This window comes from Mirounga angustirostris, unplaced genomic scaffold (genome assembly GCF_029215605.1).
Source record: "Mirounga angustirostris isolate CCGP_5_RB_7025 unplaced genomic scaffold, mMirAng1.0.hap1 SCAF_8, whole genome shotgun sequence".
In the NCBI taxonomy this organism is placed as follows: Eukaryota; Metazoa; Chordata; class Mammalia; order Carnivora; family Phocidae; genus Mirounga; species Mirounga angustirostris.
In genome coordinates this window covers 142,951,029-143,076,310 of record NW_026991716.1, presented here as the reverse complement: position 1 = coordinate 143,076,310, position 125,282 = coordinate 142,951,029, and the positions used below count along the sequence as shown (strand labels likewise).

Below are 125,282 nucleotides of genomic sequence, written 5' to 3'. Positions count from 1 at the left end.
AGTGGCAGAGGGAGAAACAGGCTTCCCGCCGAGCAGGGAGCCCGATGCGGGGCTCGATCCCAGGACCTGGAATCATGACCTGAGCTGAAGGCAGACGCTCAACGACTGCGCCACCCAGGCACCCTTCTCTCTTTTTTTTTTAAAGATTTTTATTTATTTGAGAGAGAGAGCACAAGCGCGGAGAGGGAGAAGCAGGCTCCCGGCTGAGCAGGGAGTCTGATGCGGGGCTCAGTGTGAGGACCCCAGGATCATGACCTGAGCCAAAGGCAGATGCCCAACGACTGAGCCACCCAGGCGCCCCTGAATACTGAATGTTGAAAAAGAAACTTTGTCCATTTCCCACACCTTCGCCCCAGTTCTGTTGGTGAAGCACTATGTTTCATTTCTTAGCGTTTATGTCATAGTTGACAAGTGTCAGGATTCAAAACACTGGAGCCATGAAAGAATTATAATTCACATGTGATGAGGGATGCGGGGTAAGAGTTTGTGGAATGAATGAGGGAAGACTGATACTCATGAATTCATTTGTCTGTGCGATATTATGAAATTCAAGAGGACTCTCATTACACCTACAAGCATCAGTGACTAGAACAGGAATGAGGACACATCAACAGCTCAACTCTGTTGGGTAGGTGATAGACAGACGATAGAGACAGAGTACTGAATGTCTGTGTCTCCCCAAAATTCCCGTGTTGAAACCTAACCCCCGATGCGATGGTATTAGCCCCTGTAGGGAAGTGATTAGGTCATGGGATGGAGTCTTCATAAAAGGGGTTTGTGCCCCATGAGGAGTACATGTCTGTGTGGAAGCCCCCAGCCTGTGGTGTTCTGTTAGAGCAGCTGAAACTAAGACAGAAATATCAATATGTATACAGGTGGACAGACAGATGCTATAGACAGAAAGACAGGCAGACGGGGCTGAACACCTGCCCCATCACCTCTCAGGATGCGCAGCTCCTTGTCTGTTGACTCTCAGCTGCATCCCCTCCGTGCATCGTCAGCATCTCCCGGACTCCTGCCAGTCGCCTTCCAGGTGCAGTCTGCACTGGGAGGACTGCAGACCACTGGAGGCGCGAGGGACGGAGGACACTGCTCCCTTTTGCTTCTCCAGACCTTCCAACACTTAGAAGCCAATGCGCTCTGTCAGATTCCCCTACCTGAAGTTCTACAGCGTTTCTACCTGGTGGTGATGGACCAGGGCTCACAGAGCCAGTGTAGGCTGTGACTCCTGGAGGTGGCTTCCTCCACATGTCCCCACCTGGTACCTTCAACACCCGGAGGGCTGCGATGCTGTGCTAACCACATGGGCACGTTGGTCCTCTTAGCAGCCCTCCTTCTACTTACAGGTGTAGAAAGAGTTTAGAGGGTAAAGAGCTCACACCGACACCTCACAATGATCCAGCTGTTGAGCTGAGCGTCCAACCCAGGTCTATCCGAGCTCCGGTTCCCGACCTTCATGCAAAGGAGACAGCTTAGTGCTGAGGGGGCCACGGGGGGCCGGCAGCTGAGCACCGTGGCAGACACGATGAGCAGACAGCAAGGACTGTGCACAGTGTGACTTCGGGGAACCTCCTTCGAGGTGGGTTTTAGGAAACTTGATGTTTCTGTGGAACGCTGATTTAAAACTCTTCATGAATAAAGATCACAACAAAAGTCAACAAACCAGGGTACCAACAATAGAGAAAATGAACATAGACTTAAGTTGGTTCTTTTTAAAGATTAGTTAAATTGAGCAACCCATAGCAAGACTCAAGCGAAAAAGAAATTTTTAAAAATATCACAGATTGCTTAGATCAGGAGCAACAGAATGGCTGTAACTACAGATGCCACAGATTTTGAAATGGTAATCAGACAAGACCCCGGACTGAAAGCAAGGGCCCAGACTCCAGCCTCCAGCCTCCTGCCGACAGCGTTGCTCAGAGCAGGTGCTGAGCAATGCTTTCTCTGCATTATTTCAGAAAATATCCTTTTTCTGAGATCCCTGTCTAGTTTGCCAAACAGTAAAAACAGCTGATATTCATGACTGAGGAGTGCATGTTTTTGACTTTGTGATGTGTTTCATCAGATTGGACACGAAGAGGATTTTGCCTGTATTTCTTTAAGCAAAAGAACAGATACAATTCCGCAACACACACAGTCACTAATACGCGGGGAAAGAGATTTCCTTTTTGCAAGGAGAGCCTGATCTGCACAGTCACATCAGTCAGTGAGGGGAATCTGTCCTGCATTGGTGAGCATTATCCACCTCCCCGTCCACAGCGTCCCATGGTGTCCCCAGTGTCCCACAGTGTCCACAGTCCCATGGTGTCCAGGGTGTCCCACGATGTGTCCCACAGTGTCCACTGTGTCCCATAGAGGCCACAGTGTCCAATAGTGTCCCACAATGTCCCATGATGTTCCATAGCATCTACGGTGTCTCACGGTGCCCAGTGCTGTCCACAGGATCCCATACTGTCCCCTGTGGCCCATCGTGTCCTCCGTGGCCCACAGGTTTGCTCTTCTCCTTGCCAGGCTGTGGCCTGTGTCTGAGCAGCTCTGGTATCCAGGGCCACAGACCAGCCCTGTCTTGCCTTTTCAGTGCACAGTAAGGGGACTAGTCTTCATTTCTGGTCTTACATTCACCACTGGCTTGGACGACACTCCTTGGCCAGTCTCGTAAACAAAGGGGGGAGATTCTATGTGATGTGTCCCCAACCACTCAGGTACCAGTGACAACAGGACTCAGAGCCAATGCCTGGAAGTTACCGCCCGCGGTACCGGGCTTGCAGGGGGAGACGTGGCCTCCCCACTTCCCTGCTCTTTGTGCCCGTTGGTGCGCAGGGCAACACCTCTGCAAATCTACGCGGGACAGCCTCGGGACTTGCGTGGACTTTGCCACTTTAAGAGCAGAGGGCCAGCGCCCTTCAGCTTCAGATGATTGTACAGGAATCACAGAAAGTCATGTGTATTTTACTAGTTTATCGCACAGCGGGGGGGGCGGGGGTAGAAATGGGGTCACGTGGTTGCTGTGACCAAAGCACAGAAAACTCATCCCAGGGCGTCGCTGAGAAGACACTGGGATGAAACCCACCACCTGGCAGATGCTGATGGAGAGAGGGGCGCGAGATCCAGGCTTGCAGTGGTGCCTGCCGCTGGCTGGGGCCCAGGCACAGCAGGTTCTCGGGGGGGCCTCTCCGGTCAGGGGCCGCGGGGGGGTTGCTGCTCGGGTGGCCACAGTGACTCGGCACTGACATGATCACAGGCTCTGCTTTCCATCCCTGCCTGAGTGTCTCCAAGCCCCCCGCACCTTTTCTGGGGACACTTGTCTGTGCTAAGAGCCTAGCGACTGTTAGAAGAACCCACTCTCCCACAAACAGTGGAATATTTGCCAGAATTTTAGGAAGATGTGGTCAAAATGTTATGAACGTGGCCCAGAATGAAGGGACCCCCGCCTAAAGAATGGGGAAAGGTGAGCAATGTCCAGGTGAGGCTGAACTGACCACATGGGTAATGTTTCCCCCGGTGTAGTATTTTCATCCCACTTTCCTGTGTTCTGGAATTGCCAACACAGCTCGTTAGGGAGCTCAGTGAGGAGTGGGGGCACAGACGGGGAGGAGATCTGCTGGCCAAGAAAGAGCCCTGTGCTTTCTGGACAGGAATGCAGCTGTTCCCAACTGGACTGGGACCAGGGACGAGGCTGCACATGGCCTGGCTCCCTGATTCCTGTAGCCCCCCGCCCACCGCCAAATGCAGTACATACTTGTCAGTGGTCCGAAGACTCTGACTTTGCCCTGAAGCACAGATATTGATAAGCCTAGGCATGCAAGGCAACGGAGGGGGCCCATTTGCTCCGGAGTAAGTTTTGGGGTTCTTTTTTCTCAAGGGGACGGGGAAGGCATGGAGCATTTGGAGAGGTGGAGGGTGGGGGGGACAGCAGATGTGGGACTTGTGAATGGACGGGACAGGGTTGGCTGGGGCATGGGCTGTCACACTGTGCTGTCTGTTGCCCTAGGGAAGGGGAGGGAGAAGCCTGGGGAGCAGGGGCGGGGGAGGGCCCATTGGTGTGCACTTTGTGAAGTGCCCTGGGTTGCCCCTTGGCCCACCCTCCCAGGCCCCTCTCCTGGGCAGGGAACAGGGCAGCTGGGGCTCCAACCCCACCCTGTCCTGTAGGTCTGACCAACCCTCCAGAACTTAAAATACTTCCGATACTTCTCTGTGGGAAGCGCCTTCAGCGCCTGTTTTTAAGGACTCCAACCCGAACTGATATCATTACATCATTATTCAAACATATACTTGACATATTTTGGACCCTGTTTCCGGGAGACATGTGGACAGAAGCATCCTGTGCGCTGAGCGGGACTTGCTGGCTCGGATGGGCTTTCTGGAAAGGTCCAGAGTCGCTCCGGCAGTCTGTCTCGGAGCCCTGACCGCTGTGAGATACACCAATTCCTTTAGCTCTGATGGAGCCATCAGCCCCTCCACATGGAACCACAGAGAATGGAAGTTATTCCTTCAGCCCCCTCTCGTCGCCAGAACGTGACTAACCGACTCTGGTGTGGCGTGCTGATATCGTTGGCTTGTTCAGCGAGTCAGGAGACCACGAATTCCCATGCTTGGTCTTGGGAACACCCTCCCAGGCACATCCCAGGACCATATGCGGGCGCCTGCCGCCAGGACACATCCAGATGTCTTTCAGGAACCGTAAATGGGCTACATTCCGCAGATCTGCTCTTCGATATCCCTGAACGACAAGTGAGAGGTTTTTAGTGGATTGTGTTGACATTATACAAGTTTGTTTACCAGTCATTCTGGAAGCGCCCAGAAGCTGTCTCACATGATTCTGCAAACCCAGATACTTGACAGATGGAAACAGGAAATTCTGCCATATGGAACATATGCCTGATCAGGCCTCACATAGTAAAATACTTTTCAGTTAAAGCTTTCTTTCTTTCTTTTTTTTTTTTTTTTAAGATTTTATCTATTTATTTGAGAGAGAGAGAGAGAGCACAGAACGGGGGGGCAGCAGAGGCAGGGGGAGAAGCAGACTCTCTGCTGAGCAGGGAGCCCGATGTGGGGCTCGATCCCAGGACCCTGAGATCATGATCTGAGCCTAAATCAGATGCCCAACTGACTGAGCCACCTAGGTGCCCCCCAGTTAAAGTTTTCTTTATCAGATTTTTTTTCATTATAAAATTCCACATGCTCAGTGTGACCAAAGATACCAAATATACAAAGAAAAAGGAGCCCTTGTCCCTGGTGCCCCAAGGCCCTCCTCGCTAAGTAGCCACGATGAATCTGGAGTGGGTTCCTCCAACCTTCTCCAGTCAACATTAGGGTTACTATTATCCTTGCTTGTTGTGATGCTAGGCTATGAATTTTGCAATTAAAGAAAAAAAGATAAATGAAATTATTTTTTAAAAGGGTATTTAAGAAAATACTCATCTGATGTTAGAAAAAAGCCTCGCGCCCTTGTCCAGCAAAAGAGGTTGATTTTCTCAGTGTGAATCAAAGGGGCCCCGGGCCCCACCCCTGTGGTCACCAAGGATGAGGCAAACAGGCTGGTGGTTATCAGGTTCCAAAATAATCGGAGTGTTAGTATGGGCGTGCAGCTGCTCTGGGTCCCCGCCTCTCAGCGAGGGACACCCCCCCACACCTGCGCCCCTCAGTAAAAGCCAGCATCCCCCAGGCTGCTGGCACCTTCACATGATCTCTCGATGACTATTGTCATTCCTGGATGGAGGGAATTGCAGGGCTACCCCTTCATCATAACCACCAATTCTGGATTTTCCAGGGACATTCTGGTGCACGAGGATTCTTTCCCCATGTCACTTACAATGTCACGTGGGGAGAAATAGACATTTCATCACATGGACATGGCTGTGTGTGGCCGGGGTGGGCATCTTCATTCTGCCGGCTGGAAGGATTCAAAGCCCCTTTACGGGTTCTTCCATAGGAGCCTCTTCCAGCCGCGTTAGAATAAATAAGGAGCACCTCAGTGCACAGTAAACCCAAAGTGAAAAAGTGATCACCTTTAATCAGAATTCTCTCTGTTTCTTGGTCAAATAATAATTGCTTAAAATAACAAGAAGCCACACCAAAAAACGAACCCAGGGCAAGTATACTCCTGTGCTCTCCAGCTTAAGGCCACCATCAAAACCAACACATGGGAGACTGGTAAATAAATTAAAAAAAACCTCACATGCCTTCCAGAGCTCCCTCTGGATTCTCAAGAAGTCTCTTCTATTCATATATCAATTAATTTGACTGCAGGTCATTACTCATTTATTTTTCCATTCTCAAAAATCTTAAGGGGCACCTGAGTGGTTCAGTTGGTTAAGCATCTGCCTTCGGCTCGGGTCATGATCCCGGGGTCCTTGGATCGAGCCCTGCTCAGCGAGGAGTCTGCTTTTCCCCTCTGCCTGTTCCCCTGTGCCTACACTCTCTCTCAGATAAATAAATATAATCTTAAAAAAAAAAAACTTAGTGTCTTATAGAAGCTTACAATCAAGTACAAATTTTATAAATCATAATAAATATAAGCACTACATCTCTCATGACATTTTAACAACCTCATGGCTATATAATAGTAAAATTTAAATTATTATTTAAAATTATTTAAAATTTAAATTAAAATCTAAAAAGTGGAAAGGTCACCCAGAAGCAAAGGAAAAGAGAAGTCTCCCTGTGATCACTGTAATCTTGGTCAAAAAGATTAATTTTCTCTTGTCTCCCCTTTTCTGGGTTTCTTTCAGCAGGCAAAGAAATAAGATTTAAACAGAAGTACTTCATGCCTTATGCACGTGGAATTAAATATCAGCTAGGATTTGAACATGGACGTGGTGCGTCTTTAAGTTGATACTTAATTCTCAGAATGAAACAGTGTGGATCCGTTCCTCCCGACCCTCCATTCATGGAAGGACTGAATGAACCGTTACTGACCCCCCGTAATTACGATTCGAAGCCCTTTCTCACTCCTGTAAACCGTTTATTCATACTGTTACTCATACTTAACGCACACTTTGGAATGTTGGTGTTCTCTGGTGGTGTTAAAGGAAAGGTAATAATCGAGGAGCTCGCGTGGGGTGGGGGGTCCTCTCCTGCACAGGAGTCTGGCCCCACACCTGACGCCTGTCCTCATCCCTCCCTTCAGCTCATTGTCGTCTCCGGCTACTTCCCGCACAAACTCCAGACACGCAACCACCAACAGCTGTTCCTGTCAGCATCGGTGCCAAAGTCACTGTCTCGCCTGAAAGCTCAGCTACCACCTCCTTCCTGGAACCAACCCTCCACCCACAGCTCCCTTTCCCACTCTCCCTTGACTTGGGCAACAGTCCACCTGAGTTGCAGCTATTTTTGCCCATAAAAGGGGACTTGCATTCTGTTTTCGAAGCGTGTGGAGAAATCTATAGGCAGGTGGGATGACCCAAGCAGAGATTGCAGGTGAATCAGATGAAACCGTGTTCTGGGGGTCACCCAATTTTCTACCCACTGGTTTGGACGGTCCGTCTTATCTGTGGATGTTCTAAGTCGGGGAGGGGGGATCATCCATCACCTTGAGACTTTAGCAATCAGTTCATAATGGAACATTCGCCCTGTTTACTCTTCGATTACCTTTTCTATTCATCTTTACCTAGAGTATTAGGTAGCCAGATAAGATCGTCATCTGCTGATTTCCCAACATAACAGCAAGAAAGCTGGTGACTCAAAATCCATTCCTGGGAGTGCCCGTAGCAACCAGAAATGGGCAAACAAGTTGATGTCCTTTCGCTAACAAGAATGCAAGTGAGGGGCCCTGGACGCCGGGAAGGTATGGGCAGACTTTTGACATTGCTTCTTTGGTATTAGATCCCGCTAGTCACTAACGCGGGAATTCCTGTGCCGGGGCTGCTGCGAGACCTGACCTGCAGCTGGGTTTGCGACTGGCCGGCTTCTACAAGCTGCAGGACGTGACAGCGCTGTGTGTTTTCAGTTCTCGGAAGTGACTAGTCAAGAATCACCTGGGCAGGAGCTACACACTAGCACATCCAGGGAGCTCGGTCTACGTATTAAGTCAAAGACAAATGACTTCCTAACCCTGGTTTTCACCACCCATAAAAGCATTTAAGTAGAGAAACAGAGAAAGCAAAATCTATTTTTAGGGTTCTTCGGTTTCTGGAAATAGAAACCAACTCTGCTCCCACTTGAGCAAAAAAGGAAAGTTCTGAGAAGGGCATGGGGTCCAAGGGGGATGGGAGGGGAGGCTGAGCAAGCAGGCTGCGGGAAGGGTGGGTGGGCTGCAGGCACTGAAAGGGGGTCTGTCAGGGTCTCGGGGAGACGGCGATGGTGGTTTGACCTCACATGTTGGTGGGGGGACGGGGGAGATAGGGATATTTGGCCAGAGAAGGGCAGCATGCTGCTGCCCCCACTGCAGCTCAGGGACGTGGAGCACCCACGCTGTGCCGGGCACCCTTCGCGCCTTGTGCCACACGGCAGCCACCATCAGTCACTTACCAGGTGCCGACCAGGGGCTGGCGCTGGCTTGAGACCTGGGATGCGTGTTCGTAGGGCGTTCATGCAGGCGGAAAAGAAAAAGCAGGTCGAATGAGACGATCAGGTGAGGTGGGGGTGGCAGGCTGCACCATTGGGTCAGGTAGCTGGGTCGACACCATTGGGAAGGGGGTTCTGAGCAAAGACTTTAAGAAGGGGAGGGGCTGGCCGTCAAGTCTGGGGGGCTAGCGGTCCGGCAGGGAGTCAGGCAAGTGGGGGGACTGAGCCACAAGAAGCTCAGGTGCATTGAGCCACGAGCCCAGAGGAGAGGTGTGGGAATAGGGCCGATCACTCAGGGTCTTGCAGGGACCCCCATGAGGACGGTATGAGACAGGCAGGTTTAAGAAGTCGCCCGTCCATCTGAAAAACAAACAGGGTTCTAGAGGGGAGGGGGGTGGGGGGATGGGTTAGCCTGGTGGTGGGTATTGAGGAGGGCACGTTCTGCATGGAGCACTGGGTGTTATGCACAAACAATGAATCATGGAACGTTTCCTCTAAAACTAATGATGTAATGTATCGGGATTAACATAAGAATAAAAAAAAAAAAAAGTCGCCCGTCCAAGTCTACACAGCTATCATGTGGCAGAGCTGGAAGCTAACGGTAAAGAATTCTCTGCCTTCCACCCTCCCCAGGAAGGACCAGCGTTCAGCCAGCGTGGCTGCACCACGGGGACTTTCCCCTTAGCTCTGTCCATGGGCCACTGTCCCCCAAACTGAGACTCTGACCCCTCATGAACGCTTCACCAGCTTTCTGAGTGGAATGAGGATGTTCTTTGTATCACGAGGGCCCACATTTAGCTTCCGGATAATAGTATTGGACATTTTCATCTGCTTTGTCTCACTCACCAACGAAAACACCTGATCAAGGGCAAAAAAAAAAAAGCCTATTTCTTAGGAGATGAGGTATTTGAATATGATACAACACAGATGAAAGGGAACAGGATGATTCTGGGACGGTTTCCCAAATATTTGGTGCGTAGAAGAAACCATCGACTTCAAGTGATTGTTTCTCTTAAATATCAAAGTCAAATGATGAGCTCTTGTTCTTTTTCAATAACTAGGTTTTTCTTGCTTGTAAAAGACCTAGGACATATGGTCTCACGATCTACTATTGGGTATCCACACAATCTACCTAGGGGCTACGGATTCACGATTCTTTTATTAGGCATCACCTCTTCTCTCGTCTCTGTGTCTCCCATTAACACGTGTGCATATGCAAGGAGAGCTTTTGCAGATTCACATGAGGATGTTCTCACATTGTTAAATATTTTCCTGCCACATGACTGTATTGCTCTGTAGTTTTTCACTATTACCGTAATTTTTATTTATTTGTTATTTTATTATTTTTTTACCATAATTTTTAAAGCAAATTCCCTAAACAAATACTTGGCTGGTCCCCTCTCTGGGGGATTGTAATAGCACCGAGGTGAGTGGCTGTGCCCGCCAAATTTGTATATTTGTGAATCGTGACAAACACTTCGCTGAGCAGTGATGTTCATGCATCTTTATGTGCATCTCTGTGTTTTCTTGGGATGAACTTCTGGAAAAGGGAGCTGGGAGTAGGAACATATTGAATTGTCTTTGATGACTTTTCCTCCAGAAAGTTTGTACCAATGTTCACACCAAAGTGTGTCTGAGAATGTCCCTTCCATTCACCTGCAAATACACAGCATGATCATTTTTAAAATGTTAATTTGATAGGCAAAAAAAAAAAAAAAAAAGACATCTTGGTGGATCTCTTTGATTAATGGTAAAGTCAAACTTTTTATTTATATTTGTGTGGTAACTATATTTCTTCTTTGACACTATTGTTTGTTTTTAAAAGTAATCTCTTCTGCATGTGAAATGTGAAAATAATTACTAACGTCATAAAGTGTTCAGTGTCTACTAGACTTTCTTTCCAATGGCAGACATTCCGCTTAACCAGACTTGACATTGGCCCCTCTGAACCTCGTCCTTGGGCCCCGTCCGTGGCCAGCCCAGCCCTGTTGTAGCAAAAATCCTGCTCAGTCCGTTTGGAGAGGGCCCCCATGCTCCATGCCTGGTCACCGTGGCCTGCCTTCCCCTGGGGTGTCTCCGTGGGTGATTCTCCGTGTGCTGACCCCTACTCTGCTCCTCAGCTGTGAACCCCAGCCTCCTTCGTTCTCTTTGGAGCTGAGCTTGATCTCTCTTGCTCTTGCAACAACAGTCTTGGCCTCTAATGCATGGTCCTGGATACACTCTTCCTTACCGACTTCGCAAGCTGCAGAATGATCTTTTCTTGGACGCCAGAGACTGTACATATATGAACCCGTTTCATTATCTTGACATCGTTGTGAGGGAGGTGTTACTCTGCAGAGAGGAAGACCGAGGTCCAGAAAGGCTGGTTGACCTTCCTGCTGTCTGCCCAGCGACAGGTGTGACAGCCGAGAGTCACAGCTCCCCAGGCCGGCTCCTGACCACTGCCACATGGCTGTGCCAGGGGCTTCAGGGACAGAAGGAGGAAACTTGCTGTTGCATCCTCAGTAAAGAAACACCCTTCCAAGTTGCTTTAGTTTTATTCCATCAGGAGAGCACTCCACGCTCGCTAGGGCCCCTGAGAGCTGGGCAGACGAGGCCTGTGGCGGAATAAGTCAGGACCTCTGCCTCCGTGAGTTTAACTGCTGACCCGCTGGGACAGCTGGTCTGAAGGGTTAACTTGTTCAAGGTAACACACTCCTTGCTTGCTGACCTAAGGCCCTTGATCGGTCACCAAACTAATTTCCTTTCTTTGAGATTTGCAGGCCACTGGCCTTGGGGAAATGAATGACCAGAAGGTCCCCAGGCCACAGAGGCCAGAAGTCTCTTTGAAGCTTCCAGGGCTTTCTGATCAGCCCAGCCATCTGTTAGCAAAATGTTTTTCTTTGTTTGGTTTGGTTGTTTGTTTTCTCTTGTTTTTAAGTAGGCTCCCCTCCCAACGTGAAGCCCAACGCGGGGCTTGAACTCATGACCCTGAGATCAAGACTTGAGCTGACATCAAGAGTCAGACACTTCATCGACTGAGCCACCCAGGTGCCCCTGAAAATGTTTTTCTTTTTTAAGGTCACACACATGACTTTACTGACCTCCCTTTGCACATCTCTGGACCTTACCCTCCTTTACAAAAGAACACAACCACCCCAGGGCACCAAGGAACCAGAAATTCTTGCACAACCTCAGAGCACTGAGATAACTCTGTAGCTGACCTCATCAGTCTGCACGTGGTCAAGAAATGTCACAGCCCGCTGCATTTCCTTATCCGATCAAACCCCTTTACACATCCCTGCACGAGGCAGAAAACCAGGAGTTGGCCTTTGGACAAGAGTCTTCCTTCTCCCCAGGTGCCCAGCCTCCTGAATGAAGCTCATATTCCTTTCCAGTCAAAACTGGGCTCTTGAATATTGGCCTTTGGAGAGGGCTGGGCAACAGAACATGGGTTTCTGTAACAAATTCTGTGAGCCAGGCAGACAAGCCATTCGGCCCCACAGCATGCTGGGGCTTTCTCTTCACTTCCAGGCTAGTCATCCTAGGTCATGGGGAACCAGCTGCCCCAGGTTGGTTGGCCTTGGAAGGGAGCCTGGGGGGCCCAACCCTGCAGCCAAGGAGACTGCTTTTGTCTCGGGGAAACTCCCTGCTGATTCCCGACCAACACCAACTGCCAGTTTCACTTTTTGGTTTGAGTGGAAATGAAAGGAGCCTTTGGGGAAGCTGATGAGCTCCTGGACCTGGCGTGTCCATGCCTACACACGTTTCCCATTTGTGAAGCTCTGGGGGCTCAGGCATGGCTTTGTGGAGAAACTAAGGCCTTGAGTCATGGTCTTTGTGTTTGGAATTTGGAGCGGATCTGTTTTGGTGTACGTGTGGGGTGTGTTGTGTTAAGTTTGTGTATGATGGGAAGTTCTATTTCTGTCCTCCCAAACAGCCCATTGGGCCATATTTTGATTAGGTGGAAAGAATATAACCAAAAGCTAGGGACTAAGAAAAGGATGCTTTTTTTTTTTATTGTAACACCACTGGCCTCTGTCTACTGGGAAGCCCCCCCGCCCCCACTTCGGGGGAAGAACATGCTAACGGCTGCATCTAGTTATAATTTTGTTTCCTCAGTGTTCCTTCTGAACTTTCACCCAGGAAGATGGGGAATACTCCTTATGTTCCCAAAGAAGGTCCATTAGGACAGGTTTTTATTGATTGATTGATTGATTGATTGATTTTAGGACACATCTTAAATAAACAGTGCAAAGAGCTGAAAAGCAATCAGAGGAAAAGCCTGTTCTGCAGGAAGGGAGATAGGAGACAGAGATAATGGAATGTTAGTCCAGACTTTATATTTTTCAAGATTTATTTATTTATTTAAGGGGGAGAGGGGCAGAGGGAGAGAGAGAGAAAGAATCCTCAAGCAGACTCCCCACTGAGTGCGGAGCCTGATTTGGGGCTCAATCCCAGGACCCCGAGATCATGGCCTGAGCCAAAATCAAGAGTCGGATGCTTAACCGACTGAGCCCCCCAGGCGCCCCCTAGTCCAGACTTTAGAGCCACCTGCAGCCTTGCCAGCAGCACCCCTGCCCCCTCTGCCTCCCCCTCCCCCTCCTGTTTCTGCACCACTGTGGGTGCGGCTTGGGTAACGGGCTCCTATGCCATCCTCGGTGCCCCTGGCACCGTTGGCTCCTGGTCCTCTTGCCCTCACTATTGAGGAGCAGGAAGCACTCAGGCTGTTGGGCCACTTCCTTATGGGGTTCAAACTGAGGCAGCTCCCAAATCAGCATGAAGGGTCCCAGGGCTCCCCTGGACTTAAACCACCAGATTTCTCCACAGGTACCCCAAATAAAATCGACAGTGGGGAACAAACGGATTGACTTTCTAATGGCCACAAGTGTAGCATATTGGGTATGAAAGCTAATTCAAGGTCGTTAGTTTAACTGAAATAGAGATCACGCCCCTGAGATCATGACCTGAGCCGAGACCAAGAGTGGGACACTTCACTGACTGAGCCACCCAGGTGCACCTGAAGGGAATGGATTTTAAAAGTACACTCTAAGACTAAGACTGAAATCCTGCTTTTCTCTCTGTTAGAAAGACAAAGTTTTCTTGGACTGTTGGTTTGCACTTGATAAGAAATTTAAACAAGGTTTTTTATTTTCTTTGCCCAGAAAAACCAAAGTTTCTATGTTTTGTCTTTATTGGGTTTTTGATTACTAAAGAGAGCTAAGATATCTCAATATTACAGGAGATAAGTTTTTTTTTTTTTTTAAAGATTTTATTTATTTATTTGACAGAGAGATACAGCAAGAGAGGGAACACAAGCAGGGGGAGTGGGAGAGGGAGAAGCAGGCTTCCCGCCGAGCAGGGAGCCCGATGCAGGGCTCGATGCAGGGCTCGATCCCAGGACCCTGGGACCATGACCTGAGCCGAAGGCAGACGCTTAACGACTGAGCCACCCAGGCACCCCTTACAGGAGATAAGTTTTACCGACAACCATATAACGCTATGTATTTGCCTTTGGAATCTCTTACTGCCACCTTGGTTAATAAATAATTAAGTTTTAAGTTTTGTAATGATCTGTAATCCCATTTAGGCTTGTGCTTTATAACTTTTTGAGGATTGATTGATTGATTTAAAGAAAGGCAGTCAGAGCATCCTCACCTCCTTTCTGAGGTCGTTTTAAACAAAATTCCCAAGATTCAAATGCTAAATGACATCTTTTTGCCTAATTGAACTTGTTTATTTGGGATGTTAAATTCCATGGGAAGCATTGTCAAACCAAAGATGATAATCATTGGGTGGTATTGTATGGGTAAATGCTATGACTGTTTCAGAAATTACATGAAATTCCTAAAGTGTTAGCATGTCCTGGTGTAAGGTCATTACCTGAATTATTGAAATGTTGTGTGTCACAGAAACAACCAGATTTCCCTGTCACCTGCATTAGAATGAGCTCGCTCTTTAACCATGGCCATTTCTGAGTCTTTTGTCACTTATAGTCAGTGTTCTAATGGTTTTGCAAAATGTGTTTTGTCTTCAAGGAGATTCATGAAAAGAACTTTTGACAAATACAGGTTTCTGATATCTTTAAGATCATAAAACTATGCTGAGTAAAAATTTCCAGAGTTAATGGAAGGCAGCTATGCTAACCACTATACCACCAACGCTTCGGCAATTTCCAGAGTTAATGAAAAATTGCATTCAAACAGAACAAGAATTAGTAACATGGGACCAAGTGAATTGAGGAAGATGATGATAGTTGTTTTGACTTTTGTTTGAAACACTGCTGGTTCTCTAATGTTTGCTCTTCCAGATTTAAGAAAACTTTCTCTTAAGATATCTATGACTTCACAGAAATATGATAAAATATTCTTTTGTGAACAAACTGAAACATTCAACTTTTCTCCCTACCAGAACCCTTCAAAATTCAGAAGCTCTCAATTAATATTCTTTCTTTCATGGCAATTATGATCATTTCCTAAGTTCTATAAGATTCTGATTTTGTGACAGAATACTGCTGGATATGACCAGACAGCTTTAAGGAACTAAGTTGACTTTATAAAGCAAGAAGCCAAAAGAGCCCCTTGGAAATGTTGGCCTGATACCTTGCTTACAGAGTTCCCAGCAGCCCTACCAGGTGAGTAAAGAATGTCACTTCCTGGCTGGCACAGGAAAACTCAGGATACTTTGGGGACCTCAAGAACAGGAATCTACAGGTATTTCAGGTGTGTCTGATTGCAAGTATTTGGCTTGGCTTCTGGCCTTGAGAGCCTATTAAAATCCAGAGATTCCTTATGAAAAGTTCCAGCAAAGCAAGTTTGAAAGAATCTATATGATTTATCACTATTCTTACTGAGCTTATTTAAATAATTAGGCAAACTTTGTTAGAATTGGACTTGTTTTTCAAATGAATTAGTCTTGATTTGGCCCTTTTGAAAATGAGGGTGATTTTAGAGAGAAAAATAATGTTTCAATAACACATCTTTGTGGATATTAAATTCTAGTCCTGATTATCTTTGAGTGTTTGTTGTTTGCCTAAGCTAGACAACTTGAAGTAAACTTCAGAGAAATTGTCACAATAGCACACGTATAGACAATCCTCATGCTTTTTATTCTGTGGGGATAATAACAGGATCCTGTGGCATATGATTATTTGAACTCAACTCTCACCTTGACCAATTCAATGTGGCCAGGATGACAAAATCACTCCTTAAAAGCTAGAGTGAGTGTTCCCCACTCCATGGGTTTAGACTTGTAGAAGTAGTAGATGGTCCCACTTCCCTTGTCACTGGATAGAGGATGTACTTGGGGGTGCGCATATCCAGACAGGTCTTCTCCCACTTGCCAGAGATTCCTCAGAATTAGGATATTGTTAAGGTTACACATCAGGCAAAGAGGGACTCTTGGTGGTTTTATCCCTTTGCTGTATTTGTCCTAGGAACCACCTCTGTTGATGTAAAACTGCGAGTAGAGGCTTTAAGCCAAGCATACAGTGGCCACCTTTAACCAAATCTGACACTCTGTCACCCACAAATTTGCAAGGTGCCTTTCCAAAACTGAATGGCCCTTGGTGTCTTGACTGCAGGTCACAGAGGAACTTGGGCTCTCATTAAAACAGAGTGCTGTGTATGTTCCAAATTACCTGAAAAATGTAACTGAAGTCATGAAAAAAGTAACTGAAGTCATGAAAAATTTGGGCAAACATATCACAGCTATAGATGCCCTTGCTGTAAGTTTTTTTTAGCAGTTGGGTAAATTCAATACCTTCCAAATGGAAATATACCCTATTAAGCATTACTGTATTTCTTGTTCTCCTTCTCTTTGGTTGTTGTTTGACTTTTTACATTTGTCAAGCCAGAGCTCATGCTATTGGTAATGGCTTGGAGTTGCCCTTACTTTCCCCCTCAGTGCAAATGCCAGAAACAAGATTCTCCCACTCCATAAAAGTCTTCCACTCCAAAATCCCTTTGTCATCCTGATTAGCAGGAAGTAGCTACAGAAGACAGACCTACAGAAGACAGCCCCTAATCCATGGTTACGGAATGAGGAAATCGACAGTGGGGATTTGTAGCAGTCCAGCTGGTCTTACGGCTTAACTTGTTCAAGGTAACACACTCGGTGCTTGCTGACCTAAGGCCCTTGATCTGTCACCAAACTAATTTCCTTTCTTTGAGATTTGCAGGCCACTGACCTTGGGGAAATGAAGGACCAGAAGGTCCCCAGGCCACAGAGGCCAGAAGTCTGTTTGAAGCTGCCGGGGCTTTCTGATCAGCCCAGCAATTTGTTGGCAAAAAGTTTTCCTTTTTTAAGGTTACACACATGACTTAACTGACCTCACTTTGTGCATCTGTAGACCTCGCTCTCCTTTGCAGAAAGAAGAGTCAAGTTTTGATTGGAAAGGAATATGAGCTTTATTCAAGAGGCTGGTCACCTGGGGAGAAGGAAGACTCTTGTCCAAAGGCCAACTCCTGGTTTTCTGCCTCGTGCAGGGATGTGTAAAGGGGTTTGATCGGATAAGGGAGCGCAGTGGGTTGTGACATTTCTTGACCACGTGCAGACTGATGAGGTCAGCTACAGAGTTATCTCAGTGCTCCCAGGTTGTGCCAGGAGTTCTGGTTCCTTGGTACCCAGGGGTGGTTGTGCAGCAGTTCTCTGTTGAATATTGGCCTTTCAGTAGATGGGCAGCTGAACTTGGGTTTTGGTAACCCTCCAGGTGGAGTAGACACATTATAGGCAAAAGGAAGGAACTCCAGTTGCATTTCCTTATCACTGGGACAGGCCCCCAACATGGATTGGGCTCTCTCACAGCTTCCCCATCCCCAGGATGCCCAGGCCACCCCTCGCACCCTCCCAGTCCAGGATTTGGACCTGTGAAAGCACCGAAAGTTGGAAATGATGTAACTTGACTGAAAAATAAACACAGAGGATGACTCCTGTTTCCATAGTTAGTTAGCCTAATTAGGTGTTTATCAGCCTATATATTTAGTGTAATTCTATGTATCCCACTGCATGCAGCACCCACATAGGGTACTCCTGAGTGCCTAGTAGTTTCCAAGATAGATTGAGGATCCAAAACCTCAGTCCTTTCTGGGAGGAAGGAATCCAACCTAAAACAGAGCAAGAAAAAATTACGTGGCAAGGACCACCAGCGATCAACCCGACCCCCACCCCCACCCCCACCAGGTGGCTATTGAGTAGAACAACAGCCACCTGGTGAAGGAGACAATGAACAGTGTCTTAACAACAGTGAAGGAGAATGGCTGAGGAGGCACAGGGCACCGAGCATGTGTCAGTCACCAGGGCGGCTGGCTTCTGTTGTGACAACGGCTGGAGACACGGGACCACAGTGAGTCCCAGGCCTGACGTGCCCAGACCAGGGACCCGGCCAGCAGGAGCTGTGCCAGAGCATGGGGCTCATGGCGAGGGGAGTCAAGCCTGGGTTGGTGGGGCGAGTAGAGACAAAGACCACTGGGGCAGTGGAGCAGGGATGCTGGGAGGACCAGCCTCACTGTGAGGCCACCTGGGCTCCGGGGCTGGCTCAGGCTGGACGCTGGCCTGATTGTTTCTCGAGGGAATTAGTGGAGATTAAAATCGCCTAAAATTGCCTGGCAGGCCTGTAAAGCCACTTTATGTAAAATACCACTGGGGAAAAACAAACATTACATTGTTTGCTGTCTTTTGGATGTTTTCTATTTATTTTGCAAGAATAAAGCTAACAATGAGAGTGGATTGTGATACCCCTCCAATTTTCATGACAAAGCCTCAGGAAGAAAGGAGATTTATTACATTCTTATATACTCTTGCTGATAATGTAGAGGTTTTTTTTTTTTTTTTTTTTTTTGGTCATTAAAATGGCTTTTAAATGGCAGCACCATTAAATGTTTTTTTTCCTTCTCAGCTGAGTTAAGAGCTCTTCTGTGTTGGACCCTGGCTGTCCCTGGAGAGTTAATAACAAAATGAAGCCAAAACACAGCTCTGTGGTCAGAGTCAGGAACCTGTGACTAAAAACTTACTTCCTGCACCCCAGCTGCACGGACCGATTATTTAAATATACCACAAGCACAGCAACTTAAAATCCTTGTGAATTCTGTTTCTTTCCTCCTCGTCATTTAGAAGAGAAACCTTGCAAATATAGGTCCCAAGAGAGCATCACATCTTCCCTGTGATGGAGGGCTGGAAGGAGTTCTGGAGAAATGTGAATTCCTGGCGTGACTAACGGCGGGAGCGGCCTCTTGGCTTTCCTGAACGTGAACCTTCTCCAAGATGCGGGGGACAACACCCCACACTTTATGGAACTGGACAGAGCCAAGTTGTCTCCGGATGGTTCGGGGTATGGATGGGATGAGCCCTTAAGGGTATGTAGCCAGGGGTCCCAAGGCGATGGCTTCCTGATTCCATGCACACGTGAGGTCACTGGAATCCAGAGCCAGGCAGGCAGCGGTCCCTGGAGAGCACCAGGCTGTGGACAAACGTCCGAGTCAGACATGCAGGGGAGGTATCTGGCTCCTCTACTTTGGTGGGGACTGTGTAGACACGGCCATGGGGCCTCCTGCTTTCCCACGCTCCTCTCATCTTGCCAGGAGACCGTGCTGGAGGTAGAGCCCCAGGTCTGGACAGTTGGTCCCATTGGGCTCCAAGGCCACAGGCCAGGCCTTGTGACCATGAGGGACCCACCCCCACTGCTGGAGGAGCACCTGAGAAGACCCTGCGGGGCCTTCCCGCTCTCTAGGGCTTCCCTCGAGGACCATTCCAGCTCCTTCATCATCAAAGGCAGACGCGCTATTCATAAATGTTTTCCTGGCAGGGCTGAAGAAGAGGCAGCAATCAAGTAAAATTGCACATCAGACTTTCTGGGGCCCCTGCCCTCTCTTCCGGGAGACTGCCCACGACGAACCATGTCTGCAGAGGAAAACGTGAGTGTGCGGGCCGCCCTTCCACCTGCCGTGGTCCCAGTGTGGATTGCAGCGAGGAAGGTGGGACAGGTGGCTTCCGCTGGGACCACTGCCCTGCCGGTGTGCTCTTTCACACTCGGCAGAAGTTGTCCTCAGCAGACACCCGTCCTGATTTGGCCCTCAGTCTCCACAACAGGTGACGAGCCTCTTCTAGGCCACGTGGAAAGAGCACATGGCCTTCTCTCCTGGGTTGCTGTGCACCAGGCCACTCTCACCAACAGGTCAGATGGCGGCTACCCGGCCACAGAGGAACTGAGTTCCCACCTTGCTTTCCCTCTTCATTTATTCAGGACTATCTTCATGACTGGTCTCTCATCAGATCAGATTTGGGCTGGGAAACAGGTGTATGGAGTCCAGGGTGACTCAGGAGTCAGTGAGTGCTTGGGCCGCACGGGGCTGGCCGTGGCAGGGAATGTGGTACTTACTGGTCCAGAGACCTAAGGCTTGATGATGCAGCTGATGGTTTCTGCTTCCCAAGCTGTTGGGCTGAACGAGACAAAATGTCCGTGTTTATTTAATACAATTACAGCTGTTACAACTTGTGGGTTTGTAAAACCCCGCATGTAATCATGCGACACCTCTGAACGTCCTACTCAAACTGAGAAACCCAGCGCTCCCATGGAGCTTTGGCGACAACCCTCCCAAGCTGGTGAGAAGTGTCCAGAGGTTAGCAGGTGTTAGGTGAGAATGAAGGGTGGGGAGCGGTGTAAAAGTTGGGGGAGAAGAGAAAAGAACACCCTAGAGCAGTATCTGCTGTCTTTGGCATTCTAGAATTGGCCCTTGTCAGATGTGGCCCCGGTGACCTGAGTGTCACTAACTGTGAACTTGGGTCAGTTTTGTCATCTGTGGAAGACTAGAGGACCCCTAGCCCCTTTCAGTTCTAACCCTCTTACCGCTTCTTCCCCGCAGTGATGCTGGGCCCCCAGCCCTCTCTGGGAGATTGTGGGTGCTCCTGAGGATGGGGGCCTGGAACCACCATCCCCAAGCCAAATGGCCCCTTCCTCTGACCTGAAATGTCTGTGTGTGTGTATGTGCAGACCCTCAGGATCTCTGGGGCCGCCGGTCACATGATGCAGAGTGCCCAGGGAGCCTGCAGCTTGGCCTGTGAGCTGGCAGTTATAAAGTTCCAACCAAGGCCCCCAGAGACCATAGGTATCCTCTTCTGGAGAGGGAACTGTCCAAGAAGATGGCTGAACACCATCTCATGGTTCTTGATCTCCCACCCAAGACGAAGTTCTCAGGCTCAGTGAGGTGGTGACTGGGAGGTTCGTTTGGGGGTGGTTGTTGGTGTCCTGTTGTTGGAGCTCCACGATGGAGCTGGGTCTGATCATAAGTTTGGGGAGGGGGCCTCCCGAGCTCCCCTGGGTAGGTGCCCGGCCCCACCTGGCTCCTGCCTGAAAACCCAAGGGTGAGGCTCAGTGGCTCTTGGGCCCCAGGTGGACTGAAGAGCAGGTACTGCAGAGCTGGGGTAAGGGATGCGAATATTTCCTGACCGCTGTGGGCTGGGGACAGAGCCTTCGGGGAGCTTGGGACTCTACCAGCGGGGCCCCTGCCGGCTCCCATGGGAGCCGTGTGTGTGTGTGTGTGTGAGGCGGGCAGCCAGAAACCAGGGATGGGCAGGGAGGCCGCGGTCAGAATAGAATTGGCTACCACCGCCTGGAAGGCACCACAAGATGGGGCCAGGGAAGTCGCTGAGCTCCCTCAGAGGCCCCGAGCAGGGGTCAGCCCTGTGCAAGGGCAGGAGACCTCAGACTGCAGCTGGGGTCAAGAGAAAGTGCGGTTTCTCTGGTGAGGATGGCAGGGAAGGGGTCACCTGGCCCCAGCCTGTGTTTCTGCCACTCTAGACCCAATCCGGGAGGCCGTGGGGAGAAGGCCCTTCTCTGATGGAGACAGAGGCAAGACCAAGTGGCGTTTCCAGGCCCAGGGAGCAGAGTGGTGCAGTCCCGAGCGTATGGGCCATAGCCGGCCCCGCGGGGCTGGTCCTGCCAAGCACTTTGCTGCTGGTGACCACAGGCCAGGAGAGCTGGAGGCCACCGCGCGTGCCAGGGGAAGGAAGCTCCTGGGGCCTTGCTCGACAAGCTCCAACAACAGCACAGGGGCCCTTTTGCTACCCCAGGCCATGCCCGAGCTGACCTTCCGTCTGTTCCCTGGAGCCCCTGGCCCGTCCCGCCTGCCAGTGACCCTCAGCCGTCCTGGTCCCAGCGAGCACTCGGCCTCCTCTCCTTCTGTCCTGCCTCTGCTCACGATATTCCCGGCCGGAGCAGCTCTTCTCCTTCTGCTCCACCGACCGGGTCCTCCAGGGCCCGCTCAGTCTCCCCTCCTCCGCCCACCTGCCCTTCTGAGCACCTGCTGCGGGGACGCCAGGAAGCACGTCTATCACTTCCTCTTCTGTGCACTACCACACGGTTTAAACCTAGCTTCAAACCGTCCTTGGGACTTCCCCACTCTTACATCCCAAGACCCTTGAAACGGGAAGCAATGTCTTCCCACCGTGTGACAGACACACACAGATGCCCCCGTACGCCAGATGCTGAGCTGGGACCCAGTGACGGAAGAAGAGTCAGACTCGTCCTGGTCCTGCTGGAATTCACCCTTGAACGGGGGAGAGAGGCCGGCTTTGGACCCTGGAAGTGAGGTTCCAGGGGGTAACTAGGCCCCGTGTGCCACAGCTGATTCTGTTCTCAGAGAAGAGATGTGTTCCAGGGCTCTCGGGGAGGATGGGAGATCCTCGGCCAGGCGTGAGGTTGTGCGAGGGCACGCCAGGACCAGGGGCCTACGAGGGCATAAACGCCACTCCCACTCTCGCCCACAAACCCACCCCACCTTTGTCATGAGCAACGTTGTGTTGCCGGCCCCTCACTGTCTAAACCGGGGGCCCAGCGCTGGTCCTGGACCACTTCTTCCTGCTGCTTTCCTGTGGGTAAGAAAGCCCTGGCGATCCTCTGCTCACTTAGCCACCAAATTCATCCTTCCTCCCTCCAGGGTCTCACCCTTGTGCTTCGGACGGCTCCCAGGCCTGCCCGTGCCCATCCCACCCTACACAGGTGGGTCTCAGCCTTGCATGTGAGCTTTGAAAACCCTGAGGGGGGTCCCGCCCTGACCAAGTAAATCAGACGGTCCAGGAGTGGGGCCTCTGACTTAGGTGTTTTTAATAACACTCCCTGGTGTTCCTCACGTGCAGCCAGAGTTGATGGCAAATCCTTGGTGTGGGGTCAGGAATGTGTCCCACGAGCTCCCCAGGGGGCCTAGGCACAGTCCAAGAACCATGCATCCATGCAAGGGTACCTTTGGCACAAGGACTAGGACTAACTCACCTTCGTCACAAAGTGCCTCCTACCTGCAAAAGAAGCTGTTCCTTAGTTTCAGGAGCCTTCTGGTCCCCCTCATTCCTATCAAACTGCAGCTGTATTGAGCCTTCGGGGAGTCACACGGACATCCAGCCATCAGGGAACCCTCTACAGCATCTTGTCCTTCCTGCTCATAGAGAGAACTGCAGGACTGCGTGGGGAGTCTGGTTCCAGGCAGCCAGATTCACCAGCCAGCTGAGAGCCTCAGTCCCTCACTGCAGACTCGGAGCCCACGGTCCTCGGTGGCAGATCCAGAAATTGACACGTGACATGTGTTCTGGGCCTCTGGGATTCCTCTCAATGAGCCGAAGCTTTGAGGGCACAGTCCGGAATCCTTGTCCTCGTCCCTCCCTGCTCTCTTCCTCCTTCTCCTCGTTGTCGCCCTCGAGGGTGACGTCCAGTCTCCGAGCACACTGCGGCCAGGACCTGCTACCTCCACGCCTCCAGGGATCTTCCAGCGATGCTCATGATGGCACCTACTAGGTTATATGGTTTCTGTGTGCATGTGAACTCTTCGAACGTGGGACAACCCGTGTCTGTACCTCTGACATTGAGCCAGGACACGGTGGGAGCCACGTCCAGCCACCTGGCCCTCCAGCCACACGAGCCGCGTCTGCCTACCCCCCCTTCTCTCTGCAGAGGTGGAGGCAGAGTGGCATCCAGGCGCTCTGTTCCAGGGAGACCTGGGTGCCGTGCACACAACTCCCTCACCTCCGGCCGACCCCCGCTGCTCGCGCCCACCTTGGCCTACCTGGCGGACTGAAGCGCCTGACTCTTGCCCGGCTCAGCCTTCAGCTCCTTCTGCCCGGTTTCACCTGCTCATCCTCAGTCCAGGGCTCTTCCTGCGTGGGCTCCTGACGCTGCGTCGTTTCTGCAGTGTGACTTCCCAGGCTGTGCTTTATCAGCAAGCAGACCGATTCCCCCGCAGGAGAGGCGGGGCCCAGCGCCATCTGGCTGGAACGATGAGCCCCACCTCTCGGACCTCACCAGACCACAGGCTTTCATTTTCTTCTCGTTCCTACATCACAATACAGGCCAAAATGTGGCACAATGTTTGCCTTCTTGTTTTTAGTGGGTTCAGTGTGAATACATCTGCAAACAGCAACAGCAAAGAGAATTAGACCTTTCTTCCCGGGGTGGAGGGTTTCAGCTGGGTATGCTTGTGCTGTGCTGACGACCCCCCTACCCCAACCCCATCCAGTGGCTTCTATGTCATGTCAGCTCCAGGCCAGGCTTCCTGTCAGGGCCCCTCCTCACCCAGGACCCATTCTTAGGGTTTTCCCTCTGGTTAGAGGGGAAAGGTCCATGGAGAAACCATGTGACGGCTCTTGACAGTTCTCGAGCACCTGCTGGCCCAGCCCCAGCCTGATGCCACAGGGTGGGGGCAGTTGTCCCTCGGGACAGGCCGGGAAAGACAGGCAGTGAACACTAGGAATAAATACAGCAGTGCAACATAATCTCCCCTCCTGATCACACTGGCTCCTCTCTTCCTTTGACGTGCAAAATAGACTCCACCTTCCCCAAGGGACACCCTCCAAAGTCCCACCAGGCTCCACGTGGAAATCCCAGGGGGCAAGTCAGTACGGGGCAGTGGGAGGACAATATTCCCTGACTAGTTCCTGGGGCTTCTGCTCCTCGGATGTAGTCTCCGTGGCTTTGGGCTGAGCCTTCAGGAGGGAGGAGCAACAGAACGTCGTGAAGAAAGCATTCACTCCAGCACGGGGAGCTTGGCCCCATCTCCGTTCCTCCGTTTGAGGCAGAGCAACCTAACCACGGTTGTGTTCGAAGTGAAATCGTGATCAGGCCGATTTTCCACAAACTATCGCTTCCATAGATCAGTCCATTATTTTACATATTTTCTTTGCTTCTCCAATGATCTGCAGTTAAGGATCATATTTCTTTCTGTCTGCGATCACATTTTTAGTGAAATAAAATAGACATCCAAAATACAAGCCGACTTTCTCAATTATTAGATCCAACAGATATTAAATGACTCTGTTCGCTTTGCTGTGAAAGTCCTAAACCCTTACTGCCAAGTTCTGTGCTCGTGTGGTGCTTGCACCGAGTGTCATGGTTCTAGAGAGAGGTTTGCCTCTCAGAGGGTGTCTGTGTGTGTCTGCACCTGTGTGTAACGTTTAGAATCTTCCACATACGCTTTTTCATGATTAGGAGACTCGGCTCACATCCTGACAAGTTGGACAGGAGAACTGACCCAAATGAGCTGTTTGCACAACACATATTTGCACTGAACCTTCTGTTCAGGCTTTGCTTTATTTCTATCATTAAACCTGATTTATCTTTCTTCTTTGTTGTTTTCGGTTAAAACGATTAGTTTTACGTAGCGCTCGGTTTACTCTCTGGCTTACTAGAGGTGGCGTTCATGTGTGTAACAAGTGTGGGCTTGGGGGGTTTGGTCCCAGTGCCGGGTTGTGAGCGCTACGCCATTCACCACTGATGACATCATCTCCCTGTTTTCGGACTGCTTTGGAAAATACTCGGTTAACTCCACGAAGGCCATGTGGTGCCCAGAGGCAGACTGTGTATTTTCTGCCCACAAACGTCCTGCCCGTGCATGACACTATGGTGACCTCCGGAAAGGTGAAGGCCATCTCGCTGTTTCCCTGGTTTTATGTTACCATATGTCCTTTTTCCTTTCCCTCTTAGTCACCATATTTGTTCCAACAAATATTTTTTGAGTTCTCTCTAGTGCTAGACACATAGTAAGGATGGAGCCAGTTAGACTCTTAAAAAACTTAAGCAAAAAAAAAAAAAAAGGAACTGATCGGAAGACTATTGAGTCACCTGCAACACCACGAGGAGTCTAGAGAGCGTGTTGTGGGAAGGGGAGTGGAGCAAGGGACCAGGTGTGGCCAAAGTCACAATGAGGAGTCACCCAAAGCCACCAGTACCAAGGCCCCATGGGGCTGCTCACTGCCCGACCCCATCGAAGCCACCATGTGCTCCGAGCCCCACCCCTCACCCCGAAATCATATCCAGGCAGAAGATTCTGAGTGGGCAGGCATAGGTCCTGCACCAGCTGCAAGCAGCTGGAGACCCAGCGTTGGGAGGGGAGGCAGCAAGTGGATCTAGAGCAGAGTGGCAGGCTACTAGGACCCGTTGGATGTCTCCTCTCTGGGGGCATCACACTGGGAGGTTAGGAGGGCCGGGCACACCGGGCTTTGTGTGTGCTGGAGGGAGACGGAGCCTCATCCTCCACGACACTGACACCCTGGACTGGAGAGGCTCAGCGGTGGGGCGGGGGTGGGGCTGTCATGGGCGGTGCACGGTGTGGAGGGCATCCCCGGCTTCAGCCTGTAACATGCTCCAAGTGACAGGCATCCCCAAATCAAACCATCTGCACCCAGGATTTTTTTTAGGTTATCCATTCCCCAAATCAAACCATCTGCACCCAGTGACAGGCATCCCCAAATCAAACCATCTGCACCCAGGATTTTGTTAGGTTATCCATTCCCCAAATCAAACCATCTGCACCCAGTGACAGGCATCCCCAAATCAAACCATCTGCACCCAGGATTTTGTTAGGTTATCCATTCCCCAAATCAAACCATCTGCACCCAGTGACAGGCATCCCCAAATCAAACCATCTGCACCCAGGATTTTGTTAGGTTATCCATTCCCGAGTCCACTTCAGAGTGGCCGAGGCCGGCTCTCTGGCATATGAGGTTGGGCGGGTCTTCTGAACCATCCACCCAGATGCTTCTCACACACGGTGAGCCCTGGCTGCCTCAGGAGGATTTGTAAGGGGTGGAGAGGGACTAGATCTGCCTTTCAGAGGCACGGCTGGTCCGCTGGAGGTGTGGCAAGCGGGAGGCCAGGGCAAAGCTGGGGTGGACAGGCCGAGAGCCGGGATGCAGGCAGCCTGGCACACAGAGCAGTGACTGGGGGTGAGGACCGTCTGCAGGGTCAGGCCTCAGAGACCTGTGACTGGTTGTTGCTGCAAGGGAGATGTATCAGATCCGGCTCTCAGATCCAGAGGATGGTGTGACACGGCTCAAGATACGGGACGTAGGGAGGTGAATCTCCGGAGAGGAGACTGGGCAGGTTTGTGGCCTTGTTGGATAGGATGTGGAGTTGGAACAGAGGTCAGGGTGCAGATAGGGACATGGAGCCATCGGCAACCTGGGGCAGCGCGGAAGGAGAGGCTGAGACCCCCGAGGAAGGCGTAGGACAAGAACCAAAGGGCCGCAGAGAGCTTGTAAGACGTAGGCAGCGAAAGAGAGGGAGAGTGGCCATCGGCTGGGGGCCGAGGGACGGGGACCTCGGGCTCACGGGCTCACAGGCTCACGCTCGGCAGGTGATCAATGGCCCTCACAGGAGTGGTTTCGGTGGAAATCAGGTCACAGGGGTGGCAAGGCGATGGGGACAAATGCCATCTTTAGAGAGAATAAGGTGGTTGACAGTGGCCGGGGGCTTGCAGAGGCAAATGAGGATTCTGTCTGCTTCATAGCTTTCTGAGGTGTCCTTGACATGCAACGAGCCGCACATACATAAACCCATGTACTTCGTAAGTCTGGCCTGTGTATCCACCTGTGAAGCCATCACCATATTCAAAATAGTGGATGAGCCCATCCGCCCCCAAATGTCCCTGTCCCTTTGTATATTTCCGCCCCCCCCCCCCCCCCCCGCCCCGGCCTTTTCTGCCTCCTCCCTTTCCTCCTCATCCAGAAGCAACCACTGATCTGTTAGGTTGTGTTTTCTAGACGTCTATGCAGGCGACTCTCCACTATGCGTGCCTTTGGGTCTGTTTCCTTTTCCTCTGCGAGAATCAGCCTTGTGGTAGGTGCAGTGCGTATGCAGAACTTACTCTGCTCTGCTGCTGGGCTCTGTCCCATCGGATGGCTCCACCACACTCCGTGGACGTCGGGGCTGTTTCCAGCTTCGGGCTCTCACAAATGAGGCTGCCATATGCACACCTACACAAGACTGTGTGTGCACATATCATTCGTCTTGGGTAAACCCCTAGGCATGGAAATGGGGTCACTGGTAAACGCATGATTACCTGTTGGAGAAACGGTGAAACTGGCCTCCCAAGTGCTCACGCTGTTTGACGTTCTCACCGTCAGCGGATGGGGCTTTAGCTGCTCCCCATCCTGCCCATGCTCGGTGTGGTCACGTGCTGAATTCGAGCTCTTCCTGCAGGTCCGTGGGAGATCTCACTGGGGTTTTGATTTTCTCCCCTGTAATGATGGATACGGTCGAGCACCATCTTTATCCCAGTACCATCTCTGACGCACTCTCTGTTCTCGTCTTTGCCCATTTTTAAGATTGGTTGTTTGCTAATTATTATTCCCATTCTAGTCTAAAAGGGGCTAAATATTTGATGGAAAAAATAGAACGGATTTAGAGAACACTAGGTTTTGCTGTAGCGTGTGGTTTTCTTAATAAGTTTCTGTGGGGCGCCTGGGTGGCTCAGTCGTTGGGTGTCTGCCTTGGGCTCGGGTCATGATCCCAGGGTCCTGGGATGGAGCCCCGCATCGGGCTCCCTGCTTGGTGGGAAGCCTGCTTCTCCCTCTCCCACTCCCCCTGCTTGTGTTCCCTCTCTCGCTGTGTCTCCCTCTGTCAAATAAATAAATAAATAAGAATTGCTGGGTCCAGGGGTGCCTGGGTGGCTCAGTCGTTAAGTGTCTGCCTTCGGCTTGGGTCACGATCCCGGGGTCCTGGGATGGAGCCCCGCATCGGGCTCCCTGCTCGGCGGGGAGCCTGCTTCTCCCTCTCCCACTCCCCCTGCTTGTTCCCTCTCTCGCTCTGTCTCCCTCTGTCAAATAAATAAATAAAATCTTAAACAAAACAACCAACCAATTTCCTTTACCTTCACCACTTGTGTCCCTAAGCATTTCGGTTGACTTGCCTCGGTGACGGAGAGGTCCGGTGCAGAGAGCCAGCAGAGAGGAAGCGGGGTCTGCACAGAACCCCGAGGCTCCTCCGGGGGCCACACCCGGTCCCCACGCGGTGTCTGCCTCCGCGGCCTTCTCTGGGGTCGAGCAGAGGGCCCGGCGCGTGCCACCTCGTGGGCCTCGTCGCCCATCACCGAGGCGTGGGAGCCCCTCCTGAGTCTGCTGCCCGCTCCCGAAACGGGGCTCAGGCGGTCCCCAGGGGACGGGAGCGTCCGTGTGCTCCGGCCACCCGCCCCTCCAGACAGGAGCCTCACGTAACCGCGCTCGTCTGGAGCGGACCGCATCCCTCGGCCCGGGGTGGCGCGGGGCTGCCAGCGCGGCTGCGGGCCTGGGGGCCCCCGGGCTCGGCGGCCCGGGGCACGGGGGGCTCGCTGGGTCGGGCCGCCCGGCGCAGGCGAGCAGCCAGCCGTCCGCGAAGCTGCCCCCGCCCCACCTGCGTGCCTGCGGGCAGGGCCTCTGCCTCCCGCTTTCCTTCCCGCGCCGCGGCCCCCAGACCCCGCGCGACCCGCGGTAGGAGACACCACACCTGGCCGGCGAGTGTCCGAAGCAAGACGTGTCCTGGAACCGCGCCCCTTGCCTGCCCGCGGGGATCTCTCCCGTGACTCCCGCGTCGCCGAGTACGTCGCCGCGTTTTCTCTCCGCCTGCGGTCAGGGACGCTGGCGTCCCCGCTGACCGACCCTGTGACCCGCCGGCGGCGGGAAGCGTAAGGCGGGGGAGGCCCCCTGCCTCGGCCCGGCCCCCGCCCTGCTCACGCTCCCTCTGAATCGGTCCATAAGTCTTTTTTTTTTAGATTTTATTTATTTATCTGAGAGAGAGAATGGGGGAGAGAGAGAGCAGGAGAGGGGGGAGGGTCAGAGGGAGAAGCAGACCCCCCGCCGAGCAGGGAGCCCGACGCGGGGCTCGATCCAGGGACTCCAGGATCACGACCTGAGCCGAGGGCAGTCGCCTAACCGACTGAGCCACCCAGGCGCCCCCGTCTTCTCACTTTCTTCTTCTTCTTTTTTTTTTTTTTTAAAGACTTGATTTATTTGAGAGAGTGAGAGACAGCACAAGAGGGAAGAGGGCAGAGGGGGAAGCAGACTCCCCGCCGAGCAGGGAGCCCGACGCGGGGCTCGATCCCGGGACTCCAGGATCATGACCCGAGCCGCAGGCAGTCGCCCAACCGACTGAGCCACCCGGGCGCCCAGTCGATAAATCTCTAAAAAGAGTCTGTCTCTAGAAACGCCCTCCAGTTCCCCTTTTTTTGTTTCCAAAGCTGAGCTTATGTAATTTAGACACTTTCTATTTTTACACTTCGGGCTACAAGCCTCTGAGCCGCGGGAAATACGCAGCAGGGCGACTGAGGACGGGCCCACGGCCGCCATATAGCCGCTTGCCGGGGAAAAAACCGCGAAGAAACGCGCTATGGCAAAGGAGCAAACTCGAGGAGCCCCGTTCTGCGCGCTCCTCCTCCTCCGCCGTCCTCCCTCCTCTCGGCCTCTCTCCGCTCCTCCCCGAGGCTGAGTGTGCGACGCGGGCCGCCGGCCATCTTTGCCCGCGTCCCCGCCAGACGGGAGCCTGGACGCCCGGCCGGCCGCGTGTCCGTCTCCGCTTCGGGCTCACGGCCCGGCCCGCGCGGGGCGCCCGTCGGCCGGCGGTCGCGCCTGGCCTCCCGCTGCCGAGGGCGGCGGCAGAGGCGGATGCGACGGACGGACAGTCCGCAGGGACGGACGGACGGACGCCAGGCTCCGGAGACTCGCCCCAAACGAAACAAGAGGCTGCGCCGCGCGGCACGAGCTGCATTCGGGGGCGGCAAACGAAACCGCCAACAACGGCGTCTCCCTTCGGGAGAACAAGCTCCCCGGTGAGTTCGAGCAGCAGCTGCACGGCCCTGACCTCACTTTTCGCGGGGCGGGGGGCGAAGGAGAGGCGCCTTGCCGGGTCCCCGCCCCCCCCGGCCATGCGGGCCGCGGCCACCGGCAGGAAGTGGGCCCGGCGCCCGCCGGAAACGGAGGCAAGGCGCGCCCCCAGCGTGTGTCGTCAGCTTGCGATGGGGGAACGAGGACGCCGGGAAAGGCCGCGCCGGAGGCCCCTGCGGCAGCGGGGCGAGCAGGCGCCGCGGGCTCCGGGCTCGACCGAGTGACGCGCCCCCCACGCGCCGCCCGCGTTCCCCGTGCGCTCGTTGCTCCCTGCCCGCGCTCCCTCTTCTCTCGGTCACACGCGCACACACTCTCACACTCACTCGCACACCCCTCACGCTCTCTCACAGCCACACTCACACACCCCTCATGCTCTCTCACACAGTCACACCTCACACACTCACACACCCTGTCACACACATACACTCACACGCACACTCTCACACTCACTCGCACACCCCTCACGCTCTCACACACAGTCACACCTCACACTCTCACACACCCGGTCACTCACACACGTTCTGATGCACATGTACTCACACACTCTGACACACTCACACATGCACACACACCCCCTCACAAGTCACACCTCACACACTCTCACAACCCTGTCACACACATACACTCACACGCACACTCACACGCACGCACACTCGCACACTCACTCACACACCCCTCACGCTCTCACACACCGTCACACACACACGTTCTCCTGCACATGTACTCACACACTCTGACACACACATGCACACACTCTCACACATACCCCCTCATGCTCTCTCACACAGTCACACCTCACACACTCTCACAACCCTGTCACACACATATACTCACACTCACACGCACACTCTCACACTCACTCGCACACCCCTCACGCTCTCACACACAGTCACACCTCACACACTCTCACAACCCTGTCACACACATATACTCACACTCACACGCACACTCACACGCACACTCTCACACTCACTCGCACACCCCTCACGCTCTCACACACAGTCACACCTCACACACTCTCACAACCCTGTCACACACATATACTCACACTCACACGCACACTCACACGCACACTCTCACACTCACTCGCACACCCCTCACGCTCTCACACACAGTCACACCTCACACACTCTCACAACCCTGTCACACACATATACTCACACGCACACTCACACGCACACTCTCACACTCACTCGCACACCCCTCACGCTCTCACACACAGTCACACCTCACACACTCTCACAACCCTGTCACACACATATACTCACACTCACGCACACTCACACGCACACTCGCACACCCCTCACGCTCTCACACACAGTCACACCTCACACACTCTCACAACCCTGTCACTCACATATACTCACACTCACATGCACACTCACCCACACACTCTCACACTCACACCCTCACGCTCTCTCACACACAGTCACACCTCACACACACACACCCTGTCACTCACACACGTTCTCATGCACATGTACTCACACACTCTGACACACACACGCACACAACCCTCACGTTCTCTCTCACACACATACCCTGTCACTCACACACATATACTCACACTCACACGCACACACACACTCTCACACTCACATACACCCTCACGCTCTCACACAGTCACACCTGACACACACTCACACACCCTGTCACTCACACACGTTCTCATGCACATGTACTCACACATTGACACACTCACACATGCACACACTCTCACACTCACTCACACACACCCTCACGTTCTCTCACACACAGTCACATACTCTCTTACAACCTACAAACTCTCACTCACACCCTCTCTCACTCTCAGACACTTACACTCATATGCTTGTTCTCTCAAACACACTCTCTCACATACACAAACTCTCACACCCTCACTCACTCACTATCACACACTCACGCTCTCACACGTACTTGCACACACACACACACACGGCTGCCATTTCCCTCCCCGAGTTTCGACAGCAGCAGGCTGGCTGGCAGGCTCTGAGTCTGCAGCAGTCTGCAATGTCCTTTGATGCAAAAGTGACCTTGGTGGCATGGTTTCCTCCCGCTGGGCGTGTTGGGCGCTGCAGACAGTGCCGTGCACAGGAAGTTAGCTTTGCAGAGGTTTTGGAGAGTGGAATACTGGCTCACAGCACTGGGTCTCGGGGCTCTGGACTCCGCTGCCACGGAAACCCCCAGGGAGTCTGCAAGCTCGTGGCATTCTGCCAACGCAGAGTCAGAGCCAGGGGCCACCGAAGAGACAGTAGCGAAGTGAGAACTGGAACTCTCTTAGATTGCAGCTTTTGGGACACACACACACGAGTCACACAATTTCCAACATTTCCATGCATAATAGCCACTATTGTAAAAAATGACTCTACTATTCCATGAACTTAGCTCCTAAACCTTAAAATTCATAAATTACATACTCAAATTTTTTTCAAAGATGCTAATTACAGGGGAAAAAGGGATTATTTAGTATTCAGTCACATAGAAAAATAGCATAATACTTAGAATGGTTTTGAAAAAGTCACGGGAGTAAGAGCCTATGGAATATAGTGAATGGTATTGAGATAGTGCTCTGTGGGGACAGAGGGTTGTGGTGAGCGGAGCTTAACGTGTGGACATGTCGAATCACTACCAGTGAACCTGAAACTAATGTAAACATCGTGTGTCCACTACACTCAAATAAAAAGAAAATTTAAACTTAAAAATAAATCAAGTAAAAACTGAGGATAAAAAAAAACAAAACTAGGGGTGCCTGGCGGGCTCAGTCAGTAGAACGTGCGACTCTTGATCTCGGGGTCATGAGTTCGAGCCCCATATTGGGTGTAGAGATTACTTAAAAACATAAAAAGAAATAAAAAAATTTTTAAAAGAATGAAAAAACACTAATAAAAGATTTGTCATATACTAAAGCAGAGAAGACAAAGAAAATTTAACATGATTCTATTTTTTTTCTTTTAATGAAAGACTTGAGGCAGCTCATTGGGCAGTAGCCTTTCCAATAGCCTTGCAGAAGTAAGCAAACAAGCCAATAAAGCAGATCTACAACTAGGCTTCAAAAAAATACTCCTAATACTTTTACTGGGCACCTCGTCACGGAAGACTATTTTCCTGTAAGTAGTGCAGTTGGGATGAAAATCTGAGTGTTGGTTGCCAGGGACAAAACACAGCTCCTGAAGGTAGAAGCTCGTTTCCTCGGCAGAGAACTGCAAGTGCTGTCAGCCGAGGGAGCAGGGCTGAGGCCCGCGGGCCATCAGCCGAGCCGGGCCGCTGTCTGGGTGCCGCTCTCGGGCGACCGGGAGCCTCCCCTGCGGGCCCCGGTGAAACCAGCTGCGGCAGCCCGCACGGAGGGTCAGGGTCTCTGGCGGGTCGTGAACTTGCCCGGGCTGGGTGGCCCAGCAGGCACTGGCTGGGGCCCGACTGCGGAGCGCTGCGTTAAAGGTCGTGTGCGCTAAAGCAGGAGGGTGGGCTGCGTGGGGGAGGCCGGCTGGGAGCTGCTCTCTTTCTCTGGGCTCGGCTCGGGGCGGACCATCACCAAGCACTGGCCGGGAGCCAGGCTGTTCCGGGGGCATGTACTTTGCGCTCTCATCTTTCCTTTGCGCCAGCCGGCCTGTGCCCTCCGTGTTGCTGGGAGCTCAGGATGGTTTGACCACACCCGGCCTGGGCACCTATGTGCACGCTCCCACCCTGGACGAGGTGAAGCTTGGAGCCCAATGACGTTGTGTGGCCTGGACCTGCCTCTCCAGCAGGCACCCCTCCAGCGCACAAGGGTGGTCTTCAACTTAGTGCAAAGAACAACGTCCTGGGCAGGGACCCAGGCCCTGACCTCCCGTGCCCTCACGCTGCGTGGGGGTCTGGCGCCGGCTCCTCTGGGCAGGACCCTGTCCACACTTCAGGGGTTTCCCACGCTGAGACCTTGCACCGGAAGCCTGCAGCCCCCCGGGGGGAGAGTGTGTGCGCTGGTAGGCAGCCCCCCCCTGCAGCACGGCTCAGCCAGGCCTGGACAGAAGCTAGTGTGGAGCGAGCCCATGACAGAAGCCTGACACACAAGGGAGCTGAAGTCTTCAGTTAGCTTCTGCTAATGCCCTAAACCATGCTTCCCAAAGGTAATGCCTGGAAGCCCCCGTCCGCATGGGGACCACAGCAAAGACCCAGAAGCTCTGCAGTTAGTTCATTGTGAAGCGCCCACCGCAGATGCTGAGGCTTTGCTTGCCCACCACGTGGTTAACTTCTGCCAGGTGCCCCAGGGGCGAATCCCCTAACCCGGGCCACGGTCTGTGTCGGAGTGCTGCCCCCCCTCCCCGGGAGCATTCCGAGGGCTGCTTTACCAGACTGGCTCTTCTCGGGGTCTTTCCCTGCTCCCCAGGCTCTCTGCTCAGGTGCTGCTTTCCCTGAGCGGCCCCTGTGCAGGAGCCGGGGGGAGGGTTCAGCAGGGCCGGCCGGCCGTGCCCGAAGCCTGGGAATGGGGCCCCATTACACAAGAGCTCTTCGGTTCTGCGATCCCCCTTCAGGCATCTGCAGCAGCTGCCTGTTCACAGCGCTCTCGTGTGGATGGACTTACGCACTATTCTGTGAGGTTGGGCTCATGCACCCAAGGAGATGACCCCAAACTAAATAACAAAAATAACCCCGGAGCTATGAACTGGAACAGAAAACACAGGGCCTTTCTAGGCTGGGGGCTGTGACCAGGGCCCCAAATCACACACCTGTGCCCTGATGGGGGCTGGAGGAGAACACAGGTGTCAGAGCAGGAGACAGGTGGGCTTGGTGTCCTGAAGCCTCTGCGGGGGGACAGAAGTGAGGTCACATTACCAGCTGAGGGTGTGCGGTCAGCAATCTAAGAGGAGAGAGGACATTCGAACTGGCCTCTGCATAGAGTGGATTTGGGCAGCAGGAGCTCTAGTTTGGCTGGAGACCATTGACCCAGCCGTTGTGATACCCCCGCTGCGCTGGAGACGGCGGGGTTCGGGGGGTCGACCCAGGGTTGGGCTGTGCTGCAAGTGTCAGCGAGAGAACAATGGGCATCGATAATGGGGCAGAGAACAACGAAGCGATGGGGCCTGGAGTGAGTCCAGGCTGGTGGGGGGAGGACGGGAGGAGCCTGACACAAGGGGTGGAGGCAGAGAGCCAAGGGCCGGCATCGGAAGGGACGCAGTGCAGGATGCAGAGCAGGTGTGGTCTGGGAGGGGACACCTGGTGCAGTGTCAGACCGCAGGTGTCCCAGGTGACAGTGGAAGGGGCATCGGAGTCCTAGGGCAAGAGGCAAGCCGGATGGCCTCTGTGTAGACAGAGCGGCCGACTTGGAGCAGGTGCGGAAGGCCTAGCACCTGACGTGGGAGACCTGAGGCCCGCAGGGGACAGAGACCAGCATGTGTAGCCTCACACTGGAACGTCCCCCGGCCTCAGCCTGAGCAACGTTGGCGTGGTTTGCCGTGGGAGGCAGGGAGCCGCTGGCCCGTGGGGTCCCCACCCGGCCTGTCTTCGAGGGCGGCCAGCCACAGGGCGCTCTCCTTAACCACCGGAATGTGGTGGGGACAGACACCGTCATGGGGCCAGGCTCTCCTGGCAGGACAGGCAGGTGGAGCAAAGATGGAGCTCCTCCTTGGCTCAGCACCCGTCCGAGACCCACAGGCCCCGAACAGAAACCTTCACAGCCTTTAGCGCCGTCACAGGGAGTAAACCCGTCTCCGGACACAATGCGCCTGTGTTCCCGGGAGCCGCCCCGCTCCGCACCGGGCCGGACGGCGGCCAGTCGTCCCCCCGGGCCGTGCTGCGGTCCTGCTGCTCGGCGGCATGGCTTTCCCGGCCAGCCTCGCGCAGCCCCCCCATCGGGCCGACTCCACGGCCAGCCGTCTGGCGAACTCACAGGCGGCCCCGCGGTTTTCTTCATGTGAGGTCTTATTCACTCTCTTCCCCTCAGAATTCAGATTTCGCCTTCCTTAAGTGAGTGGCTTTCACAGCACTAGCTCTCCGGTCAAAATTTGACTCAGAATATTCTATGATTTTTAAAATATTTTCCCCTGTGAAATTGATAGAAATGCCTGAATTTCAGGGATGGGTGTTATACCAATTTCCTGGGGCTGCCATAACCAAATCCCACGGACTAGGTGGCGTCAGCAACAGAAATGTCCCGTCTCACTGTTCTGGGGGCCACACGTCGGGGGGCCAGGCATGGCCAGCTTGGTTCCTTCTGGGGCCAAATCCGTTCCAGGCCTCTGGCTAGCTTCTGGGGTGTGCGGGCGCCTGTGATGCTCTTGGGCTGTGGCGCCATCACCCCGATCTCTGCCTCCTCTCCTCAGGGTGTCCCCATGTGTGTCTGTGTCCAAATCTCCCCGTTTCTCAGGATGCCCATGATACCGAGGCAGAGGCCCACCTTGCCCCTCTACGGCCTCATCTTAATCAAGCTGATCTTCAGTGATCCTATTTCCTAATGAGGTCGCATTCTAGGTGCCCGAAATTTTAGCGGGCACAATTCACCCCATAAACAGTATGATCACATGATAGGTGTCATAGCTTTCCTTTTTAAACTGCAACTTGTGGGTGCCTGGGTGGCTCAGTCGGTTAAGCGACTGCCTTCGGCTCGGGTCATGATCCTGGAGTCCCGGGATCGAGTCCCGCATCGGGCTCCCTGCTCGGCGGGGAGTCTGCTTCTCCCTCTGACCCTCCCTCCTCTCATGCTCTCTCTCTCTGTCTCATTCTCTCTCTTAAAGAAATAAATAAATAAGATCTTTAAAAAAAATAAACTGCAACTTGTTTTTAGCATAAGGTATATCAAGACCTTGGAGCTTCTAGGTGAGCTGGGTTTTCAGCGGCTGGCTTTGTGAAGTGGTGAGGGTACACATGAGATTTGCCTTAGCCATGCTTCCTTTCGTCACGTTTGGACCAGACCACCACGGGCTGAGGCAGGGCTCAGAAGGATGTTTGGGTCCAACATGACCACGCTGGTTTCTTCTCGTAAATCTCTATGACCTTGTTTGAGGCATCGCCACTCCTTCAAAAGAGGGTTCACGTATTTGTTTTAACCCTGTGTGACATCTTCCATGGCTCCGTGCTGAGATGTTCTTCTTCTGAAACCCTGTCTCGGTCACCCTGCAAAAGCCCAGGACTCCTCAGGAAGAAGTTTCCTGAGAGCTCAAGCACTCTCAATAATTGCTTTAAAAGCATAGAGTCAAGCTGACACAAAAGGATTTCAACTACATTGTTTCATTGTCAGATTTAGAACAATTTCATTTAAGATGTTCAAAGTTGCTGGATTACTTGGATTTGGGTAGGAGAAGTAGTGCTGCCTCTAATTTTCTCCATTGGGGGGGGGGGCACCAGCTTATTGGTCATTCTCTCCCCCTCTGACCATCACAATATACACTTGGTGAAACAAATACTCATTGAGCCCCTCGTATGTGCCATGCAGTGTCCTGGTGGGGATGTAAGCAGTGGACAGAGGACACAGATCCCTGGCCTTGTGGATCTCAGTGCTGGTGGAAAGAGATGGTCAGGCAGCCAGATACCTAAGTCAACTGGCTGATGAAACTAACTGTGCCTGGGTAGCACAGTAGGTTGAGAGTCCAACTCTTGGTTTCAGCTCAGGTCATGATCTCAAGGTCATGAGATCAAGCCCCACATCGGGCTCCACGCTCAGTGGGGAGTCTGCTTGAAATTCTCTCTCTCCCTCTGCCCCCCACCATGCTCTCTCTTTTTCTCTCTCTAAAAGAAATAAATCTTTTTAAAAAACCTAAAGTTACACATGAGTAAATTATATCTATGTATATAGCTTGTTACAAAGACAGTATCAGTCATGGGCAGAGATGATCTGCTTACTTGGGAGAAGATGCCTGCACATGCATGTGTATGTACATACATGCACACATGTGCACATCTAACAGTTCAACAATGCCAGTGTGGATGGACTACAAAACCAATACAAGGATTCAGTAGCGGGATGCACAACCAGGGCGTATGTTTCTGCTGTTTGAGAAAAGGACAGCTCTCAGAAGGTGGGGCACAGAGAAAGAATCTATGTTATGTTAACCATCCTTTTTTTAGATGTATTTATTTATTTGAGAGAGAGAGAGAGCACAAGCAGGGGGAGCGGCAGGCAGAGGGAGAGGGAGAAGCAGGCTCGATGCGGGGCTCAATCCCAGGACCCTGGGACCTGAGCCAAAGGCAGACGCTTAACTGACTGAGCCACCCAGGCGCCCAAACGGGGGCTTTCTCTACAGTGGCTCTTCTGCCACGGAAAGGAACAAAGTACTAACTTGGGTGCAGACACCCATGACCGTCGAGACCGTGATGTGGAGTGAAAGACGCTGGACGCAAGACCCCGTGTTGTCTGCTTCCACTCGTGGGAAATGTCGGGAACAGGAAAGTCTGCGGCATCGGTGGGCTAGGACTGCCCTCACAAAATACCGCAGACGGGGGCTTGGCCAGCAGACATTCATGTTCTCAGCGTTCCGGAGGCAGAAGTCCAAGACCAGGGGTGGGCAGGTTGTGGGGACACAGGCTGTCTTCTCCCTGTGTCCCCACAACTTCTCTCTGAGTGTGCCCATCCCTGGGCTCTCTGTGTGTCTACATTTCCCTTTCTTGCTAGGGCACCAGTCAGATCGAAGTAGTGCCCTCCCTAAGGGCCTCATTTTAACCAGATCACCTCTTTAAATTCCCTATTTCCAAATACAGTCACATTCTGAGGAATTGGGGGTCAGGACTTCAATGTATGAACAGTAGAGGGACACAATTCAGCCCCTAGTGCTGGTAGAGAGAGAAAGCGGCTTGGTGGTTGCCAGGGGCTTGGGTGAGGGGAAATCGGGAGGGACTGCGAATGGGTGGGTGGGGGGCTTCTTTTTGGGGTAAAGAAAATTGCCCAACTTGCAAATATGCTAAAAAACCCCCCACTGAACTGCACCCTTTAAAAGGGCATTTTGCAGTATGGGAATTATGTATCTCAGTTAAAAGTCAGTGTTCTGCTGACCTCGGGAAAAGATTAAAGCAGGCACCAGTGGGGAAAGACGGGAGAAACAGGGGCAGAAGCACGAAGCAAGTGTTTTCCTGCAGCTCTCCGGGCCCTCTTGGCTGGTTTCCCGGCCTTGGACAGACACCTGCTCGGGACTCCCTCCTGCCCCGCCCAGCGCCCCTGTTGCTGCTGCGTCCCCCCCTCCACACCTCCCCCCTGCCGTTGCCAGGCTCCCAAATCCGGGAAGGATGAAAGCCAAGAAAGGAACGAGGGCCTCATGGTGGCCGCGGACTGGCCCTGGTGTGGCTTCTGTGGGAGCCACACAGCAGCCTGGGGGCCGTGATTCCTGGTTCTCCGTCACTCCCTGTCTCCTCCCAACCTGTGAAATCATTGTTCCCGTTCTGAGCCAGAGCCCACGGAGCCTGGGAGAGAGAGGCCTTTTGCAGAGCCCCTCCTGGGCTTGCAGCGCCCAGCACAGTGCGGGAGAGCACCCGCCGTGTCCCCCTCTGCCTGCTCAGCCTCTGCGGGTGAGTTTGCACACAGACAAACCCAACGCCACCTCGTCCTTCCTCCCAGCCAGAGCTGTGGGGAAAGACACAAGGCAAAACACGTCTTGGAGTAAAAAGTAGCCTGATCCAAAATTTGATACGCATTTTAAAAAGATGTGTGACGTAGGATGTCACAAATCTTAATTTTAAAGATTTTACTCATTTATTTTTATTCAAGTATAATGGACACACAATGTTATAGTAGTTTCGGGTATACAATAGAGTGATTCAACAGTTCTTTCTTTTAAGATTTTATTTATTTATTTGAGAGAGAGAGAGCGAGTGAGAGGCAGAGGGAGAGGGAGAAGCAGACTCTCCGCTGAGCAGGGAGCCTGACCCGGGACTCGATCCCAGGACCCTGGGATCATGACCTGAGCTGAAGGCAGACACCTACCTAGCCGACTGAGCCACCCAGGCATCCCGTGATTCAACAGTTCTATACATTACTCAGTGTCATCATAAGTGTACTCTTAGTCCCCTTCACCTGTTTCCCCCGTCCTCCCACCCACCTTCCATCTGGTGACCATCAGTCTGTTCTCTACAGTTCAGAGTCTGTTTTGGGGGAAACCTGGGTGGCTCAATCGGTTGAGCGTCCAACTCTTGATTTCAGCTCAGGTCATGATCTCAGGGTCGTGGGATCAAGCCTCACGTCTGGCTCTGCGCTCAGCGGGGATTCTGCTTGAGATTGTCTCCCTCTGCCCCTCCCCTCCTCTAAAAACGTCTGTTTTTGTCTCTTTTTTCTTCTTTCTTATGTTCCTTAAATTGCACATACGAGTGAAATCTGACGCTATTTGTCTTTCTCTGACTGACTTATTTCACTTAGCTTGATACCCTCTAGCTCTAGAAAGATCATCTGAAAAAGCTAATGGAAAGAAGCCCAGTGATAAACATTTTCACCTGCCGAAGACAAAGGAAAAACGCAATATGACACAGCTTGGGGGAACAGGAGTAACCATTTGCATGTGTGTTAAATTGAATTTGGTGGCCTTTACTATTTCTCTATCTGGTGTCCTCTGCTCATATTCTGACGACAGGGTTGTTGTGAGTTAGTGGCAGTAAGTATCAGAGTGCATTTATACTAAAAGTCTATAGTCTGGCAAAATCAAAACTTGGAGAGCATCAAATCACAATTTCTAAACAAAACGTAGAAAAAGGTCACTTTCTTTTACATAATGCATATGAAAAATTCACACAGCTTTTGGTCATCCTTGGTCACAAAAGAGAACATGACAAATCGAAATCAGCCAATAACATGGAAAACCCGTGGACTCCGGGTGCTGTAGATCCTTTTCCTGCTCAGCAGAGATGTGCACGATGCGGTGAGCTGTGGCTCCCTGTCCTACGGCGCCCTCTAGGGGGGAGAAGGGGGAGCAGCGCGGGGGCCAAGGGCCTCTAGGTGCCAACAGCGGCCAGCAGGAGGGCTCCCCTGAAAACCAGACATGCGCCCACGCGTGCCCCGTATTCATTTCAGGCTGTACGAACGCTCTGGGGTCCTCTAAATGCACCCTTAGAATTGAAGGCCGAGAGACTTGAATCCAGAGGAACGAAGGTGTGTCCAACCTTGGTCCTTTGACACCAGGACCCTGGAAGGGGGAGACCCTAGCTCCCTCCCCCAGCGACCACCTGAGCTGGCAGGACATTAGGGCACGGCAGGCAGGCCTGCAGGATTTGGTGGAGTGAATATGAGGCCATCCTAAAGCTTTCCGTCTTCTTTACGGAGGAAGGGCGGGGTCTGCAGCTGAGGCGTGTGGGTAGTTTGAGAACATTGAGAATACCTGTTGCACATATTAAGCAAGCGAACCAGCCAGAGCAAGGTGCGGGTGAGGTTGGGGATCGCAGCTAGAATGCAAAGGTCTGAATCTTGTTGGGACAGGTGCTGACTGCTTGTGTTAGGGTTAGCAAACTGGGTTTGCGGTCTTTACTATTTCTGTTTGTTGTTCTCAGTTCGTATGTTGTGCTGTGTGGCCCCGGCAGCGTCAGTTTGCCTCTCTGTGCTAAGGTTAACACAGCTGTAAATTAGGCTAATAATCATACCTGTATCTTGGGTTCTATAAAACAGAGCTGTGCCTGCCCTCGGGATGCTGACTTCCACGGAAAGGAAGGCTGACGAAGATGGTGATGATGATGATGTTGGAGCCAGTGCAGCCAGGGCTGAGGGGCGGGCTGAGGGGCCTGCCAGAGGGAATCACACACACGGAATTCAGCGCCATCTGCCTCTGTCCTCAGCGGGAGCAGCTGGAAAGAAGCCTGGGCAAAGCCACTAGTTTTTCTAGTGATTCCAAATCTCCAGGCAGCTGGATCCCCAATGAAGCAAAATAAATAACATTCCCCCCTTTTTTGTTCATAAGTTAAGAGATACTAATGGGAGATGCACACATTTTTTAAAAAAGACAAAACCCCCAAATATCAATACGGAAAAAGGATAGGCCCAGCCACCCCTCAGTACCATATGCTCCTCACCCTCTCTGCCCTTGAATCATGAAGCTTCCACACGCAGATGCACACACACAGGAGCCTGCACACGGACACACATGGGCACAGACAAGCACAGATACACACGGGAGCACATGCACATGGACACACATGTGCTCACACGCATAGACACACACAGGAGCATGCACACGGACACACATGGGCTCACATGCACAAATACACACACAGGAGCATGCACACGGACCACATGGGCTCACATGCACAAATACACACACAGGAGCATGCACACGGACACACATGGGCTCACACGCACAGATACACACAGGAGCATGCACACGGACCACATGGGCTCACACGCACAAATACACACAGGAGCATGCACACAGACCACATGGGCTCACACGCACAAATACACACACAGGAGCATGCACACGGACACACATGGGCTCACACGCATAGACACACACAGGAGCATGCACACGGACACACGTGGGCACAAACAAGCACAGATACACACAGGAGCATGTACACGGACACACATGGGCTCACACACAGAGATACACAGGAACACATGCACACGGACACACATGGGCTCACACGCAAAGATACACAGGAGCATGCACACGGACAGACATGGGCTCACACGCACAGATACACACAGGAGCATGCACACGGACACACGTGGGCACAGACAAGCACAGATACACACAGGAACATGCACACGGACACACATGGGCTCACACGCACAGATACACACACAGGAGCATGCACACGGACACACATGGGCACAGAGAAGCACAGATACACACAGGAACATGCACACGGACGCACATGGGCATAGACAAGCACAGATACATACAGGAGCATGCATACGGACACACATGGGCTCACACGCACAAATACACACACAGGAGCATGCACACGGACACACATGGGCTCACATGCATAGACACACACAGGAGCATGCACACGGACACACGTGGGCACAAACAAGCACAGATACACACAGGAACATGTACACAGACACACATGGGCTCACACGCACAGATACACACAGGAGCATGCACACGGACACACGTGGGCACAGACAAGCACAGATACACACAGGAACATGCACACGGACACACATGGGCTCACACGCACAGATACACACACAGGAGCATGTACACGGACACACATGGGCTCACACGCACAGATACACACACAGGAGCATGTACATGGACACACATGGGCTCACACAGAGATACACAGCACAGCACACAGACACACATGGGCTCACACGCACAGATACACACAGGAGCATGCACACAGACCACATGGGCTCACACACAGAGATACACACACAGGAGCACATGCACACGGACCAATGGGCTCACACACAGAGATACACAGGAGCATGCACACCCACACTTGTGATAAGGAAAATCTGCGTCCTAAGATGGCCGACCGAGCCAGCGAGAGCGTCCCAGTCCTGGCCCCGGGGCTCTTCCAGGTTCTTCTCCCTGCTCTGCTTCCCGTGCGCACCAGTCCGGGTCCTCCTCCCTGCCCAGCTTCGCGCACGCGCCCAAAGTGCCAAGTGTGGGGAAGTAGAAGTGTATCAATTGCCCCCTTTGTTTGTGCTCGGGGCTCAGACCTTTGGAGACCACTCTCCTCTGAGCTCGCAACGTTAAATAAACCGCCTGTCCTCTAAGATCTCTGGATGCCGCTTGGTTCTTCCGTCGGGCGATCCAGTCCAGCTTCCATAACACTTGTAGAATAAGAAGACAGTGACAACTGGTGACCAGACACAGCAAAGGCTCGGTGGTAGAGAACAGGGAATCATTCTGAAGCTTAAGAATGAATAGTATCATATACTTTTACTTTTTCATACAGGAGGAGAAACTAAAGGCCTAACCCATAGTCTCAAACAGGTTTGAGAGATTATCTCATCGAACATAGGCGAGATGAGCAAAGATTGCTTTCAGATTAAAAACACTACTTTATTCTAAAGAGTAATAGAAACAAAACTTACCCTCCCCGGGCAACCCCGCTTCTGGCGGCCAATCACAGAGGCAAACCTGCACCAATGTGCACAACATCATTAACTGCAGCCTTGTTTGCCGTAGCACAAGCTGGAAGCAGCCGAAACCTCCCCGAGTGGAGGCCTGGAGTAAAGTGACAGGAAGAAGGAGGAAGGTCTCTGTGCATGGCACAGTAAGATCTCCAAACTATCACATTGGGTGAAAAAAAGCAAGGGTCAGAACAGAATAAAGGAAATGCTGCGTCTTGTGTACTATACATGAGAAGTAAGGAGATATATATATATATATATATCAAAAGAAACAGGAAAGTCGTGGTTAGATGGTCCCCTATAGGGCCACGTGGGGAAGAGCAAGCCTCCTGGGGAAGGGAGACTTTAGTCCTTAAGCCTCTAATCCTCCTTGAGCTTCGAACCATGTAATTATATCACATAATTAACAGGAAAAAAATGCCTAAAATTGAAAACTCTAACGAGTGAAGCTAGCTGTATATCAAATTGACAATGGAGCCACAGACAAAAAAATGTTTAACTCACGGCTCTTTAAAGTAGAGCATTCGTATTATGTACATACTTGTACATGCTCAGTGGAGTATAGTCTAACACAAAAGGAATTACAAGACATCTTAAACTTCACATAGTAATTTGTTGTTAGTAATCATATCAGAATTATTACTTTGGGAGTGCCTGGGTGGTTCAGGCGGTTAAGCGCCCGACTCTTGATTTCGGCTCAGGTCATGATCTCAGGGTCATGGGATCGAGCCCCACGTCTGGCTCTGCGCTCAGCACAGAGACTGCTTGAGATTCTCTCTCTCCTTCGCCTTCTGCCCCTCCCCCCACCCCCACGCTCTAAATAAATAAATAAAATCTTTAAAAAAGAATTATTACTTTGAAGCTATCTTATGCATAGGATAAAAAAAGTAATTTTATTAATGTTCTTATAAATGAAGGATTTTAGTGTGAGAGAGAAAATACAAGTAGACAAATGTCTATGCAAAACCTTCAATGTTACATTTACACTGAAAATACTGATATGAAGTCATGCCTTATTTATTTATTTATTTATTTATTTATTTATTTATTTATTTATTCATTAAAGGATTTTATTTATTTGACAGAGAGAGATACAGCGAGAGAGGGAACACAAGCAGGGAGAGCAGGGGAGGGAGAAGCAGACTTCCTGGGGAGCAGGGAGCCCGATGTGGGACTCGATCCCAGGACCCTGGGATCATGACCCGAGCCGAAGGCAGACACTTAACAAATGAGCCACCCAGGCGCCCCGTCATGCCTTATTTTTTTAAAGATTTTTTAAATTTATTTGTCAGCGAGAGAGAGCACACAAGCAGGGGGTGCAGCAGGTAGAGGCAGAAGGAGAAGCAGATTCCTCACTGAGCAGGGAGCCTGATGCAGGACTTGATCCGAGGACCCTGAGATCCCAGAGAAATGAAGACTTACAGCCACACAAAAACTTGTACAGGAATGTCCATAACAGCTTCCTTTATAATCACTGACAACTGGAAACAACCAAGATGTCCTTTAGTGGGTAAGTGGGTAAACAATCCTACCACGGGGTACCTCTCAGCAATAAAAAGGCATGAACGAGGGATATACACAGTAGTCTGCATGAATCTCCAGAGAATTACACTAAGTGTAAAAAATCAAGCCCACAAATGTGACATACGGCGTGATTCCATTTCTATAACTTTCTTGAAATGACAAAATTGTAGAAATGGAGAACAGATTTGTGGTTGCCACGGGTTACAGAGGGTGTGGGGGCAGGCTGTAACAGGGAAGCACGAGGGGTCCTGGTAGAGGTGGAAATGTTCTGAATCTTGATTTTATTAATGTCTATAGTCTGGTTGCTGTATTGGACCCTAGTTTTGAAAGATGCTAGCACTGGGTGAAATTGGGTAAAGGGTACAAAGATCACTCTGCATCATTTCTTACAGCCACATGTGACCCTACAAAAACCCCAGAAGGTAAAGTTTAAATAGATAATAAATTACATATGTACAAATATATGAATTATATATGCATAAATTATGTATGATATATGTGCAGACATATATGTGAAATGCTATAAAACACTCCTAAAAAAAAAAACACTCCTGAAAGATACCAGATCAGACCTGCACAAATGTACAATATTCTTTTTTTATAAAGATTTTATTTATTTGTTTGAGAGAGAGAATGAGAGAGAAAGAGAGAACATGAGAGGGGGGAGGGTCAGAGGGAGAAGCAGACTCCCCGCTGAGCAGGGAGCCCGATGCGGGACTCGATCCAGGGACTCTAGGATCGTGACCTGAGCCGAAGGCAGTCGCTTAACCAACTGAGTCACCCAGGTGTCCCTGTACAATATTCTTGTATAGGAAGGTTTATGTGGAGATGTCAATCCTCCCTAGTTAATTTTTAAAATATTATGTAATCCCAAGCGAAAACCGGCAATTTTTTTCCCTGGAGCCAGACAGAATGATTATAAAGTTTACATGGAAAAATAAACAAGAATAACCAGGAAAATCTTGAAAATGAAAAATTTAGGTGGGGAACAAGACTAAACCTTCCAGATATTAAGACATATTAAAAGTCTATAAATAGAACAAAGTGGTATTAATGCATCATTGGAACAGAACAGAAAATCAAGACGTGGACCAAGTGCATATGGAAAGTTAGAATGATCAACGCAGCATCTCAGATCAGTGAGAGAAAAGATGGGCTCTTTACTAGATGATATTGAGACAAGTGGATCATTATTTGGGAAAAGGTAAAATCGGATCCATGCCCCATAGTGTACCAATGCTTCAGAGATCTGAAGGTCAAGTACCTGAAGAAGTCAGTGGTAGTTCGTGCTAGCCTAGACCTATACACATGTGGTGCTAAATTTGGGGGCTGCTCCTAGCAAGGAACCTGGGGTCTGTTCCCTTGGCTGAAAGTTGTAGATTTGGGAGTCAGTTACATGCATCAACTGCATAAACTCAGCACATTTTAGTTTGCTTGTGCCCATCACGGAGGATTCTCCCTGTGGTTCATGGAACTGGTCAACCAATATTCTAATTTTAAGAGAAAGAAACTTCACTGAGCATCATTTTCTCTAAAGTGAAAGGAGTAAAAAGAAAAAAAAAGCAGTAAGAATTTAAAGTGCAGTGACACCTTTGGCCTCGTTAACTTTATTTATTTTGATTTAAGTAACAGTGATATTCCCCAACCCTGAAAAAGATTTACACAGTGGTTTTGATCTAAGACAAAGTATTTCTCTTCTGGATAGAGGAGCATTCATGTGCTCAGTGGATCAACCCTTGCGTTTCGCATGAAATCTGCAGCCCACCAACTATTAGGGGAAAAAAAAGTGTGTCTAAATTTTGGAAAGTGGACATTTCTTCAAGGCTCTCCTACTTTGCCCTGAGTGAGAGTACACGCTACTCCATGGCCATCAGGAGAAATCTACACTTGCACCTGATTTCTCCTGCGTGCTTCCTGACCCAAACATCTGGTTTTATCCAGATGAAGTCAAAGGGATAAATGTGATTCTCAAATACAATTCTAAATTATCCATGGCAACAGATTGTGGGCAACATCACATTCTCCCCTCTTTTTTTTTTTTTAAGATTTTATTTATTTATTTGAGAGAGAGAGAATGAGAGAGAGAGAGAACATGAGGGGGGGAGGGTCAGAGGATGAAGCAGACTCCCTGCCGAGCAGGGAGCCCGACGCGGGACTCGATCCCGGGACTCCAGGATCATGACCTGAGCCGAAGGCAGTCGTCCAACCGACTGAGCCACCCAGGCGCCCTCTCCCCTCTTTTGACAAGCAGTCCTACAGTAATAAGACTGGGTGTCATGCCTGGTGTGGCTGTTAGTCTTATTTCTTTATAGTTAGAGGTCGTCCACATAGAACTCAGAAGGATCACCTGGGATGTGGAAGACGAGGATAGGGACGTATGGTATTTTATCACTTTAAAAGATCATATATTTAATCAACTTTATTGAAGTGTGATTTATACACAGTACAGTTCACACATTTTGAGTGTCTCAGTGGGTGACTTGTGACAAATGTGTGCACCTCAGAGTGTTTGCCCTCATCAAGACATGGGATGTTCCGTCCCCTGTAGGTCCCCTGGTGCTGCGGGCAACCTTTTAATTATCAGTTCCTAATTCTGTAATGGGGTACTTCTCTTGGCACGACCTTGACCCACGCAGACTGGGAAATGCCGCGGGTGTGAAGCACATGAACATGCGCCACAAGAAAATGAAGGCACGGCGGGGGCAGGAGGAGAACCAGACGAAGGGGAAGGCATGCTGTTGTCTGTTGGGCGTCCGGGTGGCTTTCGCCTGCCCGCTGCCATGCGCTCTGGGAAGGAACTGTCAGGATTTTTGTTCTTAGCACATGCCTGGCTGCACTTCATCTCGTTTCCTCACCACGAAAGCCCTTCCGTGTGGGTTTCATTTAGCCCATTTCAGGGATGAGAGCTTGAGGCTCAGAGAGAACCACACAGGACGCAGCTGGGTGGTGGCAGAGCCAGGGTCGGCCCCGCCGCCCACCGTCCGAGCCCCAGTGCCCCGCGCCCGGTGCTGTGGCTGGCCAGCATGAGCTCCTTCCGAATTCCCTTCTGCATCCCTCCTCTGTGCCCGAGTGCTCTTCTAGAGGCTCCCCAGAGAGGTGCCTGAACATCCCGGACATTTAAGCTCTAATATGGATCTCCGTGCTGACTCAAGGCTCCTTGATTACCCACCTGACCAGGAATATTTGGAGAGCTTTTCATCTGCTCCTGGTATGCAACCCCCCTTCCACACACACAAGCCCACCTTTTGAAGTTTGCTAGCTTCGTGGTTCACACATATGACCACTACCCAAGTCATCAAGTTCCACAAATTTGGGGATACTCTTTTTTTAAAAAAAAAAGATTTATTTATTTATATATTTGAGAGAGAGGGAGAGGGAGAGAATCCTGAAGCAGACTCCCCGCTGAGTGTGGAACCTAATTTGGGGGCTTGATCCCACCACCCTGAAATCATGACTTGAGCTGAAATCAAGAATAGGCCCAAATTTGGGAACACTCTTTAGGATCTGTGATGAAGCCAGTCTGGGTCTTCATGGAGTTTGCTTTGTACCAACGAGACACAAAGAAAGAAAAGGTAAAAAATAAGTAAGATGGTGTGAAGGGAGGGGACAATGCTGTGGGAAAGATCAGGCAGGTTCAGGGGTATTCGGGGTGCTGGGGAGGGGCTGCAATTTTAAATGAGATGACCAGGGCTGCCCCAAGGAGGGGGCTCAGAGGAGGAGAGGGAAGCGGCCTGTGGGTCTCTGGGTCTGACCATCCTAGGAGACGGGCAGCAGGTACCAAGGCCCTGGGGTATGTGTGGCATGCTAGGAATGGCAAGGTCAGGTCTGGAGTGCTGGCAAGATGTATCTGGAGGGTAGAGAGGTGGGAGAGAGTGGCATAGACATGGCGATCAGGGGACAGGGGTGGGACTGTGTGCCTAGAGGGCCCACAAAGGACTTCAGCTTTTACTCCTCCAGGCCAGATGAGGAGCCACGGCAGGGTTCCAGCAGCAGAGGGGTGTAGACCCTTGACAAGTTCACTGTTAACATGCCCAGACTCCATGTGTTTTTGCCTATCGCCATGAAGGTGTCCTCGGGTGTATTTATATTGTTTCTTTTTCATATAGCTTATTCAACAGCTGGAATCTGAGAGCAGGGCACCTCTGTGAGGCTCGGGAAGGCATCCCATTTTAAGAGAATCCCAGGATGCATCACAGGCAACACATTTCACCTTTATTAACTGCCTTGGGTTGGTGGGCCCTTGGTAAGCGGTGGAGGGCGAGCCTGGGAGAGAAGAAGCAAGCGCACCCACAGAAGGAGTAGAGGATCCTTCATTAGGGGCATTGTGAGTAAGTTCTCGGTCATGGGGTCACCTGTGTCCTCCCATAAAAGGTGTGCTGAAGCCCCCAGCCTCAGTGGCCCAGAATGCGACACTGTTGTGGGCTAGGGTCATGGAAGGGGCGCCCAGCTGGTTCTGTCTGTGCAGCACGCGACTCTGGATTCGGGGTTGTGAGTTCAAGCCCCACGCTGGCTGTAGAAATTACTTAAAAATTTTTAAAAAGGGTCAAGGAAGATGTAATAAGACAGAGTGGGGGTCCCCAAATCCAATATGACTGGTGGGTGTCCTAATAAACAGGGGAGGCTGGGACCCAGAGGCCGAGGCCCCGTGAAGACAGAGCAGAGGCTGAGAGACTCTGGATGAGGCAAGGCGGGATCTTGCCCTGGAGCCTGGGGACAGAGCGTGGCCCCCGACTTCAGACCGTGGAGAGCGCGGTGCTGTCATTCCAAGCTGCCGTTTGGGCTACTTTGTTTGGGCAGTGCCAGGAAACGAGCACATTCTCCAGCGGATTCTCCAGCGGATCGTGAGCCGACTGCTCTGGGTATAGTTGTGGGTGTCTGTAAGGAAACCATGCAAACTCAGGTCACCCTTGACAACCCTGCGGCCACGTGCAAACCTCAGGCTCTTCATGCACGTGCAGTCGCCCTGGTCACCGTCCCTGCTGCCCCCAGGGCCAGACCGCCACCGCCCTTCTCCCGGACAACAGTTCCTGGCCCGGCTCCACGCACCCCTGCGGTCCCCTCTCCCCACGGTGGCCATGCTCCGACGGCTCCGGTCACTCCCTGGCCTTCCTGCTGCCTCCTGAGCACCCAGGTACGCCCCAATTTTGCCCAGACAGCCGCCTGCTCCCTCCCTCCCCCATGCTGCCAGCCTTTTAGGGGCAAGGAAAGCATTAGAAGAGCAGTGTGGTCCTTGGGCTGGCAGCACGGTGGTGCTCGTGGGAGCTCCTGGGGCTGCAGCGGCTGGGCCCCACCCGGCCGGGGGTCCGAAGGGGCGGGCTCACCAAGTGCTCCAGGAAGCCCTCCAGGTGATGCAGAGGCCCACTCCGGTTTGGGAACCCCTGCTCTCCCGCTGGGGTTAAATAAATATAGGCACCTGAAGACTTTGAAGGAGAGGTTTGCACCTTTCCGAAGACTCCTTGATGTGGAGATAATTCTTCAATCGCTCTGCTCTCCACCTACTCAAGTCAAGCCAGGAATTCATTCCCAGGCCCTGGGATCGCCCACCTCCCCAGCACTGCCCCCCACCCCCCATAGGCACCTTGATGGGATTAAAAAATACACCAAAACCCTTTTTGTTGACAATCCTCAGTGTCAAATACCAGGGTCGTTCCAGGAGGCTCATTAACATTCTGTTAATATGTGCATAAAATGTTGTCTGCGTCTGAGCCCAAATACACAGACTGGGAAATCAAAGAGAAACACTTCCCACCTTTTGCTGCCTTCCTCCTGAACAGTTATTTGTTTTAAAACAACTTCCTCAGGGAATTTCCTTTCTAAAAGAAACTCCTCTCCATTTTAAAGGAAAATGACCCCTTATTCCCCTCTCCTTAACCCATTTCTGACAGGGAGCCCTTAATGAGAGCGGGAGATTGCAACCGGCGTTTTTCCTGTCCTCTTTTTTAAGGCTGCAGGGCTAGAGGCTCTTTAGAAAACACCCTGAGGACATGTAGTGACTAAGAATGACTCACACTTTGTGTGGAATTTATACTAAGCGCAACTAACGCTTATTTTTTGTGTATGGCAAATAGTCACTGATGCACAATAGACTTACAGTAAATTATAAAAAAGACCTCTCACCAAAAGTTAACAGACATTAATGAAAGGACGTCCTCCCTGAAATAGCTTTATCACCAACGTGGGTTAAAGATGGACTGAGAGTAAAAACAGGAAAAACATCAACTCCTAATGCAAAGGTTTGTAATGTTTAATAATCTTCAGAAAATATTGTTGGTAAGTTTTTGATGCATCCAAGAAGTGAAAATAGGACTCTTTTGAAAAAAAAAAAAAAAGAAAAGAAAAAAAGAAATCTGTGTCTGAGATTGATCTCTTGCTGGGTGAGCGGCAGCCAGGACGGGCAGGCAAACTTCTGTCCATCCTTGGCTCTCTGTCTGAACAAGATGCTGCAGAGATAATTCCTTCTGGTAACAATATTTAACAACTTTTAGCCCCTAGAGGAATCGTTCGTTTTCTTACTGGTTGGAAGCGACTGGAATGCATATTGTTGCGTGGCCAATATTCACCCCAGTGTGGGACGAGCCAAGCCCCTCCTTACACTCGTGCAGTCAAGACTTAACTCGAGAGAAGTTCCTGCACTTTCTGCTACAACCACCCTGAGACTTTAAAGATTGTATTTATTTATTTAAAGAGAGGGACGGGAGGGCAGAGAGAGGGAGAGAAAGAGACTCTGAAGCAGACTTCCTGCTGAGCGTGGAGCCCCACTTGGGGCTTGATCTCATGACCCTGAGCCAAAATCAAGAGTCTGACGCTCAACTGACTGAACCACCCAGGCGCCCCGACCCCACAGACTTTAAAGTCCTCACTCACTGGACCACAGACAGGAGAGTTGAACTTCTGCATCCTTCTGTTTGGCTTCCTTGGCCTCTCCCCATTCCTGCCTCGGTTTCCTCCTCTGCAGAGGGGAGTTGTGGGGAGGGAGAGGCGGCCGGAGGGGTTGACCTCAGCGTCTCACTGGCTGTCCCTTCCCAAGGTTCTCGGCACACAACCTTCTTGGGGCACGACACGTGTTGGGTCACATCATCCTCACACACAGAAGCTAAGGACTTCTGTCTGTGGCGGGCAAAGGCTCTGCTTTAAAGTGTGTTTTTGAAACTGGCTTTTGAAGGATTGAGCAGGTTTTATACACTCATGCTTCCACGAGACAGGAGAGTGAATTTCTAACGTAGACCATGACTCTGCATTTCCTCGCTCATGCATTTGAGGTATGATTGACATGGCCCTTCCCAGAGTGCGTCTCTCCTGTAGGACGGACCACTCCTACACTAAAAACCTACATGAGAGGGTGTCATTTGCCAAAAGCAAAAGAATTGTTTCTGCTCTATTTTTTGTGGATAAGCGAAATACATTGCTCGGAAATATAAAAAGGTATATTTCATAGCATGGTGAAGGTCCACATATATCACACTGTATTTATTTATTTATTTATTTTTAATTTTTAAAATTTTATTATGTTATGTTAATCACCATACATCATTGGTTTTTGATGTAGTGATCCACGATCCATTGTTTTCGTATAACAGCCAGTGCTCCATGCAGTACGTGCCCTCCTTAATACCCATCACCGGGCTGACCAATCCCCCCTCCCCCCTCCCCTCTAAAACTCTGTTTCTCAGGTCCATAGTCTCTCATGGTTCATCTCTCCCTCCAATTCCCCCTGCCCATTTTTCCCTTCCTTCTCCTAATGTCCTCCATGTTATTCCTTATGTTCCACAAATAAGTGAAACCATATGATAATTGACTCTCTCTGCTTGACTTATTTCACTTAGCGTCTTCTCCTCCAGTCCCATCCATGTTGATGTAAAAGTTGGGTATTCATCCTTTCTGATGGCTGAGTAATATTCCATTGTATATATGGACCACATCTTCTTTATCCATTCATCCATTGAAGGGCATCTCGGCTCTTTCCACGGTTTGGCTATTGCGGACATTGCTGCTGTGAACATTGGGGTGCATATGCCCCTTCTTTTCACTACATCTGTGTCTTTGGGGTAAATACCCAGTAGTGCAATTGCTGGGTCATAGGGTAGCTCTATTTTTAAATTTTTGAGGAACCTCCACACTGTTTTCCAAAGTGGCTGTACCAACTTGCATTCCCACCAACAGTGTAAGAGGGTTCCCCTTTCTCCACAACCTCTCCAACATTTGTTGTTTCTTTCCCTGTCCATTTTTTGCCATTCTAACTGGTGTAAGATGGTATCTTAATGTGGTTTTGATTTAAATTTCCCTGATGGCTAATGATGATGAACATTTTTTCATGTGTCTGTTAGCCATTTGTATGTCTTCTTCAGAGAAGTGTCTTTTCATGTCTTCTGTCCATTTTTTGCCTTGATTATTTGTTTTTTTTGGGTGTTGAGTTTGAGAAGTTCTTTATAGATTTTGGATACCAGCCCTTTATCTGTAGTGTCATTTGCAAATACCTTCTCCCATTCTGTGGGCTGCCTCTTTGTTTTGTTGACTGTTTCCTTTGCTGTGCAGAAGCTTTTCATCTTGATGAAGTCCCAAAAGTTCATTTTTGCTTTTGTTTCACTAGTTTTTGGAGATGTATCTTGAAAGAAGTTGCTGTGGCCGATGTCAAAGAGGTTACTGCCTATGTTCTCCTCTAGGATTTTGATGGATTCCTGCCTCACATTGAGGTCTTTCATCCATTTTGAGTTTATCTTTGTGTATGGTGTTAGAGAATGGTCGAGTTTCATTCTTCTGCATGTGGCTGTCCAATTTTCCCAGCACCATTTATTGAAGAGACTGTCTTTTTTCCATTGCATGTTTTTTCCTGCTTTGTCAAAGATTATTTGACTATAGAGTTGAGGGTCCATATCTGGGTTCTCTATTCTGTTCCATTGTCTCTATGTCTGTTTTTGTGCCAGGACCATGCTGTCTTGGTGATCACTGCTTTGTAATATAGCTTGAAATCGGGCAACGTGATGCCCCCAGCTTTGTTTTTCTTTTTCAACATCTCCTTGGCGATTCAGGGTCTTTTCTGATTCCATACAAATTTTAGGATTGTTTGTTCCAGCACTTTGAAAAATGTCATTGGAATTTTGAACGGGATAGCATTGAAGGTATAGATTGCTCTGGGTAGCATAGACATTTTAACAATGTTTATTCTTCCGATCCATGAGCACGGAATGTTTTTCCATCTTTTTGTGTCTTCTTCAATTTCTTTCTTGAGTGTTCTGTAGTTCCTAGAGTATAGATCCTTTACCTCTTTGGTTAGGTTTATTCCGAGGTATCTTATGGTTTTTGGTGCTATTGTAAATGGAATTGTTTCTCTAATTTCTCTTTCTACAGTTGCATTGTTTTCATTTTGTTAGTGTATAAGAATTCATATCTGTTTTAGTTTTGTTAGTGTATTGATTGTTAGTTAGTGTATTATTAGTGTATAAGAAAGCAACTGATTTCTGTGCATTGATTTTGTATCCTGCCACATTACTGAATTGTTGTATGAGTTCTAGTAATTTGGGGGTGGAGTCTTTTGGGTTTTCCACATAAAGTATCATGTCATCTGCGAAAAGAGAGAGTTTGACTTCTTCTTTGCCAGTTTGAATACCTTTTATTTCTTTTTGTTATCTGATTGCTGTTGCTAGGACTTCTAGTACTATGTTGAACAATAGTAGCGAGAGTGGGCAACCTTGACGTGTTCCTGATCTTAAGGGAAAGGCTCTCAGCTTTTCCCCATTGAGGATGATACTTGCTGTGGGTTTTTCATAGATGGATTTTAAGAACTTGAGGAATATTCCCTCTATCCCTATACTCCGAAGAGTTTTAATCTGGAAAGGATGCTATATTTTGTCAAATGCTTTTTCTGCATCAATTGAGAGGACCATATGGTTCTTCTCCCTCCTTTTATTAATGTGTTCTACCACATTGATTGATTTGCAGATGTTGAACCACCTTTGCATCCCGGGGATAAATCCCACTTGGTCGTGGTGGATGATCCTTTTAATGTATTGTTGGATCCTATTAGCTAGGATTTTGTTGAGGATTTTGGAATCCATATTCATCAGGGATATCGGTCTGAAATTCTCCTCTTTAATGGGGTCCTTGCCTGGTTTGGGGATTAAGGTAATGCTGGCCTCATAGAATGAGTTTGGAAGTTTTCCTTCTGTTTCTATTTTTTAAAACAGCTTCAGTAGAATAGGTATTATTTCTTCTTTGAATGTTTGGTAGAATTCCCCAGGGAATCCATCAGGCCCTGGACTCTTGTTTTTTGGGAGGTTTTTGATCACTGCTTCAATCTCGTTACTGGTTATTGGCCTATTCAGGTTGTCAATTTCTTCCTGTTTCGGTCTTGGCAGCTTATAGGTTTCCAGGAAGGCCTCCATTTCATCCAGATTGCTCAGTTTATTGGCATATAGTTGTTGATAATAATTTCTAATAATTGTTTCTATTTCCTTAGTGTTAGTAGTGATCTCTCCCCTTTCATTCATAATTTTATTAATTTGGGTCCTTTCTCTTTTCTTTTGGATAAGTCTGGCCAGTGGTTTATTGATCTTATTAATTCTTTCAAAGAACCAACTTCTAGTTTCGTTGATCTGATCTACTGTGTTTCTGGTTTCTAATTCATTGATTTCTGCTCTAATCTTAATTATTTCTCTTCTAATGCATGGCTTAGGCATCGTTTGTTGCTTTTTCTCTAGTTCTTTAAGGTGTAGAGTTAGTTGGTGAATTCGGGATTTTTTCTATTTTTTTGAGTCTCACACTGTATTTAATGCTGGAGGAACATAAAGATGTAGGAGAAGGTAACTGATTCATGGGCTTTATAAGAAATAGGATGAAGGAGGCAGTTTTCCATCAGTTCAGGAAAGGACTTGTGTTTTCCAGTTAGAGGAATAACACTGAGAAAGTGGAGTATTTTACTCAAGACAGTACCCTCTCCTCCTCGTGGGGAGTTTACACGATTTTCAAACAACAGCAAGCTTCGTGTCTGTTTCGTTGCTTACTTAATTGCAGTTATGAATGTATTTTAGGCTCTTAATAAATGTATGTTGATTTGAATTAGTTGGGCTTTAAAAATGGGTTATTACCTCAATAGTGCATTTTATTGATTTCCCATTCAGCATTTCTGTCGTGTATCCCTTCAAATTAATGTTTTTGTATTTTTGGGGTAAATACCCAGTAGTGGAATTACTGGATCATAGGGTAGCTCTATTTTTAACTTTTTGAGGAGCCTCCATATTGTTTTCCACAGTGGCTACACCAGTTTGCATTCCCACCAAGGGCGCAGGAGGGATCCTTTTTCTCCACATCCTCTCCAACACCTGTTGTTTCTTGGGTTGTTGATTTTAGCCGTTCTGACAGGTGTGGGGTGATATCTCATTGTGGTTTTGATTTATAGTTCACTGATGATGAGTGACGCTGAGCATCTTTTCATGTGTCTGTTGTCCATCTGGATATCTTCTTTGAAGAAATGTCTGTTCATCCCTTCTGTCCATTTTTTATTTTTTTAAAGATTTATTTATTTATTTGAGTGAGAGAGAGAGAGAGAGAGTGTGTGTGCGCATGAGTAGGGGGAAGGGGCGGAGGGAGAGGGAGAAGCAGATCCCCTGCTGAGCAGGGAGCCTGTTGAGGGACTCAATCCCAGGACCCTAGGATCATGACCTGAGCTGAAGGCAGTGCTTAACCAACTGAGTCACCCAGGCGCTCTTCTTATGCCCATTTTTTAATTGGATTATTTGTTTTTTGTACATTGAGTTGTACCAGTTCTTTATATAGTTTGAATATTAACCCTTTACTGGATATGTCATTTGCAAATATCTTCTCCCATTCAGTAGGTTCCCTTTTAGTTGTGTTTCCTTCGTTGTGCAGAGACTTTTTATTTTGTTGTAATCCCATTAGTTTATTTTTGCTTTTATTTCCCTAGCCTCAGGAGACATGTTTAGAAAAATGTTGCTACAGCCAATGTCAGAGACTTTACTGCCTGTGTTCTCTTCTAGGATTTTTATGGTTTCAGGTCTCACATTCAGGTCTTTAATCCATTTTGAGTTTATTTTTGTGTATGGTGTAAGAAAGTGGTCCAGTTTCATTCTTCTGCATGTGGCTGTCCAGTTTTCCCAACACCATTTGTTGAAAAGTCTGTCTTTTTCTCATTGGACATTCTTTCCTGCTTTGTTGAAGATTAATTGACCATATATTGGTTTATTCAGCATTTCTGTCGTGTATCCCTTCAAATTAATGTTTTTGTATTTTTGGGGTAAATACCCAGTAGTGGAATTACTGGATCATAGGGTAGCTCTATTTTTAACTTTTTGAGGAGCCTCCATATTGGTTGGTTTATTTCTGGGTTTTCCATTCTGTTCCATTGATCTATGTGTCTATTTTGATGCCAGTACCAGACTGTTTTAATTACTACCATTCTTTAATATAACTTGAAATCTGTAATTGTGATACCTCCCCCCCCCCTTTTTTTTTTCTTTTCAAGATTGCTTTGGCTATTTGGAGTCTTTTATGGTTCTATACAAATTTTAGGATTGTTTGTTCTAGTCCTGTGAAAAATGCTTTTGGTATTTTGATAAGGATTGCATTAAATCTGTAGATTGCTTTGGGTAGTATAGACATTTTAACAATATATGTTCTTTCAACCCATGAGCATGGAATATCTTCCACTTTCTTTACATCATCTTGAATATTTTTCATCAGCATTTTGTAGTTTTTGGAGGACAGTTCTTTCACCTCTTTGGTTAAGTTTATTCCTAGATATTTTATTGTTTTGGGTGCAATTGTAAATGGTATTATTTTCTTAATTTCACTTTCTGCTGCTTCATTATTAGTATATAGGAAAGCAACAGATTTCTGTACATTGATTTTGTATCCTGTGGCTTTACTGAATTCATTTATCCATTCTAGTGGTTTTTCGTGGAGTTTTTAGGGTTTTCTATAGATAGTATCATGTCATCTGCAAAGAGTGAGAGTTTTACTTCTTCCTTACCAGCTTGGATGCCTTTCATTTCTTTTTGTTGTCTGATTGCTAAGACAAGGACTTCCAGTCCTGTGTTGAATAGAAGTGGTGAGAGTGGACATCCTTGTCTTGTTCCTGACCTTAGAGGAAAAGCTCTCAGTTTTTCACCATCGAGTTAACGATGTTGGCTGTGGGTTTTTTTTATCTCTGTCTTTATTATGTTGAATTATGGTCCCTCTAGGCCTACTTTGCTGAGGGTTTTTGTCATGAATGGATGTTGTTAAATGTGAATAATTTAGTAGGAACTGAGACATAAGTAAAACCACTAGCATTTAGTAGATTTTGGTAGGTTTGGAAGATATCATTAATTATTTTCAGCAAACATTTTCTCAGGTGGGCATTGTTCTATTAATAATTATACTTGAGGAAATTTAAAAAGATAATCAATAAAAATATATATGTATTAGTAATAGAAAATAATTATAATTAAATAATTATTTCTGGTACCAGAAATCACTTAATAGTTTTCAAAATAATCAAAAATTATATTTCATTTGCTACTTTGCATACATACACTTTGCACAACAAATATTGGTTGTGTGGGCTTTGCTTACAAAGCACCAACAATAACTGATTATTTGATCAAAATGGTGCTTTGTGTCAAAGAATCTAGGATACAATTTCCTGTGAACTCGAACCCAGTGGAGAAGACTATACCATGAAAAACTGCATTCTACCCACAACAGAGTAATCAGAATCAAACGAGATAATCCACTTCAGCATGCTAGCCTTATTATTTCCATTACTCACAGCACAGTGCTTTTTGCTCGTCATAGTGGCATTAAATCTACCTGTATGATTTTGCACAAATGAGTGCATGAGATGTAGCATATGCATGTATTTGTGTATATGTGTGTGTCTTTTAAAATCATACTACAAAGAAAGTTCTAGATCAACTCTGAGTGCATCACTGAGGCATATGGTGACATCTCTTCTAAATACGGGTTAACGATCCAGCTCTTTCCGCCATTTGGAACTTTGCTGACAACAGCAACTAAGCCAAATGACCTTAAAGAATCAAAATACATGTCACCCAGAGTCCATGTAGTGCATAAACATAATTACTGACGTATTGATAGAAAACAGAGTAGTAGCAAGCACTTACAGAGGATTTACCACAACCAGCCCACCTCTCAGTACTTCGTCCGTATCAACGACCTTGGCTCTGGAGGAAACCACAGAAGCGAGGCACTGCTGTTTTTAAGCCCAGTCCCCCGAGGAGGAAAACCGAGGGAGGACAGAGTGACTTGTTAGTCACGTAGCTCGTATGTGGCGGAGCTGGAACTGAACCCAGACAGGTGCCTCTAGATTCCAGCTCCTGAACACTACTTCTTTCCACCTTGCAGCCTTTTGCATGGCCGTTGTGTAAAAGCAGCCATGTAAGCTCAGGCATGTCCTTTGCAGGCGGGATAGACATTCATCTGGACTTAATGGAGAAGTTTAATTGTCGACATAGTTGGTCAATTATCTGATTCTTCTGTTGTGCTTCTTATAAAATATGGTCATTAGACACATTTTTTACACTCTTATTTCTGTCAAGCTCTAAGCCCACGGCAGGTTGGACCCCAAGAATTAAAATGGTCACGGCGGCCGTCTGAGGGCCAGCGAGCTGCGCCGTTTCCATGCAGACCCTGGTGCTATCACCCCAGTATGGGCAGGGGAGTCATTTGTGGTCCCGGACGCCTGGCTGCGCATCAAGAAATATTCCGCTGTGTTTGAATCCAGAAAGGTTCTGAGCAGGGTCCGCCTGGGGCTACATCCACGTGCCCTCAGAGGCCCGAGCCCACGAGGCATGGGGGAGCCAAGACTCCGGTGGAAACTGTGATGGGAGCTGCACAGGAGCACGCTAGAGATGCGCCCCAGGCTGAAGGATGGAGTCCCTGATGGACCTTTGGCAGGAAAGAATCTTGGTGTTTAATGTCATTAAAATGCATTCCACCTGCGATCCTTGGAACTTACAGGAACAGCCGTTAGGGGCCAGCAGAGCTGTGAGCCCCAAGGGCAGCACCCTTCCCTCCCACCTGACCCCAAGGGGCGGTCGGAGTTGACAAAGCAGGAAGCAGGGTGAGGCCAGCGTGCCCAGACCAGCTGTAGAGGCTGGACGATGGGCAGCACGTCCGTCACCAAAGCGGGAGAGAGGCCACAGCAGCTGACCAGCTGCAGAAAACCAGTCAGCAGAGGCTGGAGAAGACCAGAGCAGCAGGGCTGTAGGGCCGACGCAGGAGATGCTCAGGGCTTGGTACAACGTGGAGTGGGTTCAAGGCCCTGGGTGTGCAGCGCCGCTGGACGGGTTCACGGCCTGGGCTGTCTCCTGTTCCTCGCCCTCTCCCCTCTCTGTCTGGGTAAGAAGGCTCACGATTCTCTTAGTCAAGTGTGGGTTGGTAAGGTATTATACAATTATAATGATCCCCATGGAATTGTTGCAGGCAGGACACAGGAATCAACTGCAGGAAGAAATCCAAATTACGGACGTTTATTTATTTATTTTTAAAGATTTATTTATTTATTTGAGAGAGAGAAAGTGTGTGGGCGGAAGGGGCAGAGGGAGAGGGAGAGAGAACCTCAAGCAGACTTTCCACTGAGCACGGAGTCCCACGTGGGGCTCGATCTCATGACCCTGAGATCATGACCTGAGCTGAAATCAAGAGTCAGCCGCTTCACCAACTGAGCCACCAGGCACCCCAAGTTATGGAAGTTTTTTATAGAACAAGCCTGGAAAAACAAACCAGTGGAGAAGAGATGCTACAGAATAAATGCCTAGCACTTAAACTTTACAGCCTCCCCCAGCTACAGGTGGGCGAACAGTGAACAGTACACTGTTTCTTACCAGAGCAATTTGTTCATCTCGGTGATGGAGGAGAAGTTAATTTTTGCCTCTTGGGCAGAAATGATAAAATCAGAGACACAGCAGTTAGGTTTAACCCAGAAACACTGTAAAAACCTTTATATACAATGAAATAAAACTTCATGTTATAAGACAATGAAATCCAAAAACAATAAATGTGGAAACATGATGAAAGTTTGCATCCAGAATGCATACGGATTGCTATTAATGAATACATAACCAATAATTTGCTAAACAAATACTCAACGGGTACTAACAGTTCCACACAACAGCCCTTATGTTTACAGATTATATTAAGCTTTTCAGAGGGCATATTTTACGTCCTCTTTCCAAATGGCACAGGGCAGAGCCGGGACAAGAATCAGACAGGAGGGAACAGAAATAATGGATTTCTGCATAAAAACATTCAGCTCCACTAGTAAATTTAAATTATAGTCACTTGAGTTATTACTATTTTACTATCAAAGGAGCCAGACTAAAAATCCCTGACATGGGCTGGCACATAAACAATCAATGAAAATTTACTGAATGGAAATTAGCTGGATCAAGGTAGTTAATAAGATGTAATAATGTAACTTTAATAACTGTATAAAACTTTCATTACATAGAAAGGCACACATAACAGAATTACAAAATCAAAGTACCGAAGTCAGCAACAGGTGCATCAAGTAGAGCTGTCCATGGTTACTGTGGGAGACCGCCCCACGCAGCAGCAGTCCTGCGAGCGAGCCTCGGTGGGCTCCCTGCGACATCGACCTCATTTCTTAGCTGTGTGTCTGTCTTCTCCCCCAGAAAAAGAAATATCCACTTTGCAAGGTTCTAGTAAATCGACCAGAGCACAGACCAGGGTTTGACTTAAAACATCTTCAATACATAGTTGCTGAATTAAGTAATGAAAGTAGAACCCAGCAGAGTGCCTTGTCCTTGGTAGGTGTTCCCTTTAATTATTTTTAGAAATACAAGAGACAAAGAGCCAGGTAAAGAGTTAATAATTGAATCTTACCAGTTTATTTTTATAAAACTGACTATAATGATACACACTGAAAAAGAAAAAGGCATAGCAAGTAGCTGATGCATTTTTGGAAATATCAAATGAAAAATGAATGCAATGTTTTAAACTTTATTTTTAAATCCTGTTACCTAGGCAACCTGACTATCCAGCTTGTTTCATTCCCTTCAGCTTCTGGAAGCTGAAGATTTACTTCTTAGATTTCTAGAGTAGAAAAGGGCCTCATAAATTGTTGTTTTAAATTTATACCTATGATCTGAAGGAACGTGAAACACACACACACAAATTCATGGCTTTTTTTTTTTTTTTTTTTTGGTAATACCAAACCTAAATGAGTGTTTAGGACATGGCATCAAATCGTAACTCATTCAACATGTGTTTGTATCCTCAGCACCAGTAGTCAGGATACAATGTAACAACAATGAGCACCTGCCCTTGCAGATCACCCAGGGAGCAGCCCATGGGGCATGCACCTGTTCAGTTGTCCCTCACAGCTCGACCCTCACAGCTCAACCAGGTAGGCAGGCTCTGTTGTTGCCCTTCCCATCCACAGATGAGAAACATGAAACATGGAGAGGTCATGGAGCTTCCCAGAAACCCAACTAGAAAACACCAGGGCTGGGAGTTGAGCTCTGGAAGTTTGGTGACAGGAGCTCAGCCCAGGAAGGGGCAGAGGCACATAAGCATAATCTCTAAAATGTGAAGGGTAAGAAAACAGAGATATATATGTGATCTTTTAGTGGAAGTAAAGATGATCCCATAGTCAGCTGATGGAACCCCAGGTGCACGGCTCTGTGGGACTCTAGATTGATAAACAGTGGAGTTCACACAACACTGGAGGGAGAAGCACTGTATGCATCCTATAGCTCACTGCATTGGCTCCGAGGCTCACAGTAAGTGACCACAAATGGAGTGGTCGACAGAATTTATTCCCTCACAGCTCTGGAGTGCAGAAGTCTGAAATCAGAGTGTCAACTTCTCTAGAAGGCAAAAGATACAAAAATGAAGACATTATGGTCAAGAGAAGAAGCCGAAGACATGACTGCACAACCTTAAAAGATGCCTCACAAAGATCCCAAGGTCAGGGACTCCAGTCACACAAGGACCTTTTCAAAAGATTAAGGGTGAGGCTCAGATCCTGTCAATCAATTCTGGAGCCTCTAAGGAGTTTCAGGGCATTGGCCCAGGGTCATCTCAGCAGGATCCAGTGGTAGAGATCTCAAAAAGATCTGTGGGTGAGGTCTTTGTTTCATGGAATGAGTCCCATCGAAATCCATGGGAGACACACAAAGTTGGAGAAAATTGCTTCTGCAGAAACCTGTCAGCTTGGGTAAAAAGGAATGAAGAAAGTACAAAATGAAAGGAGACTGTCTGAACCCCTAAATTCTACTGTCAGGAAGCAGGTTGAGAAAGCGGCTCAGCTGCAAACAAGCACCACCTTTTGTTTCAAACCAAGGAAGACTCAGAAAGCAGAACTAAGAGCCCAGAGGGTGAAGCTGTGAGAATGATTCCCAGGCCTTGAAACCTCATAGAGGAACTTCCAACCTTGCCCTTTTGGATTCAGAGACTCCTTTAGACTTTCCATTTCTCTCTTCTTTGGAGCAGAACTCTCTGTGGTTGTTGTCACCTGCCTGTCCCCCCAGTGCATGCTCAGTGTGTGGGGAGCAAGTAACTCTTCTCATTGGTTTCATAGGACCATAGATTGGCAGAAATTGTGTCCCAGGAACTGAACCTAGTGAATATACCAGGAACCTTCTCTGAATTTTGACCTGATTTTGATAATGACATTTTGAACTCTGAACTGATGTTATGAAGAGAAGAGAATCTTGGGAACCTTGGGAGGGGCTGAGTGTCTCTTGCACGTGTTAGGCCCATGAACACAGGGGACAGAAGGCAATGGTGGCAGACAGACTCCAAGGTGGTCCCCACGATTCTTGCCTCCCAGTATTTATGCCTTTGTGTAATCCCCAACTCTGAATCACAAAGTAGGACCTGTGACTTGTTCCTAACCAATGGGATATGGCAACAGTGAAGGATGCCACTCTGGGGATCATGGACCATCATATAAGACTCCATCCTGCTCTCTCCCTTTGTTGACTCTGAAGAAGCTAGCCGCTATAAATCCTGTAACAAAAGGAATTGAGTGCTGCCAACATCCTCGTGAGTAGGGATGCTCATGCTTCCCCGGTCAGACCTCCTGCTGAGGATGCAGCCCGGCCAACACCTTGACTGCAACCTTGAGACTGTGAGCAGAATACCCAGCTAATCCATTTCTAGACTTCTGACTCACAGACACTGTGAGGTCATGAATGTGTGCTGTTTTAATCAGCTACTGCTGGGATAATGTGTTACACAGCAATAAATACTGAATGCCTGCAATTTATTCCATTTATTCCATTAACACCAGTAAAAAGTGTGATGTCAGTACGTAGTAAAGATGTTAATGGCTAAGTGGTTATTGGTTTGCGTCATTTTTATTAACCTGAGCAGCATATCTTTAGCATATTAATAGCCCAGTTCATTCATGAAATAGATAAAAGTTAAGATTTTTTTTTTTTTAAAGATTTTATTTATTTGACAGAGACAGACACAGCGAGAGAGGGAACACAAGTAAGTGGAGTGGGAGAGGGAGAAGCAGGCTTCCTGCGGAGCAGGGAGCCCGATCCGGGGCTCGATCCCAGGACCCTGGGATCATGACCTGAGCCGAAGGCAGCCGCCCAACCGACTGAGCCACCCAGGCGCCCCGAAGTTAAGATTTTTAAACTATTTTGCACATAGTGGTAGTTCCTCCATATAATTAGTTCTCAAATTAGTTGATACAACTAGCAGATAAAACTTTAAGACTCATGGGGTACAAAAGCATTATTTAATATGCATTGATTTCCTCCTGCGTGCCAGACTGCTCCAGGCTTATCACAGACAGCGGTTTGCCATCAGAACAAGCTTGGGAGGAAGCTATTTTCACTAAGTCTAGTTTCCGCTGGAAAAACTGAGGGTTTGAGGGGTTAAGCAACTTGCCCAAAGCTGTGTGCTGATCTGAGCCCAAGTTAGATGGACTCCAAAACTCATGTCCTTTTCATATACCACGCTGCTTATTTTTTAAGTGTTTAAACTGAAAGGTAGGAGATTCTTTCCCCCCAGTTTTATTCCTCTATTTACTTGTACCAGTACATTTTTTTAAAGATTTGTTTATTTCTTTTAGAGAGATGGAGAGAACACGCGTGTGAGTAGGGGGTGGGGCAGAGGGAAAGAATCTCAAGCAGACTCCCTGAGAATGGATCCTGATGCTGGGCTCAGTCTAATGACCCTGAGATCATGACCTGAGCCAAAACCAAGAGTCAGACACTTAACTGACTGAGTCACCCAGGCTCCCCTACCAGTACCTTTTAAAAATAAGGATCTTTAAATATTTTTAAATTATCATAATTATGTTGAACACATGAGAGAATGGAAATGCAAGCACTTTCCTTATTCCCTCACTAAATATTTTTCAGTGTCTTTTATTAAATATTATACAAATACAAAATAAGTAATTTTAATTTTTCTAGTTGTTAGCTACATTATTTCACTTTATTATTTCCATAAATATTTGCATCATAAAGAATACTGCAATCCATATTTATCTTGGATATGAATGAGTAGCAATTAATGTTTACTAAGCCCTTCAAGTATAATTTTCAAAAAGTTAAAAACATGGTTCTCACACAAGTAAAAAGTGAACATGTAGAAAAGATCAGTGAAATGAAGAGCTGGTTCTTTGAAAAGATAAAGTTGGCAAAAATATAAATAAATTTATTTATTTGAGAGAGGACTCAAGTAAAATTAGAAATGAAAGAGGAGAAGTTACAACTGAAACACAAAGGATCACAAGAGGCTACTATGAACAACTATACTCTAATAAATCGGTTAACCTAGAAGAAATGGATGAATTCCTAGAAATATACAAACTACTGAGACTGAATCATGATAAGACAGAAAATCTGAACAGACTGATTACTAGTAAGAAGATCGAATCATTACTCAAAAACCTCCCAGGGGTGCCTGGGTGGCTCAGTCATTAAGCGTCTGCCTTCGGCTCAGGTCATGATGCCAGGGTCCTGGGATCAAGACCCGCATCGGGATCCCTGCTTGGCGGGAAGCCTGCTTCTCCCTCTCCCACTCCCCCTGCTTGTGTTCCCTCTCTTGCTGTGTCTCTCTCTGTCAAATAAATAAATAAAATCTTAAAAACCAAACCAAAACAAAACAAAAACCTCTCAACAAAATCCAGGACCAGATGGCTTCACTGGTGATTTCTATCAAATGTTCAAAGAAGAATTAATACCAATCCTTCTCAAACTCTTCTGAAAACTAGAAGGAGAAGGAACTCCTCCAAACTAATTTTACCAGGCCAGCATTACCTTGATATCAACACCAGACAAGGAGGCCACAAGGAAAGAAACTTACAGGCCAATATCTCTGATGAAAATATATGCAAAAATCCTCAATAAAACATTAGCAAATTAAATTCAACAATACATTAGAAGGATCATACCCTGTAATCAAGTGGGATTTCTCCCAGGGATGCAAATATGGTTCACCATCTGCACATCAATCAATGTGATACACTGCATTAACAAAGTAAAGGATAAAAATCACATGAGCATCTCAAAAGATGCAAAAAAAGCATTTGACAAAAACTAAACATCCATTTATGATAAAAACTCCGAACAAGTGGGTATAGAAGGGACATTTCTCAATATAATAAAAGCTTTCTAGAACAAGCCACAGCCAAATCATACTCTATGAAGAGTTGAAGGCTTTCTCTCTAAGATCTGAACAAGACAAGGATGCCAACTCTTGCCATTTTTTTTTTAAGATTTTTTATTTATTTATCTGAGAGAGAGAATGGGAGACAGAGAGCATGAGATGGGGAGGATCAGAGGGAGAAGCAGACTCCCTGCCGAGCAGGGAGCCCGATGCGGGACTTGATCCCGGGACTCCAGGATCATGACCTGAGCCGAAGGCAGTTGCTTAACCAACTGAGCCACCCAGGTGCCCCCAACTCTTGCCATTTTTATTCAACACCATATTGGAAGTCCTAGACAGAGCAATGAGGCAAGAAAAAGAAATAAGAGGCATCCAAATTGGAAAGGAGGAAATAAAACTGTCACTATTTGGAGATGGCATAATATTATATATAGAAAACCTAAAAACTCCACCAAAAGACTTTTAAGACTAATAAAAGAATTCAGTAAAGTTGCAGGAGACAAAATCAATGCACAAAAATCTGTTGCATTCCTATACACTAATAACGAGTTCTCAGAGAAATTAAGAAAATAATCTCATTTCCAATTTCATCAAAAAGGATAAAAAACTTAGTAATAAATTTAACTAAGGTGGTGAAAGACATGTATATTGAAAACTATGAGGCATTAATGAAAGAAACTGAAGAAGACACAAATAAATGGGAAGCTATTCCATGCTCATGGATTGTAAGAATATTGCTAAAATGTCCACATAACCCAAAGCAATCTACAGATTCAATGCAGTCTCTATCAAAATTCCAGAGACATTTTTTTGCAGAAATAGAACAATCCTAAAATGTGTATGGAACTACAAAAGACCCCAAATAGCCAAAGCAATCTTGGATAACTTTTCATGGTCTAAAAATATCTCTAAGACAATTTTATATTTATAGATTTCTGTTTTCATAGGGGAAATAGTCCCCCAAAATATTGATTTGAAAGAAAGGGCCTAATTTTGATGAACAAATCTGGTGTACCTGGTGTGTAGATACTACAATTCATGACTACTGAAGTTTACAATTGCCCACAGCAATTAGATTCTCATTGCCACTATGGTTCCTTGACTTGAAGCTGCGTCTCAGTCAACTGTGAGCACTAGAAAAATAGTAAGGTGTAAAGTTAGGGTTCTTGGGGAGACCCCTGTGGGTCTGGTGCTGCACATTCTGGGAAATCAATGCAAGGGAGCTACGACTCAAGAAAAAGGTAAATCTTCTAGGAGACTCAAGGTTTGCATAAGGAAAATTCTCCCTGGATGCCTCCATTCTTCTGAGAGGTGTGACTCCCTCACAGTGAAAGGGAAAGGAGAACAGTAAACACACTTTCTATACATCTAAAGAAAAAGAGAGAGAGAGAGCAGAAGGCTGCAAATCTTTTTCCAGGGTGGTGGTTATTCTATTTGTGACTAGGCTTATACAAACATAATTACTAACGGAAGTGGGTCAAGTTGAAATTTCTGGGAAGCTGGCTTGGGTGGAGTAGGCTGAAACAGAAGTTAGTTGTTTTTATTTTAAACCCTTCTGAACAACGTGATTTTAAAAAAACATGGACATATATTAACATGATATTTTTTTAAAAATTATGAAGAGATTTAAAATTTTAGATTCAGAAGGGACTGAAGGTGCCATCAAATCCAACTCATTTTATGGAGATGTTGTAGTGTCAGGATCAGAAATGTTGGTTCAAAACTAAAAATAATGAATAGAATATATACATACATATAGAACACATATATTCTATTCTGAATTCAAGTGTTCCTAGCTCAGTTAGAATCAATGGGATAGGGTGATACCATTATTAAAGCTTAATCAAGCTATTCTAACTTGATATTCAGGGCACAACACAAGAAATATAACAATGAGAATATATTTGAATTTTCACCAAGAAAGAAAGTCACAGAGATGGCAAGGCACAAAGTAGAAGACAGGACCGCCTCAGTGGGGAGATGCCACGGCGCACTAGAGTTCCTTTTGGGATTATTTAAGTGATTTGCTTGTCTCCTTAAACTTCATCAGTGTTTACACTGTCATGTGTTATCTGTAAAGATATGTTATGATCAGATATATTCTCTTTTTCTCCGAAAGGGAACACCGCATATAAAGAAATCATAAAGAAACAATTTCCAAGTCTTGGGTAATGCTTAGCAATACTTGTTCGCTCAAGCATCTAAAATAGGCTTACTGAAATGAAATTTACCCTAAACCGCTTTCCCACTCCCTTTCTCAAATGTTTAAGTGTAAACAAGTTTAAAAGGCACGATTCTGTTGGAAGCGCCTTTGCTTGGCTCCCTTACGTTATTTCTAAGCCCATCTCTCTCTGTGGGTGGTCTGGTACCTGTGGATTCGCCGGGCCCGAGTGGCCGCGGCCGGGCTTCACCGGGTTGGCCGGGAGGGCCTCTGGCTGTCGCTGCCGCCGGGGCCTCGACCGAGGGGGTGGCCGCGGGCCGGGCGTCCGCCGAGGGTGTTCCGGGACCGCGCGCGGACCGCACCACCTGCCCCAGGGTGTTTGTGAAATCTCGATCCAGCCGTCCGGAGAAGGAGCTGTTTCTCCCCAAAGGAAAGCCAGCTGTAAGTATCTTAAATAGTCCAGACACCAAGTCGCAGCGAGGCCGGGAACCCTTGCTTGACAAACCACCGCTACTTGAAAACAAATTTCTTAATAGTTAAAATTTAAGGGAGCACAAAGGAACGTCTGGTTATTCATTAGAGTTGATTTTTACGAGAAACTGTTGCACAAGACTCCTTGGGAAGAGGCTTGGTACTCGCATCTCCGAGCTCACACGCGGCTAGTTAAGGGAAGACGTGAGGATGTGCGAAATCACAGAATCCCAACGTTCTCTTTTTACCCCTGGAGTCTTCTTATTGGGATGCCAGTAATTGCGGCTCCTAATGGCACAACTGGAAAGGGGACAGAAGAGCACAGCAGGTTTACGGCCTGCCAGCGGGGCTCCGGGCGGGTCGGGGGCCCGCGGCGTTTCCTCGGCGGGTCCCCGCTGCGCGCTCATTAGCGCCCACTCTCCTTAATGGCTTCCTGTGGCTGGATGTTTACTTGTCATTTGTTGTCGCCTTTGTCTCCCCGCTACTGAACCACAGGCTGACCGCAACTTTTCTTTCCTGCCCTGCAGCTTGCTCCTGGGGGTGAACAGGCGCCCCCGCGACCCCCCACCCCGCGCGCCCCGCCAGGCGCCCGCGTGCACCCCCACCTCAGCGCTCCCATGCACCCCACGCGGCGCCACCCCGCGCACAGCCGCCCCCCTGCACCGCCCCCCCAGGCACCCCACGCAGCGCCAGCCCCGCAGCGCTTCCCCGCCTGCACCAAGCCCTCCGCGCCCTGCCCGGCCCTGCATCCACGCACCACAAATACCCGCATCTCACCGCACCCCCGCGTGCACCCCCACCTCAGCGCCCCCATGCACCCCACGCGGCGCCACCCCGCGCACAGCCGCCCCCCTGCACCGCCCCCCCAGGCACCCCACGCACCTCAGACAAGCCCACCTCACCTCCCCCCGCATGCACGCCACTCAGCGCCGCCTGGCGCCCTGCCGCCCCCCTGCACCGCTCCCCGAGGCACCCCACGCAGCGCCAGCCCCGCAGCGCTTCCCCGCCTGCACCAAGCCCTCCGCGCCCCGCCCCGCCCTGCATCCACGCACCACAAATACGCGCAGTGCACCGCACCCCCGCGTGCCCCCCACGCGGCGCCACTGCGCCCCGCACCACCCGCAGCGCCCACGCCGCGCATCGCGCCGGGCCGTGCACCCATCACACGCGCGTGCGCCCTGCCCACTCCCCGAGCGCCCCCCGCGCGCCCGTACCCCGCGCTCTGGTGCTTCCCCGGTAGGACTTAGGGCAAGCTGGGCGCGGGCCGGGAAGCCCTGCACGGGCATTCCCGCTGCCGCACTGTTCTGCGTGTCGCCTCTCAAACATGCGTCATCGTCGTAACGACCCAGGAATTGGGGGGCCCGGACCCCGCAGCGCCTCTGCCCTGGGTAGGTGGGAGCGATGCCAGACCCTGTCAGCCCCTCAGGGACGTGTGAAACGCGGAAAGCCGGACAGGAGGGGACACCCCAACATCATGCCCCCCAAGCCCCTACCCTTGCTGAGGGTCTGCTTTCCGTACCCTCGCAGGCGCTCCTGAAGACTGGCACCACACGACAGGCGTCCCTTTCATTTCGGCGCCATTCTGTTCTGAGCACAGCCCCAGGCACAGCCGTGGTGGATGCAAGTTCTTCCTGCCCAGGGAGGGAGGGAACCTACCTGGGGGGGCCACCGCAGCCGCCACCGAGAACGACCTCACATAGCGAGGAATTGCTTCAGAAATTGAGAGAAAACATTGTCTGATTTGTGCTGACGTCAGTTACATTTGCATCATCATCATCAAAAAAAAAAAACCCAAAAAACCCCAATCTTTTTAGAGCCCTTTGTTCCCTGATTTTATTCTCCTTGAACTGAACACGGGAAATTCCACCCCCGAGTTAAAAATCCCTAATTAGTTTTTCTGGGCTGTCCTCCTTCTTTTAAAGAAGCTGCTCCATATATCTAGTTATACTTCCTAAAACATGCCTTATTAGTGTGACATGTCCTTCCAGTTTCTAAGAGATGAAATAATATTTAGAAGAGGTGAGAATCCTGATGCCATCATTTATTACCATAGCAGCATATTCCTGAGTGACAATTGGTTTATAGTGTATGGTAATTCTAAAGTCTCCCCGTCAAAGGGAGATAAAATTAGAAATTGAATTGTAAAAGACAGTTGTCTTTATCTACTTCCTCTCACTGTCCTCAAGGCTACTCTTCCCCTCTTTTTCCTTTTTGTCCCTAATGCTCTCCTATGCTCCACCAGCATCTTCCAAAGAAGTGCCCTTACATTAACTCCTAGCTACTACTATTGAGGATAGAAGGAAGAGGAGAAAGAGGAGAAAGAAAAAAAAAAAAAAAGTCCAGTTTACGTCCCTTCAAATTGTTCCCTTTAATTTTTAAATACAAATGAACCCCTGGAATTTAAGGACAGAGACTTTCAAAGGTATTACTCTTTTGGGGTCAATTACTGTTGAAAATAACACTTTCCTAATCAGATACCTGTAAGGTATCCACATGTTATACTCTCGATGCTTAGAAATGGGATTTTAAATTCCTAATTATCTGCTGACTTATAATTTGTCACTAAAATATCATTGAAATACAATTATTGTTCTCTCTGAAAATAAGATTACAGAGTTGCCAAGGGAGTTGGCCAAATGTGGACCCTTGAAGAACGTGAGCCCCTTTGAAGAGTTTTGGAAGCTGATTCAGGAAGAAGCTTGTGGAACAGAAATCCAACAAAAGCTCCAGAATATAAAATTTAAAAGTTTGTATTTTTCCTATTTGTTTCTTCTGGATTTTGATAAGTGTTTTCACTTTTTAACTGAGTCCTGGGAAGTAGTGATATAATCTGCCTTCCAGTTAGTTTAACGTTACAGGTGGGGTGTTTTTACCAGATTTTCGAAGTGTCTTTTTGAAACTATGTGGATTTCAATATCATTTTTTAAATAAATAGGCGCTGTAAAATCGTGCTTATATGGTTGATATTTCCTTTAGTGAACTAACGTCCGTGACAGCAATAATCGAGATCCAAATCTCAGGGTGAGAAAAAACTGCACACTTTTTCCCTCAGTACCTGGGCTGCCTCTCTCACCAGAGTGAAGAAATTCATTTCAATAAATGTTGGGCATTTCCTCCTTGCTAAGTACTGTGCACAAAGACATGCGATAAATAGCTGAGGGATGAAAATCTAGTGTTCCCAAAAACTGTTTGAGGTTTGAGAACATGAGATTTTAAAGTAGGGCTGCAAGAAATTTTGTAAGTTAAATTTACTTTGTCGAGTCCTATAACACCGCTCATATCCCACGGTGGGTTTCATCCCAATGGTATCATAGACACTCATGGAAGCGTAGCTGTTAAGCATGTAGGAGACGCCAGTGGTGGGAATGTGAATGAAACTCTAACCAACACCACTGGGTGGCTTGCGATGCTTTCAGATGAATGCGTTGGATCGAGTAGCCCATGGAAGAGCTTCACAGGGTTGGGAGACGGATCCCACCTTCTCTGAGGTCTGTAGCGCTTCAGGGTGAGCGAAGCGCCCTCAGATTCTCGCATAAGTACTTATTAGATGTTCCCCATGCCAGGTACGGGTGTAGGCCATGCCGGACAGTGAACATGACCGGCTGATAGTCACAGCTTTTCCTTTGGGCAAAATGCTAAGGCAAAGTATGTTTAGGTGAGCATCATCTTTTATTAGCTACGCATTCATGTTAATATCTTGCATGAATAGTCTAGACTCTCTTTTCCAACCTATGTTCTGGGTTTTATAGACAATGTCATCTTTCACATTACCCCAAATATTGTTACGTGCTGTTTCCATAAAAATGTCTAAAGACGTTTTGCTCAAACTTGCAGATTTCTTCCAAAATTTGGGCACTTAATCCATTAACACAAAAAGTTGACTTCCAGAGAAGATTTAAACATTCTTAGTAAATTAACTTTTTGTTTTTTAGAACAGAAAAATTCAAGGGCAAATTGTGGTGAGGTGTGTCGGAGCAAAAGGGCCTGTCGCTTTTTCATGTGCACGCAGAGCTCCCAAAGGGCGAAGGGCGGGGTGGTGTGGGAAGCCTGCTGAGAAAGCTCCTCCACCTGGGAATTCAGGGCGAGGGGCCAGTGCTCTCCAGTGAAAGGAAGCAAGGAGGGACAAAGGAGGGACAGTTTGGATCTGGTCATTGCGGAATGAATGGCTTACGGCTGTTCACTCTGACGTGCCCATTTATATATGTAAACGAGACTTAAATCCTGGGAACACACAGACTGTGGATCTTTTTGGGTGGACACAGAAACTGGGACATCTGAATGAAGGTTTAAATTAGAGATAGAAGGCACAAAAAACCCCCCAAACAATGGTTCTCACTCTTGAGAGCACATAGGTGTGCAGGTGACATAGGGAGGTTCTGTGATGGGCTCGGAAGAGTATCTGTTGTCAAAACATTTCTTTCCACCATTAGCAAGTGTTCTATGTTTTCTAATAGATCAGTGTGAGGAGACGCCCCAACCACTGGAAATCTCCATCATCCATCTGGTCATCATGGAGCTGTTGCAATCATGAGACCAGACCTCCGTATGTGATGCCAAGGAGTCTGAGCACCCAAGTTAGCAGCCTGTTCATAAACATTCACAAAAGAAAAATAGTAACATTTTCTAGAAAACACAGGACCTTGTTCCAAATACAAATGCTGTTTACTATAATTTTGGAATATTTAAATGCTACATATAAAATGTGCTTTTTGTCTCTACCAAAATAAGTTTAGTTTTTCTTGGAATTTTAAGAATTGAAACATATTGATATAATTTTTGATTTTTATACAGTGATAAATAAAAGATCTACCAGCATTCATGTATGTAAATAATATTATTAAATATTGAAATCCCAGAATAAATTTTGAAAGAAAGGGCTGTGAATTTCCAGTTTTGTGGCAAAAGAATGCATTTATTGTTCAAATATTAAAGTTGATCTTAAATATTAAGCAAAGTATCTCAATGTGAATTCATATTCCTTTCTATTTATAGGGTAGTGAAAATGTATAATATCAGATGCTACACTGTGTTACTACGTGAGCAGATGCGTCCTTGATAACTTTAAAACATTTCTTTCCAGTGTCTACTCCTAGACCCTGGGCTGCTCCTAAGACAAGAAAAACCAGGCGGATGGTCAACGCCAGTCAGAGGGAAGAGGTGAGATTTCTCATACTGATGAAAAATGTGTTTTCTAACACTCTATTTTAATTCCACTAGGGAATATTTTTTGTGTGTCTACTATGTTCCATGATTTTTAGTTACTTAGAATTAAAATATTCATTTCAGCAAAATGGTGAGTGTAATAAACATTTTTAAATTCTTATTTTATGCAAAGTAATGCTTTGCATCATCCAAATAGTTTTTATTTGGGTGATCTAAAAGAGGACAGTCATGGTCCCTGCTTCTGAGAGTGTATCTGGGGAGATAAAACCTACTAAAAAATGGCACAGGGAGAGTAGCAAAATTACCAAGTAGAAATACAGGTTTGGAGAGGAAGAAAATAACTTAGGCTTGTTCCTTATTATATAAAATCAGGGTGAAAATGAACCAAGGAGTTTCTCTATACACAGCAGGTTTAGTACGGTCTGAAAGGGTTTGCTCTTCCAGAAAGGAGAGTGCTTGTCCCGGTGTGTGTCTGGTTTCCTGAGCTGGTTTTAACTGGTGTGGCTCTTGAAGTTGCTCCCTGGTCGCAGGGGTCGGGGATTTGGGGATGCTTTTCTTCTGACAGGTGCTGTGCTTCCATTGTTCTTCCTTCGCTATTCTGTGCATCTCCATTCCTTCTCAGAGTGGTGTTTTGCCTGTTATTCCAAAGCTAGATGGCACGATTTGGAAATTAAAGACTGAAGGATCTAGGATAGAATGTAGAGTATTATGAAGTGCATTTTTGTACCTGCACTTTGCTGGTTAGATTTCAAACCTAAAAGAAATTTTTTGCCTTGGTTCATAGTGTTGGATTTTTTTTTTTTTTTTTTGCATATTTGCACCTGGTGGCAGCAGTGAAGGGAAGGCTCTGTCTTGGAGTAAGAAAATCTGGGTCCATCTCCTTATTTTTTTCCTTTTAAAGTGGTCTGAGCAGGTCGTCAGGCCCCCTGAGTTCATCTAGAAATGGTGATGATAATGCCTATTTTGTGAGCGGAACCTGATGTGAAAGTGCCTGGCATAATTCCTTTTAAAGATAAAAATGAAGAATGTATGCTGTGTAAAGCATGTTTTATTTTATTGTGAATGGTTTTATCATTTTTTTTTCCTGAACCACCTGGTAGGTTGTGTCTTGAACTTTTCCTTCACCAGCAAATCGTTGGGGCACAGATGATAGCCCCAGCCATCGGGCAGGTGTTTGGGGTTTGTTCTGTTCGCCCGGTGGGGCCTGGGCCAGCATACGGTTTACTGTGCCCTCTTAGATGAGCTGAGGAGGGCTGGCCCTTCACACCCGGGTGCAAGAGCACATCACTCTCAGTCTGCTAGACAGGGCAGCATTTTTGGGGCCCCTTTGTCAGATGGTTGGAGATGGCTGAAAGTTTAATTTGCAGCAAATGTTTGTCTTATGTATGGCATTCGCTGCAGGAAAGACAACATGGTCTCATGACTCCAGACTCTGAAGTTCCATTTAACACCTTTCAATCAAGATAAGTCTTACACATTAAACTAGGAAAGGTGGTTTTCTCTAATAATGTTAGAAATGTGGAGCTTTTGAAAAAAAAAATCACTATCTGCCTGAAAGTAAGACTTCATTGTCTCTGGAGAAGTTGAAGAAATTACAACTGTCTTTGATGTAAATGATTTCTGGTCACCCCCTCTATTCAGAGAAGCACTGAAAACACTTTCTTTGTCCCCACATCCATGCATGTGTATAGAAGCGGTTCTGCTGCAGTGGGGGAGATTTGGTAGACAACTTACAGGATTTCATGCACGTTTCAAGGCAAGAATGAAAATATTGTCCCCTTTTCAAAAGAAAGCTGGACTGCATAGTAAAGCTCTAGAAACTTCCGCACAGGAAGGACTCAAACAGGTTTACTGAGCCCAAAGACACGTGTAAGGGGAGCGTAAGGGTCCTCAGACACTTGGGGTTCTCATGTGGGTTTCATATTATTTCATATTCCAAAAAGCATATTTCAGATGTATTTCATATTTTTCCTAAGTAGCTTCAGAGACCAGACTAAGACCAAAGGGAAGGAATTACAAAGAAGTAAATTTCAGTTCAATATGAGATGGAATTTTTTTAATGACTAAAGGTGTACCCTTGCTCCAGGCTAACTTTGGGTAGCTTGGAAGTGTGTAAGCCTAAACTGGACACCACCATCCACCTTTCCCCCGTTCTACCTCCCTCCCCGTACCCTACACCAGGGATTTTGGTTTTGAAAGAGAGGTTCACCTAGGCAGATGCTAACGTTTCTCCTGATTCAAAGTGTATAATCATCTAGATACAGAGAAAAAACAACTAGAAAAATAACACACGGTGTGAAAAACAAACGTACTATATAGAAAACTCCTATTCAGAAGACTGAGTATAGATGCTAGTTAATAAACCCAAAGCCACACTACACATGCAAGGCTTATTAATGTGTAATGATTACAGTTTTCCATTTTACAGCTTTTTAGGAGATGTTAACATTACTTTATATGTGAAAAATAATCACCACTAAATTTAAGTAAGACTTATTTTGCAGGCATCAATCTGCAATATCACAGTGCCATGGGAAAAGGCTCCAGAGAATAGACTAAAAATTAAAAATGTCCTACATAAAATATTATAATAAGGAAAAAAGAGTTTTAAGCTCATATTTTTTTAAAGGTTTATTTATTTGAGAGAGAGAGAGAGCAAGTATGAGTAGGGGGAGGGGCAGGGGGAAAGGGAGAGAGAGAATCTCTCTGAGCACAGAGCATGATGTGGGTCTTGATCTCATGACCCTGAGATCATGACCTGAGCTGAAACCAAGACTCAGACGCTCAACTGACTGAGCCACCCAGGTGCCCTGGGGTTTAGCTCATATTAAAGCAATAAGATGTAGCTAGGCAAATAACAAAAATAATAACACTATGTATTTAATATGATATTTCAAGCATTGTACCTGGATTATACTAATTAATCTTCATACAAACCCTGTGAGATGGTGTACTATTTTTTAGTAAATCCATTTTGCAGATGAGGAAATGGAAACTTAAGACAATTGACAACTCACTCACACAGGGTACCCAGTTAGCATGACATGAACCCAGAATCCAAATCCAGCCTGTCTCCAAAGCCTGTTAACCTAGCCATACCTATCTAGGGTAGAGCACAAAGTTATCAGAGAACATGCAACAAATGTACAGAGAAGCCTTTCCTTGTGACCAGTGAACATTAGTCCACCAATTTCATTAGTAATGTTTATTAGTAAAGTGATATAAATCACAAGAAAAGACAACTACAGGGCGCCTGGGTGGCTCAGTTGGCTGAGCGACTGCCTTCGGCTCAGGTCATGGTCCCGGGGTCCTGGGATCGAGTCCCGCATCGGGCTCCCTGCTCCGCGGGGAGCCTGCTTCTCCCTTTCCCACTCCCCCTGCTTGTGTTCCCTCTCTCGCTGTGTCTCTCTCTGTCAAATAAATAAATAAAATCTTTAAAATAAAAAAAAAAAGAAAAGACAACTACAGACCAATATCTCTCTTGAACATAAATGCAAAAATTCTCAACAAAACAGTAGCAAATCAAACCCCCCAAACATAAAAATAATTATATACTATAATCCGTTGGGCTCTATCCCAGGTATGTAAGGCTGGTTCAACGTTTGAAAATCAATTGATGTAATTCAGTACATAAACAGACTGAAAAAGAAAAATCACACGATCATATCAGTAGATGCAGAAAAAAACATTTGACAAAATCCAACACTCATTCATGATAAAAAAAAAAAAAACCCTCTCAGTAAACTAGAAATAGAAGGGAATTTCCTCAAAATGATAAATATCTGCAAAAACATACGTTAAGATCACACTTAATGGTGAGAAATTCAAGGCTTTCTCACTAAGATCAAGTACAAGGCAAGTGTCCCTTCCTATCATTACTTTTCAACATTGTACTGGAAGTCCCTATTTTTGCAATTAGATAAGAAAAGGAAATAAAAAGTATACAGATTGACAAGAAAGACTTAAAACTATCTTTGCTCACAGACGACATGATTATCTATGTAGAAAATTGAAAGAATGGACAAAAAAACTCCTGGAACTAATCAGTAATTATAGTGTAATTGTAGGATACAGGGCTAATACACAAAAGTAAGTTGTTTTACCATAGGCTAGCAATGAACAAGTGAAATTTGATATTAAAAACACAATACCTTTACATTAGCATCCCTGCACCCCTCCCCCCCCCAAAAAAGAAATAAAGAAATACTTAGGTATTAGAGTTAGGTATAACTCTAACAAAATATGGACAAGTTCTATATGAGGAAAACTACCAAGTTCTGACAAACAAAAACAAAAGAACTAAATAAATGGAGAAAGATTTCATGTTCATGGATAGGAAGACTCAGTGGTGTCAAGATATTAGTTCTTCCCATTGATCTATAGATTCGGTGCAATCCAATCAAAATCCCAGCAAATATTTTTTCAATATTAACAAACTGTTTCTAAAGTTTATATAGAAAGCAGAAGACCCAGAATAGTCAATACAATATTGAAGGAGAAGAACAAACTTGGAAGACTGACACTACCCTACATCAATACTTACTATAAAGCTACAGTAATGAAGACAGTGAGGTAGTGGAGAAAGAACAGATAAATCGATCAGTGGAACAGAGTAGAGAGCCCAGAAATAGACCGGCAGAAATTAGTCAACTGGAGCAAAAGCAATACAATAGAGCAAAGATAGTCTTTGCAACAAGTGGTGCTGGAACAATAGGAGATTTGCATGCAAAAAATGAATCTAGACACAGACCTTACATCCTTCATAAAAGTTAACTCAGATGCATTATGTACTTAAATCTAAATGCAAAACTGTAAAACTCCTAGAAGAAAACAGAGGAGTAAACCTATATGCTCTGGCATGGTGATGACATTTTAGGTACAATACCAAAGGCATTGTCCACTAAAGAACTAATTGAAAGCTGGTCTTTATTAAAATTAAAAACTTCTATTCTATGGGGCACCAAGGTGGGTCAGTCAGTTAAGCATCCGACTCTTGATTTTGGCTCAGGTCATGATCTCAGGATCATGAGATGGAGCCCTGCACTGGGCTCCGTGATGCACATGGAGCCTCCTTGAGATTCTCTCTCCGTCTCTCCCTCTGTCCTTCCCCACTTGTGTTCTCTCTCTCTTAAAACAAATAAACAAAACAAAACAAAAAAGGCTTCTACTCTAAAAGACAATGCCAAGAGAATTTAGAAGACAATCCACAAGATGGAAAGAATGTATTTGTGAAAGACACATCTGATAAAGGACTATAATCTCAAATATACAAAGAACTCATAAGACTCAACAATAAGAAAACAACCCAATTTAAAAATGGACCAAAGACTGTAAGAGATCCCTCACCAGAGAGAAGATATATAGATAGCAAATAAACTATGAAAAGATGGTCTGGAACATATGGCATTAGGGAAATGCAAATTCAAACAATGAGATACCACTACACACTGATTAGAGTGGCCAAAATCTGAATGCTGACAGCACTAAATGCTGACAAGGACTTGGAGCAAGAAGTCTCATTCACTGCTGGTAGGAAAGCAAAATGGTGCAGCCACTGTGCAAGACAATTTGGCAGTTTCTTACAAAACTACACATGCTCTTGTCATACGATCCAGCAATCACGCTTCTCATTATTTACCCAAAGGAGTTTAAGACTTATGTCCACAAAAGCCTGCACACAGATGTTTATAGCAGCTTCATTCATAATTGCCTAAACTTGGAAACAACCAAGATGTCCTTTAGTAGGTGAATGGATAAATAAACTGTGGTCCATTCAGGCAATGGAAATGCTAGAAAGAAATGCGCTATCAAGCCATGAAAGACACAGAGGAACCTTAGATGCATATTATTAAGTGAAAGAAGTCAGTCGGTAAAGGCTACGTGTTGTATGATTCCAACTATATGACATTCTGGAAAAGGCAAAACTATAGAGACAGTGAAAAGATCAGTAGTTGATGGGGATGGGGGTACAGGGGCAAATAGGCAGAGGACAGAGGAGTTTTAGGGCCGTGAAACTATTCTGTTTGATATTATATTGTTGACTGTATGTTATTACACATTTGTCTAACCCATCGAATGTGCACCATCAAGGGTGCCAAGGCAAGCTATGGATTTTGTGTCAATGTAGGCTCGTCCTCGGTAACAAATGTACCTCTTTGGTGAGCGTTGTTGATTATGAGGGAGGCTCTGGGAAATCTCTGTACCTTCCTCTCAATTTTGTTGTGAACCTAAAACTGCTCTAAAAACAAAGTCTTCATTAAATACAAAACAAGACTGTAAGCCATAGAACACAACATTTATATGTATGCTGAGAATAAAATGACGTCTTTCTAAACTGTCCAATTAAAAAAATGTTATAATATGACTCTGAAGTCTGCAAAGTCCCTTCCTAATCATTGCTTTTTGCTAGATGTAAGTATTTTCACCAGAAACCTTTCTGCAGGAGGACCCTTCAGGTGAATTTGGAACTCGGTGGGTGCAGCTCGCACCTAGCTGTGAGAAAGCCTCTTGGCCTTTTATCTGGCCCTTGGGTCTCTGTTGGCCATGGAGCTCCTGTTTGGTTTGCCTGCATTAGGGCAAACATATCTTTGACTCAACATCGTTACTCAATAGCTGGCCAAGGAGGAATTGTTCACAGAAAGGCGAGAAAAAAATAAAACTGAAATGAGGCAAGACCGTTTTTAACAGGAGAAGGAAAAGTGCCACTTGAAATGACATCCAAAATGAATTTAAGGTGATTGCTCTAACAATTTGTCAACAGAGAAGACAAATAAGTGTAGACAAGCCATGCTTTACGGGAAAGACGATGGAGAAAGTTAAAGTGGGAGAAAAGGATGGAACATATCTGTGGAAACCAGTGTGTCCAGATTTACAGTTTTTTCCTATCTAGTTTCATGTTTTCTTTCTAAAACCATGTGGCACGGGGTTGTGGTTTTTATCGGCAATGTGATCCAAGAGGGCGTGTGACTATGGTCGCGGGTGTGGGAGCTACGTGAAATGTAACCACTCGGCCTTAATTACTTGAACTTCAAAAATCCTGGAAAGAATGTCCTCGAAATATTGAGGCCAGGTCACGTGGTTTGGGGGCAGCTCAGGCTCATGTGGCCATAGGTCCCATCTGAGATGCCACGAGTCACCTCGCAGAAACTCAGTGGCGCTTTCAGCAGAGTAGGCTTGGGATTTGATTGGCCACAAAATATAAATGTCCGGCTGCGGTGGGAGCTGCCCCCTTCAAAGTCAAAGGTTGGGCTGCTGGTTGAACTATGTCGGGAGTTCACTTGCCATTGATCGCCAAATACTATATTTTATTATCACCGCTTGATTTTTCTTTATTACCGAATGGTTATGATCACAGACCTTGCCTCTCGGAGATGGGGCAGCTTGGCTTTCCGCTGCTTGGGAGCCACTCTGGAGGTCTAGGACAAGCTTGTCCATAGTGTTGCTGTAAATCAGCCTCTCTGTCAGCTCCTTGGCCTCTTAACACTGCACCCGGGACCAGAGCGCCGTGCTCGCTCGACGAGGGGATGATATAATGCACGGACGTGGGAGTATTAGCAAATCTGGGCATTCTTACATGTGTTGGGACAGATCCGCCCCATTATCAGACACCACACACCCAGTCCCTTACAAGACACTGAGTCAGTGAGAGTGGCCCTGACCAGCCCAGCACCCACTGGGAGCTTCTTAGAAATGCAAATTCCCCGTGAAACTCTGGGGTGGGGCCCAGCAGTCTGTTTTTAACAAGCCCCCGGGGTTCTGATGCGGCTGGAGTGTGAGGAAAAGGGCCCTCGGCAGTAGCCCCTGCTTGGGGTTTTGCTGTCCCGATTTAATTGTTCCGCTCTTGGGTCTTGTAAGGAGGGACTGCCTGACCGTAAGTAATGACCCCAGAGCTTGTGTCTGAAGGTGATTCTTCTCTGTTTTGAGCCGGGACCGGAGGGTGGGGTTAGGGATGGGGGCCCTGCCTGTGCCTTGCTGCAGCTCACCTGCACCCTAACGAGCTGTCAGGTGGCCTGGGCTCTGAGCCCTTTCTTCCCTGGCGGGCGTGGATTTGCCCTGGCCAGGCACCTGGTGACCAGTGGCACATATTTGTGAGAAATTCATTTGCGATTAAGCTGTTTTACTCTGTGCTAAGGCTAACCATGACTTTGTTAGCCCCGAATCTAAGCCCCAGGGCTCCAGGGGCGAACCTGCTAAGGTGCATCTCCTACTGGCCCAGCTCGGGGAAGACAGGGGAGGAGACTTATCTTTGCGGTGTGAACAAGCGTTTGTGTGAATCAGCTGTTTAGCACTTCCTAGAATTCAGGGCCCAGGCCCACGGAACACAGGGCAGGGACTGAAACTGGCTCCCGGAGGAGTTGTAGAGTGCTTCAACATGGGATGAATGGCACGCAACCTGCATGCTCAGTAGGTCTTCTACTTAGTCTTCTTCGATCCCGTGTTAGCAAGAACAGCTGGGATGTGCAGAGTATCTGTGCTACGGGGGGATTCCAGCGAACTTTCAGAGCACGTGGTTGGCTTCGTAGTTGCGCCCAGACCTTTGTTGTGCTGTCCAGGTAACTGCGACCCGTGGACGCATCTCCACACCCTCTGCCGCGTGAGATTTAGAACTGGTGCTCGTCAGGCTCCAGATACACGTCACTGGTGCAGGTGAGGGGGGAATTAGGCAGAGAGGAAGGAAGGGGAGGGGAGGAGAGCAAAACACAGGAAACGAGGAGCCTCTGTGTCCTCTTGTTGAGCTGGTTAGAGAGAGATTTCCTAAAACGGAGATCGGGGAGGCCCAGGGCCATCTAAGAGAATTTACAAACTGCTGGTCTTCAAAGGGCCAGATTTGAACCTCTGTTTTCCGACTCTGAATAAAGACCGTCTTCAAAGCACCATGTTTGTGGGCATAGAGTAGGTGCCAGGTAAAAGATTCCCTGACTGAGTGAAGGACTCCTAGGGAAAACCAAAGGAATCATGGACCTAATTTCCCAGTGAGGCAGGCGGAGCACCAGCTGGGTCCCCTGGAAATGAGCACCGTGGTTCTGGGCCCAGAGCTGTCGGGAGCAACCAGGAAGGGGTCTGGAGCAGCGGTGATGACCCGCTGGAGGAGTCTGTCCTCTGCCCACCTTTGTAGACATCAGTAACCTGGCTGCCCGAGTGGGCAAAGGCCCTTCTCCCTGGGGGAGTGTCCAGGGAGACGTGAACTGGGGTTGGTGGCTGTTCACGGTTGGAGTCCCCGTGACGCTGCCCTCATAATTCTCCCGTTCAGGGTTGGGTCCCCTTTGTGAGCCAATAAATAGAGCCTGCTTCTTGGGAATGAGAAGGGCCGGATCTGTTGTTCAGCTCTCCGAAAGAAACCACCATCAGCGTTCACCTCCAAGAACTGCTTGATGACTCTGGAACAATCTTTGGTACTGAGCTTTCCTTGCGGCTGCCTCATGGTCTCCGCACCTGTATGTGAGGTTGTACAGAACTCCTAATTCCCTGTGCATCCGAAGGGGACAGGTGACTCCTGATAGCTCTCTTCACTCCCAGCACTGGCACACTTCTGAGTGTGGGAAGCTCCGTTCAGGCAGTCTCGGGGACACCTGCCTTGTCCGCTCAGATTGTGCGCCTGCTGATGGGGACCTGCCTTGTCCACTCAGATTGTGCGCCTGCTGATGGGGACCTGCCTTGTCCGCTCAGATTGTGCGCCTGCCGATGGGGACCTGCCTTGTCCACTCAGATTGTGCGCCTGCTGATGGAGAATTTGGATGATATTTGTGCTGCTTTGGGGAAGAACGAGCTGGTGGGTGTGAAGTCAACTTTGTCCTTGACTTGTCTCTTTTGTCCCAGCTCACACATGATCGTGGGGGCCCTTCAGGATATATCCAGAGGAAGCTGCAGGTAAGTTCTGCCTGTACCAGAGCTCTGTGTAAATGGAGGCATAGTCCGGAGTCTGAGCACTTCTAACCACATCCACAAGGGACCCATGTCCAAGCTGGGCTCACCTCTTGTCAAAATCACTGCGCTTAACTTCCAGCACACACACACACACACACACACGTAGTCTAGTGTTAACACAGGAGCCAGACTAATCCCGTGCAGGGTTTAGTAATCTGTTGCTGTGTCGCAAGTGCCCCGAAGCTTAGTGCCTCCAAACAACATTTTAGTTGTAAGGATTGACTGGGGCCCGGGAGGAGGATTCTTTTGTTGGTCTCCCCAAGGCTCAGTCATGTGGCTGCATTGAGCTGTGAGCTGGGCTGACTCTCGTCCACCCAAGATGGCTGTAGACCTCCTCTCTCTCTCTCTCTGTCTTCCTGTGTCTTTTTCTCTCTCCCTCTTGCTCTGTCTCTCTTTACCTCCATTTCTGTTTCTATCTCTGTTTCTGTGTCTGTCTCTGTTGCTCTGTCTCTCTCTGCTTTTCTCTCTCTGTTTTCTCTCTCCCTTTCTCTCTTTCTGTATCTCTCTCTTTCTCTCTCCCTCTTGCTCTCTGTCTCTCTTTACCTCCATTTTTGTCTCTGTCTATCTCTGTTTCTGTGTCTCTGTTGCTCTCTCTGTCTCTCTCTCTCTCTCTCTGGCAGGGCCGCTGTGTTTACTGAATGGTGACTGTCTTCTAAGAAAAAGGGAGCAGAAACAGGTCATCCTCTTAAAGTCTGGGTTGGAAGTCCCAGAATTTCACTCTATCACATTCTGGGAGTCAAGTCATAGGGATGCCCAGGTGCAAGGGGAGGGGACCCCATCCCACCTCCTCCTGGGAATAGCCACATGTCTGAACAAAGACGGAGGACTTGGGCTCCCAGAGACATAGCCTGCTCCTGCGAGCTCCCTCAAAAGGCTCCATAGGCTGGAAGAGCCTATGAGACCCATTTGTTTGTGTGTTTGTCTGTCTGTCTGCCTCCCTTTGCTTGGCCGAGTTCCTTGTGGGCAGGCATTTCTGTATTTTTTTTTTCCCCTGCTGTCCTCAGTGCCCAGAGCAGTGCCCATGAGGAGGAAGAGCTCAACAAACATTTGTTGAGTGAGTAGAGGAGGAGATATACATGCATATTTAGGTAAAGCCGTACGTGTGTTTTCATCTAACTGCCCGATTGTGTTTAGAAGCGTGCCGGAAGGGTGGTGCATGAGACAGCGCCACAGGACGGATAAGAGTATGTGAGACCGAAAATACTGCCCTGAATCCGACTTGAGGTTTTGTGTTTGCAGCAAACATGTTGTCTGAAGAAGACATGCTCCCCCCATGTGGCCAGCCACTCCGAACAAGGGACACACTGTGGTGGGCCTGTGCTTGCTGAGGGACAGTACTGGGGGAGCCCAGGTTGGGCCTGATCAGTCACGGGACTTCCCAGAGAAGTTCCTCTACTCCTAACGAACTAGTCCTCAACCCATCGTCTTCCCTGGTATCTTGTTAATCTGTGAATTCCTATCAAGTGAGTCTTCTGGTTGGCAAACCAAGACAAGCCAGTTTTAAGATTTAAAATATATTAAAATAACATGGCAATAAAACTTTTTTTAACTTTGAAGGATGTCCAGTGCTGAATTTTTTCCTTTAATTGCCTTTGTTTGTGGGGGGAGTGGTAGATTAGCCCCTGACAACATGAGCTTGTCTATTCACAGGGTATCGTAGACGACAACACCGAGTTCTAATTCTAGAAGCTTAGTTTATGGCACTTTGTTCAACAACAGGGTCCTCAAGTCTGGGAGGGGTTCCTTAATTGTCATACCATCAGAGAGATATCTGCTAATGTTTTCAGTAAGATGGATGAAAAAATATGTCACGATAACATTGCATCTAGGGTCATGGTGAGGAGGAATTCATGTGTCTAAACATCAAGGATACATCAGGAAAGTGGGAATGTTCTTTAGGAAGACCATTACCTGGCCGTTCTTCCCTTGTATTTCTCTCTCCCAGCACTGAAGCCTTCACAGTTTAGCTGCGAACGGTCAGCCCACCCATGTATCACAGACTCCATTTTAGTAGATGCTCAATGTTGAAATCTTCACGTTACTTAAACCTAAATGGAAGCAATATTTGTTATTGATTTATGGGGAATAATAAAACTTTTCAAACTTTCAAAAATGAAAAGGTAAAATAATTACCATTATATCAACTATAGACTAATTTGACTTTACTCACTTTTAATGAATCTGAAATTGCAAAAAATATGAGTTCAAATTTTCTAATTATAAGTTATTTTTCTTGACAACCTGTCTGCCCATTCTTATTTTGAACAGAATGCTGTGCTGAAAGCATATTTAGATATCTTGAGAAGCAATAAATAATACAGCTTTTGGGTACTTAGTGCTATGTTTTACAAATCTTGCCAATCACTGATATTGCCATAAAAGGACATTTTCAAGAACCAAAAATAATCTTCCTCTAAAAATGATACAAAATCATAGTACATTTTGGGCACCTTATATGCAGGCATTGTTATATGTTGAGAATCTAGACAGATAGAGGGACTGTATTTATTCGAGTGGGGAAAGTTATTTGAATTACCAAATATACATGTAAAAGTATGTCTTTCATTCCAGAAATATTGAAATACATAATAACGTCTCCAAATAAGAGGTGTTTTATTTTTGTGAAATGCTTTTGTACAATGAGGCATCTCTTTACTGGAGCTTACTGTTCACTGGAATTAAACATTTAATGTTCTTTACAGACCAGAGTCTCTTCCCTGGAATCAACTGTTTGTCCACCTCAAACGCAGGAGGGATCTCAGCAGCCCTTTCCCAGGGTAAGTGACTCTTTGGTGTGGCCTTGAAATCTCAAGGTTATTTATCAACTTGATAATTAAACCAGGACTCCGTGTGGTGGAAAATGTTATCCCTTCTGCAGACATCAACTGTAGAATCTGTGTGTGTGTGTGTGCATGCACACGTGTGTCTCTCTGTATGCACGTGTGTGGGTCTGGGTGTGCATGTGTGTGCTTGTGTGTGTGCATGTGTGGGTGCGTGTATCTCTTGTGTGTGTGTGCATGCGTGTGCATGCTGAGATTATGTGCATGAAAGTCTCTTCTCTGTGAAGGTAAAACTGGAAGTGTATTATCACTGTCTTTCCCATGAGCATATTGTCCTATACGTGAGGGTATGTGTCTCCAAAGATACAGTGCTTACTTCTAAACTTAATCAAATAACATCATCCGTCTGCCCCATCCATATATTGATCTATTGAGACCACTTATTTGAGAATGCACCAGAATAGATTCTTGAAGAAAATGAAGAGTCTGGATGAGAGATGAAGAGATGAACCAACTCCTCAGATGACTAACATTTTGGTAAATTTTTTAGCATTTATTGTACTGCAACTGGATTTGGGCTTTAGAAGTAGTGGTAGAGTGATTTTTCATTGTGAAAATGTACATGCAATTTGATTTTTTTTTCCTTAAAAATAATTCCAGTATTGGGGTTCCTGGGTGGCTCAGTCGGTTAAGCATCAGACTCTTGATTTTGGTTCAGGTCATGATCTCAGGGTCGTGAGACCAAGCCCCATATTAGGCTCCATGCTCAGTGTGGAGCCTGCTTGGGATTCTCTCTCTCCCTCCTCCTCTATCTCTCTCCAACCCCCCCAACCCCTGCTCATGCCCACTGTCTTTCTCAAAAAAAAAAAAAAAAAAAATGATTCCAGTATAAGAAAGTATCTAAAGGGATGAGAAATAATATCTAATAAGAATATTTCAATGAAAATACACGTTGTCCCCTTATTTTCTCTCTGATCGACCTTGAGCAATTCAGTGTTTCCCTTTCCCTTCCCTCTACTAGGGGCACACTCCCACCTGTGCTCACACTCACCCCACACAATCTGCATGGGACGGGGAGGGAGTGGTTAAAGTTATGTTTGCAAAGGTGTTCCTAAAAGGTAAAAAAATACAGTACTCTTTCTGTATCTCCTATAATGGGACCTTTAAAGACATGTTTGTAGGTCCACAATCACTAAGGGTTTGGATAATCCCTGGAAGCGAACAGTGTGACAGGAGTGGCCCTTTTTTTCCACTTTTTTTTTTTTTAAGATTTTTATTTATTTAACAGAGATAGAGAGCACAAGTAGGTAGAGCGGCAGACAGAGGCAGAGGGAGAAGCAGGCTCCCAAGGAGCAGGGAGCCCAATGCGGGACTCGATCCCAGGACCCTGGGATCATGACCTGAGCCGAAGGCAGCCGTTTAACCGACTGAGCCACCCAGGCGCCCCTTTTTCCACTTTCTTGATGCTGAGCATCAGCTGCAAACAGTTGCCTCCACTTTCACGTTGTAAAACAAAGCAGAAAGAATCTAACTGGCATTTATAAGATAGAGGTGATGTTTCATGAAAAAGGAAATCTCCTGAGGAGGGGTCTGCACACGGTCCTGTCCGGGACGCAGTGTGGACGCCCAAAGACAGCTTCCCGGAGCCCGGAGCCGAGGGGCTGATTCCTGGGTGCTCAGACCATAAACAGCCTTCAAGGCACTTAAAAAATCTGCATTTTGTGGGTGTTGGCAAAGCCACTCTCGCCCACCCCCCCCCCCCCCCCCCCGCCATCTGTTCTTTGTGTTTGAGCCCTCCCTTTGAACATTTGCCTTGGCTTGTAAATACTGCAATTTACTTCACTTCAGGCTTCAAGTTGATGCCATTTTGCCAAATGCACTTGTGGTGGGTCCGTTCTCTAAGAAACCTTCGTGTTTGTTAACCAGACTCAGCTTTTCTTGGTGAAAGCCGTGGTGCGGGTTTTAGGGAATGTAAGGGCACCCCTGGGACCTGGCCGTCTGTCCTGTTGATGGTGATGGTGAGGACAGAGGCCACCTTTCCCAGCCCTTTTTATGACCCACGCCAGACCGTGGCACTTTAGAGCACACGTGCAAATCCCTGCAGGCCCACGTATGAGACACGTCCTCACATCCAGTGTGCCCCTCATCATCTCGGGGCTGTCCGGGCACAGGACCCAGACGGGGGTGTCCGGCCCCCGCTGTCATTTACAGGCACATGACATCTGAGGAAACGCTTTGTCTCAGGGACTGTTCTTAAGAGAAACCACCTCCCTAACGTGGGCTCGAGTGCGCCCAGTGGACAGGGCTGCTCCCTGGGACCCTGGGGTCTCACCGTCAGCACGATGGACGGGCTCCCTGTTTCACCGATTTTCTAAAGGCGGCTTCCTCAGGCCTCAGGAAGACCGAAGAAGACTTTGTAACATTTGGGACGTGCTAAATCCCTTCATGATGCGTGGAAGGAACCAGGATTTGTGAATGGACCTCTTGGTTGTGAGATCAATCTAATGATGATGCCATGGATGTCATGGATAGTCAGGTTCTCTCCCTGTGGGTTTGATGACATTCTGGTGACTCTGTCTGGGGTCTCAGCTGCCTGTTTCCAGGCCTCCAACTTTCTCCCCATTAGCTGTCTGCCCCTTGCTCTTTCTGCCCCAGCCACCCTGTCTCCTGTGCCCCGAAGCCACTGGGCGTCCGTCCTCCCACCCCAGGGCCTTTGTACGTGCAATTCCCTTTTCCAGGAATGCCCTTCCTACAGAGATCCCCACCACTAAGCCCCCTCACTTCCTTATTCGAAAGGCTTACCCTGAGGAACCCCTGGTTTTCTCTCTTAGCATGAGTCACCATCTAACATAATACATACTTTATTCTCCTTGTTAGTGTTTTTCTCTCCCCTCTACTCCAGAGCACTCTTCTCACTCTGTATTGTGTTTTCTGTACGTCCCTAGTGTCTAAAAAAAGCGCCTGGCATTCAATTAATACTTGATCAATTAATGAAAAGAGTAGGAGATTTTCTACGAAGTGTTATTTTTCTTGGCAATACTTTTCATTTGATTTCGTTACGTACAGTTTCTGAGCCAGGAGCACAAGGTAGAGGCAGGCTGTGTAACCTGCAGATATGGTCAGCCTGGTGTTCGCAGCCTTCTGTAATCTGGGTGTCAGCTCCCGGGGACGCGTGGGTCCTCTGATCATCCCCCAGGCTCCCGCACATTAGCTCACCCCTCTGCCTCTGCCGCCCACCACCCCCTTCTCCACCTGTTCCGCTCTTGGCTGGGCTTGTGCATTCTGTCCTCTGCACACCTTCCCTGGTGGATGCACTGGGGATGCTCCTTCTTCTCTGGGGATTGCGTCAACGCCATACTGTCCTTGAGGAGGCTGTGGGTTCCTAGCGGCATGAGCCGCTCCTTCTAATTCAACATCCGCATGGGGCTGGTCCAGGAGCAGTGCTGGTGCATCCTGGTGGGCTCAGCCTGACCCCTGGAACTCCTCTGCCAGGGAGCCCAGTGTTCTTTATGCCTGGCTCCGTTAATGCTCATCTCATCTGGTTAGTTGGCCTCATTTCATACTCCGCTTTCCCCAAGCAGTGTTCTGCCTCAGTCTCTCTCATGTGCCACCTTCCATTGGCAGCCCTATCATCCGCCTCTGGGTTCACAACTCCGTAGGGACAGAGGAGCCTTCAGATGGGCCCCATTCCTGCCATGCGTCACATCGATCATTTGGTTAGAAATGGGGTTCCTGAGGCCATCGCCACTGGTTCCCTCCGGGGGAAGGATCCACTCCAAGAACTAGAAGACTTCCTTCCATGGCGTCAGCCGCTCCTTTCAGTCACATGCACGTGCTTACTGAGCTGGGAACAGTGTGCCCGTACCCTGTGCTGGAAAGAGCCCGTGTGTTCTTGAGTTTTGCACCATCAAGATGAGACTCAGCACGGTACCAGTCTGTTTGTGATAATGCTTAATGCTCAAAGACAATTGCTGAGTTCTCTTCCTTTTGTAAAAAAAATTTTTTTGGTCAAAAGTTCCATTTCAGGAAATCTCTTCTTCCTTTGCCATGAAAAACATGCTCATGACCTGAGAAAGATGATTAAACTCTATCAACTATACTTTTTTCATGAGACCCTGTATTAGACTAATTAATTATAGGATTTTAAAATGGAAGGAATAAAGGATATGTCCAAGGAAGAAAAAATAAGTGGTTATGACCATGTCTCACAGCTGGTGACCTCTGCCTTTAAAATATTTTATTTTCCTATGAGAACACTAATTCTGATTGGGTTATGTACACTCAATTTGGAGAGTGTTTGCACTCATCTTGTTTTCTCATTCACTCTGTGTATAAAACTGAGTGTCTTCAGGCCAGAACGAGAGCTTTGTATGTGTCAAGGGGGTAGGACATAATTAGTAGGAACACAATTAACATATAAGGTACAAGGAATGAATGAATGAAGGAATGGATGAATGAAGTCCTCACCCACCATACTGAGTTATGAGAATGACCCGTGATAACACGTGTGGGGCTATCTCAGAGGTGGTGAAGTTGTTACGAGGACTGATGACCTTGTGTAGACCTTCCGTGGAAACTGCAGTTCATGCCACAGAGAGACGATCAGCTCACCAGGTGGCCTCCCCCATTGGGAATGGTCAAAATACAGATCTGACCCAATCAGATGCACATAGAGAAGTAGGAAAAGTGTACTTCTAAAGCTTATTTACTACCCACATATAGGATATTCTCAATTTTGCCTCAAAGCACTTTACTTTTTTTTTTTTTTAAGATTTTATTTATTTGAGAGAGAATGAGAGAGCACATGAGAGGGGGGAGGGTCAGAGGGAGAAGCAGACTCCCTGCCGAGCAGGGAGCCCGATGCGGGACTCGATCCAGGGACTCCAGGATCATGACCTGAGCCGAAGGCAGTCGCTTAACCAACTGAGCCACCCAGGCGCCCAGCACTTTACTTTTTTATCTTTACTGGAAAATGTTTTAAACTGTGACAGGCAATGTTGTTGAGTTATTCTGAGTGACCCAGACCTGGGCTTTGATCCTGGTTTTTCCAGTTGTCTGTTGGTGACCTTGCTTAAGTCCCTTATGTTTACCACATGTCAGCTTCCATTTTTCTTTAGCTTTTATTTTAATTCCAGGTAACATACAGTGTTATGTTAAAGTCACGTGTACAGTGTAGTGATTCAGCCCTTCCATACAGCACCCAGGGCTCATCACAACAAGTTCTCTCCTTAATCCCCATCCCTCAGTTCCCCCATCCCCCCACAACCCCCCTCTGTAACCATCAGTATGTTCTCTCTAGTTAAGAGTCTGTTTCTTGGTTTGTTTCTCTCTCTTTTTGTTTCTTAAATTCCACATATGAGTGAAATTATATGGTATTTGTCTTTCTCTGACTTACTTTGCTTAGCATAATACTCTCTAAGTCCATCCATGTTGTTGTAATGGCAAGCTTTCATTCTTTTTTATGGCTGAGTAATATTCCAGTATATAGAAATAGATACAGATATTATATATATGTAATACACACACACACACAAACCACATCTTTCTATCCATTCATCAGTTGATGGACACTAGGACTATTTCCATAATTTGGCTCTTGTAGATAATGCTGCTGTAAACATCGGGGTGCATGTATTCCTTCGAATCAAGAGGATTGATTTTTAACATTTTTAACTTTTTGAGGAACCTCCATACTGTCTTCTTCTTCTTCTTCTTTTTTTAAGATTTTACCCATTTATTTGACGGAGAGAGAGCATAAGCAGGGAGAGCAGCAGACAGAGGGAGAAGGAGAGGCTGATGCGGGGCTCGATCCTAGGATCCCAGGGTCACGACCTGAGCCAAAGGCAGACGCCCAAAGACTTAGTCACCCGGGCGCCCCCTCCATACTGTTTTCCAGAGCGGCTGCCCCAGTTTGCATTCCCACCAACAGTGTAGGAGGGTTCCCCTTTCTCCGCATCCTCACCAACACCTGGTGCTTCCTGTGTTGTTGATTTTAGTCATTCTGACAGGTGTGAGGTGCATTCAGTTTTCTTATCTCTAAAATGGGAGCAGTAATTCTAACCTGATAGGGTTACTGAAGAATTTAATGAAACAGGTTATACAAAGTTCTTCCCACAAATTTACCACTCATTAAAAGTGCTTTCTTCTTTCTTTTATTTTTCCAGATGAGTTCAATTTAAAAAATAATAGCCATGTAAATTAAAATTTTTGATAGAAATATGAAGTAAAGAATTGAAAATAATGGAAAAATAACTTGTACTGTATCTCTGCTTATAATTTTGTCCTTATTTAGAGTAAGTTCAATAATGCAGGCAAGGCCAAGCTAGTCTCTCTAATTGTTTTATAAATTTAGGGGGTGCCTCCGTGGCTCAGTGGGTTGAGCATTGAACTCTGGGTTTCCACTGAGGTCGTGATCTCATGGGTGGTGGGATCCAGCCCTGCCTCAGCCTCGGTGCTCAGCAGGGAGTCTGCTTGAGGATTCTCTCCCTCTGCCCCTCCCTCCACATGTGCTCTCAGGCTCTCTCTCTAAAATAAGTAAATAAATAATTTTAAAAATAAACTTAAGAAGTAGTTTCATATCAGATCAATCCAACGTGCAGTTTTATTCTTTTGTATGAGTAGGGGGGTGGGAAGGTTTGGTTGCTGGCCAGCAGACCGAAGCTGCCAAGACATGTTTGAAACAGGACTGCGCATTTCCAGGGTTTTCTGTGCCAGGCTCTCCTCCCCATGTGCGATGTGTGGTCCCCGTTGCACCAGGAGGGTTGTGTGGTCAGGACTACGCCGGCTGGGCGCTCCGCCGGAGATGAGTTGGCTGCTTGGCAGTCAGATGCAGACCGCATCATTCTCAGGAGAGTGGCTTTGTTTAAAACGCAAAGTTACGTTCATGCTCATCATCAATATGTCTTTTCTCCAAAGGTCTTGGAACTTTGTCGTCTGCCTCTTTTGTCCTCAAGTGTACTCCGATAATCTTTCCTAAACAGTTGTGTCTATTTTGTAACGTATCTCCCCAAAACCTTGCAGCTTGACAGAATCCACTGGACCACAAAGAGGTGTCTTACTTATTATGTTCTATGTGAAGTGTTTGAAAACCAGACTTTGGGACAATATTCAGCTGCAGCTGACAGAAGTGCTTGCCATTATGCAGATTTAGAAACAACTTCTTTTTTTTTTTTTTTTAAGATTTTATTTATTTATTTGACAGAGACAGAGACAGCGAGAGCAGGAACACAAGCAGGGGAGTGGGGGAGGGAGAAGCAGGCTTCCCGCCGAGCAGGGAGCCCGATGCGGGGCTCGATCCCAGGACCCTGGGATCATGACCTGAGCCGAAGGCAGACGCTTAACCAACTGAGCCACCCAGGCGCCCTAGAAACAACTTCTTGTTGTCCTTAGTTCAGAGCGTGGCTTGGGCATTGTACACACAGTGCCATAATTGTGGCCGGCAGCGTGCACGCGGCCAGACCCCGCCCGTCCTGCAGGGGATCGTGGTATGTAAGCCAGTGCCTGGCCCCATTGGGTCCCGCTGGCCGTGAAGTGTGACCACAGCTCTGGCCAGTACGAGGGGCTTTAGTTACCTCAAATGGGCACACACCAAATGGAGTCATTGGTTTTAGGAACTAACCATATCCTCCACTTGGGTCAAGGATCAAACTTTATTTTGCCTGGTTCCAGAAAAAACATGTTTTGTCACGTCTCTATTAAGCAACCATATAATCAATAAAACGAAGACCGGCCAAAATACATTTTCTTCTTACCTGACTGGCTTTCTTTTTAGATACTCTCCATATGAATAGATAAATCCAGGCTGATCTGTTTTGCCTTAATTGTTCAAAATGTATAAATTTCCTTTCACTACCAAATACGTTTAAAACGAATATAAAATACATAATGTAAAAATTCCAACTTCAGCATGTGAGTGGCTGGCCATGCCCACATGAGAAGGGGGAGCATGTAGATTTATCAGCAGAAGTGGGTATGGCTTCCTTGTTCTTTTTTTTTTTTTTAATTTTTTAAAAATGTTTTTATTTTTATTTATTCATGAAAGTCAGAGAGAGAGAGGCAGAGGCAGAGGGAGAAGCAGGCTCCCCGCTGAGCAGGGAGCCCGATGCGGGACTTGATCCCAGAACCCTGGGATCATGACCTGAGCCGAAGGCAGACACTTAACCATCTGAGCCACCCAGGCGCCCCTGGCTTCCTTGTTCTTAAACCATGTAGTTGGTAGTACAGGAGTAACTGAGTGATTAAATAGTCTTGTCTTCAGTTACACCTGAGTAGTTTTGTCCCCAGGTGAAACAATCTTTGTGCTTTAACTGCAAATAGAAACCATGGTTCTTAAACATGCAGATTATTATACACACACATACATGCACATATTTTAACCACATAAAATGTCTGAGTTAGAAGAGGCAGCAGGATGGAGTGGCCCAAAAGACTTTTCAGAAATCAACAACGTTAGAATACTATTAAAATGTTCAATGTACTGATTTCTTCATTAAGAAAAATGTTGCACAATCAATGTGAAAGCAGGAATTCAGAAAACTTTAAAATTAATTTAATTTATATGTAGAGCCCTCGAACATCTAAAACCCTGAAAACTCTAAGAACAGGAAGGCAATGATGTGTTATAAGTATGGCTTTTTTCTAGCTGTTCTTAGATGTAGGCAAACATTTTCTGGAAAGGACTAGATGCCAGTCATTTTGCAGGTCCCATTTGATTTGGTCACTGTGACATACCCCTTTCTTTCCTTCCTCCCTCCCTCCCTCCCTCCCTCCCTCCCTCCCTCCCTCCCTCCCTTCCTTCCTTCCTTCCTTCCTTCCTTCCTTCCTTCCTTCCTTCCTTCTTTGTTAATAACCATTTAAAAATGTAAAAACCATATACCGGGCCCACAAGCTAGAGTTTGCAGACCTCTGATCTAAGATGTTAATTTGGTCTTTCTCCTTTCTGGACTTCGATGGTCTTTATGATCCTGTATGCTTCTGTTTACACCATATGCCTTATTGTGTTTAATCCTTATGCGCCAAGACCCTAGCCCAATGCCTGACATACGATAGGTTCTCAGAAAATGTTTGCCACATAATACCATTCCTCATTTTCCTCTAATTCTACAGGATTGAAAGGGCGGCTTCATTTCCAAGTGATGGTTATTTTACCATCAGCCTTAATAAGTGATGTTCCCAGGGCCACCTCTCCCCCACCCTTCCCTCTAGAAGTTAGTGTGGAACCCAACAGACGCAATTTATCAAAACTTCTACCTTGATGAGCAGCATGATGTATTGCAAACACAATATTAAAGAGTAAAAGTAATTTAAGGGTGTAAGATATATTCCAGGCTGCCGATTTTTAAAATGTGTTTAAGTCCAATTTGTGTTTATTTGTCGGGTATCCTCAAGTATAATGTCTTATAACATTGTATGTCAACTATATTTCAATTAAAAAAAATAAAATGTCCTTGAGGGCAAAACCAAAAGTTTTAATTTTTCTTTCATGCTTCTATTCCCTTCATTCTTACCTACCCCTGCCCCCACCCTAGTGGTGAAGTGGTCACTACTGAACCCACCGGTAGGGCTTAATAAATACCTCAGGCACTGCATTTGCTTTGCAAGCCATCTCTAAGATGGATCTTCCCCCTTCCGTTTTCTTTTCTTTTGCAAAATGCCACATCCATTTTTTCCGTTTCTTCAAAGAAATGTGTGCATTTTTCAGTGTGCCAAACAAAAACAGTATAAGCAATTAAAGATTTCTTTAAATAAATTTTCTGGCTTTTTACCCCCTTCTGTTTCAAAATATGGGGTCAAGGAGTACCCAGCTGGCTCAGCTGGGAGAACATGTGTCTCTTGATCTCGGGGTTGTGCATTCAAGCCCCACGTTGGGTACAGAGATTACTTAAAAATAAAACCTTAAAAAACAAACAAACCAAAAAACCCACAAAAATGTGGTATCAAAACCATAAGGCATAATGAGCTAGTGGTTTGCAAAATTTCATTACAATTGACTAACAGATAGTCTATTAATTTCTTCTATCACTGAAAGAAAAAAAGTGCAAAATGTATTCAATTCTTCCTATTAAGTACCAACAGAAATCTGACATCTTTGAAAACATGTATGGTGTTTATTTATCTCTCCCAGTTTGAGGAGGACACAGAACCTGGTCTTGCAGATTTTAAAGCAATTTGCTATAGTACTTGATGTGGTTTGATGTCTTTTTAACTTGGGTTATCAAATGTTGGAGTTGATTTGGCTTCTCTCTGCTTCCCTCCTTCAGTGGTCTGAGTTTCGGTGGATTTGTGCAGGGGACACAAGTCTCTGTGGGGCTTCACCCAAGCCCCAGCACATGTAGCAACAGTAATTTCGGGAATAGTTGTAGGGGCTGAAAGCCACTGCCTGGCCCTGGAAGGGAGAGCCGACCTGGCACAGCCTCCCAAACAGGGAAAGCGCACATCGCACATCTCGTTCCAGCCCCTCTCCCTCCAGCAGCTCAGCATGGGGTGTCAGAGAAATCATTAAGGGGGCATCCTGGCCTCTCCCTCCCACACCTGCGGGTCCTGGTTCCCTGCTGTAGTTTTATGGGCCGTGAGGAGGCAGGTTTGACGCCATGGAGCACCGTCTCTGCCAACAGCTGCAGACAAGTCAGCTCCCCAGACAGTAAAATGTAAAGCGGGGGGAGGGAGAGATAACCTTTGAAGTTTACAAAAAAGCATGACTTTGACCACTTCCTTTTTCCTTTTTAAATTGGTGTCCCAGGTATGTTGAGAGGAACCATCAGCTAACTTTACAAGGAAAGACCCACTTCCTCCCAACACTTAAGGGCTGCATGATTCCCAGCATTTGAATACCGGTGGTGATCGGTGGCCTCCTTCATTCAGGGGGGGCATCTGTGCCGAGCAGTTGAGAAGCAGTATTTTAGCCAAAGGAGTGAATGCATATAAAGTACAAAGATGCCATGATGTGTATGTGGAAATACACACTCACATATATACAGAGAGCTGCTGGATTCAAGTTTAAGGTTAAAGGTGTAAGGACCCCCCACCCCCCCAGTCACCTTTCCCATGTGTTTATTCCGCTCTGGACCTTCTTGCTTTTGTCCTGAGAGGAAGTGACGTGAAGCTGAGCCTTTATGTTTTCCCCTGATTTTCATCTCAATTTTAATGTCCAATTAATGCTTTTCCTTTCTACTTTGTTTTCAGGATTTTTCTTTTTGTTTAAAAAAATAACTCCAGGATTTTAGTTGTTCTGTCAGTTTTATACAGCTTAGCACGAAATGTCCTGGAGGGGTGTGTGCACGTGTGCGTGCCTATGTGTGTGCTCTTGTGCATACGTGTGTGCACGCGTGTGCTTGTGTGCAGGTGTGTGCGCGTGCATGTGGTCCTGTGCATGTGTGTGCTCATGTGCGAGGGAACATGCATGCACACATATGGATTCAACAGCATCGCTCTTCTGGAGACCTGCAGGTTGTAGGGTTTGAGTCTCCAGTTTGAAAGTGTGTGAGAGAAGCATGAAAGTCTTTTTTTTTTTTTTTTTTAAGATTTTATTTATTTATTTGAGAGAGAGAGAGAGGAGAGGGGCGGCGGGGGCGGGGAGAGAGAGAGAATCTGAAGCAGACTCCGCCCTGAGTGCGCTGCCTGGTGCGGGGCTCGATGTTGTGACCGCAAGATCATGACCTGAGCTGAAACCAAGAGCTGGACTCTTCACCGACTGCGACACCCAGGCGCCCCAGAAGTCTTTTCAAATTACACAACACACTTCATATTTGACAGCTTTGTGATTTCCAGATGGGACTTCCTTCATTTTAACTCTAGTCTTTGTTAAATGAAACATGGACAAAATGGATCAGATTTAGACTCTTTGATGTTACATTCTAAAATAAGAATTAAGATCATCACAAAAAGCTGTTTGAGACCAGGAGAGAATTTAGAGAGAACAAAGAATCTCGTAATTCTCTCACTTTTTCTTCAAAAGTATTCAAAGGAATATGAATCCTTGCACCCTTTCGTGTAGGGTAGAATTAACCTGGAAATGAGTCCATAGGTCTGTATGATACCATTGTTGATTTGCGTGATCTCTCCCTGCTTAGTTGTAAGACTTCAAACCAGTCATTCACTTCCTGGGATTCAGGTTCCCTATTTGGAAAAACAAGGCAGTCTAGATCTCTTCTGTCCAGTACGGTGGCCACTAGTCATGTCTGACTGTTTAAACTTAATACAGTTAAGTAACATTAAATTCAGTCCCCTGGTTGCACCAGCCACATTTCAAGTGCTCAGTTTCTTTCTTTCTTTCTTTCTTTTTTTTTTTTTTTAAAAATTTTATTTATTTATTTGACACAGAGAGAGAGAGCACAAGCAAGGGGAGTGTCAGGCAGAGTGAGAAGGAGAAGCAGCTCCCCACTGAGCAGGGAGCCCGATGTGGGGCTCGATCCCAGGACCCGGGGATCATGACCTGAGCCGAAGGCAGATGCTCAGCCGACTGAGCCACCCAGGCGCCCCATCAAGTGCTCAGTTTGTGTGCGTGGCTACTGGCAAGCGCACTGGACAGAGAGGCGAGGACAGCTCCCCAGCACAGTCCGGCAGAAAGTTCTGTAACACAACTGAAATGTTATACTTTGTAGCCAGAGAAGCAGAACACGGGGGTCTCCAGGCAGCTCACTTACTGTTGAAAGTTTATTGAGCCATTGTTATGGTTTTTTGTTGTTCTTTTTTTTTTTTTTAAGAGAAAGAGAGAGGGGTGGGAGTGGGAGAGGGAGAGAGAGAATCTTAAGCAGGCTCCACACCCAGCACGGAGCCTGACGTGGGGCTCGATCTCACCACCCTGAGATCATGACCTGAGCCGAAATCATTTTCTACCAATATTATAAATAAAAGTGGTTAGTTTTGCATCTTTTATTCCTAGTGAGCTCGAACACAGCTTCACTATTTCATCGCTATGTATCTCACACATCAGTTTCGTGAGCAGCCGTGTGTGTGTGCGTGAGTGCGTGCATTCTGACGGTCCAATTTCTTTTTGATTTGTACGATCTCATCATTGGAATATTAACTTTGTGCCTGTCATAGAGTTGCAAAAAGTTACAAGTTTGTTATTTACCTTTTAATGCCTTATTTTTTAATTTATGGACTCAACCGATAGTTTTAATTCTGAGGTCACTGAAATGCTTCAATCTTTTCCTTTATGTTGTTTATCTTCCCAAAGCAAATATTATATAAATATTGATCTGTATTGTGGATCTTTACTTTGGTTGCACACGGGAGCCCTCTGAGGAGCTGGAAAACATAAGGACGCCTAGGACCTACCCCTCAGCCGAGCTTGGAAACCTCCCATTTATCCTGCGCGCTACTCTCATAATTTCATTTTCGACATCTATTTGATGATGAGGTTGGGATCTGACATTATCTTTCCAAAACATTCAGCCATTTGTCTTAAAGCCGTTTGTTAGAGAATTCATTCTCCATCACATGCTACCTTTTCAAAGATAGTTGGGTCTTTTTCTGTAGTTCGTTTCTGTCCAACTGATTTCTGTGACAGTACTTTACAGTATCACACGGGATGAATCCCCCCTTGTTACTTTTCTACATGTGGGACTCACATTTTAGATAGCACTCCTAAGGTGTAGTTGATTAAGTAGAGGGAACCTAGAGATTCGTGGCCCAGATAATAATAATAATTTATAGAGCCATCTGGATCGGTTGGCAGTCAGTTAATATTAAAAGTTGGTTTGTTCTTGAATCACTTAATGTAAATATGTTTAAAGGAAATACACAATCATATGTTCATGCCATGATTTTTGGGCGGGGGGCAAGGTTTGTCCTTGGAGACTGGTTTTGCTGATTGGTTTGGTGCGGTTTTGCTTGCGTCCTCCACAACTAGATGCATTGTTTGCATCCTAGACTTCCCGGTGCGTGATAATTTCAGTGCCCCGGCAGCCAACCCAAGTGCAGAAGCCATTCAAACTCTTTGTTTCTCTCACCTGCATCAGTTGGCTGGCAGTTTCTTCAGTGACATACCTTTATCATGTTTTCCCCAAAGTGGTCAGCGTGGTGGTTTTGGTTCTCAGCAATAACTCCCTTTAATAGTCATATCTTATGAGATATTGTGAAAGGTTCACTAAATTATAAAAGTCGGATTGTGACTGCACTTGGCTTCAGTGGGGAGCAAGCACAGAGGGCTGATGCTGGATCGAGCCACACGGCCGCCCACCGAGGGGCCTGCCACTGGCTCAGCCTGACCTGGGACCCGTCGGTGTATTTAGAGAGGATCATGGGCTCACCAGTGGGGTTCCAGGGAGATTCTGGGGTGCCCATGCTGGGGAGGCAGCGTGGTGGTAGAAGCAGCGGGCCACGTGGGAACCAACCCCCAGCCCCCCAGCTATGAGGCCCTGGGAAAGTTACTGCTGTCTCTGCTGCTTTCTGGCTGCACCCAGCAAGGGTGAAACTACACATCACTGTGACCACAGTGTGTGGCAGCCCCCCAGAAGCCTGGGAGGATCTCTACCATCCCCCTTATTCCCCCAACATCTGATGTACCCCCACACTTGTTCTCATACCCCAAACTCCCAACACCTCTCAGGTCCTCACGCTGGGCCAGGCCCCTGTGACCTGCCGCCTGGACCAGTGGCCTCCCTGTGTCCACTCTCGCGCTCCTTACGTCGATTTTCAATTGGATAGTGATTTTAAAACATCTAGGTATGTCAGCCTCCTCTTCAAAACATCTCAGTGTCTCCCCGTGCTCTTAAGATAAAGATGGAAACTCTGATGTGATCCACAGGGCTCTGTCCCCATCTCCCGCCTCCCTAGCCTTTGGGTCCCTGCAGTGCTCAGAGCCCCTCTTCTCAGGGACTACGCGTGCTTCTCCTCCTGTCCCCCTCCTCCTTCCCGTGCTGGCCTGGCCTCACTCTGGGGGGCATGTCCTCTTCTTACACTAGGTTCTCGGGGCTGGGGTTCCCGTCCTTGGGGGCACTCACTCACTCAGAGCTGCGGGCATGGTTCTGTCTCCCCTGGTGAACCATGGGCTCCCTGGAGACAGGAATCCTGCCATTGTAGCTCCCGTCGGGCCCACTATGGTGGCCCCGGGGTCTGACCAACTCAATAAATCATTTATGGAGTGAATAAGCCAGTGAAAGAATAAATGTAATAAAGCCATCCAATAGAGTCTGACGCATAAAATGCACTCTTACATATTTATTTCTTTTTTCCTATTATTTTAGTCAATGGGATCATGTTTAATAAAATGAAAATACTTCTGTTCTGGGCCGACTGCATGTGTTGTAGGAGGAAAATGCAGTGGCGTCCCCCTTGGAAATGGTTTCTATACATGGAATGAGGGGATCTGGGAAAATGTCTTAGCAGACACAAAGAGAGTGAATTCTCTACAGAAAAGGTTCACGTTTCAGGAGAATTCTAAATTGGTCCTCAGTCAGCTGCTCTCCATAAATCTTAATCCTTGGTAACAAACTGTCAGTTTCAGATCATACCAAATTGCAGCTTATTTTTAATTATATTAGACTTTTTTCTCCCCTGTTGAGAGCACGCAGGGAAGGCGAGGCTCTCTTTGATCCGGGGAGCAGGTATGTTAATGCTGGAACAACAGGAAGCCCCGGGCCCGGATTGCCGCCTGCCCCGCCCGCCCGGGCCCTCCACACCATTTATCTGCCTGATTAAGGAAACCAACTTGAAAGGCCCAGGCACTTGGTCCTATTTACATCAGCTGTACCCATTAGAAGGGAAAAAAATACTTGGGGGAAAAAAAAGTTTAAGGGATTCACAGGTTAGTTAGAACCAGTGGTTAGTAGAAGGTTTGGGGCTTATTATTTATAATTTCAGGGGGGTCTGCTTGCTTTCTCTGTAAAGGGCCCAGGGTGGGGGTGGGGGCGGGGCTGGAGTTCACTCTTCTTTATGGGAGCAGCTCAGCCTGACTCGGCCCCCATTGTAGGATCTGCTAGAACCACCCCCCTCGTCCCCTTTCCTCCCACACCCCTCTCACATCAGGGCAGATGAGTCTTCCTAAGATGATTACTTGATGGTCTACCGTCCCAAAGCCCCCTCTCCCTACGCTGCTCCCCACCTTCCCTGAACGCCTACAGCCCCAGCCGCCTGCTGACACTCAGCTTGCCCTTGCTCAGAGTCACCTTGCTCTACTACTCTCCCCAGCTGCTCGCAAACCCTACGGGGCGGGACACTTGTATTCCCTTCATATCTCCTCAAAACGTGGCAGGTTCGTGGAAACACTTACTGAGCCGAATACATCACTGCTCGATGGCACTTGACTCGCGGGGGTTTGCAGAACGGCTCCGCGTGCCGCGGCGCCCAGGGTGCGGGCCGCCCCGCCCGAGTGCTCGCGGCTTCGGCGAGAACTCCCTCCCCTCCAAAGGAGACAGCATCCTGCAATTCAAGCGTGTGAGTCCGTGCGCTCCAAAGTAGGGCGCTCACCATTGCCCATGTAGGGGAGGAAGAGAACTGCCATGCACAGTTTGTTCTAAAAACCCAAAAGTGTTAAGTGTCACTAATATTTAATACACGGGCGGACTCTGGCGGCCTCTCAGCCTGGTGTGTCTTCAGTCACCGGGTGCCCACGATTTGTGGGGTCTGGAGCTTATACGCTTTCCAGAACAAAACTGGTATTTGGGGGATTCTTTAACAAAATATCTCCTACTGTAAGTGCATGATCCTGAGGCCACCCGGTGGGACAGACAGTGTCCCCGTCCCTGGGACGCACCACTGTTTCCGTGTTTGGTTAAGTGGGCTTACAGATTATGCTTCTCCACACATTGCTGGTGGTCCCAATGCAGCAAGAAGCCACAGAAAATGGCAAAAAGGACAGCCTTTGGGGCCTAGGATGAGCTCCTGGGGTCAGCTTTATGAAGAAGGCGGTGGGGGTGGGGTGGGGCGCGACATGACAATGTAATCAGAGGCTAAGTCAGGAAAACAATGACCGAAATCCTGCTGAAAACGTACATTCATATCCCCCTCTCCCACGCAGGTAAACCTCCCCTCAGTGCATGCTGTGCTTCTGGGGAGACTGGCTAATGACCCCGTGAGGCCTTTGAGACTTAGCAATATATTTAAAAGGAAGCATTGGGGACTTTCTACTTAACTGCTCTAGTTCCCCGGGACTTTGAAAATCATGCGCTCTTGCGAATGATACTTCACAGAGTTTTACTGAAACTGGGTGAGGATCATTGAGAAGCCTCTTCCTGAGGCTTCTTCCTTAGAGAAGGATGAAAAAGTCTTGTACCATTCGTGAAAACTTCGTCCTTCGACTGAGATAAAAATAGCGGAAATAATACACAGAACACAGTGGGTTGGCCCACGAGAATGCATGTGCTGTTGGGTGGCACACGGGAAACCCTGCTGCAGATCTGAGGAAACGAGCATTGCAGCGGATTTCCATCGTGCAAGTTTTATGTTACGCAGGAAGCCAGCCCTCTGCGAGAGTCTCATGTCACGCATCCACCAGCACCTGTTTCCACGATGAATTCTACGCTTACCTGCGGGCGGCCATCGGTCCGCCCGTGTGGGTATAAGCTCTCTGAGTTGCTGATGCACTGAAATATTTCTGCGCAGGTGGGTGAGCAGCCCCTGCCCCGAGGGAGCTGTTCTCATGTCCACCGCCCGGCCACTCCGCCATCCAGCAGCCCAAGCTCAGGATGTGGGGCTTGCTGTCATGGCGTGGCCATGGCATGGGCTGTGTCCACAGCATCGCGTGCCACACGGAGGTTACTGGCTGCTTCTAAGAGGGGCACTTGGAAGATTTCAATGTCGGATGAATTACACGCCGTTATTCTAGGCAGAGAAAGTGACCTAAATTTGCAGACGTTTCTGTTGTGACAAATGGCCAGTGGGCTGCCACCTTGCAGAGAGTTAAAAAGAAAAGCCTAATCCAGATCCTCCAAGGTGAAGAGAAAATGATCACATTTGTTACTATTCACTGAAGTCCACAGTTGACATGAGGGTTCACTCTTGGTTCTCGCTCATTCTGTGGGTTTTGACAAATGTGTGATGTCCTGTATCCGTCATTTTAATATCCTACAGTCATTTTCACTGCCCTCGAAGTCCTCTGTGCTCCACCTATTCGTCCTCCCACCCTCAGCCCCCAGCACACACCCATCATCTTACCGTCTCCATAGTTTGCCTCTTCCAGAATGTCTCATTGCTGGCATCATACAGCAGGTAGCCTGTTCAGACTGGCCCCTTTCACTTAGTAATATTATTTAAGGGTCCTTCATGTCTTTTCGTGGCTTGATAGTTCATTTATCCATTTACTTACTGAAGAACATCGTAGTTGCTTCCAAGTTCTGGCAATGGTAAATAAAACTGCCATAAACATCTGTGTGCAGGCTTTTGCATGGACATGAATTTCAGCTCCTCTGGGTAAATACCAAGGGGCACAATGGCTAGATCTTATGGTAAGAGCATGTGTAGTTGTGTAAGAAACTACCAAACGGTCTTCCAAGTGGCCGCACTATTTTGCGTTCCTGCCAGCAATGAATGAAACTTCTTGCGGTGCCACGTCCCGTCAGCTGGTGTCTGTGTTCCAGATTTTGGCCATTCCATTGCGTGTGTAGTAGTAATTCATTTGTATTTCCCTGATGACATGATGTGCAGCATTTTCTCATATGATTATTTGCCGATGTTCATCTTCTTTGGTGAGGTATCTGTTAAGATCTTTGGCCCATTTTTTAATTGTATTGTTTTCTCGTTAAGTTTTAAGAGTTCTTTGTGTATTTTCTTTTCTTCTTTTAAAAAAGATATTTATTTATTTATTTGAGAGAGGGAAAGAGAGAAAGAGACAGTGCCCACGAGCAGGGGCGGGGGGCAGAGGGGGAGGGAGAGGGGGAGAATCCCAAACAGACTCCATGCTGAGCACGGAGCCCTACGTGGGGCTCGATCCCACGATCCTGAGATCATGACCTGAGCTGAAACCAAGAGTCAGACGCCTAGCCGACTGTGCTCTCCAGGCACCCCGCTTTGTGTATTTTCAATGCAAGTCCTCAGGTATATTTTTGCAAATTTTTCCTCCCCGTCTGTGTTTGTCTCTTCAGTCTGTCAGTGTCTTTCACAGAGCAGGTGCTTTAATTTTAATGAAATCCAACTTACCAACTTCTTCTTTCATGGACTGTGTTGTCTTTAGTGTAGTACCTTAAAAACATATCGCCAACCAAGGTCACTTAGGTTTCTCTTGTGGGGTCTCCTAGAGGTTTAGAGGCTTGCATTCTATGTGTGGGTCTGTGATCCATTCTGAGTTTGGGTTTGTGCTCCTTATCTAGATTCTTTTTGCTTTCACGTTGATGTTCTGTTGTTCTATTTCTTGAAAAGACTTTGTCAATGATCAGTTGCTGTGTTTGTTTAGATCTGTGTCTTGGAATAGACTATCCCTCCTCCCCTGAATTGCTTTTGCATCTTTATCAAAACTCAGTTGGGCGTATCTGCTAAGTCTTAAGGAAGTTCCTCTCTATTCCTAGTTTGCTGCTGAGAGATTTTATATGAGTGGGTGTAGGATTCAGTCAAATGCTTTTCTGCATCAATTGATATCTTAGCCTATTGATAAGGTGGTTTACACTGACTAATTTTTGAATTTTGAACCAGCTCTGCATATCTGGAAATTCTACTTGGCCTTTCTGCAGATTACCTTGGCATTTTTAGAATTCCATTTCTATGTACTTACAATGTTTTTTGATCATCTCACTTTGTATTGTTTTCTGCTTGGTTGTTCTAGATATTACAATATAGAAGTGACTTACCTCCAACTCCTCATATCAAAGTCTTACCGCTTCGAGTGAAGCTTTGAATGTTTACCTCCTTTTAGATCCCTATACCCTTTCCACTTTTTTTTAAAATTATTTTATTTATTTCTTTATTTATTTTTAAAGATTTTATTCATTTATTTGACAGAGAGAGACACAGTGAGAGAGGGAACACAAGCAGAGGGAGTGGGAGAGGGAGAAGCAGGCTTCTGCCGAGCAGGGAGCCTGATGCTGGGCTCGATCCCAGGACCCCGGGATCATGACCTGAGCCGAAGGCAGACGCTTAACGACTGAGCCACCCAGGCGCCCCCCCCTTTCCACTTTTTAAAGAAATTGTATTTCCTCTGCATACCCTGAGCATTGCACCAGGTGGGTGTTATACTGTTTGGTGTTAAAATGAACTCTGATTTAAGAAACTCATGAGAATGGTACTCTATTATTTCACTCCACACCACAGCCTGGGGGATTAAACCACAGGAATGCATTTCTCACAGTCCTGGAGGCTGCAAGTCCAACATCAGGGGGCTGGCCCGGTGGGTTCCTGGCGAGGCTCTCCTCCTGGCCTGCAGACCACCACCTCCCCGCTCCCCACCATGTCCTCACATGGCCTGTCCTCTGTGTGAGTGCACACCTCGTGTCCCCCCCCCATAAGGACACCAGTCCTATTGGATTAGGGCCCCACCCTTGTGACCTCATTTAACCTTAATTACTTTTTAAAAGACTCTGTCTCGATATATGTCACATTGAAGGTTAGGACTTCAATATGTGAATTTGGGGGGAATCGCAATTTGGTTCCTAATACTTGCAACCATTTCTTCCCATCCTGAAAACAGTATCGAACACCTCAAGAATTCACGTGTCATCCTTGCAGCGAATCTCTGCGTTGTTTTGTTTTTGCCATGTGTAGCTGAAGTGATCACCCCAATAGCTGTTTGAATACTTAAGTAATCCCTCTTGATTGAGTCTGTTTCTCATCCTAGAAAGAGGCATTTTTTATCTTCATGATATAGATTCATTCTCAAAGGTAACATCCCTGTATCTTAGTTGTCTGGATCTCAGTATAACCTTAAAAAACATGATCTTCCCTGGAGTATTGGAGCCATTGTAAAAATCTGAATTTAGTTTGTAAATTAGAGAAGAAGCACTATAGCAAAATTCAATTCCTAGATTTGGTCATTTTACTAAGATAATATAAGAGCATAACCTTTTTATTGGGAAATTATATGATGAAATATTTAGGGGTAAAGGGTCATTGTGTCTGTAACACAAGGGAGTGCTGCTTATCATACTGAAGACTTCATCTTAGCTGCATTTGATGTTCTCTTGCCAAATTTCTTCTCACTTATAACTGAAAGTAGATTTCTCCTTCACATATTAAAATGATATTTCTGAGATACTGCAATTCAGTTGAATTTTGAACTTCTTGTTCAAAGTTCAATGGTATTCTTGCCTTTTATGGTAATGACTTAAAAAAAGAATTTGAAATGTTGAATTGCTTTTTTATGTAATAGATCAATGCACCTTTAATTTAACTAGGTACATGTCAGGAGATTGACTTCCCATTTTACTCGGAGCTAGTCTTTACTGTAATATCTTAACTAATAATAAGTATGCTCCAGTATACCTAGTACTAAAAGCACAGAAAATTCTTCATGTGTGGGTGAAGAACCTGTTGTGTTCTAAGTATTTGGTAGTGATGTGTACTATTTGGAGAATGGAGGTAGATGGAGTGATGATTGACGTGGGGGGCTGCATTTTCCCTCCCCCCCAGCCCCGCCCCACCCCGGCAGCCCTTGGAGGCATTTGCTGGTGTACCCGTGTGCACGCTCTGTCTCTCCTCTGTGCTGATATTACTCACTCAGTCCACCCATCTTTCTATGTTGTTAAAAAAACAAAATTCAACTGAGTAAATTTTAAAGGTCTTATTGGCTTTATTCAGTGATTCATGAATCGGGCAGCATCCCATCTAGCAGACAGGGAGGAGTTCTGAGGAGCTGTACAAAATGGAAGACTTCCAGGCAGATGGGAGGGCGGACAAGACATGGATAAGGCAAAAAAAATGTAGGTTGCTTATTGCACTTTCCTTTGGGGCTGGCAGGGGTCTATCAGGCAGAGTACCTCATAGTGCTGGTCAGGCGATTCCTGATTGGCTGGTTTAAGACTCCATTTCTGGGAAAACCCAAATAGTACTTAAGTTTCAGTTTGGTGACATGGAGCTTAGCACAAGTGACTCCATTTTGAGCCGTTTTGATTGAGCAATGTATCTCATCTCACGTTTCTAATAGCTACACAATATTCTGTGGCAAGCTTTCCACCCCATTTTTCTTACCCACTCTCACTGGGTGGCTCAGATCTGCAGAGATGACACTAGGGTGACGAGTGAGTGACCCAGAGAAGCCAGCATGGTGGCATCAGAGGGAAGAGCGCCAGGCTGGGGAGCAGCAGAGACCCCGCACGGGCCAAGCCTGGTGTGTGCAGAGAACAGAAATAGGGTGGGGTGATGTGTGGTCATAGGAAGCTGGAGGAGGGGTCCTGGAGGCAAGAAGGGGCCAGATCAGACTGTCAGCTTCCCGGAAAAGGGTCCCATGGGAGCTGAAAGGCAGAAATGGCCGATTATCCTTATCAGCCAGTGTGATTAAATGTCACTATGTGCCAGGGTTCTATATTTCTTGACATTTAGTTAGGAGCCATGGCCTGCCTTTACTGGGTCGATGAGACAAATGGGGCGCTGAATTAGGTCATCACCCAGAGTGACAAGACAGAAGGGCCAGAGCTGAATGTCAACCCAGAAAGACCAAGTTCCAGATCCACACGCCTCCACACCCCTGCGCAGTTGCCTGCAAGGCCCAGAAGAAGTCTGTGGAAGAAGTGGAACCCCTGCACGGATTTTGCCTGGTTTTCCTCCGGAGATGATTCGAGAGAAAAGAATAGATAGACAAATCTGAATCCAGCAAGGAGGGGAACAGAAGCAAGCATGGAGAAAATGCTCCGTGTTGTTCTATATCTGATATTCCGTTTATACTTAACCGGAGAGGGAGATACACACGCCTCAGGTGGCGTTGTGCGTAAGGCACAGAGCATCCCCACGCAAACACAGCCACCGGCACCAGCAAAGCAGAGAACCTAAATGGCGGGGTGCGACCTGTATGCACCCTAACGTTAGGGATGAGATTTGGGTGTGGGCCACACCGTACTGTGCTTGGGATCTTAGCCTGAGATTATAGTGGGGAGCCTGTCCCTGTCTGGGTGCAAACAACGGGGCAGGTTTCCCACTTTTTAAGTTAGGGTGAAGGTGGAGTGTTACCATGAGGTAAAAAAAGCCCATGTCACGTTCTCCTCTCAGGGTTTTCTTCCTCGGCTCACCGAATGGAGAGGAACGTGGGAGCAGCAAGATGCCACGGAGAGGGGAGCCCGAGGCCAGGACAAGGTGAGCTGCCTGGGCCTCCCTGACCCCTCTCCCCGCCTCTGCCGCCTCTCTCTGCCTGCCTCCCAGGTTAAGTCAGGCTGTCTTACCTGAGAGAAGCCCCAAGGTGGGGGGTTCACAGTGGAATCTAGGAGAATTGATAGTGAGGTAGAAAAAATGAAAAGATTCTTTCAGTAGGGGCGCCTGGGTAGCTCAGTCAGTTAAGAGTGTGCTTTCAGCTCAGGTCATGACCTCAGGGTCCTGGGATCGAGTCCTACACTGGGCTCCCTGCTCATCAGGGAGTCTGCTTTTCCCTCTCCTTCTGCTCCTTACCCCACTTGTGCTCTCTCTCTCTTTCTCAAATAAGGATTTGGACAGATGCTTTCTTTAACATGAGCATATTCACAAATCCCAGCTATAAAACAAATCTTGTCCTATTACTAATATAGTCCAGCTTTACATCTGGCTCTTTAGGTGAAGAATACAGTGGTAAGTTCTTTGCATATGTTTGGGGCTGTTCGAGAAGACCAGCCTCTTGACTACCAGTTTGTCTTCCTGAGCTGTGCTCTGCTCTAGGAGCGATCCCCAAATGTGCCGGATCACAGCAGTCACCTGGGGCTCTTGGTAAAAACTTGCACTTCCAGGCCTTTTTCCGAAGATGCGGATTTAGCTGGTCTGCGTTGGTCAAGCTCCTCAGATAATTCCTGTGATTCCAATCATCAGACAAGTCTGGGAAATCCTGAACTGATCAGCGTGCTGTGACTACTGATGCTCGGTTCTGTCTGGCCGACGTGAAGTTCAGGGATGGGTCATGATCATCGCTGGCTCTTCTCCTTTGGAGCATTCACTGAGGATGTGTTCTTATTCCCACGTAATAATTTCCTCACGAAGACCTCAGGGGCCTGAAAATGTCCCCGCTATCCATCCTTCCACACCCATCCTTGTAATTCCTACTTGTTTCTTGTTTTTTGTTTTTCCCTCTCTTTGAAATTATCTCAAACCTAATATTCTTTCCACTGGGATTCAATTGGGTTTTACTTTGACTTTCCAGCTACTTCCATCATCTTCAAAAAAATAAGTTCTCCTTATTTTCTAAATTTAGAGTGCTGTAATTTATGTGACTGTTTTTGCACTTTTAAAATATCTCAAATACTGTACTTGATAACACCCTTAACTATGTTACATTTAATTCTATCTATCTATCTATCTATCTATCTATCTATCTATCTATCTATCTATCTATTTTTTTTTTTTAACCATTCTGAGCCTGGGGAACCTAGCTCTCTGTCAGATACTACTGCTTTTCAGAGACATTTTCGGTCTCTTATCAACTAATTTATCCTGGACGACCAAGGCCGAGGAGTCTAAGTATTTATAGTGTGCCCGGAATATTTTGACATGTATCTGAAAGCATAATAAGTGTAAACTCGGTTGAACAAGTGCTAGATTTGCTCGTCTGAAGGAACATTACAATGTACCACTACCATGTGTCATAGTACTGTGCCCTAAGGATGTAAAGAGGGATGGGTACCCATCCTTGACAGTCTTACGTTTTAGCTCTGGAGGTAGGACATGAACGTAAAATACAAGTAAAACATTTCTTTCAGAACAAGATTATTTGTAAACCAGACGAGAAGGATCCCCGAAGTGAAGCATACCTTCGCCGCTTGCATCAGATGTATTCTGCTTCCCTTGCTAACATGGACTTCTCCAGGAGGTGAGCTCCTTTCTAAAACACACGGGGATGCCAATTTTGTTAAAGATTTTATTTATTTATTTGAGAGATTGAGCACGGGTGGGGGGAGGGGCAGAGGGAGAAGCAGGCCCTTCGCAGAGGAGGGAGCCTGATGCTAGGCTCGGTCCCAGGGCTCCCAGGACCCCAGGATCATGACCTGAGCTGAAGGCAGACGCTTAACCCACTGAGCCACCCAGGCACCCCTGGGGATGCCTATTTTAAATATGTCTTTCCACACTTGTGTTCACAGCCTTTTCACAGGTCCACGAAAGAACTGTCACTCTCCAATGTGTTGCAGATGATTTCCCAGTAAAAGAAGCGTCATAAAGGCTAATCAATAAGAAAGAAACCGACATAGTGTAGATCTACACAGTAAACCACAGTAGGTCCTGTCCTTTGAGATTGTCAGGGACTGTAGGGAGTAGCCATGGAGGAGAGGGATCATTATCTTTGAGGGTTATGTAATAATTCCCTCAGAACTGGAACTTGTTAAAACGTCTTATTCACACAAACTTAAAATCTGTGTTGCTCCTGCCAAGCCCAAGTACGTCAGCAGAACAGAGCTAACCTCACCCACGCACCAAAGGAACACGAGAGTGCGTGGCTGGGTGAGCGATGTGCCCCACACTAGGCACCGGATAGGTGCGAAGTCAGAATGTGAGCAATCGCATGATTGGTGGATCAGGCAAACACGAAACCAAATATTTAAAAAAATACTGTAAGAATGGCAAAAGAGAGACCGAAGAGAGAAGTCTTTAAAACCTCTACATCATCTGCCCCGATTCGGCACCTCCCCGGGCTCTGTGTTCCAACACTGAGGGCTTTCCCAGGCACGGAGCAGATGCCCTGCACTCAGCCCCTCGTCCACTGTTACAAGGTGGGTGCTGTCGATCCCAGGACCCTGAGATCAGTGGGTGCTGTCCCAGACTGGTGTTTGGCACAGAGACTGGGGCTCAGGCTCCAAACGTAGGTCAGGGTCCGCTTTAGTGGTGGAGGTACCGTGGCCTGTGATCTGCTGACCCTACATCCCATGGGGAGCATCGTGGGTATTTTTGCTATCCTGTGGGAGGAGGTAGGCCTCCGTCTCCCCATTCCCTTAGGACTGAACAGGTACACGGCATACACAGACACAGAGCCCCAGCGTCACACCTGAGAGGTAGGACGTGAACTTGGATCTTCTGGCCCAAAGTCTGTCTGGCTGTCCAGCTCCCCTAGCAAGCAGAGCCTGGTGGGAGGACCGAAGAGCGTGGCGGCAGGGAGCAGAGAAGGAGAAGCTGCTTCCTCTCTTTAGAGCCCAGGGAAGCAAGGCACTTCGGAATTAGGGGGAATTAAGATGGTGGCAACCAACTCTCAAACTGGCGGCTTTGCCAGGTGCGTGTGGATATCTTCCGGGACACATAACCGGGAGAGGGGGTCACAGAAGAGAGCCCGTTCTTTGAGTCAGAGGCTCTCTCAAAGTGAAGGCTCTCCTCTCTCCTGCAGAACCGCGCGCATGGAGCGTGGCTGCACCCCAGACCACCACGTGATGCTTCCCGTGGGGCGATTTCACAGAACGTCCAACTGGAAGAATCCTGCAGATTCTTGCAGCAAAGGAGTGACTTTCTGGTCATTTGCAGGGAAGAGTGTCTCCCTTTTAGTGGCCAATTCAGGCCCGGCTATTAGCATTTGAATCAGCCAGCCATGCTGTTTTGATTGAAGAGAGAAACCCAGCCTTTGTTGTTGCAATTTAGGGGCGTAAGTAATTTTCTGTGCTCCTTTAATCAGTTCAAACAGTCGGGGAAATGGCAATATATAGGAAAAGTGTGGTCTGGCCTCGGAAATGCAAATGTGGCTCCTGTCCCGAAGATTCCCCACGTCAGCTTCTGATCCCGCCTGTGGCAGCTCCGTGAGCTCCGGTGACCTCCCTCGGCCGGCGGTCCTTCCCATCAAAAATTGGCCGAACGTCTTCAAAATATTCTCTTTGTTTGGATTAAACCGATCCAAGTAATCACAGAAACGCGCAGACGGGGGTCAGCTCCTTTTCCGTGGGCTGACCCCTGCTTCCTGCCCCTGGATGTGGCCAAGCCAGGGTCATGTCCAAAACATCAGTGACGTTGAGGTCCCCGAGTTCCTTGGGGCACTTTATAGCATGTAATTTATTTTTTTTTATTTTTATTTTTTTAAAGATTTTTTATTTATTTATTTGAGAGAGAGAGAATGAGAGACAGAGAGCATGAGAGGGAGGAGGGTCAGAGGGAGAAGCAGACTCCCTGCCGAGCAGGGAGCCCGATGTGGGACTCGATCCCGGGACTCCAGGATCATGACCTGAGCCGAAGGCAGTCGCTTAACCAACTGAGCCACCCAGGCGCCCTATAGCATGTAATTTACTCGCTTAGGAGACATCCGATTCACTTTTGTAGCTAAGAAAACTGCAAAATTTTGAGTTTAAATAGATGGAAGACCAAGTTTTCCAAAATCCTGTTTGCTTTGCTTTTCTGCATTTGGTCTGCATTACATTTGCTTATCTTGTGTGTGTGTCTGTGTGTGTGTGTGCAGCCTTGGGCGAAGACTCTGGATTCTTTGCAACGCAGTGACTAGGGAAAACCCACTTGGAAACAAAGAATGCCTTCGCAAATTGACGCATTTGCTGCCAAGCTGGGAGCAAAGTTTCACCCGGTGTGTTGGTTTTTGCATTGATGCTCGGGCAAGGCCTCGAACGTGCGGGGTGCATCTCAGCGCTGCAGGGCGTCAGCTCCCCGGCCAAATGGAGGGTGACAGGGTTGGCCGAATCTCCTCCCTGAGCATTGACCCAAGGCATCGGTAAACACCCCGAGGCCCCAGGCAGGGGTGCCCCAGGACCCCGCCCTCGGGTGGTGGGCTCAGGTTCCAGCCAGGGAGGGGCTGCAGAGACAGGGGCAGCAGCCTGGCCAGCTCTGCCCAGCAGAGGTGAACCTGGTGAACCAGGCTCAGCACTAACGTGCCTTGCCTTCGGATGGCATGTGCGCACACCAGACCACGTTTTGTGGACTCTTCCGGCTAACATATTTGCTAGCTTCCTTTCTCCACTCCAGTCCTGTTTAGATGGCAGGCAAAGTCCGTCTTTGGAGACCGGGTTCCACCCACTCCGTTGAGCTCTTCCCTCTTGGTAGCTGACCCATCACCTCCTCCAGGAGGCATTCCAGGATGTATCTACCTCTTTCACGAGCTCCTGCCTCAGTTGGGGCCGAACTTGCCCATCCGCAAGTACATTCTTTAGCTGTTTGAGTTCCTGGTGCCTCAAAGGCCGGCTCCGCATCTTCTAATTCTTGTGTACCCACCCGTGGGCCTGAGTCCTTTCCCAAGAAAAGCAATTTGTCAACAGCTGTTCCCCAGGAGCTGATAAAAGGCTGTGTTTGTTTCTACCTTGGTGTTTGCTGTATCGTGTGTACAGAGACAAATGGCAGGCCGGGCCTTTAGGCACCTGCCTCATCCCAGCGTGAAGGGGCCCCTGTGTAGGGGCAGCGGCTCTTGCTTCCCCTCGGCCTGCTGCCCCCCGTCCCCCGCCCCCCGCCCTGCTCAGAGTGCCCAGGGCCTTGCTGTGGGCTTGCCCAGGGGGGCTCACCCTGGACCCTGCTTCACCGGCCTCACTGGGAGAAGCAAGGGGGAAGGAAGGAAGAAGTCCCCTGGGGCCTGGCCCAAGGCCACCCTTAGTAGCCGGTGACACTGAGCAGTTCTCCTGTTGGCTCTAGAGTCTATGTCCTCGAACATACTGCAGCAACGGCCATCATTACTCCATGCTCTCACCGAGCTGTTGTGAGAACCAGTGGGGTCTGCAGTGGTCACCATGGTGTTATGGGGAGGGAGACGTCCTTGCGGCGGTCACTGTGGGGTCTGTCGTCTGGCCTGGGACAGAGCCCAGGGGAGGCTCCAGGGCTGATGGAGGCCTGAAGGGAATTCCTTACGAGACAGCTTCCCCTCCTCTGTCCCCAAAGTCACAGGGAAGCCTAGGATGCAGGCGGGGGAGGGGACAGCACGGGGACACACGTTCATTGCTCACTAGCACTGAGAGCCAAGTGGCAGCTAGTGAGGGCCTGTGCAAGCTTCCCTGAGCACCTGCGTCACTTCATCCCCCCGACATCCCTCTGGCTGACCCGAGTTCTCATCACAGATCAGAAAACAGGCTTAGAACTATGAGGCTGTCGTGTCCACACCCACAAACGGCCTAGCAGAAACAAGCCCCGCTCCGGGAGCCATCCCTCCAACCATCAGCTCTTCTTTGGCCCCAAACTTCCCAGACTGAGGCCCATTTTATTGCCAGACTTTCTTTTTAATTCTCTGAAGGAGTGCAAGGAAAATGCAATTTCATGGGCTATAATAATGGGTGGGGTTCATACCGAAAATCTGTATAATCTGTGTAGTTCTTCCGAACACGAAAGCATGTTGCATGGGATCCGGAAGACCTTCTTCACCCACCGTTTACCTTTGCTTTGTTCAATATGAATATGAGCCAAAGGCTCTGGCAAGAAAAAATATTGAGGACATTCTAACAACAGCACTGTGTGTTCAAGGAGTGCTGAGCTTGACAGCTTGCTTCTGTGTTTGCTTTTCTCTGCTTGGTGCTACCCTGAGCAGACTGCTGGAGAGGAACGGCTGGTTTGCAGATGTGGACCCAGAGGGCAGAGCTGGAGATCTGGTCAGTGTTGTCTTGGGCTGACGCCGCACAGTGAGGCTCTGTCTCAGGCCCGGGGGGGCCATGGGCGAGGGGCCAGCACCGGGAAGCTTCCCTGCTGCGTGTTAGCAGACTCTCCAATGACAGCTCTGATGCATGCAGGAGGGCTGCCTGTAAGCAGCGGCCACCACCTAGAGTGTGGGATGAAGAAGCATGCCATTTGTATCCAACTGCATTTCCATTCTGGATCTTGATGTGGTGGCCAGAGAAGAGAGAGGTCAGTTTTAGTTTTACAGGGATAAAAATATAACCTTGAGTCTGACTTAAAAGCAAAGCACAGCCAAAGCAACGCTGGCCTTTCCGCTCTCTGGTTTCTCTGCCCCGTCCCTCCACCGCCAGGGCGCTGCCCAGTGAGGCCCCTACTCGGGTGGGCGATTCCTGCAGTATGATAGGGGACGTAATGGTATTTCTTGGCAATAAGGAACTCTCTCCTAAAATATCAAATAGTATGCAATGAAAAAAATTAAAATATGAATAAATAAACCTCTTAATGATCCTTCTAGTCCAACTTTACCAAGTTCTGTTTTAAAAGTTATTGCTCATATTCTGACATTAATGAAGATGGCAACAACAAAAGCTGAAGGTCACGTTTGCTTCCCAAAGCTGGATTACCTGATCCCAAGTGGACACGGGCTGCGTGGAGTGCGGCCAGGGCCCAGGGGCAGGAGGACAGGGGACGTGGGGCCACCTGGACAGCATGGCCCACCGCCCACAGCACTGCCCACCCTCCGCTTCCTGAAAGGCGACAGCCCAGCTGGTAAAACAGAAGATCCCAATCGGAAAACCAGAGGACACCGAGCAGCCCGGTGTGGCATGTGAGTGGTCTAGAAAAATGCCAGAAAGGATAAATATTGCAAAAATCCCAAGCTGCAGATTTTGAGAATTGGACAGTGACAGGGTAAACGGAATTGAGAGCTAGGAGTGCCAGATCAAGTGTGGCAGGCTTCCACACTAGATGTCAGCCTGAGCCCACTTTCCCAGGGAAGCCTTGCAGCGGGGCCCCGTCCGAGGGTGGGGGCTGTGCTGTCCCTCCCACCGAGCGATGTCCACCCCTCCGGCCACAGATGGGCTCTTCGCTTGTCTGCCTACCCCTCCCCAAATGCCCCCCCCAGTTGGAAACCCAGTGACGGGGGGAGGGGGGCACACACCGGCTGTCTTGCTCACCACAGTGCCCCCTGCTCCTGGTTCACTCACTGGCAAACAGCAGGAGCTCGGTTAATTTTTCTTGAAGGAATGAATGAGCTCCTTCTGGTTCAGTTTTCCGTCTGTGTCTATGTAGTGCCCACCACCCTTCTCGCTCTGAGGCAGGATGGCATCATGGGCATTCCCGGTGCTGATTTGACTGCTGTCTGCCCCGTCCGCCTTTGTCAGGCCTGGCCTTGCTTTCCTCCTTGTGTCGTTTTGTACAGTGGTTACAGGGGTACCTACTGTAGGGTTGTGAGGACTCAGTTAAGTAAGGTTGATAAGGTGCTTTACGTCCACCTAGCACGTGCTACCAGCTCTCTGACGCTGAGCTCTTTTTTTTTTTTTTTTTTGACGCTGAGCTCTTTGTACAAGCCGAGCTCCACATCCCCAGGTAACGCAGGGAGCCGTCGTAGAGAGCATCTAGTATGTGGTGGAGTACGTGCTCCTTTGCCTGGCACCCTACATCCGTTCCCATTGACCAGGTCTGCCAGCAGAAGCAGCATCCGCCAGCCTGCCTCTTACCAGGGAGAAACACAGTTGCAGCCCCGCCTCTGGTTAGCTTCAGTGGTGTTTGTGGGGCAGGTGTTTTTAGTGGTATCATTCTGATGTGGCATGGGAAAGCCTTCAGGACGAGGCACCTGGAGGCAGTGTCTCACTACCTTGCAATCTTGTCAATATCCACTTTTTTTTTTCCGGAGTCCTTACAAAGTTACTATTTTAATAAATAATGCACCTTACACTTTAAAGTGTAACCATCATACTCTTTCACCATAAAGATGAAGCTTAGCCCAGAGGCAGGTGGTTTTTAGAAAGCCTGAGAAATCTGGCACACACTCATTGCTGGCCGATGGCCGGTAAGGAGTTGGGCGTTCCTCTTAATTCCAGTTGACTCTGTCACAGATGGCGTTCTTCTGGGCACCCAGATATAAACCCATAACTGAAGACAGGATAGGATCATCTCACACCCGTTGTCCTCTGATCTCTGTTTCCTGGGTTGTCCTCAAATTTTACTAAATTATAGATGCTTTACGGATGTTAACTTCAGGCCAACACATACAGCAGGTGTACGCTCTTGAGTCATTTTGTCGTTTGGATTTTCATGCAAGTTGCAACAGAGATTTTTTTTTTCCTGCACACACACACGAGCACATGCATGCACCCACACTCTTGTTAATAGTGATTTGTTTTCATTTCTCTGGTAATTGGTTTTGCTGAGTATTAGTGTGTTTTGTTAGAAGCAGATGCAGTTTTATTTAGCCAATATCTGTGGCTCTCAAAACACTTTCCGAAGCAGAATTGTTGAGTATAAAATGCTAATACAAAATGTATATGCTTCATTTCCAAAATTTTGAAGAATGTTTCCATGATTTCCCCAGTGATCGTAATTTCCAATCTGAGATATAATAGCCTTATGGATTCATATGATCAAAAAAAGAGGCATAGATATTGACAAGTGTGAACATACACACAATAAAAAATTTACAAGTGAAACAGTCTTCAGAGAGCCACTGAATGGGGAAATCTATTGGCAAGTGTTAGTAGATTGTAGTGTTTAACGTAAGATTTATAAACTTGGGGGTGGTGGTTAAAATGCTTAAAATATATTGTATATGATTATGTACCTATGATTTTTCTTGGAGAAAGGATTCAGAGTGGTTTTTTTTTTTTTAATTAAGGTTTTAAAGGGGATCTTTGATCCCAAAATGTTTGATGTTATGAAGTTCATTGAAGTGGAAAAAATCTTATATTTGCAGAAAATAATGTGCATTGGCATTAATACCATTTTTAGATTTGCGTGGAGACAAAAATAATTTAAATATAGTCTTCAAGTCTCTCTGTCTCTTTCTCTTTTCCTTTAGGATTAAGCTTCCAGAACACAAAAGGGGTGAGCCTGCTCCTCCCAGGATGACCACAGTACCTCTGACTTGAACAAGTGATTCAAACTCACCACGTTGTGGTTGGCTCCTGTCTTTTCTCTGCCCAGGGGGTTAGATGACATAGAGCCCCAGGAAAGCAAAGGAAAGTTAAGAGTGGGAAGGAAAAAAGGAGATGTTGGAGGATGGGAGGTTGTGGTCAAAGCAGGATGCTGAGCAGGATTTCTGAGTCTGAGCAGCTATGGGCAATGCCCAGAGGCAAGAGAGTGAACACCTGCCCTGGGTGCAAAAGGGGCAAAAGTCACAGGGATTTTGGTGCTGAGAATTAGATGGGTCAGCAGCCTGAAGAGAGGAGAGTCCCAGGATGATAGCAGGAGTGGGGTGGTGGTGGTGGTAAATTGTTTCTTAACTCCTTGGTGAATAGGAAAAATGGCCAAGAATTAGGGTTCTAAGAGGCAGTAGGTACACTTGGCTTTTGGAGTTTATATATAGTTTTCCCTTTCCTTCATTCCAGGAGGTCAGGACAGCAAGACGATATTGGACCAACTATGTGGACCAGGAATGAGACTAGCATCTTGCCATGATGGAAAGGATGAAGAAATGTTGAAATTCTCAAAGAAACAATTAAATGGCAGATTTCTGTTTCTTTCATTCAAAGTTATGATAGGCAACAATAGCATCATCAACTAAATCATATATTCATTATAAATGTGACATTGTTCATACAGAAACCCAGAACCATGAATGAGAACAAATAGAAAAAAGAGTCAGCAGAATATGACTCACAGAGGGTCGAGATAATAGAAATGAAAAGATGAAGAAAATACCTAAGTATGATTTATATGTCTAAATTTTAGGAAGAATTTTTAAATTATGAGTAAGCATTAGGAGACTCTTAAAATAAATCAAAAGTGTTTGAAAAAGAATGAAATAGAGCCTTTAGAGTGGAAAATTAATAAATATAAAAATAATGAAGGGGTTAAAGAATAGGTTCGACATGCCTGAAGATAGTGAACTATATAGATCAAGATGGATTATCCAAAATACAGCACAGAAACAAAGCAATGGAATATATAACAGAGGGGTCAAAGGAAACAGAAGCTCTAGTAAGAAAATCCAACATATGTTTAATTATAGCTCCAGCAGGAATAATTGAGAGAATGGGGAAGAAGCATATATCAATGAAGAAATTTTAAAATTCCAGAATAGATGAAAGAAACCAATCCTTAGATTTAGGGATCCCAAGGAATCATAAGAGCAATACATAAAAAGAACAGCGAATGTAAAATGAAGTTCTTTAAAGACGCCAGGGAGAAAATACGGATCATTACAAAGGAATAACAATTAGAAAAACAGATGACATCTCAATAGTAACATTGAATAAATTCTTGTAAATTATTTTAGTGAGAAGAAATAGAAAATTTAAATAGTCCTAGTTATTGAATACATAATTTCCAAAACCTTCTAACAAAGAAAATGAGAAAACTCTAGGCCTCTATGATTTCCCTGGTGAATTCTCCAAATACTTAAGTAAGGAATAATGCCACCATTCATATGTGAGCTCTCCAGAAAATGAGAAAGGAAGGCACATCTCTCAACTCTTTTTGTGAACCCAGCATAACCTAGGAGGCTGTTCTCATTCAAGAATGTAGCTGTAAAAGTCCTAAGCAAAATCTTAACAAATTAACCCCAGTAATATAGAGTTCATTTCAATAACTTCTGCTCTAATAAAAAATTATTGCAATTGATGAGTAAAAAGGAAATTACTCAATTTGTTAGTGTACCTAAAAATGTATTTATAAAAAAATGTACTTAATGGTGAAATATTGAATCCTTTCTGAAGTTGGGAGCAATTGAAGGATGCCTGTTCTTTTCATTTCTATTCAAGACTCTTCTGGAAGTTTGGCCAGTATTATAAGCAAGAAAAAAAAAAAAAAGGAAGCTACAACATTTACAAAAGATATAAAACTATTTTTTGTAATAGAAAAATCCCAAAGAACATAGCAAGGCCAGAAGGTATCATACGTTTCTGGAAAATGGTTAACTTTAAAAGGGAGAGAGGGGCTCTTGATGGGGAAGGGAACTTGGATGCTGGAAATGGGCTGTTTCTTGCCCTGGGTGGTGGTTACTAAGTGTTTGCTTTATAATGAGATTCTGTATGAGATTTATGTGAAATTTTATAATGGGATAAGTGTCTACATAAAAATTATAAAAAATTTTATAAAATAGTTTTTTAAAAATTACATTTATGGTAACAATCAAAATTATCTATGAGTTAATTTGTAAAAAAATGTGTAAGCCCTTTATGAAAAAAAATCATAAAACATCGAGAGACATTAAAAAAGACCTGTGCTCTTGAATAGAAATACCACATATTTAAATGGTGTGAGTTCTCCTCAATCTGATTTTTAGATTTAATGCAATTTCAGTAATTTTTCATGGAATTTGATGAACTAATTCTGCAGTTATCATAGAGGAGCTACTGGCTGGAACAGGTAGGACACACTGGGAACAGAAGGTGGTAAGGTGGGGCTTGTTCTACAAGATCTCAGGCCCTGATTTACTATAGCAATTTAAACGGCACTTTTTTGGTTCAAGGGTGGATAAAAGCATCCATGAATTAGAATAGGGAGAGCCTAGCATAAAAAATCAGACTCCAAAATCAGATGCATAGTGGAAGCTGCATAGCAGATTTGTTGCTGATCTTTGGTGAGACAGTGGATGATTTAGCAAACGGTGCTTGGACGATTGGTTTTCCCCATTGAGACTGCATCTCTGCCTCATCTCATGCACAGAAGTCAATTCTATGTGGATTAAAGTCCTAAACATAAAACGACAGGACTATGAAACTTTAAGAATATAGGAGGCTATCTTGGGGACAGGAGTGGCTCTCTTAAACAAAGGCACAAAGACGGTAAAATGGAAAGAACAGGGTGATAAATTTGACCATGTTGAAATGGAGATTTTCTTTTCACAAAAAGACATCATCAAGGACGGGAATAGTCTAGTCACAGAGTGGGAGAATGTTTGCTGTTCATAACATCGACAAATGATTGGTGCCGACATTTAAAAAGAACTCCTGCAATTGAATTTAAAAAAGAAGATTCAACAGGATACTCAAAATCCTTAGTAATCAGGAAAATGCAATTTGAAACCATAACATTCTTTTTAAACCTAACAGATAGGAAAAATGATAAAATCTGATGATATCCATTGTTGGGCAAGCTGCAAAGCGAGTGGAAACTCACTCACTGCAGGTGGCATATACAATTGGTGTAACCTCTTTGGAAAACAATTCAGATCTTCTGGAAATACTGAAGGAAGACATTACCCAGAAATACCCTTTCTAGGCTTATAACCCAGCTATGGAAATTCTTGTACCAGAGCATCAAAAGATACGTATAAGAATTTCCTCATGAACTCATGAGACCAACAGGGAAATTTGAACACTGACTAGATTTTTTTTAAAAGATTTATTTATTTATTTTAGAAAGAGAGAGAGAGAACAAGCAGGAGGGGCTGGGAGAGAGGGGGAGAGAGTGAATCTCAAGCAGACTCCATGCTGAGCACAGAGCCCAACACTGGGCTCTATCCCAGGACCCTGAGATCATGACCTGAGCTGAAACCAAAAGTCAGACGCTTAACTGACTGCACCACCCAGGCGCCCTAAACACTGACTAGATTTTTGATGATATTAAGGAATTCTTTTTTAGGTTTGATAATGGTATTAGTATGGTTAGCTTCACCCAAAAGGAATCCTATCTTTAAGGGATACATACTGCAATATTTCTTTTATGGATGAGGCTCTGACATCTGGGATTCCCCTCAGAGTGAGCTGGAGGTGGAGGAGATGGGGTGACGGGTCAGACGAAACAAGACTGCCCGCAAGTGTGTCCTGTTGATGCTGGGTCATGAATCCATGAAGGTTCGCCATAGGATTTACTCTCTAGGCATCTACTGAGCTGCTTTGCTCAGCCTCAGCGTTGGTCCTCATCACCACACCGTCATCGGGAATGTGATGGAGCCACCAGATACCTGAGTCCACGTAGTGAGGGTCTTCCACCCAAGTGAGTTGACCTGCCCCATTTCCTTTCCTTTGTTTCTCACGGTGTGTCTCTAGTTGATTTCGTTGAACCCTGTGATTTGAGCCTCTTCATTCGGTCTGTGAATCCTTCTGTTCTGTGATTCCTGCAACAGCCTTCCTGGTCGTGAACTTGAAGGCTACTTCTGTATCAGAGTCATTTCCCAGCGTGCCAGCACCAGAGCCCTGCTGTCCACAAGTATCTGGGGCTAGGGAGGGACATGGAAGAGGAGTTTATTTTGACTACTGTGTTGAGAACAGACTGTAGGGGCAAGATGCTCGTGTATGGCCAAATGGATAGGGAAGCCAAATGCACGTAAAGAATGTGCTAGATTGGGTCTAGTCGTTTAAGCCAAGGATTATGGCAAATAGTTGATCAGTGGTTCGATACGCTT

The 125,282-nt window shown here is 47.4% G+C and overlaps 1 protein-coding gene and 1 long non-coding RNA gene across 4 annotated transcripts; one reads left to right on the top strand and one right to left on the bottom strand.

Annotated features, from left to right (window-relative positions):
• Window positions 1–19,768: 19,768 nt before the first annotated feature.
• On the bottom strand, window positions 19,769–30,031 carry LOC123836818 (uncharacterized). Its single transcript, XR_006789078.3, has 6 exons — window positions 29,222–30,031; window positions 27,801–27,978; window positions 27,606–27,724; window positions 23,532–23,872; window positions 22,771–23,259; window positions 19,769–19,919 (listed from the first exon to the last, which is right to left on the bottom strand). It is a non-coding gene; the product is annotated as an uncharacterized LOC123836818 (long non-coding RNA).
• A 30-nt stretch (window positions 30,032–30,061) lies between these two features.
• Window positions 30,062–123,572, top strand: LOC123836817 (uncharacterized). 3 transcript variants are annotated; one of them, XM_054505642.2, is made up of 12 exons: window positions 30,401–30,539; window positions 72,939–73,077; window positions 74,786–74,905; window positions 75,412–75,488; window positions 85,311–85,361; window positions 88,121–88,195; window positions 111,266–111,349; window positions 112,933–113,042; window positions 117,651–117,711; window positions 118,351–118,562; window positions 120,792–120,817; window positions 121,321–123,572. In XM_054505642.2, coding segments are annotated over exons 3-12 (873 nt in total). In that variant the 5' UTR covers window positions 30,401–30,539; window positions 72,939–73,077; window positions 74,786–74,904; the 3' UTR covers window positions 121,497–123,572. The 3 variants fall into 3 exon arrangements, 1 of the variants encoding a protein (XP_054361617.1); XR_010413851.1 differs by lacking the exons at window positions 74,786–74,905; window positions 117,651–117,711 and adding an exon at window positions 113,311–113,937 and having other exon boundaries at window positions 120,792–120,889; XR_010413850.1 differs by lacking the exons at window positions 72,939–73,077; window positions 74,786–74,905; window positions 75,412–75,488; ... (6 more) ...; window positions 120,792–120,817; window positions 121,321–123,572 and adding an exon at window positions 42,140–44,203 and having other exon boundaries at window positions 30,062–30,539.
• Window positions 123,573–125,282: the final 1,710 nt, after the last annotated feature.

What these genes read in the sequence shown, in the direction of transcription:
- LOC123836817 (XM_054505642.2), top strand. An exon ending in AACATGGACTTCTCCAGGAG is followed by an intron (nt 113,043 to 117,650) that starts GTGAGCTCCTTT and finishes TACCCTGAGCAG; the next exon opens with ACTGCTGGAGAGGAACGGCT. An exon ending in AGGGCAGAGCTGGAGATCTG is followed by an intron (nt 117,712 to 118,350) that starts GTCAGTGTTGTC and finishes TGCTTCCCAAAG; the next exon opens with CTGGATTACCTGATCCCAAG.